Source organism: Spermophilus citellus (assembly GCF_964194105.1).
Source record: "Spermophilus citellus genome assembly, chromosome: 19".
In the NCBI taxonomy this organism is placed as follows: Eukaryota; Metazoa; Chordata; class Mammalia; order Rodentia; family Sciuridae; genus Spermophilus; species Spermophilus citellus.
In genome coordinates this window covers 4347100-4488174 of record NC_138201.1, presented here as the reverse complement: position 1 = coordinate 4488174, position 141075 = coordinate 4347100, and the positions used below count along the sequence as shown (strand labels likewise).

Genomic DNA, 141075 nt, shown 5'->3' with positions numbered 1-141075 from the left:
ATTTCAGAATCCAAAGCTTAGAAATAAGTCCTGGGCAGTGTGGGGTTATTTTCTGTCTCTGAGGGGATCATCCGGTGTCCGAGGCCTGGGGACAGAGGCCAAGTCCCCAGCTGCCCATCCAGGAGATGTCACTCTCAGTAGCATCTGGTGTCCTGACCTGTGCTCGCCCAGGATGACGGTGGGTAAGGAGCAGCAGGTCACAGGGGCCCCCTGACCCTCTGGGAGACAGAGCTCTCCCTGGGCAGACCCCGGGGCTGAGGGTCAGTGGCCAGGGGAGGATCAACGACTGTCCCCGCCTGTGGTCCCTGAGGTCCTGGGGCAGGGATGCAGGAGGCAGTCAGTGTCACAAGACGTCCTCGTCCCCAGCCAGGCTGGGCGCCTGACTAAGCGAGGAGAAAGACAGGTGTCCCTCCTCAGGGCCTGGCCCCTGCGCCTGGTCTCACTTCCTCCCCGGCACCGCCTGGAAGGGGAGGAAGTGACACCCAGGGGAAGGCCGGGAAGTGAGGCCACCGTCACATTCAAGTTCAGGGTGCGACAGTTCAATCTGCCCCCAACAGGCCCCATGCTCCGCTCCTCTTCATGGGCCACGTCCCTTCTGAGAGTCACGCCCTGTCCTTTATAGGCACAAGGACACAGAAGTTCCAGGGACGCGTCCATGTTTAGGCCCCCGGATCCGGAAGTGCCTCAGACATCAATATTTAGACCTCTGGATCCGGAAGTGCCTCAGGTGCACGTCCCTGTTTAGGCCCCCGAATCCCACAAATAGTGATTCTTAGCGTGGGGGTGGGGGGGACAAATGACCTTCCGGGGGCGTCACGCGCTCTTGGCTGGAGTGGTAAGAGTGGCCCAGTCCAGCCCTTCCTTTATGGGATGGAGCCTGGGGGCCGCTGGCTGGCCTGAGCACACCAGCCGTGTCTGGGCCTCCTGCTGCAGAGCCCAGCCAGGTCCCGCCCACCGCCATTCAGGTCCCTGCTCCGATGCCACCTCCTCAGAGGGCTTGCGCTTATCATGACGTCACACTTACCACACAGGATGCTGTCTCTCAGCCCCTCCCAAGTTCAAGGACACAGGGACTTGAAGTCCTCAATTCTGGGGTCCCAGCTCCCAAAGTGGCATCTGGGCTCAGCAGACTGCGTCGTCGGCAATGCTGAGAGAAAGAGGGGTGGGACGGACCTTGCCAAGGCCTGCAGGGCCGGGGGACGCGCTGTCCGTGGGTGCGGCTGGGGCCGGGTGCCTGGGAGACCACCAGAGACCTGGACGGTGCGTGCAGCGAGGCTCAGCTGCTGGGAGCAGCATCTCTGCCCTCTGCTTAGCCTGTGTCCTGGGTGGCCTGGAACCTGCCGGCCGCAGAGGGAGAGAGGTGGATGTCCACAGAGGGAGAGAGGGCTGTGTGCGTCCCCTCCCTCCCCGGGGACGGTCCTGCCCCTGCACCCTTCCAGAAGGCACCTCCAGAGGAAGGGCTGTGGAAATGCCCGGGGTGGATCCCACCCACAGCCATGCCCCCCACCACCACGCGTGTTGGCGGTCAGTTTATCTGGTCATTAACTGCCCTTTGTGAGCCGCTGTTCCAACCGGACACTTAGTTACCCCAAGAATCCTGCCAACCTAGTTTCCTGTCCCCCCCCACCCCCACTTCACCAGGGCAGAAGCTGAGGTCTCTGGGCTTTGGAACTGACTCTCTGCAGACCACAGAGACCACCCTTGGCCGTGACCCAGAGCGGGGCCTTCTGGAAGCCCACCCGCGGGCAGGGGCCAGGGAGGCTGGGGAAGGGGCTGAAGCGGCCACACGGGCCTGCGTGCCGGCTGCTCCTCGTCACGGGGAAGGACGTGTTTCCCGGGGGCCACTGGCAAATAATGTCAAGGGTTTGGCCAGCCTGAAATAACCCATCTATTTAGAGGTCTCAAGACCGAGCGTCGGGGGCTAAATAAGGTCAAGTGTGCATCTGGAGCGGAGGCCCAGGGAGAGAAGAGAGTATGGAAAGCTCAGGGCTGGTGTCGGGGTTTCCTTTACCCAAGGAAATGGTGGCTGTCTGTACCTTAGCCCAGGGAAGTCCTGAGGCCAGGCCAGAGAGAGTACACGCACACGCACACGCACACGCACACGCACGCACGCACATGCTCACACACACGCGCACACACACATGCACACGCACACATGCACATACATGCACACACACAAGCATTTGTGCTACTGACTACATCTGTATCTATTTGGTTTATGATACATAATTATTGGGAGAAGTTTTTTCTTCTGATGGCATTGGGGACTGAACCCGAGGGGGGGCTGTACCACTGAACTCCGTCTGCAACTCTTTTTATTTTGCTTATTAATATTATTAGCATTATTATTATTTTTGGTACTGAGCCACATCCCCAGCCCTTTTATATATTTTATTTAGAGACAGGGTCACACTGAGTTGCTTAGCGCCTCGCCAAGTTGCGGAGGCTGGCTTTGAACTCGTGATCCTCCTGCCTCAGCCTCCCGAGCTGCTGGGGTTACAGGTAGGCACCACCGCGCCCTGCTTTATTTTTATTTTTTTTTATTTTTTAATTTGAGACAGGGTCTCACTCCGTTGCTGAGGCTGGCTTTGAACTTGGGATCTTACTTCACTCTCCCCAGTCACTGGGATTACAGGCGTGTGTCCCCTGCACCCAGCACAAAATGTTGGCTCATCGAGATGGACATCATCAGCCTGGGTACACCAGTGCCTGCAGACGGGGTGCGACTCTGCACCGTGTACAACCAGAGAAAAGGAAGGTGTGCTCCATTTGTGCACAGTGAATCAAAATGCCTTCCGCTGTCACGTATGACTGATTAGAGCTAATAAAAAATAAATTTAAAAAAAAGTTGGTTTTCTCAGATACAATTTTGGAGAACATAAAGTTCTTAGCTAAAACTTTCCTTGACAGACTGTGGGCAGGGGGACTGAGGAATTGTACTCAGGAAATATTAAATTTCCAGTGAATCGGGAGCTGTGATTACGCAGCCAGGTGCCTGGGTTAGGCTGGCCCCTGCCCATCTTTTTACACTTCCTTTCACATCAACTCTGTCTCCTGTTGGTTGTTTCTGATGGGTGAAGATGCAGAGGCTCCGAGAGATAAAGTGACCTCTCCAAGGCCACTCCGGCTTTCAGCAGCCACATTTTGAGCTCAGCCTAAAGACTCTAAATCTACGAGAGGAGGGACAGGTCAGCTGTGTTTGCACCCAGCCTGGACCAGCCACCGTGGCGCTCCGTCAAAACTGGCACAGACCACTGCACGAATGGCTGAGTGCGTGTACACCGGGGACCCCTGGCTGGCACAATCCCAGTTTCCTAGCAGAGTCTCCTCTGGCTCTGCTCCACATCCTGTTCTTGGGATCCAAAGGACACAGGGCCTGGGGACTGGGCCCTCCTCACATGGACGGCACACTGCCTCAGACCCAGGAGCTCACTGATTTGTGGCGAGATACGGAGGGCAGTGGATCGAGGGCTGGCCACGGGACATTTGCACATCTGCCTGAAGCTGTCTGGGAGGAAAGTGTGGCCACACGGGCCCCGCCCACACTGGGTGTGTCCACAGCGACTTCACAGACACAGGCCGCCAGCCCCGCAGTATCCAGGGAGGAAAAGAGGAAGTGTCCGGGGGCCAGCACCCAACAGAAATTCAGCCCAGAAACACCGGAGAGGAAAGCAGAAATTCAGCCTGAAGCCAGTTCCCTCGGAGCCTCCTTTAGTTCCTCAAACCTAAACCGAAAGTCAGGGGGTGGCGTAAGAATCTCCCTGATGGAGAAACCAGGAGACTGGCTGATCCCTGCTTGGCCACAGCTTGGATGGGTTCTGCTTTGGGCTTCAGTTTTCTTATCTAGGAAATAAATATTCCAGGCTCCACCCCTGCCTCGGGCATTGATGACGGTGTCACCTCATGACCTTACATTTGTGCACATCTCTATCAATGTGCACGGAAGCACTTCTCCTGTGCTTGTCCCCATGGCCCCCCGCCCCACGGGAGGTCAGCAGGGAGCCCCTGGGCCCTGGGAGACCCAGCCGTCATCATCCACGCGGCACAGACTGGCGTGGGTGCAGGTTGGCGGGGTAGGAGAGGCTGATGGGGCCCTGGGGGTTTCCAAGCTGCAGGTGGAACCAGAGGACAGAGGTCTGGAGCTGACCTCAGAGGCTCAGGACAGGAGGTCCATCCGGCGGCCAAGGATCCGGAGCTTCTGAGAGACCAGGACGTGGAGGTACCAGGCAAAGCTGTGTCCGTTCAGAGGGAGAGGTCCCACGGAGGCCAGCGAGGTCCCACCCCTGAGCAGTCCCCACGATGAAGTGCAGGACCCAGGGAGCCGCCACTCAGAGAAGCAGGCAGCCTGGGCCAGGCTAGCCCCCGTCACGCCCCTGCCAAAGGCAGCCACTCCTGACGTGGCCACCGTGGCCTGCGACCCGGCCGCGTGTGGCTCTGTCCCCACTCTCCGCTGTGCCCCTGAGACCCACCACGCCGGGTCCTGCCATTGATGCTGGGGGTTCCCCCCCGAAAGAGACCATTCTGAAGCCAAAAGAAGTCGTGGGGGGGCCTCAGCTGTCAACTCCCCGTGTTCCCCTCCATAGACGGGAGCCGGGGCTCCAGAGGCACAGGACGCACTGAGTCTGCACACGGTGCCTGCTCAGGAAGGAGACGGGCGGGAGGGGACCCTGGAGGGGACTCTGGGAGGGAGGGACGCCCCAGACGGAGGAGATCTGGGAGTAGTAGTCAGAAGAGGTGGGTCTCCGAGTGGCAGCCTGCAGGGGGCTGGGACGAGCCACCCCCATCCAGAGAGGTGCCCAGAGAGTCCCCACGGGGGCTCCGCGCTGCTCTGACTTGAGCTTGTTTATCTGAAGGGAACGGGAGGCAGCCACAGAGGTCTCTGACCATCTCAGTGGCTTAGGTGACAGGGAGTCAGGGCCATGTCTGCTCCAAGGAAAGGCTCTGGGCGCTGGGGTCCAGGGGGTGGCCGGCAGCCTTTCCCTGGCACCTTGAGGTGCTCAGTGAGGATGGACGGCGGGGACAGGTCCACCCTCGGCTCTGGCCTCTGCACCACGCACGGGATTCCAGCAGCACTCAGCTGTGGCTTTCCCTCGGGGAGCACAGTGGGACTGCGGTCCCCTGCCCACGTGAAGATGAGCCCAGAAGTGGCACTGGCTTTTGGCCAGTGACCCATGAGCAGAAGTGACTGTCCAGGTGAACGCGGGAAAGCCCCCGGGACTCCTCTGCAGGGGTGTGCGTGGGCGCCGGGGTGTCAGAGGGGCTGCTCCAGGGGAGGCAAGACCTGTGCCGGCCATCAATACAGGACACAGGTGACCGCTAAACGGCCGTTGGTGCAGCCGCAGAGATTCCAGGATGCTTGTTACCGCAGCACAACCTAGCTCATCCGGGAGACTGAGGAAGCTGCCCGCCAGGGTTTCTAAGAAGGGTCACTCGACGTGCTCTTTGACCTCGGCCCCCTCTTCTCCACCCCAGGCCTGGTGATGGACACTCTGACCAAAGGCCAGCTGAGAGCTTGAACTCTAAGTAGAGAGGTGACCTGCCCTCCGTGGCCGAAGCTCCCAGTAGGAGATCCTGCAGCGGGGGGGGGGGGGGGGGGGCGGGGGGGGGACTGTGGGCCACTATCCAGAGTGGGCTGCGCAGGGACGTTCTGAGCATCTGTGAGTCCTGTGGACTGGGCTTTCGCTGGGGGACATGTAGGGAGCCCATGAGAATCACCAGGCCCCAGGTGACCCCTGTGCACACAGCCACAGTCTGAGGCCCATGCTGTTGGCATCCTCAGCCTTATGGTAAGGAAACTGAGGCCCAGAGAGGGCAAGAGCCCATGCAGGTGGCTCAGGACAGCCAAGGGAGGCTACAGACCTCAGGGGCAGGTGGTCTGCTGTTCAACAGGATCTCAAGCCATGGGAATGTAGCATTGCTGGTGAGCTCGTGATGCTTCTGGGCTGTTTTAAAGGAAAATTGTTATTTCTTGTAGGTGTGATACTGATATTTTAAGTATCATCTTTGAGAAACGCCCACTAAAATATTTATGGATAATCCGATCAGTGGATGTGATCGATATGGGTAAGCTCAACAGGACTATGGATGGAGGGAATCACGTGGATAAGCGTTTACAGACACATACGGAGCCTGGATAAAGGTGCTGACTCGGGAGGGGTGGGGGACACCGCTGTCACCACCCAGGTGTCGTTGGTGAGGCTGGGGGACAGGGACACCGAGGAGGTACTTCCTCTGCCTTTGCACGTGTCTGGATTTTCCCATCAACGGCAGCAGCACCCAGGTGAACCCCAGCACAGGCCTGCGAGGGCGCACGTCCGTGGGTGCTGACAGGGGATCTTTCCTCTCACCTTTGCATCTTAGCGATTTAGAGCAGAGGTGGACGAACGCTGACCGGCCGGCGGCTCCATCCGAGCTGCTGATGCTCGTGTAGCTACGTCCCAGTGGTGAGTGGCTTTGCACTGCTGGCCAAACTGTCACCGTCCATCGTCTTTATGATTCCTTGGAGCAGCTCCAGGTCCACTGCTGCCCCTGGCTGCTTTTGCCCCCCAAACCACATGGCCTGCCAGCCCACAGTACAGACGGACCATCTGGCCCTCCCTAGAAGTCTGCTGACCGCTCCTCTAGATGGACGTGTGTTCATTTGAGACTTTGTTTTTTAAAATGAATTGGAAGAAAGGCCACACTGTCTTCCGACTTTCATCAGGAAGGTGCCACAAGGCTGTTGGAGATAAGGCGGACCTCTGGGGGGGGGGGTCGGAGGAGGATGTCCTGGTGACTGATGTGACAGGAGCCGTGAGCAGCCTGCGTGGGCTGAGGGGGGAGCTCCCGGGGCCAAACCTGCCCGGGACCCTTGGCGTGGCACCTCCAGAGCCCTGAGTGGCAGGTCCTCGTGGTTACGCGGTAGTGACCAAGGTCTGTAGAAGCCAGAACAGACGCTCACGGTGTGAGTCCTGTTGATGATAAGTTCCTGGAGGAAAAATAACAGCCTTAAACCTAACGGACCCTGTATGGTGGCAGCGTTATTCACCGTCACTGAAGGCTGAAAGGACACAAGTGTCCATGGATCGTCATGTATTTATTTATATTTTATATATTTTGATGTTGGGATTGAACCCAGAGGTGCTTTACCACTGAGCCACACCCCCAGCCCTTCTTTATTTTGAGATGGGGACTTGCTAAGTTGCTTAGGGCCTCCCTAAGTTGCTGAGGCCTCAAACTTGCAATCCTCCTGCGCCAGCCTCCCAGTTCACGGAGACGACAGGTGTGTACCACCATGCCTGACCCAAGTGTCCATGCACATGTTAATGGATAAGCAAAATGTGGTGCATACATCATTGTTTTGTGTTTCTGTAACAAAATACTTAAGGCTGGGTCCTTTATGAAGTAAAGAGGTCTGTTTAGCTCCCATTGGGAGGTAGAAAGTCTAAGACATCTGGTGGGCTTTGCTGAGGATGTCCTGCATGGAGCATGCAGGGGACAGGTCCATGGTGACAGGAAGCCAGAGATCAGGGAGGGACCAGGTTGCTGTCCTGTAACAGCCTCTCCGGAGCAACCCAGGTCTTGGAGTACCACCCGATGACATCTCAGGGCCTGCGCATGTTCTGACGATCTCAAAATCCCCCACCATCTCAAGACTGCTCCTGGCACACGGACCCGTGGGGAGAAATCCCATCCAAACCACAGCAGGCACAATGAATACCGTCCAGCCTTCCTGAGGAAGGGAACCCTGACGCACGGTAGCCCAGGAGGACCTCGAGGACATCCATATGCCGCGTGAAATCACCCTGGCTCAAGAGCAAATACCGCATCCCTCCACTCATGTAAGTACCTACCAGAGCCGGGCATGGTGGCCACACCTACAATCCCAGCCGCTCGGGAGGCTGAGGCAGGAGGATCACAAGTTTGAAGCCAGCCTCAGCAACTTAGTGAAGCCCTAAGCAGATCAGCAAGACACTGACACAAAATGAAAAAATAAAAAGGGCCGGGGATGTGGCTCAGTAGGAAAGCATCCCTGGGTTCAATCCCCGCTATCAAAAAAAAAAAAAAGTTCCTGCAAGAGTCACACCTGGGGGATGCAGTGGGATGGCGGTGGGCGGGATGCGCAGGGCGTTCCTGTCTGATGGTCTGGCGTTGCCACCTGGGAATGCAAAGAATCCTGGAGGTGGCTGTTGCGGTGGCCACCATGTGACTGTCCCTAGCCTCTGCACTGTCCACTCAGGCATCCACTCCATGCTATGAATTCTACCTTAAGCCTGATTTACCAGAATTTCTAAAAACAGACTTGAACTTCAAGTAGATGAAATCTAGAAACTTGGTGATGACGGGGTCTATGATAGCGAAAGGCTAAGAGGGACTGAAATCCCAGAGGACACAGTCCAGTTAACTGGGAAGCCTTCAGGCTGAGCGATCCCTGCGTCAGGGTCATCCGTGGGGAGGGGGTGGTTCAGAGGCCGCTCTGGGATCGCGAGCTCGCTGTATGTTTGAAGGTTCAAGACTGGGTCCACCTGGGAGCCGGGGGCCAGCTCCCGACTTGAGTTTGTAACACCCAGAAAACAGTCTGAAGGGAGGATTGGGGCTGCCTTCACTGGGGTTGCTGGTGATCTGGATTCCACTGTCTGCATCCCTGATCTCAGGAAGATGCACCCGCTCCCTGTTGGGGCTGGGGCCGATGCCCTCCCCCGTGGAGAGGTGAGGCTGGTCCTTGCTGCCGGGCTATGCTCCAGGGCTGCAGGTCACTGGGAGTGTGCACCCCGCCCTGAGCTGCTCGGCTGTGTGGCCCGGTCAGCTGAGCAGGCAGGGGCAAAGGTCAGAGTCCGCAGCCTCACGCCGCCGGAAAGTCCAGGAGCTTCCCTGGGTTAGGATTAGGGTCACTCGGGGGCCTCCCAGACCCCAAGTTATACCTGGATCATAAAGTGGGTGGACAGGGTCATGCCGGGCAGAGGGCAGGCTTAGCCACTCATCACGCCTGAGGTGATGCTCTGGGACCCGGAGCTGGTGGCGGGCTCAGCCAAGGGAGACCTCCATCTGCTGCACCCCAGGACACTGGTGGCCGATGGACCCCAGGGTGACGTCACACTGGGGAAGATCAAATGAATCTTGGGACCAAATTTCCTGGCTGATTTACTCTTCAAAAACTGGAGGGGCGGGCCGGCTGGGGCTGGGGCTCAGCGGTCAGGCTCAGCCGGGTACACGCGAGGCGCTGGGTTCGATCCTCAGCACCACATAAAAATAAATAGATAAAATAAAGGTATTGTGTCCAACTACGATTAAAAACACAACGGAGTGGCTCTCCAACCAACACCGAATTCCTTTATATTTGGGGACTGGGAAGTGGGCCTTGTAGTGGACTTCATTTAAAACACTAAAGTGATATGACCACTAGAACGGGAAAGTGGATCATCAGCACCCACCCCCAAAATAAATAAAAGCAACTAGTTACTGAACATCCACAGTTTACTGGCCACTTAGTGTAAATTATTTGTAACCATCATACCAAGAGTTAAGACTTCAGCTGGGCACGGTGGTGCCCGCCTGTCATCCCAGCGGCTCGGGAGGCTGAGGCAGGAGGATGGAGAGTTCAAAGCCAGCCTCAGCAACAGCGAGGCCCTAAGCAACTCAGTGAGACCCTGTCTCTAAATAAAATACAGAATAGGGCTGGGGATGGGGCTCAGGGGTTGAGAGCAGGGGTCATGTGACCCAAGCCCCACCAGTCAGCGCCTGGTATTTCCAAGGCCACAGAAGCTCACTCTCCATCATTCAACAGCTGTTGACTGGACAGAGCTAGGACACACAGGAGGGGTCAAGGCAGACCAGGCCTTCACGTCCCCACCTCCTCGACTCTGTTCCAGTGGGCACCAGGCGACCAGCATGGGACCCTCTGGGAGACATTTACATCCAAACCAGAGCCCATGCAAAGGGGTCTTCGTCCACTTTAACCAAGAGGGACGTTCTGGTCATTGGGAACCAAGAGAGAGGGGAGGGGCACCCAGAGGGTCCTGATGAGGTCGAGCCTCCGGATCATCGTGGGTGACATTAAACCAGCCCTGAAACTTTCATGGAAGGGAAGCCTTCCGTTGTGCCCCTTGGCTGCAGCTGGACGGAGCCCCGTCCTGCGTTGCCCACCCATCTCCACGGCTGCGGGCTCTGTCTGGCCTCGCCTGGCCTCCGCGCCTCTTCGCCCTGGCTGGACTGCACGTCCAGAAGGTCAGGCAGAGGAGTGGACAGATAGATGCCGACCAGAGGGCTTGAGGGGCAGGTGGACACAGAACAGACCAACGTCAGGGTTTGTTCCTGCCAGGCACTGCCCTGCCCCAGGGAAAGGGAGTGTCTGAATCACCTGGAATGTTCGCAGTTAAAGTCACCTTCCTTAAAGCCAGCCTCCCTGAGGAGGCTGCAGGCATCCCACGGCCCACCCTGGGCACTGCGCCCATGTTAAAGTCCAGAGGTTCCCAAACACCACCAGGGTCAGCTTTTTAACATTGTCATCACATAGAAAAGCAGCTCCGTGGCCACCTGTCAACCCCATCGCTTTACCCCCACCCAGTGGTCCTCTCCCCGAACCCCAGCCCCAGGTGGTCACCTGCCTACTTTCTGTCTCCCTCTATGTGACTCTTCTGGCCACACATTTAAGAAACATTCCTCCTGGCCAGCGTGTCTAGTGGCGCACACCTGAAATCCCAGCAACCGGGGAGGCTAAGGCAAGAGGATTGCAAACTGGAGGCTGGCCTCACCAAATCAGCAAGGCCAGCTGCTCAGCTTAGTGAGAGCCTGTCTCAAAAATAAATAAAGTAGGAAGAGCTGAGGATTTGCTCAAGAGTAAATCCACCCTAGGTTCAATGCCCAGTGCTTGCCCCCCCAAAAAAACCTTCCTCCTATCTAACTGTAATTATGTAGCCTTTGACCAACATCGACCCACCCCCTTTTCTCCCTAGCACACCCCCCCCCCCCCGGTCCCCATCCTTCACATTATACCTCTGTGAGATCCAGGTTTGAAGATTCCACATGACGGACACCAGGCATGAATCACTTTTAGAATATTTAAAAAAAAAAAGAATGTGGTGGGGACGTGGATGTTCAGGAGGGACACTCCCTGCAGTGCAGTGCGCACAGTAGGGCAGCAGAGGCCTCTTAGGCAGCATTGCAGCTGCCCAGGAAGGGGTACCAGGTTCAGAGGGGATACCTTCACTGTGGTGGGTCAGCTGGAAGGTGATGACCCCGTGTGGCTCTCTGGGGTAAGGAAGGACAATGGCCCTGGGCCCTCTGCTCCCCCGAGAGCCTGCCCATTGTCATCTCCGGGGCTGAGGGACCCATGTTCTACTCACTAAGCGAGAGCAGGCCCAGGCTGCAGCCCCAGGGACTCCCACCTGGAGAGCCTGGTCACTGCGTCTGATCCTGCTCCCCCCCCACCCCACGCCAAAGGGGCCATGCTCCCCCCAGAGCTGAAACCTGACCTCGTCACCACTCGCTCTTCCCTGGAAGGACTCCTCATTGTCCTTCCTGTGGCGGATCGGGCTGGCGCTCCTGATTGAGAAGATTCTCCGTCTTCGAGGATGACTTTGGCAGAGTCATCTTGGGGACCTCCTTTGTCTGGGGTGATTCAGGATTGTTCCTGCATCCAGATCCCAGTCGGAGGATGCTGCTTCTCGGGGTCAGAAGGCCTCGTGCCTTCCAGACCTGCGGCTGTTTAAAAACGGAGGACAAGACTTTCTGGTGATCTTGCCGGGAAGCTCTTGGAGATCCCGTGATGGACTCCGTCTGCTTCTCTGCTCCCGTCAACTGAGCGGGGAAATCACTGGGTAGAAGACTCCACTTGGACCCAGCTGGTGATAGGCCGAGACCTTATAAAGCCGTGGCTACTGCAATGTGACTTTGTTATTTAATCACTTTGCCCAGAGAAGACAGAAGCACGCTTTATCCCACCATGCGGAGTAATCACAGATTCCAGTTTTAAGGAATCTGAATGGATGACTTTAAGGGATTTTTTCCAGCCATGAAGGAAATACCCACCCCGACAGAAGGTGTGATACCAGTAATGTCACTCAGAGCCACACAAGGCCAATCTCGTCTGCCCAAACCCCCTGCCGCTGAAAGCAAGCGCGCACTACAGTGGCAATGCCAGCTGCTGCCCTGTCCCCACACCTGGTGGACAGGCCAGACCCCCTGGATCCCCACCTGTGCATGCCCAGCTCCAGGCTCTGGCCAAACCTCCGAGGGCTTCAGAGTCCTGACCCGATGGAGCAGAGGAGTGGAGGTGCACCCCAGGGAGAAGGGTCACCAGGTACCTGACCCTTGCACGAAGCTGAAGGTCAGTGGGTCAGTTTGCAGCCCGAGTCCTGAGCACCCCAGGGACCTGCCTTCCTCCCTCCCTCCCCGTGGGAGCTGCTGTGGTGTGAAGGCACCCCTCCAAAACCCAGGCGCTGTCCTCGGGCAGCACCCACAGGTGGGGTCTCCAGGAGGTAGCTGGGCAGCGAGGGCTCCTCCCCTGTGGACACCATCAGGTGCCCTGTACCAGGGCTGGACGAGGGCGTGGGGTCCCCTTTCTGCCCGTCTGTCCCAGGAGGAAGAAGCTAGGAGGACCCGGTGCCTGAACTTAGGCTTGGCCTGTAGATTAGGGTTCCTTATAAACTACCCGGCCTCAGGGGCTCCGAGGGGTATGTCTACGATCCCAGCCGCTCTGAGGCAGAGACAAGAGCGTCTCAAGTTCAAGGCCAGCCCGGGCAACTTAATGAGACCCTATCTCAGAATAAAAAATAAAAAGGGCTGGGGGGCGGCTCAGTGGTGGGACACCCTGGGTTCCATCCCCAGCACCCTGCTCCTCTCTCCTCCCCACCTTTGGTATCTTTTCTTTTAGTATTTTTTAGTTGTAGATGGACACAGTACCTTTATTTTATTTATTTATTTTCACGTGGTGCTGAGGATGGAACCCAGGGCCTCGCAGGTGCTAGGTGGGCGCCCTACCCAGAGCCACGACCCCAGTCCCCTTCGCACCTGTTCAAAGGACTCGCTCCAGTGGTATTTCTGGGGTTTGAGACAGAGCCCAGAGGAGTCTGTCTCTGGGGACAGACAATGGATAACGGCTCCCAGCATGTCCCGCAGGCCTTGAGCCCCCTGCTCTGCCCCTCCTGGAGAAATGGGTGGGCGAGGGAGGCTCAAACAGAACACGTTAGACAGGCTTGACCCAGAAAATCCCAGCAGGACACAAGAGGTGGCCAAGAGCCCCCACCTGTGGGTCAGATAACAATCATGCCAACACGTGGCGGAGTGTTCCTGTTCCCTTCCTATTAAGGCTGCCTTTCCAGCTCTGCCACCAGTCACGTGACGTCACTTCCCCCCACAGAGCTCTGTTTCTTCACCTGTTGGACAGGTTTCAGGGTGACTCTCCTAAGTGCCCAGTGTGGGGTAGATCTTGCTATTCCCATCTGTGCAGGGACAGGTGGAACGTCTATTTTCCGTTGCTGTATCAAATATCCAAGGCTGAGAGCTTTATGAAGAAAAAAGGTTTATTTGGCTCAGCTCTGGAAGTTCGAGAACATGCGCTGGCTTCTGCTAGGTTCTGGTGGCTTTTGTGGTGGGTGACATCATACTGGGGTAGCATGTTGGAGGTAGAGCTCACGGGGTGACACAGGAAGCCAGAGACGGTGAGGGACTGGTCTTGCTCTCGCTGTACCAACAAGAACTCATTCCTAGAGACCAGCACTGACCCCTCCCCATGTCTTAACCGCGCGGCCCCTCCCACCCGGCCACCCTGGGGACCGAGCTTTCGTCCCAGCGCCCAGCACGGAGGTCCCACTCAAACCACATCCACGCCATGGCCACAGCTTTCTTCTTCGTACCTTGGATCTTGGAGAGGAAGCCAGATGGGGTGGGGCGGGGGTGGGAGCTTTACAAAGTGCCATTCTGACTCTGGGAACGCCTGGGTGACCTGCACTTCTCGGATCTACCTACTGGGCACTGGAGGATGCTTCTCGGAGGCAGCAATCTGTAGCCAGATAAATGGGGGACTCTCTCCGCTAAGCAAGGGTAAGCGTGGTTCCTCATGGTTGCCGTGCGGGAGCCCAGATGTACAGGGTGGTAGAAATAACTAAGACAGGGACCCACCCAGGCGGCCGGCCGTTCCCAAGGGTGTTGATGAACTGACTCTTTGCATCTGTGGTGACTAGCTTCCCGCCCAGGTGCCTGGAGGGAAACAGAGGTGTCAGATGGCAGATCCGGCTACTGTAGGTAGTGAGCTCCCCGTCACAAGGCACAGGCAAGCTGGGAAGAGGGGGGATGTGGGCGGGGCCTGTGGGGACCACCTGGAACTGAGGGAGGCTGGTCTTGTGTCAAAAGACTCTGAGGGTTGGGCTGGTTTTCTGTGGGGAGTCCAGGAGTTTGGGGTTTGACTTAGAAGGACCACCCGCTCCTGGGATCCGCTCAGAAGATCCAGGACAAGGGGCACGTGGTCTGCCTTGTCCTCGGAGGGACTGTGGCTCGGTGGTAGAGCCCTTGTCTGTCACGTGTGCAGCCCTGGGGGTCCATGCCCAGCAGGCCAGCAAAAAAATTAAAAAAAAAAATAAAAAGCAGCGTCCTCTCTGAGGTCCATCCTGAGCGGCACATGTCCCCCCTTGGAGGTAGACAGCCCAGTCCCGGCTGGGAGGTCCTGCACATCTGGCCCCAGGGATCTCGAGTGATCTCAAGATCCAAGTGACCTGGAGGAGGGGAACTTCTCTGGCTTGGACCTCGGACCTTGGTCCATCCTCGGAGGGCTGCGGTGAGGGTCCCGGCCTGGGCAGCAGCCGGGGCCAGCCCAGGGACAGTGCCAGGACCTCGGGAAGCTTTGAGCCCTGGGCCACATCTGGAGGTGCCTGCTCCTCTCCTGCAGGGCCACGGGACTCCCTCCCCCACTGCCCAGCAGCGACCTTGACTTTGACCTTGACGGCTCACCTCAGCTGCACACATTCCGGCCCCTGCCCCGGCCCCTGCTCCTGCGCCTAAGCCCACCCCTGAACATGCAGCCAGCCCCCAGCCCTCCTCGGGACCCCTCCTAAGGCAGGATTAGATGAGCCCCGGCTCTGATCTGGGCTTCATCCTCAGTGGCTCTAATTACTGTGGGAGTCCAGGAGTGGCGCTGGCCTCCTGCACCCTGCACCTCGGGCGCACACCCAAGCGGCCCCTGAGCCTGGAGCGCACACGTATCCGGGCCGCCATCCCGTCACCGTAACGAAGGCCTGACATAATCAACCTGTGAAGAAAAAAAGGGCCCCTGGGCTCACGGCTCTAGAGGTTCCACTCCGTGGCCAGCAGCCCCTCGCTTTGGGCCTGTGGCAGCACGTCCAGGCAAGAGCACGGGATCGAGCAGAGCCCTGCAAGTCGTGGCCAGTAAAGAAAAACAGAAGAGGAGCCTGGGGTCCTACAGTGCCCTTCCAGGTCCCCCCCCCCACTGGCCTGAAACCCCCCACTAGGCACCATCTCTTAAAGATCCTGCCCTCCGCCCCTCCAAGAGGCCCAGGCTGGGGCCGAGCCTTGGTGGGGACATTCCAGATCTGAACTTCTGAACTCCATACCCGAGCGATCCTGAGCCCCAGGCGTGGCCCCTGGAGTGGCCCAATCACCAGCGTCCACTCCAAGTGTCAGAGATAGATCCTAGGGTCCGGCTGCCCCAGGGCCAGCTCCCTCCTCTGCGGCTGGCCTTGTGAACCAGGCAGGAGGCCCCCTGAGGCTGGGGCAGTGGGCGTGGGCAGCGCCTGGGGCAGTGGGCATGGGCAGGGCCAGGCTTGAGGCCTCAGCTGTGGGGGTGGAGAGGAGTTTAGCGCCCACAGAGGCGTCTGGGTGGTGGCTCCATGAGCGGCTGGTGCAGGAGCCACAGGATCTTTGCTGTGACGCCATCCAGATGGGGACCAGTCCCTCCGTCCCTCCCCAGGCTGCCACCTCCCCTCCCCTCTCCGGTTTGTGGGGCTCTGTGGAAACCCATCACTCGTGTCACATCCAACCTCCCCTGGCCGTGGGGCACTTGAGGGAGACCCAAGACCTTGCTGGCTGTGCGGGGGACTTTCCTTCTGCCCTGGACAGCTCTTGGGGCTGCTGGGACACCTGCTCCCACCCCCACCCGTCTGCGCCCCCCTGTGCCTCGCTGGGCCCATTAATTAGGACTGATGGCATTACCAGGGACAGAAGTCCTCCTCCAAACGGAGAACGGTCCTCCGCTGACCTGGTTCAGAACGTCATTGTCACGGTGGCAGCCTCAGCACGTTAAGGTAAAGCCCGGGGGCAGTTTTGTGGTTCCAGCCGTGAACCCGGCCACCCTGGGGGGAAGGAAGCCTGGGCCCCGGACATAGGAAGACCCGGGATGGAACCCTGCCACAGCCACTGGCTGTGTGTCCTAGGAAAATTGCTCACCTTCTCTGGGTCGCCGTTTCTTTATTACCGTAGGTGGGGCAAATGTTACTAGTGAGAGCGTGGCCTGATTCCCCCGTGGGTTTGATGGAGGAGCCAATCATGTACCTTAGTTGTGTCCTAGGCCTGGCCAATGAGGCCGGGCCTGTGAGCCGGGCAGGGTCCTTGGTCCAGTCGGTGTACACGGCGCTGGCCTGGAGGAGAGACCCTCCCTCTACCCTTGGCTGGACCACGGTGGTGGCCTTGTAGAGCCGGGCAGCAGTGCCTCTGGCCCTCTTCGGTTCCCTCAGCTCCCTCCCCAGCCCCTTTCTCCCACCCCAGCCCAGCCACAGAGCGCTGGCCCAGCAGGTGCGAGCCCAGGTCCCACCCCCGGGGGACGGGCCTCCTCTGCCCTGCCCGGCCCGAAGCAGCAGGCCCGACTGACCACCACCGGAGCCTCCCAGACTGGGAGTTAAAACGAACCTTCCCTCATTTTAACTCGATTTCTCAGGCGTTTCTCGCCATGGAGGAAATCTGACCGTCCCCTGACCTCTGCTGGGTCACCCGGGCTGCCCGGGGCGTGGCAGGTTGCAGCCACTCACACAGCTGTCCCGCCCACAGCGGGGCCTCTGGGCTGTGACATTTGACAGCCCTGTCTGTCCCTTTTGAGTCTTTCCCTTTTAGCCGCCGGCCACCCATCTGGCTCTTGTGTTTCTGATTAATCCTCCTTCCTCTTCCAGAGCCTGGGCAGCCGTACTGGGCCCTGAGCCGTCTTGGGCTGGCCTGGACACACTGTATGGTCCAGGTGGGTTTGAGGCTGAGGGGCTTCCCTCATCTTGGGTGAGCCCGAGGATCATGCTGCGGGAGACCTCAGGAGTGCATTACAGCGACGAGCCACTCTTACAGGCTAATCATTGGATTGAATGTAGAGGAAAACCCCACCTCGATGAGGAAGAAAATAAATCGAAGCCGGTCGTGGTGGCCCACGCCTGTCATCCCAGCCCTCGGGAGGCTGAGGCAGGAGGATCGAAAGCTCAAAGCCAGCCTCAGCAACAGCGAGGCCCTAAGCAACTTAGTGAGACCCTGACTCTAAATAAAATACAAATAGGGCTGGGGATGGGGCTCACGGGTCGAGTGCCCCTGAGTTCAATCCCTGGTACCAAAAAAAAAAAAAAAAAAAAGAAGTGAAATTGAAGATGGCAACAAAATCTGACCGATTCTGGAAACTTCTGTTTGAGTCTGGAGAGGCTACTTGGCTCCCTGTGGGAAACAGGCAGCTTGGCTCAGCAGGAGAGGGCAGAGATCTTACGTCCTGGGGGCCCCGGATGTGTCCACGCGGCCCCGTATCAGGCCACCGGTCCGGACCTCCAGTGCCTCACCCACAACATGGTGCGCACGTCGCCTTCCCCGTGAGGTTGTTGTAGGATGAAAGAGATAAAAGGCAAGTTCAGAGCCGGGCTGCAAACCCTCGATCCCCACTTAACGCACGTCTCTATCATTATCCTTATTAATCTCATTAAGGCGCCTGCGCCCCAACCATCCCATCAGCCGATGGCCTGTGGCTGCCCTGCCTCCTTCCCATGCCCAGACCTCCTCCCCCCGAGCTGGGCATCAGTCAGCGGCCGTCGGGGGCCATTATTCTCCCATAGCCCTAGTGAGATGCACAGGTGTCTGGCCTGCGCACGTCTGGGTTGTTCAGCGAGATGGCCACTGGGATCGAGTCCAGCTCCGCAAGGCTGAGGGCCTGCAGAAGGGACAGGTGACATTCCTGATGGAATGTATGCTCAAGGTTCCTGGTGCACAGAGTCACCGGGTAGATGGTAGGAGAAGCCAAGCTGACCAGACCCCTCCAGGGACGTCGGTGGACGCAGCCTTCAGTGCCTCTGGTCAAAACACTCGTAGGACTTTAGGGCTCAGTGGTCACAGCCAAGCTCCCATTTGGCAGAAGAGGAGACAAAGGCTCAGAACGACATGTCCGGGGCCTCCCAGCCCGTTGGTGGCAAGGCCAGGACGAGAATCCAGGTCCTGTTCCGGAGCTGAGCAGCCGTGTGACGTCTGCAGTGTGCGGGTATAAAAAGATGCCTGGGTCTGTGTCCAGGAATGTGACACAACCCCCCACGTGGCTCCCTGCCCAAGGCAGAGGGTCATTTCCCTTTACTCCAACACGGGCTCCTCTGAGTGACTCACCGCTACCAACAATACTGGGACTTCAGAGGTTGGGTCATAAAAAGAGTAGGACCCTCACCTGGTCTTCTTTCTCTCCTTCACCTTCTCTCTCTGAATCTGGCCGCCATGTTTTAAGCATGCTCAGGAGGCCCTGGTGGGAGGACGGTGTGGGGAATTTCCAACCATACAGGCGCCATATTTATTTATATATAATTTTTCTTTTTTTATTTATTTGTTGTTGATTCATTCGTTCATTCATTCATTCATTCATTCATTCATATTTGGTGCCAAGGATTGAACCCAGTGCCTCACACATGCTAGGCAAGAGCTGTACCACTGAGCCCCAGCCCCAGCTCACGAGCGCCATCTTGGAAGCTCATCTTCTAGCTCCAGTCAAGGCCACAGATAATTGCAGTCCCCAGTGATGTCCTGACCACAACCTGATGACAGCGTGTGGCCCAGAAATGCCCCACCAAGTTGCTCTCAAATTCCTCACCCACAGAAACTGTGGGACATGATGTATGTTTACTGTTGTTGTTTGAAGCTACTAAGTTTGGGGGTAATGACGAAGCAGAGATAGGTAACTAATACGGGATTAGTTCATATCTGGTAGATAACCAAGACCTGATTTAACCAGGACTCTTTAATTTGGAAGCAATAAAAATTCAGTTCGACTAGTGGTGGAAAGCCAATTCAATCTGTTCCTGTATTAGCAGAGATGGAGACGGCTTCGGGAATTCTAGGTGTTGGAGTGATACCATCCAGATCCCTCCCTTTTATTTTGTTTTTGTTTATTTTGGAACTGGGGATTGCACCTAAGGATGCTTTACCACTGAGCCCCATCCCCAGCCCTTTTTATATTTCATTTTATTTAGAGACAGGGTCTTGCTGAGTAGTTTCGGGCCTCGCTAAGTTGTTGAGGCTGGCTTTGAACCCATGATCCTCCTGCCTCAGCCTCCTGAGCTGCTGGGATGACAGGCATGAGCCACTGCGCTCTGCTGTATAGACATTTTTAATAGATCAGATTAGATCATTTGATGATATGGTAGATATTTTTTGGTCTTAATCATGTTAGTTTTTGTTTGGCTTCTGTTTTTATTACTTTTGGATATGGTTCTGTGTGGCTTTTCTGTGTCTTTTATATGAGCCTATGTTTCTTCGGATAAGTCTTAAGGTTTGTACCTTTCTTATCATTAGAACACTTTTTCATAATTCCCTGTATCCCTCGTTTCTTTTGGCATGGCCCGTTAGTTTTCTACCATGAATCAAAATAAAACGTCCTAAAATTTCTCCTACTTCCCCCTCCTTCCCTCTCTCTGACGACCTAGTTTGATTTATCTTGTTTTTGGAGGAATTGGGGATTGAACCCAGAGCATTACAGAGACTACCCACTTTCGGATAAGCATCTTATTTTTTTTATGACTATCTTTGTAACAAAAATTAAGCTTCTGCTAGTTGTGGTAGCAAAAGCCTGTCATCCCAGCAGCTTGGGAGGCTGAGGCCGGAGGATCACAAGTTCAAAGCCAGCCTCAGCAATTTAGCAAGGTGCTAAGCAACTCAGTGAGGCCCTGTCTCTAAATAAAATACAGCATAGGGCTGGGGAGGTGGCTCAGGGGTCAAGTGCCCCTGAGTTCGACCCCCAGTCAACCCCCCCGCCCAAAACCAAGTAAGGTTCCATTTCTTTCCCACGACATGTGGACATGTCAGCTTTGCCTGGCTTTCTCTGGTCTCCGTCTAGTCAAAGGAGAGAATCAGTCTATTTAAATGTTTCTATCCTACCTTCTACAAACTTCCGCTAGTCACATTTCCAATTTCCCAGGTTTCTCTCGGTAGAGTCCCTTCCGTAACCTCATCGTGTACTTGCTTTAATCTCGAGTAGACTCCGGGTTCACCAACGGTCTTGCCACAATTCACTCCAGTTATTTCTTAATTGGAGTATGGGTCACTCAGCTTTGGGTTGCTGGGACCCAAATACCTCACGAGAACGACTCGGAGGAAGAAAGGTCTATTTGGGGTACACTGTTTTCAGAGGTCCCAGGCCAAGGCCCAGGGGCTCCACTGCTCTGGGCTGAGGTGACGCAGAACAACATGGCGGCAGGCGGGCAGAGCAGAGCTGCTCAGCACAGGGCCACCAGAAGCTCTGCTACAGCACATGGCACAGGGGACTCCCTCGGCCTCTCTCTACATGTATGTGAGAGGTCGAAGCTCTGGCTCCTGAAGCAGGTGGAGGGAGGTCCCCCACTCCGGTCCTGTGGCATACAGTCCGCTCAGGTGGCCCGTGCCTGGCCTCTGCTCCCGTGGAATGGCACAAGCCACGCGGTCTTGAAGAATCTAAACCTGGTCCCCGGGAACGCGGACCCCATGTCGGATCTGACTTTCCAAATGAAGCCAGAGCTCCGGACTTGGATGTGAAAGGCTTTGCCTTTTTGATTTTGACAGATTCTTTCTGTATTTTTAAGAAGTGTAGGGGCTGCACCCATGGATGGGACCTGGGGACAGTGGCCATGTCCCGGATCCCTTCCTAAGCTGTGGAGGGAAGCCTGGAGGGTCCTCTGGTCTTTGCACGTCGGTTAGCTGGAATAGTCCAAAAATAATTAGGAAGGGAGGGAGCTGGACCTCTGGACTCCCAGCACTGACCACGGTGGAGACACGGCCTTCGACGGGGGAGGGGAAGAAGGGGTCCTCGGTGGCTAATTGTCCCAGGGGCCTCAGCCACCCCTGGGGAGTCCCTTGAGCCTCCCAATTCCGCCGAGGGCCAACCCTGCTAATCAACTTTTTATTTCATTTTTCCAAATCACCTTGGAGGCCCGCTCGGCCTTTGTGCAGCTGTAATCTTTCTTAATTAGATAATTGAAATAATCATCCAATTAAGCCCTTCCCTGCCCCTTCCCCGAGTGCGGCTGGATGCAGCTGGCCTCTCGTTTCCGCTGACTCTGGTCTCGGCCTCCCGCAGGCCTGGGCAGGTTCCACGCTGCTTTCTTCCCTCTTCCTGAGCTCAGAGCGGCGGGAGCTCCACTTCAGGTCTGCTAATGCCCAGACGGACTCCACAGGCCACGGACAGCCCGAGTCGCAGCCGGCGCCACGTCCTGGTGGAGGAAAGAGTCTCAGATGCCGAGGACCTGAATCCCAGACCTACCCGTTAGGAACCCCATGACCTTGGATGTACCACAGTGGCTTGGAACATGGGCCCTCGGACGTACCATGACCACCTGGGTTGTGGGTCCTTGGCCGTGACATGACCATCTTGGACATGGGCCCTTGGGCGTACCATGATCACCTTGAACAGGGATCCTTGGGCTCCCACTATGACCTTGAACAGGGGTCCTTGGGGTCCCACTATGACCTTGAACATAAGGCCTGACTCTTGTTTTTTTTTTTTTTTTTTAATATTTTTTCTTTTCTTTTTACTTGTTGATAGACCTTCATTTTATGCATTTATATGTGATGCCGAGGATCGAATCCAGGGCCTCACACATGCCAGGCAAGTGGGCTCCTGCTGAGCCCCAGCCCAAGACCTGACTCTTTGGAGCTGCGGTTTCCTCATCTGTTAAGGGTGTCAAAGGAGGAGCTACCTCCAATTAAGTAGTTGCCATGAACTTAATTGAGATAATTAAGTGAGGCTGTTGGCCCGGTGCCAGGCACCAAGGGCGCCCTCCCTGTGCCAGTCTGTGGAACATGGAGACAATGGATCCTTGAGCGGTCACACTTGGCATTATTCACTTGTTACAGCGACAGGAAGAGGAAAGAGCTTGTGGAGATGGATGAGTGGCCAGTGGCTCCGGGCCCCCATTGGCTGTCGGGTGCCATGACGCTGTGTTTCACCCCACCTGGTGTCTTGACGATCCAGTCCTCCTCCTAGATCACTCTAAAACTGCGCCCCTCCCTGGCGCTGGGGATGGAGCCCAGGGTGCTCTACCCCTGAGCTGCGGCCCCTCGTCCTTTCTACTTTTTAGTTTGAGACCGGGTCTTGTTAAGTTGTCCAAGTTGGTCTGAAACTTGAGATCCTCCTGCCTCAGCCTCCTGAGTAGATGGGATGACGGGCGTGGGCACTGCACTCCCCTGACCTAAAACCACTTCAGAGAATGCGCCCTCAGGTGCGTTTTCCATAAGTGATATTTCAAGTCAGCTCCACCTGCACCAGGCATCGAAGAAGCATCCCCAGGGATTTACCAAGAAATAAGCTGTTAAATAAACAAGCATCCCACATGGGGGGAGTATATATATATATATATATATTTTTTTTTTTTTTTAAATTTAATTTTGGTATTAGGGACTGAGCCCAGGAGTGCTCTACCATGGAGTTGCATCCCCAGCCCTTTTTAATTTTTTATTTTGAGACAGGGTTTCACTAAGTTGCTGGGAGCCTTGCTAAATTGCTGAGGCATCCTCCAACTGGCAATCCTCCTGCCTCAGCCCCTCAGGTCGCTGGGATGACAGGTTCTAAAAGGAAATCCAAACCAGTTTCAAGTAATCACACACACACACACACACACACACACACACACACACACACAATAAATAAATAAATAAAATAAAACCATTTTAAACAGGAATACAAGGTGTCCTTGATACGCTAACTAAGGATGGACAAGAATCCAAAAAAGCCTACTATTCCCAGGATTGCAGAGGAGAACAAAGGTCGGCTGTAGTTCCAGAATCCAAATCCCCAATCCCTACCCTATCTGCTTAAAATTCCAACAGGCTCTGGCGGGGACCCCTCCTGACTCAGCCTGGGCCACTGTCCTTCCTCCACGGTCCTACCCCACCCCCAGAATTTCAGCTCCATCCTCTTATTTCCAGAAGCGTCCGGGATTGAATGTCAGCGGTAGCGGACTCTGCGGAGAGGATATTTTCTGTGTGCTTTTTAATCTTTTAAGAATTATGCAAGTCATACATCACTTTTTTTAATGCCTACCAAAAGGAAAGAAAAATGATGCCTAAAAATATATATATATTTTTTTTTTAAATCGTTTCTCAGTGGTGTTTTCCTTTCTGGAATGTGCTTTTGAAAAGCGGGAACCTTCACCCCCTGGGTGGGGAAACAAAGTGCTTCCTAAGCAGTGCCTTTCTCAGGGTGGAAAAACAAAGTATTGTGAGGCGCGGTGGCAGGAGGATGGCAGCTGAGGTCGGCCTGGGCAACTCGGCAAAACCCTGCCTCAAAATAAAAAGTAAATGGGGCTCAGGGTGTAGCTCAGTGGTAGAGCATCCTGGGGTTCAATCCCCAGTTCAAAATAATAATAATAATAATAATATGGAGGCTGGGGATGCGGCTCAGTTGGCAGAGTGCTTGCCTCGCATTCACAAGGCCCTGGGTTCAATCCCCAGCACCACCAAAAAAGAAAAAAACATGAAATGCACAGAGGCTCCCAGCTCCCCAGCCCTGCGGGGTTGGACTTTCCTAGAGAGGCCTGTTCTCTGGTGCAGAAGGAAGTCAGCGCTCCGGACAGGTCTCAGCCCCGGTTTCCAGCACCTGCTGAGCCATCTGGGCCTCTGCTTTAGTGCACGCTAGTGGCCCCGAGATGCCACCCCTCCCAGTGCACACACTTGTCTAGGGCAGACTTGGGACACTGGTGGGGGAACTCAGAGAGAGGGAGTGGGGCTTCAAAGCTGTCACTATGTCCTTGCTGACTCTATCCTGCTGTCCCATGGGCTGGTCTGGGCTCTGGGGAGGCCACAGCCCTGGCGAGGTCCACCTGGGAGCAGCTCCTGTCCCCAGCCACGCCAGTGCGCCCTCCTGCACACGGATGGAACCACCAGCTCCGGGAAAGACCCCCTGCCAGTCACCTTCCAATTCCTGACCCACAGAAACTGGGAGGTCGTGTTGACTTTCATTTTAAGCAGCTAAATTTTGCAGCGGTTTGTTATGCAGAAATAGACCATTCCCAGACCCGCCTTCCCATCTACAAGGCCCAGACTCCTCCGGCTTGGCTTCGCAGCCCAGAGGGGTCTCTCCCGCCCGCCCCGCCCCATTCCTCTCGGGCATCCACTGGAGCTAGAGGGAAGGACAGCTCCCCAGAGCTGGCCTGTGCTGTGACCGTGTCCTTCATCATCCACACCGATCCCTCCCCAAGAGGGAAGCAGGTGCTGTCCACAGAGATCCTGGGGATGAGTGAATCCAGGACAGTTCCAGGTCCAACTGCCACCCCGTCGTCACCCGTCTAGGAGCCGTGCCAACCCCGCCCCAGAGCCGCCAGAGGCAGCAGGCTGCTCCAGGCGTCCAGCTTCGCCTGCCTGGCGCGGCCGCCGGGGAAGATGTGGCTTCTTGCTTTTCTTATCATAGATCTCTCTCCAGGCACGTCTGCACCCAGCTGGGGAGGAAAAGGCAGAAAGGATATTTTTGCCAGTCTGGTAATTTCAACCGTCTTCCGTTACGATGTGGCTGAGGAGGGGGAGGGGCTCCCAGCTCTAAGCCCACCTCCCACCCTCCCCCAACCCACCCCCAGCCCCTAGGATGGTCCCTGGGTGGATGGGGACACACACACACACACACACACACACACACACACTCAGTGGGGACACCAGGAAGTGGACTGGGAACCCCTGAGGCGCTCCTGCTGCACACAGCTTGGTGCCTCGTGTTCTAGAACTACCGCCATCTCTCATCACCTGGGGCTTAGGCTCGGGACAGGTGCGGCCACTGAGGGGCTGCAGCGCCAGCCTGGCTGTGAGCCCGTGGACTGTGAGCGTGAGTCACCAAGTGATCCTTTCTCTAATTTGTGCCAAGGCGTCCCTGGGCTGGCACGGGCCCTAGCAGCAGCCGGGTGCCAGGTTATCTGCCCCTGCGTTGTATCCCTCACCTGCCGCAGCCCGTGGGTCCTGACCACAGGCCGCAGCTCTTTTGGCTTCTCCCTGGTCCTGTGCCCGGCCCAGGGTCCATTCTGGGTACCTCATGGCTCTGCAGAGGCCATAGAGGGCCGGGCATCCTCCTACCTGCCCCCCACCACCACCCGTGCGACCAGGGAGACATGTGCCAGCCAGCCACTAGGTCCCCTTCGGGGGCAAGAGACTCCCTCAGATTTCCTGGGGGAGGGATCCTCTTCCCTGGTGGCCTCCCCCCTCCCCACCACTTCCAGCTTGATTCTGAATTCCCTCCCCTCCAGAGAGACCCCCCCCCCGTGGGTGGGGTGGCCTGGAGGAATTTCAGAATTCCACACCCCTCCCCCAGCGTGCGGCCTTCCTGCCGAGGAGGACACTGACCATCTAGACGGTCACTTTCCCGCCTGTTTCGTGGGGTGGCACCTACAGAAAAAGCCATGTTTACGATAGCTGTCTGTCCTGGAGGGGTCTGGTACCCCAGAGGCGGCCGCCCACTCTGAGAGTAGAGGGGACAAATCTCTTGGTGTCGACCGGGAAGACCTCCCTAGAGTGGACCTGTCGTGGTGAGCTGGGAATGGGTCACTCGAAACACCTCTTCTGCCTCATGAAGCCTGCTTTCAAGGCCCGTGTCCCTCTGCGGAGGTCAAGAGCGGCCGCTTGGCTGATCAATGGCCCCTTTCTTCTCTGCTATTTCTCCTTCCAGGGACAGTAAGCTCCTAGCTCAGCCCTGGGGCTGAAGGAGAGCAGGGCAGTTTGAAGTAGGAAGGGGAAGCCCACAGGCGTGATTTGGGTGAAAGGGGACCCTCCTGCAGTTGTAATGATGAGACTCCCTCGGGGGTGGGCTTGCTGGCCAGTCCCCCCAGAAGCCACACACTCTAAGACCTGCAGCAGCGGCGCTTGGTGGCTAAACAGCCCTCCACAAAGGCAGGATCCGGTTACCTCCAGAGCTTTTCTTTTGCTGAGTGGCTTATGCAAATGTGGGGCCAGCCTGGTGACTCTGGGCAGGAAGGGGAGAGGGCACCGCCCGCTTTTCCAGCCACCCCTGAAGGCTCCTAGCTAATCTCCAGGGATTAACTGGGCTTGTTCTTGAACTTGATGTAAATACAATAATGCAGGATGCCCCCCACCAGCGTCAGGTCCCTGGGGTCACCCGTGGTGTTGCAGACAGCAGCCACACACCTGTAATGGATGAAGGCGTTTGTCTTGGGTCCTGGGGGTTGAACCCAAGGCCTTGTGCGTGCAAGGGTCAGCGCTCTGAGCCACCCGGCCGCATCCACAGTCCTTTCTTTTTGGGGGGGATTGAACCCAGGAGCGCTCTATCACTGAGTTAAACCCCAGCCCTTTGTATTTTTTATTTTGAGGCCGGATCTCCCTAACTTGCCCAGGCTGGGTTTAAACCTGTGATGCTCCCACCTGGGCATCCGCCAAGTGGTGGGGGTTGTGGGTGTGCTCCACCCCACCCCACCCCCCTGCCCCCCTCCAGCTTACCTGAAATTTACTTGGCCCTCCCAGGCTCCACCTGGACCATGTCCATTTTGGCTGTTGCTCACGAGGAAGCTGCTAGAACCTTCTATCCAAGCCTTTTCGTGGACATCCTTCCTGTCTCCTGCTACGTGGGGATTTTTTTCTTTTATACTCTCGTTAAAGTATTCTTTGCTTCTCGTGAAAGTAGTGTAGGTTCGTTTTGTGGAGGGCTGTTTAGCCACCAAACAGTTTCTAAAACCCCATCATCCGTGGACACCCGGTTTGGCCTCCCTCCTTGTCTGGGCTTGCGGTTGGGAGGTTTTACCCAGGAGGGACGTGGAGGCCACTGGCCCCCGCCCTCTCCTTCAGCCTACAAGATGCAGCCTGATGAAGAAGTGCTGGACGGTTGGTCGCAGGGCAGTGGGTCCCCCCCATGGCTGGCCGACCGACCGTCACCAGCCACAGATTGAGTGTGTGGGGAGTGGGAAATTGGAAATCAGATGTGGTGAGGGTAAGGAAGAGGTGGGCAGGAAGCGGCCTCAGGACAGCCTCAGGATGCACAGGCCGCTGTCCAGGAGGGACTAAGCAAGGCCCTCTAAGTAAAATATAAAAAGGGCTGAGGATGTGGCTCAGTAGGTGAGCACCCCTGGGTTCAATGGCAGGTACCCCCCAAAAAAGATCACTGCTGTGGAGAGAGACACTGTGGGTATCACGTGAGATGACACATGGAAGGAGCTCGATAAACCTCTGCCATCGCTATCTCTGAGGAGGTCCCTGCTGAAGGAAACGGAAACTTACAAAACCCTCAGAGAAAAAGGGAGCTCAGGACTCTGCTGCAGTCTCCCTCATCTGCCCCAATCCCCCTGCCTGCCCCAAAGTAATGGCCAAATGGCCCCATGACCTGGCCCTGCTAAACCTGTAGAGCTCAGACCTGTGTCACCCACCACCATTTCCCTCTCCTGCTTGATAAAGCATCTCTGATCCGATGAGGTCCGTCTGTTTCTGTTTCTTTTTGTATTCTCCTTCATTGCCTTCTACCTGAATGGCATGGACTTGTGGACAGGGTCCTTCATACACTCATTTTCTTTCTTTCTTTCTTTCTTTTTAACAACGAAAAAAGGAGGTGCCCTTCTCTGTAGGTACAAGTATCAGAAATACAGCTCAGAAGTCCTGGCATTCACAAGTGCCTTTTGAAAGCGGAGAATGTCAAAGACATGTAAATCATACTCTGTGACACAAGAGCCAGTCTTTCTGAAAGCTTTTGCAACCGGTAACTCATTGGCTGCTGACCAAGAGTCCCAGCAGTTCCCAGACCCAGTCGTGAGCCCAGTGTTTGCAGAAGGTCTGGATGGTGAGACCACACAGTTGGAATGCTCGGGGGTTGTGGTTTGGGTACTTGGTGTCCCCCAAAAGTTCGTGTGTGGGACCACGCAAGGACATTCAGAGGCGAAATGATTGGGCTAGGAGAGTTGACCTTGAGCCAGTGGATGAATCCACTGATGTGGATTAATGGGGTGGTAACTGCAGTCAGGTGGGGTGTGGCTGGAGGGTGTGGGTCACTGGAGTTTCCACCGGTGAGTGGTGAGTGGAGAGCGGTGAGTGGTGAGTGGAGAGCGCTCTCTGCTTCCTGGTGGCCATGTCCTGGACTGCTTTTCTCTGCCACGCCCTTTGCCATGATGGTCTGCCTCACCTTGGGTCCAGACCTACACAACTGGCTGACCGGGGTCCAAACCTCTGAAACCAGGAGCAAAAATGAACTTTTCTTCCTCTTCGTTGTTCTTGTCGCGTCTTTTGATCAGGAGACCATTCTGTGAACAGGAAACCCGGGGAAGGGCCCCTGAGCAGGGGGCGCCTGCTGGGGGAAGGACCTTCCTGTTGCAAGAGGGCCCAGCTGCAGAGCCAGGGGGGCCCAGGGGCAGTCCTCACACCCCACTCCTGCCCTCCACTACAGACAGGCAGCTGGCTGCCCCCGCCCAGGTCCCCCCCAGACAGAGGTGGTTCCAGGTCGCCCTCATGCTAGAGCCCTGGCCACCAGCAGCCACAGAAAACACCACTGTGTGTGACCGGGACCTGTTCTCTGACTTCTTCCCAGGCTGCTCAGGGCTCTGGGCCCAGGTAGATGCTCTCGCTGTCTTTGGCTCAGTTTTTGCCCTGAGTCTACCTGAAGTCCTAGCCGTGCTGGGGAACAGGGACTTCAGATCTTTGGGTCCTGCTAAGTATCACTGCGATGAAACCAGTCAGTAGCTCATCCAGGGGTTAGCACTGCAGAGGTGAGGCTGGCAACCACGCCCACGGGCCACAGCCACGCCCACATGCCTGACTAAAGCCCTCCCATGGTCCAAAGCCACGCCCACACTCCTGACTACAGCCACGCCCACATGCCTGACTAAAGCCCTCCCATGGTCCAAAGCCACGCCCACACTCCTGACTACAGCCACGCCCACATGCCTGACTAAAGCCATCCTATGGCCCACAGCCACGCCCACCTGCCTGCCCACAGCCACGCCCATGGCCCACAGCCACGCCCACACGCTAAGTGCAGTCTTCTCAAGGTCCAAAGCCACGCCCACAGATCTAGCCGCAGCCACGCCCCGTCACCCAGCCAAGGCCACAGTCTCTGGCTGCTCTGAGGCCGGCGCGGCCACACCCTCTGCCGCTGCCACCCCGCACGGACATTCCTTCTCACAGCTGCCCTCCGCCGAGTGGCTGTCACCACGTTCCAGAGAAATGACTCACCGAGACTGTAGCTTTTGGGGAAATCTGCTGCTAGTCTGTTTGGATGTCCCAAAGGCCGGTGTGGCCAGAGGCCAACAGATTGGCACCTGGACTCCAGCGCTCTCAAAACTCCACATTCAAGCCGGGCAGGGTGGCCACGCCCTGTACCCCCAGCCACTTGGGGAGCAGGGCTGGGGAAGGAGGATCACAAGTCCCAGAGGCCAGCCTCAGCAACTTAAGACCCTGTCTCAAAATAAAAAAGGGCCCAGTGGTCAAGCACCCCTGGGTTCCATCCCAGGTACAGCCAAAGGGACAAAGAAAAGGAAACTCTACATTCAACTCAAAACCGTACCCTCAGGGACTCGGAGCCATGCTGGGTGACCTCTGGGCCTGGAGCCCTGCACCACCCCCAGCTGCCCGGCACTGCAGTCGGTCCATCTCAGCAGGACATTGGAATGGCCCTCCACGTTTTCCTGTGCAGCCTAATAAAGCCTCATTTTCTCTCCTGTCCCTCTGCCACTAGGGTTCTTCATTCAGGGAAGCCATGCGGGGCCCGCGGAGGCCTGAGAGCTGCCCCATGCCCCTCAGCCGCTTTCCGTGTCCCTCTGGACTGGCTGTCTGGCTCCTCCCTCTAGAACGTGGGCTCACCAAGGTCACAGCCTGCGTCTGCCCCTTCCTTGTTTACAGGACAAAAATCATTCGTCTGGCAATGTCCTCATTTCTTCTCTCTCACCCCACCACATTCAGCCTCGTGATTGACAGCTGTCCCCTCCCCCTGGCTGCCGAGGAGGGGTGGATCCGGACCATGAAGGGACGGAGGAGGGGGAGCGAGGGGAGTGAATCAGAGTGAGTCTTCAACTTCAAGTGCGCAGAGCCACCTGGGATCCCTTTGAAATGCAGATGGATTGGAGGGTCTGAGCTGTAGCCCGAGGTCCTGCATTTCTAACCAGTTCTTCTGGGATGCCAACACCCCTGGTCCTCAGGCCACGCTTGGCTCCGCAGGAGCTGTGAAGGACGTGAGCCTGGAGCTGGGTTCTGTGGAGCAGCTTCAGCCCTGAGAGAAACAGAAGAGGAAGAGGGACGTTTCTTTCTCTTTTTTTTTTTTTTTTTTTTAAGAGAGAGGGAGAGAGAGAGAGAGAATTTTTTAATATTTATTTTTTTAGTTATCGGCGGACACAACATCTCTGTTTGTATGTGGTGCTGAGGATTGAACCCGGGCCGCACGCGTGCCAGGCGAGCGCGCTACCGCTTGAGCCACATCCCCAGCCCCAAGAGGGACGTTTCTGATGGGTGTTGTCACAGTCTCAGGGCTTGGTTGTCCTCCTTCAGGACCGTGAGCCTGTTGGCTGTCTGTCAGCGCCCAGCCGCCAGCCTGGCTTCTGCTACCCACTTTCCGCTCCCGTTTGGTCCAGTGGGAGCGGCCGAGTCCCCCTCCCCTGCATGTGACATTGCAAGGCCAGAGGGAGCTCCCTCCCTGAAGCTGAGTCAGGCACTCGGTCCAAAACGGAGCTGCTGGAGGAGCGGCAGAGGGAGACTGTCCAAGAACCTTCTAGAGCTTCTGGGTGCTTGGTGGCTTCCAGCCCGACTCTCTGCCTTCCCTTTGCTGGGCTGAGCTCACCCACAGCCTTCCAGGAATCCGGTTCTTGCCTAGATGGGCCCGAGTCAATTTCTGTTGCTTGTAATCAAATCAACCAGCGTAACATCTTGACCTGTTTTGAAACAGTGTTTCATTTCCAGATTCTGTGTGTGTGTGAGAGAGAGAGAGAGAGAGAGAGGGAAAGAGAGAGAGAGAGAGAATTATAAAACTCCTGCACTATTCTGAAGATGGGGCTGGCTTTATATAGGTTGCACATGGTATCACTGCCTAGCACTGTGCCCGGGAGACAGACAGTAGGTGCTCAATTAATGGCCACAGAAAGAACGGGCGGTCAGAGCATCCACATTTGACCTCCAGCATCTGCCAGCTGCCCCTGTGCCTAGGGACACATGAGTTGGCCTATCTGTCCCTAAGCACTAAAATAACAACAGCTTCTAGGCAAGTGGAGACAGGCTCAGGGAACTGAACCCAGCGACTCTCTGCCACTAAGCTGCATCCCCAGCGCTTTTTGAGACAAGTTCTCACTAAGTTGCTCAGGGCCCTCATTCAGTTGCTGAGGCTGGCCTCAAGCTTGCAGTCTTCCCGCCTCAGGCTCCCGAGTCCCTGGCTTTCCCTGTGTTTCTAAAAAACCAAACGTGGCACAAGGGTCAGAACGCAGAAGCGTGAAGTGTGTTCTGTCCTGGTGGGATTCCTATTCCCACCCAGCCTAGCGGGTGGCGCGTGCCTGTAGTGCCAGCTATTTGGAAGGCCAAGGCGGGAGAATCACTTGAACCCGCGGGTTCAGGATCCGCCCAGGCAACGTAGCAGGACCCTGCTTTAAATCAAATCCCGTTGTAACACTGTGGCGTCTGTAGTGGAGACACTGTCCCTAAACCAAACTCTACATGCACTATGGAGATCAGTACCCCAAACTGTGGGGCAAGGACTCTTAAGTTCAAATCCATCTTAGCTGCCCGATGAACCCGCTGTCCTCGGCCATGTTCTCAGAGCCTCGGGGTCCACATCTGGGAAATGGGGTTGGTATTAACATCTCCCTCAACAGGCTTCTGTGCAGATTCAATAGGACGCTGCGAATGAAGGGCTCGGGTTTCCATGCCCTTCCCTGTCCCCCCGCACTTAACAGGGTGCGTAGAACTTTCCCAGCAGCTGACAAAGTCAGAATATCATTTCTTTTTCCCACTCCCCAATAGAAGATGTTTAGAAAGCTTTGCTCTAACGGGGATGAAAAATAGATACACAAACGGAGAGAAAACATACTATAGTCTTTGAGGCTGGTCTCTGTGACGTCATATATAGCTTTAAATTTCTACTTGGGGCTCTCTTTATTTTCCAGATTCTTTTGCAGTGACCTTGCACGTTATTTTTATGACCAGAAGACAGCCCTGACAGATGCTATCTTTAAAGAGATGAAAAGCTGGATGGGATGGCGCTCAACCGCGATCCCAGCGGATCAGGAGGCTGAGGCAGGAGGGTCGTGAGTTCAAAACCAGCCTCAGCCACTTAGCGAGGCCCTGAGCAACTTAGCGAGGCCCTGTCTCTAAACAAAATTAAAAAAAAAAAAAAATGGCTGGGGATGTGGTTCAATGGTGAAGCACCCTGGGTTCAATCCCTGGTATCAAAAAAAGATTTTAAAAAAAATGAAAGATATTGAAACAAACTGGCAAACCTGCAGCATAATTTTGTAGGAACTGAATTTTTTAAAAAAAAATCCCAGTTAGATGAAGAAATAGATGTTTTCTGGTCAAGAGCATGTGGGGAGGGAAATGACATCAAAACGGGTTTGTGTCAGCTTGGTGACAAATCATAACGAAAACCGAAAGTCTACTGGGGGGGTGGGGCTGACCCCACGGCGGCAGCATTTGCCTGATGAATCATCACGTTGGAAATGACCCAGGAGGGCATGTCCCCCGCCACGCCAGGGAAGGTGCCCTGTGACAGATGAGCACGGCCCTATTTCTCAGCCCTCTAGGGACTCAGTGCCCGCCGTGGCCTTCCTCCTACACCCCTGGGCAGCTGCAGCTGACTTCCACTGGCCTTCTGTCTGGAGGAGCCTGCAGTTATCCCCCACGGTTCCCACTCACCCGGGTCCTTGGACAAAATCGAATGCACCTGGAAGACAATGTGGTCAACTGACAAATCAGGGCAGGACTGGCCGAGCCCGAGGACGGCTGGGACTTACAGGGTGGGGGGCACGTGCCACCTTGCGCCTGCCACCCTGGTGTGAAAGGGGGGAACAGGCAGAGGGGCCCCGTCTATGTGGAGTTAGAGGCTGTGGCCAAGCGAGGAGCGTAGGTGTGGGAAGCAGGGAGGGACTGAGAGGTGGCCTCAGAGCAGCGGTCAGCCAGGGTGGCCCCGGGCAAGACAGAAGCCAAGAGCCTGAGCCCGGAGGCCACGCTGAGTTTCGATTCACCTGCTCTGTAAGACAGTGATGGCCCTTGCAGTTGTGCACAGAGACTCCAGGGAGCAAGGCTTGTGCTGGCGACCGTGTGGAATACGGGAGCCAGGGGACGGCTGAGGGCCAGGGGAGAGCCACCGCGGCTGCAGCCCCCACTGACCTGGAGAAGGGACGGCTTTCTGGAAATCAGTGCTGTTTTGAAGCTGATGTGCAGACAGGGCCAGCCCTGCGTTCTCTGTTGATGGAGGGAAAGAGACCGCGGGACTCCCCGAGGGGGTGGTTTGTAACTGTCAGTGCGGTGACACCTCTGGATGCGACGCTGGTGTTGGGATTTGCCTTTCTGCATTTGTATTGCTGTAACGAAATACCACAAACCTGGTGATTTATAAATAAGAGGACTTCAGTTCTCACACTTCTCAGTTCTGGGAAGCCCAACGTCAAGGGGCCAGCAGGTGCATGACCAGGTTTCTGCTTCCAATAGGGAACCTTGAAGGCCCCGGTTCACTGGGCAGAAGTGAAGCCCTTCCCAGGACACAGCCTACACACCTTCTAGAAAGCTCCACCTCCCCACACCTGGATTGCTTTTCCAATCCAGGAATGTTGGGGACACGGTCAGATCACTCAGTGTCCTCTTCTTCCCCCTCCCTCAAGGCCTGGAAAGCTCCTGCACCCCCCTGGGGGCCTGATCAATGAACCACTGCTCAGCCCCCACCCCCCCTGGGCCTGGGAGAGAGTGGCATGTGGTATCAAATTAAAAGCCCTCCCGGGGCGTGGAGACTCTTATTGCTTCCTCGCCCACAGGCCAGGCCACTTCATCACGGAGGAAATTAAATTGGCGTAGAGTGAACTGTTCCTTTCGACACCGTGCTGGTCCCTAAGCCTTCCTAGATGGCTACGAAGCCCAGGGGCCGCCCATGGGTGGTGGCATAGCATGTCGGCCCCACACTGACTGGCAGCATGGTTTCTGCAGGTCCGCGTAGGGGGTGGCTGGCTGGGTGCCTGGAGTTGCTCCTGAGGTTGAATCCTGGTGCTACCTGGGCCACCATCTTCTAGAGGTCTGGAGGTGGCCTCCAGGTGGCTCATTCACGAGGCAGGCACGCTGGCTCCATAGATCCCTCCGTAAGGTCATTGGAGTGTCCCTGAGACATGTCAACTGGCTTCTCCAGAATGAGGGGTCCGAGAGGCAGGGTCCTGTGCCCGGCGACCCAGCCTCAGGGGACACGCTGTCCCTTTCTGCAATATCCTACTGGTCACCCAGGCCAGCCTCACTCATGCTGGGCAGGGCCACCCAAAAAGGGCTCTGCCAGAGCAAGGGAAATCTCTCTTTTAAAAAAAGTTCTTAGATTTTTTTATTTTTTATTCCACAGCTGACCCACACTTATTCAAGAAGAGTCACCAAGAAGAAATGATCAAGGAGGAGGGAAATAGAAGGAGGGACGTGGCTTCGAACTCCATTACTCTAACGGTGGCTGCAGGGCAGGCCTCACCTGCAGGGAGGAAGGCTGTGAAGCTTGGTCTCCTGAGTGTGTGCAGGTGTGCGCAGGTGTGTGCAGGTGTGCACGCCGCGTACCTGGACACTCCTAGAGCTTCCTGGCCCAGATGCAGAGGCCAGCAGGGCAGCAGTCAGCCCCATTGGCGGGAAGGTATTAGGAGCTTGGTGGGGTGTTTCCTCCAGTCGGAGGCCGCTCTGGTTCCAGGTGACAGACACGGCCCGCCCTCTGGTCTGGTTCCAGTTCCCTGCAGGTGGAGGTTGAGGGAGTTTAATTGACTCCATCTGGCATCCTGAGTCCCTGTGGAGTGTGGGTCCCTGTGTGCTCCCAGGGCACCCCAAGGCCCCCTTTTATCATGTGCAATGTCACATCTGTGACTGTCTCTCCTGCTGCTCGTCCAACCAGAACATCAGCCCCAGAGATGAGGCTCCTCTGCCTGCTCACCTGTACCTGCCTCTCAGCACCACCCCGTGTCTAGAAGGTTGTGTTTGTGAAAAGCTGTTTGAAATAGGAAATTAACTGCACGGTTTGGGGTGCTCACAGGTGTCTTCATCTAGGAGCCAGACCCCCTCTGAAGCAGGGAGGTCAGAGGCCAAGGCACCTCCTCTGATATGTAAAGGTAAGTCGGGACCCTAAAGTCACTTGCCGCCCCTGGAGCCCTAAGGGCCAGTTATACTTTCTTCCAGGAAGTGCAAGCAGTCTTCTAAGGTGCTGGGCCCCCCTTCTGTGCTGACAGAGGGAATGAAGTTCCATGGAGCTCAGCTTCAGTGTCTAAGATTGGTTGCAAGCGCAGCATCTGAGACAGAGTGTTATGTGCGTCAGACTTGGAGTTGGAAGAACTGAGAACCGTGTGCCAGGTCATCTGAGGTCCAGTGGTGTGAGCCGGGGGACTTTTGACGCTGTCTCTGACCCTCCGTTTCCTCATCTGTAACATGGGAATCATGGTGTGGAGAGCCATTCTGACACGTGATTGGGTGGCTCCCGTTAAGGGCCTGAGGCGCTTTGGCTGTGTCGAAGCTTTCCCGACCCTTTCCTGATGAGAGAGCCCATCGTGTGGGGGTGTGCCTGACCACTGACCCCGGGGGCCCAATCACTGACCCTGACCTTGGAGTGCGGTCCCCCCTCAACTTTCATTGGATGGAATTCTCCCCTGAATCTCTTGTTCCCCAATAAAAAGCTACTCCCAGGCGTGTTCAATCTCTCTCTCTCCTGCTAGCCCTGAGTAATCCTTGCTGCCCTGCTGGGCGGTTAGAGGAGGGAACCAGAGAGGGGAGCCGTCTCGGACCTGGCAATAGAAATAAGGTAACTGAGTCTGTGTGTTTTATTTCGATCTCATCTAGCTAACTTTATGCCTAGAACCTCATTAATGAAACCATTGCGCTGGCCGCATGGTGGAAATCATGGCATGCCCCTTGCAGAATGGTGGTGTTTAAATGAGACGGGAGAGTCTTCCAGAGCCCCTGCACATCTGTGCCCTTCCCCTTGGAAGAACCTCTCCCTTCCCCTTGGAAATCAGAGAGCAGTGCCGCCGAGCGGCCCCAAGGTCCTTGTCTGGGGAGGGCCTTGGTCAGTTGTGGACCGGCCTCCCTCTTCAGTGGTGCCCCTGTGAGACCAGGACAGATGGACGCACCTCCAGGCTCTGGGCCCGGTGGTCCCCTGGGGAGTCCCAGGGACACACCCCTGCTCCACCAGGCTGGAGAGACTCCCGGGGTGCAGGTCACACCTCCACGCTCTGCCCTCCGGTTTCCTTTCTTCTTCAGCTTGGGCCGGGGCAGGGGGTCCTTCCACAGCCGGGGTCTCTGTTCTTGGAGCCACAGCTGAAGCCGCAGGGAGGCCGAGGTTTCAGAGGGTGACTCGAGGACCAGGACGTGAGGAAGAGGGTGGCGCTGTGCCCGGTGGCTGGCTGGCCCTCCTGCTGCCCTGGGTGGTTCCTTCCCTGTGCGGGAGGCTCCCAGTGCTGGGGCTGTCCCCCTGCGGGGACTTCTTCCCCATCATCACCACCCGCCCGCCGTCTGAATCCTGGAACCCTAACTGCTTTGCCAACCAGCCCCGTGTTACGGGGACACCCCATGCTCTCTGTGTGACAGCTGACAGCTACTCAGGGTGCTTTCAGAAGGATCCACCTGCATTTTCTGGGCTGAAGGACTAGAAGTCATTCCTGTCCCGACTCCGGGGTCTTGTGTCTTCCCGAGGAACAACCCCAGGCTTCAGGTGGTGCCATCTCTGACCCCCGGGGCCCCTTTGATGGATGAGCCATCTAAAGTTCTAAGGGGTGAAGGAACTTTCTCAAAGTCTCAGGGTGACTTGGAGGCAGAACCTGGGGAGGGGGGCCAGATATTCTGTCCTCTGTCCTATGGCCCATCCCTAATTCCGGAACCTCCGGAGGCTGAGGCAGGAGGATCGGGAGTTCAAACCAGCCTCAGCAACCTAGCAAGGCCCTAAGCACCTCAGTGAGACCCCGTCTCTAAATAAAATACAGAACAGAGCTGGGGACGTGGCTCAGTGGTCGAGTGCCCCTGAGTCAATCCCTGGTACAAAAAAAAAAAAAAAAAAACAACCAGGGGAGCACAGCGGAACTGAAGAGCCTGCTGTTTCTCAGACGCTGAGTTTGGGCCGTTTGTCGGGGCTGCAGTAGGAGACTAATCAAGCGTCTGCCTCTGCTGGTTTCCAGAACCGTCCTCCCACAGCCACCACCGTGCAGATGTTGCTCAGAGCTGTTGGCCACCCCACTCGCCCTGCAGGAGCCGTCGCTCGGGATCTGGGAGCCTCTCTGTCCAGCCGCGGGCTGAGGGCTCGCTGCTCTGCCTCCGGGGCTCTCTGGGACAGGCAGTCCTGCCCTGGGAGCCTGGCCTCGGCTGAGGAGGCCCCAGGGTCCGCTGCCTGCTTCTGCCGGCTGTTGGGATGCGTCACCAAGCCCCACGCACCGCTGCACTCTGAGCCCTGTGCCCCGCAGCAGTCCCGGGTGCCAGCTGAAGCCAGGCAGAGCGCGTCCTCCACACACCGGCCCCCTCCTCGGGCTTCCCCCGGTGGCCGGGCAGGGGCCTTGGCGATGGCCACACAGTGCTGCTGACGACCCACCTGCAGCCCACGCGCCTGCAGGGCCCCTGCGTCGGACACGTCTGGGCTTCACAGAGGCCGCTGGGCGAGGCTGGCCTTGCATGGTTGAGCAGATGTCCCTGTGGTCTTCAGCACCGACATAAAGTGTCCCTTAAGCCACCGTGAAAGTGTGCCCCTGGCTGTAGGTCCAAGACCCAGGAGCAAGCAGGTGTCCCCAGCAACACAAAGCAGGCCTCCAAGCAGTCGGCCTCCACCTGGGAAGGCCGGGACTCCACTCCCACAAGCAGGTGTCTGTCAGGGGGCGCTATTCTCGGGGTCCAGCTTCACATGACCTCCTGGTCTTTCCAGGACAAGGTCCCGACTCTCCAGTTCTCCTGGGTAGGGTCACATGGGACCAAAGGACCACAGGACCGTTGGAGTGAGACCAAATGGGTAGTTCACTCAGGCGTTCGAGAGGCACGTATTTGATCAAAGGGACCGTGTCTAAATGGCCTTTGGTGGTTTCCTATGTCCAATCAGGGCAGACCACACGCTCGGCCTGGGTGGCATCAGGGGCCATGGCTGGTCCAGGGAAGAAGGGGGTAAGCAGAGGAAAAGACCCGTGAAACACACTGAAGAAAGAGTAACCAGGACTCAGAACTAAACAGCTACTGGGAAGGCGGGCACCGTGGGGCACACCTGTGCTTGGGAGGCCGAGGCAGGAGGACGGCAGGTCTGAGGCCATCCTCAGCAAATTAATGAGGCCCGATCTCAAAAGAACAAATCAAAAGGTCCGAGGACGTAGCTCAGTGGTAACGGGGAAGCACCCTGGGTTCTATCCCAGCACTCAGAAGGAAAGGAAATCTGAGCCTGGGAAATGAGAAGCCTCTCATCTGGAGCTGACCACTTCCTAATTACTGGCATGTCTACACTTGTAGGCTGCACCCCTGGAGGCTCCGTCACTCCTGCCCTGTGGAACGGACTCCTCAGACTTCATCGGTTTGATAGGAGAGACTTCGAGTGGCCTGGTGCTGGGTGCTAAGGGCCGGGGCGGCCTGCAGGGTGGGGCGGCCTGCAGGGTTGACCCCGCCGTCCGTGTTGAGGACGGCTCCTGGTCATCCCCTTCTGGCGGATCACGGCTGCAAATTCTGTAAGTCGCTCCCATGGGACATTCATCCCAGAACAGGGTTTCCATGAGCAGGGGGGACGGAGTTCTCCCTGTGGCCTCCCCTCCCCGGCCACAGGCCCCCGTCCCACCTGCAGGGCCCACCTTGGAAATGGCAGGGGAAGAAGTGGGAGCTGGTGGTAAAACGCACTGGGAAGACCGCAGGAGCCGGGAAGCCCTGGCTGCTCTCCGGGCCTCCTCCGTAAGGAGGCAGGGCCTCCACCCAGCCCAGAGCTCTGCGGCCGGCCGAGGAGCAGGATTGTTTGTGGCCTCTTTACTATGACTGCCCAACACGCTACTGTGGTTTGAATGGTGCACGTGTGAAATGCAGCCGAGGTATATTTGGAATCCATGCTTTGGACTATATTTGGAACAGAATTAGGATTTGAAAGACAGAGAGAGATTGTGAGTCTCCGAATCTCCTTCTTCCTGCTTCTCCAAGGATAGAGTGAACATCCCGGTGCTCACGCGGTCCCTGGAGAGGTTTGTGGATGACGGCACCTGGGGTCACCTGAATGATATAGGGCACTGTTTAGAAATGACCCATCTGGAGGGACTGGTCTGGGTGGGTTCAAGTCTCATCTCTGCCAGTCACTGACCGAGTGACCTTAAACAAATTGCTTAAATAGTCCCAAGTCTCAGTTTTCTTTTTTTTCCCCTGGTACTGGGAATTGAACCCAGGGGCACTTAACCACTGAGCCACATCTTCAGTCCTTTTTATTTTTTTATTTTGAGGCAGGGTCTTGCTCTGTTGCTGAGTCTGGCCTCCAATTTGCAATCCTCCCACCTCAGCCTCCTGAGTCTCTGTGATGACAGGTGTGCACCACTATGCCCCACTCTAAGCCTCCCGGGGGGGGGGAGGGGGCGGGGGGGCTGGTGACCTTGGCGATTGGACACCTGTGAGCACACTTAGCCATCTCATTCTCCGGGTCCCAGGGACACTGGGTTGGAGAGGCCAGCTTGTTAACAAAGGTGCAGAGCTGGAGCCGCTTTGTTCGCAAATTTGTGTGGGGAAAATGAAATATCGAAAGGCAGGACAGAGGACCCCCGGCAGCCGGACCCCAGGGCCCCAGCGAGGAGGTGGAACGTGGCCAGCGTGTTCGCAAACGCGGGGTGTAGACAGCCACGGGTTTGGTGCTGCCCAAGAGACACTGGGCAAGTTATGGAACCTCCGTGCGCCTTGGCTTTCTTTTACATCAAATGGGGACATCAGGGGCACCTCCCTGCGTTCTGAGGATTGAGCCGATGAGACTAAAGTGCCCGGCAACGGTAAGCCTGTGTCCCGTGCGCCTTATCACCAGCACCATCGTCACGATCATGAGCAGCCTGTGGTGCTGCTGAGCAAGAGACGGAAGATCTGAGGCCAGCCAGCGTGGGAGCGTGTGCCCGACGAGGCTGGGGGGTACAGGGTTTCTATTTGGGGGTGGGGTGGGGGTGGTAGTGAGATACCAGGGATTGGACCCAGGGGCACCTGGCCACTGGGCCACAGCCCCAGGCCTGGTTTGTATTTTAATTAGAGACAGAGTCTCATTGAGTTGCTTAGGGCCTCGTCATTACTAGCTCTGAACTTGCGATCCTCCTGCCTCAGTCTCCTGAGCCGCTGAGATGATAGGTGTGCGCCACTGCGCCCGACTGGCACAAGGGTTCTGTCCTGCATGTCAACTCCGGAAGCCGACTGTTCTCTTCAGAGCCCTCTCTGCTTCTGGGAGGCCTCTGCTTTCCCCCAGGGCTGCTACCACCCCGTGAACGGCTGGATTCTCCACGCAGACGCTGGTGGTGCCCTAGCAATGCCGCTCCTCTTCTTCCTTGTGAGCAGAGTGTGGGTTTGGTTCTGACGGCCCTGTGCCTAGCCCCAGGGCAGGAGTCATGATCAGTGCCAGCCACTTGTGACAGACTCACTTTCCTGTTCCTTAAGTTCCTTAATCGGCCTCTGGGAAGGCAAGTGGATTAGTCATGTCCCGTGAGACTAGAGAGAATGTGCCCTGATAAAAGGAGGAGGAGCCTGAGATGAGCCTCCTTTTGGTCGTTACCCTCTTCCTTCCTCCTTTAGGTACTGTCCTGTGAGGATGTGATGCGTGGATCTGCAGCTGCTATTTTGTGACCATGAGGACATGTGTGTTCGAGGACAAAACCCAACACATTTAAGATGGCAGAAGAGAAAAATAAGAACAAACCCCCGGTTCTTAAAGATATGGCTAAGCTGCCAAATCAGCTCTGAGGCTGCTTGTCTCCAGACTTTTCTCTTTAGTATACCACGACTATTCTCAGGCTTTGAACTATTATTAATCAGCTTTTCCGCTACTTAATTGACCTTCTCTTTTTCTTTTTGCCAATCCTGGAAAATGACTGCATGCAAATTCTGCCTAGTTATGAAGACATCCCCTTCCCATTTTCTTCCTCTACACTGGGATAATCAAGAGGCTTTAAGTAAATTCCTCCCTCACCCTTAGAGTGAAACTGGTCTTGAAAAGGTCACCAACCAACTCTTGATTGACACACGCAGCCGCTTCCTGTTCTCGTCCATCCTGCTCAGCCTCTGCTCCACTGGACGCCTGGGCCATCTTCTCGGGCTCCACCCCCCCCCCCCCAGGCAAGAATTCCTGCTGCCTTTGTCCCTCGCTGGTCCCTACCCGGGTCCCTTCTCTTTCTGCTCCCTAAGTAGCAACAAGCCCCGACCCCCTGCCCTGTGCCTTCCTGTCTCTCGCTGGACACTTCCTGTGACTGCTGCCTGCATGTCCAAGACTGGTTACCCTCCGGGGCCGCGGTGACCTCCCATCGTCACCCCCAAGGCTGACCTTCAGCAGGGATGCAGGTTCCCGGGAGCAGGATGCGCTCCTGGCGCCGCCCCCACCCGGCCACATCTGGGGGTCCTACAAGTGCCTTCTCTGCCGGCCCTTTCCCTCCGCGTCGTGCCACGAAGTCCCTTATCCCTGGCGTGCCATTAATCACCACGCGCAAAACTTTATTCTCAGGACGCGGCTGCTGCTTCCTGTGTCCCCGCGGCAGCCCCCATTTGTCACTTCTAGACTGTGAATGGGAACCTGGCCCAGCCTCGCTGCGCTGCGCTGCTGTCGGATGGATTTGCTAAATGCAAATGGCACCGTTCCCCAGGGCGGACACATGCAGGACGCAGAAGACCACGAGGGGTCAGGTGCCCTCCAGCCCGCCACGCTGAGCCCCCACGTCGTGGCACAGCATCTGAGACCCTCCCCTGCTCCTCTTCCGGAGGAGCACCCTCCGTCCCTGCGCTCTGGGGACAGGGGCTGCCAACGAACGCCTCTGTCCTCCCGAGATTCCCTCTGAAATGGTGCTGGATGCCAGTTCCCGGCACGGCCACCACCCGATCTCCCATCCAGAGCACTGTGGACCCTCCGATTAGGCCAAGTTCTGACCTTGACACTGGTGGCCTCCAGGACCGGAGGCCAGTAGCACCTGCCTTGCCCAGTGGGACAGACTCGATGTCTCCATTGCTGAGTGTCCCTGGGGACCAGAGCTGCTCCAGTTGAGCTAGACCGAGTCCTCCTCTTACCGTCCCATGCACACGTCGTGGTTTGGACGTGAGGTGTCCCCCCCAATCTCCTGCGAGACCACACAGGAGAGTTTAGAGGTGGAACAGCTGGGTTGACCGGGCCTTCAGCTCGTGGCCACTGATGCCCTGGCAGGATTTCCTGGGTGGCCCCTGGGGGCAGGGAGGGGTGGCGGAGGAGTGGTTCCTGGGTGGTGCCTTGGGGTTTCTATTTTGTCCCTGGTGAGCAGAGCCCTCTGCTTCCTGGTGCCATGTCCCCCCTCCACACCCTCCGGCCATGGTGTCCTGCCTCTTCTGGGCCCAGAGCCAAGCCGTGGGCCCTCTGTGCACTGAGACCTCTGAAACCAGGAGCAAAATACACTTCCCTCCTCGAATGGTTTCTGTCAGGTCTTTTGGTCACAGCGACGAAAAAACTGACCAAACCAAATAGTGACCCGTGGGAGGGTCTCCTCCACCCTGACCGCCTCTAAGAGGCCTGCCCTGGCTCCGTGGGAGTGGGCTCTGGGTGGTGGCAGGGATGTTGTCTTCCCGGGACGCGGCTCGGTGCTGGGGTAGGACTGGGAGCAGTAAGCAGCGGTCGGGAAGGAGTGACAGAAGGTCCCACCCGACACTTTCACGCAGTGTTGACTCTAGGTCTTGGGCCTTGTGTCCTCTTAGCCCTCATGCTGTCCCCTGTCCCTCAGCACTCGGAGCATCCTCTGTCGACGCCCACCGAGGTGACATGTGCACTGCCATCTGTGCCATCAAACCAGGCTCCATCTTGAGGCCTTTTTCAGAAGCAGAAAGTCAAGGTCAGGGGCAGGGACCTTGAGCCTGACCTGTCCCTGTGCTGCCACACCTGCTCGGTCCTGGCTGCTCTGAGCCACACGCACTGTACCCCCTGGCCCAAGAGAAGGGGTCACCCAGACCTGCCAAGCCGAGGGACCATGGCCTCCGTTCCAACTCCCTGTGCCCTGCTCTCCCTTGACTCTGCCCCAGCCCGGCACAGACTCCTGAGAGGTGCCAGTGACAAGGCACTTTGTCACCAGCCTGTTCTGGTGATGGATACGCCACCTCTGCAGCATACCACCACCAGATGTGACCAAAGGTGCAATAGGCGGCTGCGGAGCCGAGATGTCATTCAAGTCAACAGCCACTCAGCCTGGTGGGTGGACAGGAGAGCCGCCTGCTTGGGGGACGTCAGCTCTCTCAGCCCAGCAGGTGGTTAATGTGCACCTTCAGTCGCAAGGGGAGGCGGCAGGGAGGCCCTGCTGTCTGTCGTCAGGGGACCCTGTGCATAAATAAAAGCAGAGCCACCGGGTGTTTGGGGTGAGGTCAGCTCCGTGTAAATAGCTGGGCCAGGTGCAGACACACGCTGGGGACCTTTGAACTCTCCACGTCGCAATCCAGATGTTGGGCAAAGGGGATGCACTTGGGTCCTGGCCGGTGGGAGGGGGTGCACTGCTGCCTTCTAGCATCTTCCACGGGGACTCTGGACGGTGGGGCTGGCCCCAGGCCCACTTTCCTTGCCAGAGTCAAGAAACGGTAGCAGCTGGTTGTTGCCCGGGGTGAGGGACAATCCCCTGGGGGTTGGGAGAGTCAGAGGTCACCGAATTGACCGAGCTGAGCCGCGCTGCCCACGCTGGGCTCACCAGGGACGTTCTGCCGCGGAAAGACATCAGGCTTTTCATGACAGTCCTGGCCGATCCGATCTGGAGGACCAGATCAGTCTCAAAATCAACCGCTCTCATTGGCTAAGGGAGGACGTGCCAAATCGCACGGTTCTTCTAGAACTTTCCTAGCCGCACACTTTGCCTCCAACATGCACGCAGGGTGTGGGGTTCGAATTTCTTTCTTTTTTTTTTCCTTTGCATTGAATACCAAACGCATATGTTGTTTGGGTTTTGTTTGTTTGGTTTTTTTTTTTTTTTATTTCTGCAAAATATGTTATAGGAAAAAGAACCACACAGCAACGAGATGACAACGTCAACAGAAAGCCCCAGAAAAGATGCCACCTATTTCTAACACGGGGACCGCCACCTTTGCTTGACGAAGACTGATGAACAGGGGCTTCGGCCGCGCCTGGCGGGGTCCCCCCCCCCCCCGCCCCGTGACCGTCCCTGGATGAGTGTCTCGCAGGCACATCTTACCCGGCAACTCTCAGAACCCAGCAGCTCCTGGCGTAGAGAGGGCACGGCCGGTGCTGGCAGCCAGGCCACTTGGCCCCGGGTCTGAGTGCCAGCTCTGCTCCCTGGCTCCCGCCGCCGCAGTGTGTGTCACTCAGAGAGCCCTGACAAGGGTCCCGGTGACCTTCTAATTGCTAAATGCCAGGGGCCTTCTGCAGCCGTCTGCCCTGACCTCCTTCACTAGAGGACATGATTGTCCACTCTTCCTCCTGGAGGCTGGCTCCCCGTGGCTTTGATGACCCCACCCGCCCCGCCACCTCTGGCTTTCCCCGTCACTCCTTCTGAGCTCTCTGGGGTGTCCTTTTTACCTCCCAGAGCTGGGTCACAGCCACCGCGAGGCCATGGGGCTGGTCAGTGTGTGTCTTCACGGCAACCCAGGCACCAAGACCCCGAGTGACGGACAGATGCTCCCTCGAGGTCCTACAGCTAGTGAGCGGCAGACTCGGGATCCCAGCCGAGGTCTCCGCTCCTCAGCTCTGATTTCCCTTTCTCGGGGGTGGCCCTTCCGGGAGCAGAGGCGTTCTCCAGAGTCCCCTGTGTGGTCCCTCTTCCTTCCCTGCAGAGGTCCCTGTAGGAGCGTAATCGCGTCGCTCATCCTCAGGTAGCTGTGTGCTTCCCTAGCCCCAACCTGCCCCTGGGTCCTTCTTTCCAGATGTTCTCAGCATCTTTCCACTGACCACGGGAAGTAGACACGCCTCCAATCCCAGCCGCTGGGGAGACTGAGGCGGGAGGATTGCAAGCTTGAGGCCAGCGTCAGCAATTTAGTGAGGCCCTAAGCAGCTGTCTCAAAAGAGAAAAAGGGGCTGGGGATACGACTCAGGCTCAATCCCTCATATCAGACAAATAAAGAGAGAAGTTCTCTGCGTTCCGTGGGTCACACTGGTCTCTTAGGGGTGGGGTAGGGTGTCCCCACTGTCCTTCCTGTTCCTGGTGACTGGCCAATCCAGTCATTATCTGAGGAGTGGACCCAATTCCAGCAGGAACACTGAAGGGGAGATTTCTGCAGGGGGCGAAGTTGTAGTGTTCTTCCTCCCGAAAAGATGGGGGGGAAATAGTCTTTTCCTGTTAGCCTCGCGCCTTGGAACACAGGCGCTGTGACGAGGACCATAGGCCGATGCCAGTAAGGGAAGGATTGGGGGCGTGGGAGGTGCTGAGGCCTGGGAACTGCAGAGAGAGAGGGAGGGGTGGGGTCGGAGCTGGTTCCCGACACCGGCTGATGGCCCTCACGGGGACCGCGATCCTCAACCCCGTTAGACAGCACCTCCCCCACGGCTGGTGCAGGGCTTTGGTTGACTTATCAGGTGGCCCTCGTCTCCTGCAGCCGAACGCATCCTAAGTGACCCGTCCAGGTTGAGCACCTGCGCTTACTCCTGGGCCCTCCCTCTGTTCACCCCCGAGTCCCGTCCTGGTTCCATCTGTTTGGGGTTTTCTTTGCGGGTTTTGGTCTCCTGTCCCCTTTCCTACCCAGACCCCAAGTCACTGCCACCAACGCTAGTCCCAGAGGTTTTTAAATTCATCACAAGTCCCTCCTCTCCCCGACACCCGGTGACCCGCCTGCCACTGTCTTGCAGGTGAGCCCCGACCACTGCTCTCCTTGGGAAGGCCACGGCTCCCCTGTCCCTGGACCTGCTGTCCCCTGCCCTGGGCGGCCCTCTGGCAGGCCCGCCTGGCGCACCTTGGTCCCTCCTTTGCAGGCGGATTCCCAGGTGCTCCAGATCCCCCCAAGGTCCCTTTCCTGATTTCCCTGATCCGACTCCCCCTGAGAGCGGGCGGCGTCCCCCTGGGGCCAGGGCATGTGTCTCCCACCAGTTGCCATGGAGACGTGCCTGGCATTCTTCTTGGCCCCCTGAGCCCCAGAGCCATCTTGGCAGTGCCCGCACCCGGTGGAGCCCCGGGGGTGGCCGTGGCTTTGTGGGCACAGGAGCCAGGCTGCTGCGCCCATCCCGGGGCCTGGTGGCCGGGTGGGCTCTCTGCTCCCCGGCCGAGGCCCTCCATCCCCCCTGCTCCGGGCGTCTTCTCTGTGCCTGCAGAAGCCCGGCCTCCCCTTCCTCTGCCTGGGAGCTGTGTGACCCTGGGTGACAGTCTTGCCCTCTCTGTGTACTGGTGCAGCAGCGGGGTGCAGAGGGCCCTGAAGAGGAGGCACGTGCCAGGATGGTCTTCAACACTGTCTCCTCTTCACCCTCCCAGATCCGGGCCCCCTCTCACCAGGTCCTCCCACCCTTCAGGTGGCCCTGTGGTCCCAGTCAGGGACGTCGGTCTCCTGCAAACCACAGCGTGCACCGACAGGGGTTTCGCTCTAGTTTCTCCAGGTGGGTTCCCTCCCTTCCTCCAGTGCACTCGGGGTTCTCGGGTTCCGGGGATTTGGTTTGTGGTGAAGCCCAGAGAACCTGAAATTCTGGTTCTGCTACACTTGGCGGCTGCGGGAAGTGGGACGCGCTGTGGGTCCGACTTGCCTCCTCTGGTACTGGGCACGGTGCTAGGTACTGAGCTCACTCCTACCCCCAGGCCAGGGCTCCAGAGCCCAGGCTGCTGGGTTCAAGTCCTGGCCCAGGTGCTTTCCAGATGGGTGACTCTGGGCCAGTGATTGACCTTTCTCTTTCTGTCTTAGTTTCTTTATCTACACCAAGCACACCCTAGTAGGATCTATCTCACAAGGTGATCCCTGTGTTGGAACCCCTCAGGTGCTTAGCACCTGGCCTGAGCAAACGCTCCAGACCTGGGGGTCACTGTTATCCGGGGCAGCCTCCCTTTAGCTCCTACAAACTCATGACACCAGTGTTGGTTTGCAAGGGTTGCTATAACAAAATACCCCGGGTGGGGAAGCTTAAAGAGCAGAAATGTGTTTTCTCCCATCCTGGAGCCGGAAATCCAAGACCACGGCGTGGGCAGGCTGGGTTTCCCCTCAGCCTCTCCCTGGCCTGCAGATGGCTGCCTCTTCCATAGGTACGTTGGATGTTTCTGTGTATGGGCAAATTTCTTCTTAAATGGACACTGGGAGGATCCAGCCCACCCCAGAAGCTCATTTTACATTAATCACCTCTTTTTTTTTTTTTTTCGTAGCAGGGATTCAACCAGGGGCACTTAACCACTGAGCCACATTCCTAGCCCTTTTTATATTTTATTTAGGGACAGGGTCTCGCCAAGTTGCTTGGGGCCTCACTAAGTTGCTGAGGCTGGCTTTGAACTTGCGATCCTCTTGCCTCAGCCTCCCAAGCCTCTGGGACATGAATGACCTCTTTAAAGATCTCCATCTCCAAATACAATCACCTTTTGAAGTAGCAGAAACTCTGTCTTCAACAGAGGGATTTACAGGGGACACAACTGAGTCCATAACATGTTAAATAGATCCCAACCCTAGGGGTTCCTGCGGGTGAGTCTCAACACGTAGGCAGGCCTGGGGGTGGGGGGAGTGGGGTCGGACTTGGCAGGAAACAGTAAGTTCCCATGGGCCTAGAGCTGAGTTGGGGGCCCAGAAGCTGTAAGTGGGTGAAATTAGTGGCCCCTGAGCGCCCAGGTCAAGATTTCAGATGGTCATCTAAGTATCCAGAGAAGTACTTGGAGAATTTTGAGCCGGGAAGTGACCTGGTCATAGACATTGTTATTATTATTATTATTTTTGGTGGTGGGGATTGAACCTAGGGGCACTTGACCACGGAGCCCCATCCCCAGCCCTGTTTTGTGTTTTATTTAGAGACAGGGTCTCACTGAGGTGCTTAGGGCCTCACCGTTGCTGAGGCTGGCTTTGAACTCGCGATCCTCCTGCCTCAGCCTCCCGAGCTGCTGGGATGACAGGCGTGCGCCACGGTGTGCCTTCTGGTCATAGATGTTTTTAAAGGATCCTTCTGGCCATTGTTTGCAAAAGAGACTTTGAAGCATCATGGTCATCACTAGCTAATGGCTGAATACTTCTGGCTCTGCACCTTGGAGGCACAAGTGGACAAGTGGAATGAGCTTCCTACTGACTGTGACCTTGAGGCCGAGATCCCTGTGCTCACCAAGTCATTCCAGGCCAAGCTGCTCACTGCCCTCGGGAGGCCCTCCAGAGCCCCTTCTCAGTGACCCCCTGGGTTCCAGCTGGACGTGGCTCCGTTGGCTTCCGTCTTGGTCTGTCTTCGAGCCGCTGTAAAACACTTCTCCGAGAACAGGACCCTGGAGGCTGGGACTCCAGGGTCAAGGTGCTGGCCTCCGAGGAGGGCTGCTCTCTGCTCTGGAGGCCGAGCCTTGAATTCTGCATCCTCAGGGGGCAGAAGGTGGAAGGTGAGAGGGACCAGCACCTGCTGGGCAACCCTTCCCCGGGCGCTAGTCCACTTGTGAGGGTGGAGCCCTCCTGACCTCAACAGGCCCTCTGGGTCCCACCTGCCAGCACAGCCATCAGGGGACACCTTCAGACCACAGCGCCCTGGGGCCCAGGATGAGGAGATTCGGGGTAGAGCTGCGGCGACCTGCAGCGTGTCTTTTCCGACAGAGATCAATCAGAAAGTTCTGGAAGCTGTCACCATGGCATATCTAACAGGTGCAGAGAGCAGGAGGGCACCTGGGGAGGCCACTCAGGGGGCTGCTAGGTGAGCCTCGCTCGGAACGGAGTGGCCGCAGCGGGGGTCAGGAAAAGGGGCCGGGTTCAGGACGTACCCTGAAGGTCAAGTGCAGATGGACTTACGGGGGGGGGGGGTCCAGGGCACCTCCCAGGACATGGCCGGGATGGCCCTTGGGACAGCGCAGGTCGCCCAGGGCCAGGCCCACAGCAAGACCACGAAGTGCTAGTTCTCAGGGCGACCACTTTAAGAGGGAAAGTGAGACGGAACGTACGGGTTTGGAGAACTTCTCGACCCAGAGTGACTGGAAGTGACATTTACTGAGGTCTAACTCACGTTCACTAAAATTTAGCCTTTTTGGCGCACGAGGTTCAGTTTTCACTGATACATTTCCTTTCGTAAGGAAATTCCACAATCAAGTCTGCTGCACCCGCCTGTTATCCCAGCGGCTCAGGAGGCTGAGGCAGGAGGATCTCGAGTTCCAAGCCAGCCTCAGCCACAGCGAGGCCCTAAGCACCTCAGTGAGACCCTGTCTCTACATGAAATACAGAATAGGGCTGGGGATGGGGCTCAGTGGTCGAGTGCCCCTGAGTTCAAACCCCGGTACCCCCGACCCCCAAAACGACCGTGAGTTCAGAGCTAGCCTCAGCAACTCAGTGAGACCCTTTCTCTAAATAAAATATTGAAAAAGGGCTGGGGATGTGGTTCAGTGGTTGACGGCGCCTGGGTTCAATCCCTGGTACCACACACACACACACACAAAATTTCAAATTGAGATGTATTGCATTTCTGTCTCCTTCCAAAATCCTCCTCCCACACCAAGCTCCGCACCCCCCCACCCCCGACCTCTTCTCCATCTCCATCGCTTCTCCTGTACCAGAAATCTACATCGATGCCATCAGTCCTACGGGTCGCTGTATTCTGAGCCTGGGGCTTCCTTCATTTCAGATAGTGCATTTGGGATCTGTGCGTGTCGCCTGGGGCCAGGCCAGCAGTCGGTTCCTTTTAATCGCTCAGTAGTACTCCATGGCGTGGATGTACCACGAGGTGCTGTCGTTCGCCAGCCAGAGGGCATCTGGGTTGTTTCCAAGTTTGGGCGCCCACGAGGAAAGCCACGGCAAGTGTCTGCCGCGGGGTTCTGCGTGAACATATGCCTCCGCTTCTCTTGGTGGATCCCTAGGAGTGGGATTGCTGGCTCATATGGTAAGTGTATGTTTAACTTGATAAGAAACTGCCAAAGTGCTTTTCCAGAGGAAATGTACCATATTGCACTCCCCCTCGCAATGTGGGAGGATTGCCCCACTGGGCCTCCCCAGCACTTGGCACGGACAGGTTTTTTGATTTCAGCCATTCCAACATGCACCACCTCGCCGTGGTTGTATGCCTGTTCTCCCTACCGAACAGGGGCGCCGGGCCTGGTTTCATGTGGTCACCAGCCACACGTCGTCTATCTTTGGGGGAAATGTCCGTTCACAACCTTGGCCTGCATTTCCTGAGGCTGCTTGCCTTCTTCCTGTCCAGTTCAAGTTCTTCTGACGTTTTTGGACATATGCTCTTGGTGGATCCCTAGGAGTGGGATTCTGTAAGGTACGTGTTCTGTAAATATTCTGACACCCCCCACACCAGACTTTGACTTGTCTCTTCATTTTCTTAACACTGTCTTTCAAAGAGAAGTTTTCAGTTCTGATGAAGCCTAAACTTTTTTTTTTCATGTATCAATTTTTTTTTTTTTGGTGTCATTCTTAAGAAAATCTTTTTTTTGGAGGGGGTGGGCACTGGGTATTGAACCCAGGGGTGCTTAACCACCGAGCCACATCCCCAGCCCTATTTATTTATTTATTTATTTATTTATTTATTTATTTATTTTAAGACAGGGTCTTGCTAAGTTGCTTAGGTCCTTGCTAAGTTGCTGAGGCTGGCTATGAACTTGTGATCCTCCTGCCTCAGCCTCCCGAGCTGTTGGGATTACAGGTGTGTGCCCCTGTGCCTGGCACCTAAGAAATCTTTGCCTACCCAAGCCCATGAAGGTTTTCTCTCAATATTTTCTTCTGGAAGCTTTAAGGGTGAACATTTAGGTCTATGATGTCGTTTAAGTTTTGCAAATGGTGGGCGATGGGGCCCAGGACAATTTGGATTGATATTTCCTGCTGCGGAAGAGGCAGGTCCATAAAACTGCACGTTCCGGATGAGCACGTGCACAGGTGACACTGTAACTGGTTCCCTGACATGCTGGTCACAGAAGCTGGCCTCCTTGCTTCCCTAGGAATCCCTCCTATCTGCAGCATCCCTCTTCAGAGTCCACCCACGGCAGCCCGTGTGTGTCCTTAGGGAGGACAACTAACTTAGAAGTTAGATGCTCCAAGAAGCAATTTTCTCTCTTAAACCACTGAAGCAGCGTTCACGCAAAGCAGCGTGTTAATTCTCACCAAATAGGGTGCAAAGCCTGGCTTCCCCAGCTCCTGCCCTCCGTGGGTGACCTCTCTGGTCATCCTGTGATTGGCTCTGAAAGTTCCCTCAAAGTCATTGACATCTTGGTCCCCTGGAAACATCAAGGATGACGTCGGTGAGGGGAGAGGACCAAGGCACAGCTGACAACTGTCCATTTGGCTGATTGAGGACATTTTAAGAGAGGCACATGGATTGTGGGGGACACATTCAGACCACAGCGGTGATTAATGCCCCTCTCCATTAAAGACAGGATGTTGTGAACTGGAAGGAGATAACCTCAGAATGAAAAATACTGTTCCCCAAGAATCAGTTGTTGGTGATTTACTGGGTCAAAGTATTCCTTTATTCACTCCTGATTTTCCTCCTTTCGCTGCAAATTAGTGAGAGGCTAGTGCACGGTGCAGGGCTCAGACCCTCTGGAGAAGCAGGGGTGCAGCAGGGTGAGCCCTGAAATACTTGAAGAAAGGCTAGTTTCTCTGTCCTAAGGACAGAGTCTCAGGCGTGGTGGGTGAGCAGGGCTCCTGCCTGGGGGTGGCAATGTTCATTTGAAGGCAGGAGGCCGCTGAGCCGGACACTCTGCAAACCCTTCCTCTGGCATGCACAGGGCTCCCTCCTGAGCCAAAGGAAGGAAGGAGGCCCACCCACACTGCCCCTCCTGGCCCAGCTCCCCAGCCATTTCAAAGGACCCTCCCCTACCTGTCCCCAGGGACAGGTGTTCCCCCGGGGTCTGCCTCTCCCAGCTCTGCAGACAGCCCCAGGTGGAGGTGCCTCTTCGTGAGCCCTGAGTGGTTCCCAGGCACTCAGGGGACAGCTCTCTCACCTAACTCAGGCTCGTTCTCTTGCCACAGGGCCTAGCCGGGGCTGCCCCTCCAGCCTCGCCCCTCCTCCCGAGCCTCAGCCACAACCATGAGCCTTAGCTGCCCAGAGCTCTGGCCTGGTCTTCTCCTGGGCAGCCTTCGCTTTTCCAGGGAACGAACACAGTCCTACCCTCCCTTCCTCTGCATCCCCTCATCTGGCATCTGGTTGGCCTCTGTAGCAACTTGGGAGGCTGAGGCAGGAGGGTTGCAGGTTTGAGGCCAGCCTAAAATGAGCGAGGCCCTGAGCAACTTAGGGAGACTTCTGTCCTAAAATAAAAAAATAAAATAAAATAAAAAAGGGCTGGAATCTGGCTCAGTGTGGTTCAGTGCACCTGGGCTCCATTCCCAGAATGCCCCCTCCACCAAATAGCCCATCAAAAGCAAATGAAAGGTGACAGGGAGAGGCAAGATTGGAGCCCAGAGGAGCTGTTACTTCTTACTTGTCTCCCCCTCCCAACTGGTGCATGGCAACACCTTGGGACAACCTGGGGAATCTGGTTGGTCTCTGAACTTGCCACCAGGCTCATCTTGACATTCCCGTCCGTGCAGCCGTAGGTGTCCTCTGCTATCCCCGGTGGCACACACACTCAGAAGCGTCCCATCAGCCGGCCCCTAAGTAGGTAAACTAGGAGGAGACCGTCGACATTCACCTCCAACCTCTGAACCCAATCAGGGCCTCTACAGTTCCAGCCGCAGGGTGATCTGTGGACCTGATAAGTTCCTGGTGACTAGCTCTGTATTCTGGAACCTCTCTTTCCCTTAGTATCTATATTTTAAAAGATGATTTATTTTCTGGAAAGTTAACAGAGACAAAGGAGGGGAGACTGAAAAAAGTCAACGTCCTATGGACAGATAAATCGTGGTGTAACTGAAACGGGACTCCACACACTTAATTAAGCAAACAAAGAAGAACGCATGGCGGATGTAGGCGACAGCCAGGATGGATATCACGTTGAGGTGCCAGCCAGATACAAGGGCAGTTCCCTGTGGCCGTGGGTACGGCACTCTGGAGCCGAGGCTGGAACAGTGGGCAGCTCAGGGGGAGGATGAAAACGGCTTCTACCTTCCCCTGGATGGTGGATTCACGGGTATCACAGTACGCACCAAGCCACAGAATGATTTGTGTATTTTACTTTTTTTTTTTTTTTTTTGGTACTGACACTCCACCCCAGTCCTTCTTATTTTTGAGGCAGGGTCTTGCTAAGTTGCTGAGTCTCCTGGAACCTGCCATCTTCCAGGCTCAGCCTCCCAACTTGCTGGGATCGCCGGCCTGCCCTGCCGCATCCGGCTTGTGTATTTTACTTTACAAATAATAATAACAAAGTCATTCTCCTTTCCAGGAAGGATTGACTCCCAGCAACCGGGTTTTCTCCCCGAGGCCACTCCTCCAGTGGTTTCTTTCTTTTTTTGAGGCTTAGGGGATGGAACCCAGGCCCTCATGACTCCTAGGCAGCCTCTACCACTGAAGTGCCTCCTCCTCCTCCAGGGGCATTTCCTCATGCCCAGTACCTTCCCACCAGGGGCACAGTCCTGGGAGCATGCCAGGCAGACGCCAGAGGCCAGGGCGGCAGGCACTGGGCCATGGCTCTGTTCCTTGGCTTCTGTGGCCCCTCTGCCCCAAGGGATCCAGCCTCCCTCTTCCTCCTCTCCTCCTGACGAGGCCGCTGAGCAGGCGGCCCGGGAGGTTGCTGACCCTTGTTAAACAGGCTGCTCCTCCTGGCCCTCCTGGGTGTGCCTGCCTGGAGAGGACATCGCGTGCTGATCAAGCTTATCGTGGTCACACTGCCTCCCTCTTTTATTCTCTCTCTTCTGATCCCTGGACTGATCCTAGGACTTCCTGCTCCCCGGGTTCTCGGCCTCTCGCGGCGTACCCTCCGCGGGCCAGTCTTGATAACGACCTAGTCTGTGTGTCCATGGGACCTAGGCCCGTCTTATCTGCCCCCCACACCGCACCCAGCCGCCACCTCCTGCACGTCCTGTGGTCCTGTGTCTCCCCCACCTGGGGCTTGGGCCCGGCCTGCGCGGCCTCTGCCTCTGGGGTCTGGCCCCAGCCTCTCCCCAGCGCCCCTGGGCAGACGTCCCTTCCCAAGTCACGTCGGCCAGGCTGGCGCGATCCGGAGCCGGGCAAAGTGAGGGGCGCGCCCGTTCCCACCCCCCGAGGTGCACCGGCAGGGCCGAGGCGCGTTTCTGCGCGCTTCCCACCCATTGTGTCTCTGAATTTTCAAAACCTCCGTAGGAGGAGGGTTACGAGCCTCATTTTGGAGGCGAGGAGCTGCGGCACCAGGTTGGAAGGCAGGCATGTGGTCGCCGGGATCTGAACGGCAACTTCTCGGGGGAAACGCCCTATTGAGGCTCCGGGGGAGTCGGAAGGGGAGCCGACGGCCCGCAGCCCGGGGTCTGGCCTCGGGCAGAGTTCCCTCCCGCGACCCGGCCGGGAGGGCTCGGGGCTGCCGTCTCCACCCGAGGCCGGGACTTTGGAGGAGGCGGCTCCGGAGCTCCGCGTGGCAGAGGAGCACAAGTGCGTCCGGGCACGCGGGCCAGAGGAGGCCCTGCCCGCCGCCGGGGAGCTGCAAGCCTCGAGGCGCTGCGAGCGGCGCGGCTGTTGCCAGCCCCCGCGGCGCGCGCAAACTGCGCACAACTACTTCTCCGGCGCCGCTCGGGGGGTCGGGGGCTGGGCGGCTGCCCCGCGGGGCGGCAGTGCCAGAGCCCCGCCGCCGGTTGCCCGCCCCCGGGCGCGGCCACGTGCGCCCCGCCGGGCTCGCACGCTCCGCCGCGCCGGGCCGCTAAGGCCCCCGGCAGGCACGCGCGTCCCCCGCGCGCCCCCCGCGCGCACACGCTCCCGGGCACGCACGCCGCCGGCCGGCCCACGTCCGCCCCGCCCCGCCTCCCCCGCGCCCCGCCCCCGCCCCCGCGGCGCCGGCCGCCGCGCTCCCATTGGCCGGCCGGCGAGTGACGCGCGGCGCCGGCCCCGCCCCTCGTCAGTCACTCGGCGGAGGCGGCGCTGGCGGGGACTAGTCTCGTCCGGAGACTGGCGGCGGCGGCGGCGGCGGCGGCGGCGGCGGCGGCAGCGGCCGAGCTCGAGCCCCGGCGGCTGAGGGCGGGCGGGCGGGCGGGCGCGGGGGAGGGAGGGGGGCCGGTCCGCGACGACTCCCGGGCGGCGTTTCTCCTGCGGGCGGCGGCGGCGGCGGCGGCGGCGGCGGCGGGGGGGCTGGGCGCAGCCCGTCCATGACCATGGGCGACAAGAAGAGCCCGACCAGGTACCTGCTCGGCGCCGCGGGCGGAAGGGAGGCCGGGGCGGCGGGGGCCGGCGGCGACTAGGCCCGAGCGGCGCGCGCGGGGAGGCGCGGCTAAGATGGAGACCGGCGGGCGGCGGCGGGCGGCGGCGGCGCTCCGCGCGGGCCGGGGCCGTGCGCGCCGCAGCCATGGCGGCTCCTCCTCAGCCGCCCTCCGCCGCCGCCGCTCCTCCCAGACAAAGGAGATTTGCCCAGGTGGGGAGGAGGCGGCGCGGGCGGGCGGGCGGGCGGCGGCGGAGGCCCGCGCCCCGCCGCGCCGCCCCGCGCCCCCCGGACGCGCCACCCGCCCGCCGCGGCCTCCGGGCGGCCGCGGGTGCGCGAGGCCCCCGGCCGGGCCGGCGGCCGCGCGGGGTGGGCGGGGGGCGCCGCGAAGTTTGCCGCGCCGGATTCCTGCGGCACCGCGCCGCTCACGCGCGCCTGTGTTTTGCTGTGCCCTGTCCCCGCTCGCGCAGGCCGAAGAGGCAAGCCAAGCCCGCCGCGGACGAGGGCTTCTGGGACTGCAGCGTGTGCACCTTCAGGAACAGCGCCGAAGCCTTCAAATGCAGCATCTGCGACGTGCGGAAAGGCACCTCCACCAGGTACGCGGGGCCCGGCCCCCTTGGTCGGGCACTGGGCTTTAAAAAATTTTTTTTGGGGGGGTGGTGGGGGGAGGGCGGCGAGCTGTACTTTTCTGCCCCGGCTCCAACTTGTTGATCGCGGCTTTTCCTGCGCCCTGGGGGTGGGCGACGGGTTTGGGGTCGTGTGTCTTCGGCGTTGGGTGCAGTGCCTCGTGTTCGCGGGATGATTTATGGGAAGGAATTTTCCCAGGTTTTCGTCTTATTTCATACAGACGCCGGGTTTGACACTTGTATCCTTTTGGCTTATTGGTGTTGGCTCAGAAAGAGAGGAAGCAGTGCTCTTGCTATGGATTGTAGGACACGAGACCTTTTTTTAAAAAAAATTTTTTATTTTTTTTAAAATTTCTGCCATGTGCAGAATGGTTTTAATTTGCCTGTCCTGAGTTATTTTCCTCCTCTGGGAAATTTAATGGTGGTAGTACAGAAAGGCTGGTTGTGCTTTTCTTGTTGGAGCTGCAAATGTCTGTTATTTTCTTGCACTTGAAAATAGACGTTGGGGGTATGATAAAGAAAGTGCATGTTTTGGAAGGCCGAGTTGTCAGGTTTTTTTTTTTTTTTTTCTCTTTCCCCTGCATGATTAGCTTATGCAGAGTGGTGATGGGGTTTTGCAAAATGTGAAGTGAATGGGATGACTATTTTGAAGTTTGTGTTTTAAGCTTCATTGTGATGAAAATAATGTTGGTTGAAAGAATTCCTTTTCATGTAAATGAAGGTGGTAGACTCTACTGTAAGTAACGGAGTTGAACTACTTTAGATCCCCTGGGAGGAAATGTCAAGACTGATTTTGTGGTCTTCCGGTCATCCTTAAACTTATCTGGAATTTCAGTCGTGTTTGAAGTGAAACTGTTCTTGGTATCATTTAATGGACAGGCGTTGGGGTGTGTGTCAAAGGAAGACATTGAGTTTTTGGTGTGTGCTTTAGAACTTAAAGTCGGTGGCCAGGAGTCTCATTGCACTACCTACCTGTTTTTGATTGGTGGTGTTCCAATGTGTCTGTAGTAGTGCTCTAACTGGATGTACTTGTTTGAATGTGTCCTGTTGAGGGTTCCTTGCTGTGTTTATACCTGGGATTAAATAGGATACTGGACAACCTAAAAGCATGTAAGTGGGGTTATTTGGTCCAATCACTGGTAGAACTATTCTGTGATTTCCACTAACTCTTAAGTAATGAAACCACTCAATAAAAATAGTATAGAACTTGAGGAAGATAGTTCCCCATAAGTAGCTTTCCTAAAAGTAAGTTCATGTCACCTTTTTGTATCATCATAGATTTACTTAAAATTCATCATTGGCTTACTTAAAATTAAAAAACAAAACCTTTATTCGTGGTTTCATGGATTTTGTTTTGCTATCTAAAATAGGGGATTCCATCAGATGGCATGAAACTTTAGAAACATATTTGTTACTTAAAGCAATAGTGATTGTGTATTATTTATGAGTAATGTTTTTTATATGTAGAATCCCTCAGAGGCCAAACCTCTTTATTGTGGTTTTGCTTTGAGTGTTACTGTAGATGGTGTTCAAGTAAATGACTAGGAAACTCCTAAGAACTTGAGAATCTCACTGGTGAATAGAAACTTAAGCCAAACTCAAAAGTTTACATCTGATTTATTGCTGGGAATAATTATCTCATAATGAAATGCATTTCAGTTTCTACAGAAAAGTTTTTTAAAAACCTGACTCATCAAGTTTTTGGAAGCACGTGGAAGGTTTTGACTTTAAAGAATAAGTTTTTTTTAGGGCCACAGATGATAACAGTGAAATTCATTTTTTAACAAATACTGTGAAATATTTCAGAGTAAGTTCAGGAAAAGTGGCTTGTGCAGTACCTTTATGGATCCTCAGGCAGTTTTTTTGATGTCTGTCATTGAGTAGTATTTGAACATACATTTCACAAGTCTGAGAACTTGAACTCTCACCAAGTTGTGATACTCTTATTTGACTGAGATTTCTTTGACTTTGGTTATTATCACTATTTTAGTGTTTTAGATCTTTGCAGAAGGCATTAATCAGAATTCAGTTAACACCTTGGCTTTCCTCAATTACGGATGGGCGTCATGTGGACAGTGAGTTTTTGACAGGTTTCGTCTTGTCCTTCTGTGCATTAGCTTGGTCAATTTCTCTGTGATACTTGCCACTGCGCTGTTTTTTCTTGGGTCTTTTTTTTTTGGTACCTCACAGGTTTGATATGAACTTGACATTTTCTGTCTTGTTTGGTATTAATCAGACTTGGTATTGACGGCCATACAAAACTTTTTTTTTCTTTTCCAGTCTGGGGGGGATTGAAGCCAGGACCTTGCACATACTAGACAAGTGCCCTACCCCTAAGCTACAACCCAGCCCTGTTGTTCGGTTTTGGAACTGGGTAATAGGCAAAAATCAGGGATTTTAGAACAGTTTGTTGACTGACATAGAAATTGTTTTAGCTGTATTTTAACAGCCTAGTCAAGTAAATGACTAGGAAACTCCTAAGAACTTGAGAATCTCACTGGTGAATAGAAACTTAAGCCAAACTCAAAAGTTTACATGGTTATTTTGAAGTTTCTGGTCATTCTTTTCTTTATTGTCACTGTCATCTACCAGTCAGTCCGGGAGAACAGCTTTGAATTAGTGGCAGCCCAGCAGGGAACAGAACTCTATTTGCCCTATGAAGACAGAGCTGATGTTCCTAAATATGATTAGGAAAATACTGCCACTCTTCCTAGGCTGTGGAAGATACTCTTGAAGGCATTGGGTAGGAGAGGGACATGTGTAAAGGATGGCAAGACATGTATCCAGATGACTGTAATTCAAGTTGTAAAGACTCTGAGAGGCAATAAAAAATGGGATTGAAGCAGTCTGGCTTGGGGAATCAATCACATGGTTCCCTTCCCCCCACTTCTTTTGGACAACTAGAATTGATTTCTCTAGAATCACCTGCCAGCTTTACACTGTTATTGCCATGTGCATCAGATGTTTTTAATTCTGCAGGTATAATCATGAAGGTGATTCAGAGTGAGGGCTTCTTTTCTTTTTTCTGGGGAGCAGAATGAAAGGGAGATAAACAGGTCGTAAGGAGTATGCTAAGGTCCTAAGGAATTTGTAATAGTCCTCTTGGAAGGCTCAGGGGCAATGGAGATACGTGTTTTAGATGTATTATTAATTACGTGTTGGGTCTCTGGTTCTTTTATGCAATTCTTTCCCAAGCACACTATCCCACTCTCTAGCCCTTGGTCATTATTTGTTTTAAAATCTTTTTTGAGGTTCTGCTTGGTGATGCACACCCGTCATCAGTAACTCTGTAGGCTGAGGCAGAAGGGACCAAGTTGGAGGCTAACTTCAGCAACTTTGCTGGATGCTGCCTCATGATAAAAGGACTGAGAATGTGGTTCAGTGGTAAAGCACCCTTGAGTTCAATCCCCAATATAGAACAACAGCAGCGAACCCATAAACTTTTGTTAAGGTGTAATTTACATATAGCATTCGTCCATTGCTAATGCTGCAATTAATTTTTTTTTGTCATTTTAAAGAGTTGTGATGTCATCACCACAGTGTAGTTTAGAACCTTTCATCACCTAAGCTGGTTACCTTATGCCTGTTCTCTGATAGAAAGTCTCTGACCCTGGAGCATGGAGGAGTCAGGGGCTGCCAGAGAGTTGCTTCGCGGTGCTGCTGGATGGAAAATAAAGAGGGGGTTCAGTGTTAAGAGAGGTGGTAGGTGGGTAGGAAGAGAATCCTATCCCTTCCTAAGTGATCGCTGTAGTAGTGCTTCTCTTCCTGCTTTGACAGACACACAAAAAGAAGATGCTGCCTTAAGAGAGGAAGGGAAGCAAAGCTGAATGTTGGGAACTGCCTAACTGTTCTCTTAAGTTGCACTTGCAGGTGTCTGGTAGGCACTTCCTAGACTGGTGAAGAAGCATTTTGCTTTTGTGGTCTTATGACTGTGAGTGCAGCGTTGTCTTTAAAATAAAAATTACCAAAACATTGCTCCATGCTCTTATTAATGAATGTTTCTTTGCTAGTAGGGCTGTAATTTTTGTTTTCAACTGCTGTTTACGTTGCATTCACTTGAAAAATTAGAAAAGTTTTGTTTTGGCTAATTGCCACAGATTTAGAACTTTGCTCTTATAATGTTGAATTGAAATCACGCTTTATTTAATTCCTGATCATTTGACTACTGCACCTCTGAAAAGTTCACTGTTTTGGGAGCCTTTATAGACAAGTAGAAGCGAGGAAATGACTTTGGCTAGTGCTGTGGTGTGGGAATAAATAATTTGCTTTAGAAAAAGCTGGTACTCAGGATATTGGAGTGCAGGGAGAGGCAGCAGCAGTGTTGTGTGTGGTTTTTCTTGTTCTAGACTCCCTGATTCTTTGCATTTGTACCTTTGGAATCTTCCCCCCTTAAATGCAGATACCTTGCCAACTCAAAACACCTTAGGTGATTATGAACTGTTGCAGACTTTTTGTGGGAAAACACAACTTAGTTATGACTTTTGCTGGAAGCTTTGTAAGGGTGTCACCTGGTGATGCTTTTTAGAAAGGAAAACCCCCGAAAGAGGAGGAGGTACCTGCACTGGGACAGAGGAAGGCCAGGCTAACAGTGCTTCCTGAGGATCCAAACTGTGGCTTTACACTTTAGGTACTTGGTTTTGTTGTGTTTGTCTTTTACAGAAATACTCCATAAAATACATGGAAAAATTGCCTCTGTCTTCCAAATCATCAAACCTTATCAAACCTTTCAACCTCAGAGCTGGTACAAAAGCTGGTACAGTTTCAAAGATTACCTTACCCAGGAGTGGAGTGATAATTTATTTTGTTTGCTGTTGCATTGGACTTAACTGATTTATTGGTACTGACTTGATCCTGTGTGTACTTGATGACCTTAAAGTAAATTACCTGGGTAGTTGTGGTCATTTGACATGTTTTTATTGAGCATACCGCCATCTGGGCTCTGGGTATACAGTGGTGTAAAGACAGACAAGGTCTCTATCCTCATGGGATTTGAAATACTGTGGAGAGGAAGAGAAGAAAAGCAAGTGGACAGAAAAATGAGATAACTTCAGCTGGCCACAAGTGCCGTGAAGAAATTGGTAGGATTAGGAACTGTGGAGTGAGGAAGATCAGGCAGAGACCTCCTTTGGACCAGTGTTGAGGTATGCATTTTCACTGTTAGGAAATGGGCTACTTTTATTTTGAATCTTGAGGATAATTAAGGTGTAGTTTTACCTGTGCAGGTTAGCTCATTTCGTAGAGCTGCAGTATTGGTGCAGAACCTACTAAAGTGAGTTGCATGCTGTAGACTAGGCTCAGACTAACCAGTTTCTATTAGTCATTGAGTTGGGAGGGTGTGAACGGATTCATTTATGTATTATTTACATGGCATACATTGGTTGTGTACTTCAGTAGGTGTGAAGAAACTCTTAAGATTTAGAAAATTGTCAAGCAACCGTAGTTATTTTTTTTTTAAGTTGTAGATGGACACAATATCTTTGTTTTTATTTGTTTATTTTTATGTGGTGCCGAGATCGAATCCAGGGCCTCACATGTGTGAGGCAAGTGCTCTACCATAGAGCTACAACCCCTGCCCCGTAGTTTATTTTTTATTTTTTTAAAGAGTTGTTTGAATTGAAGGTGCATGTATCATGAGTTTAAAGATTTGCTGCTCTTTCACAAGGTGATTGTGTGTTTATAACTGGGACCAGATTCTGCATCAGATTCCTAAAGAGAACATTCCCAGAAGCCCTTGTACTCTGCCACCTGCCCCTGCTCTCCTGACTTGTAGCACAGGAGATAAGGCTTTGCTTGTTTTTGAATTCTCTTTGAATGGAATCTTAAGAGTATACACAGTGTGGTTCTGGCTTCTTTCAGTCATGGTGGTGTTTGCAAGACTCCTATCTGTTGTGTGCAGTTCTGATTTTCCCAGTTTTATCCCTAAGAATCTCTTAAAGCTCACTCTTGGCATGCAGACCCTTGTTTACACATTGTAGAGGGAGGACCCCTCCCGCCCTCTTCACTAACCTACCTCCTGGCAGCACAGCACCCAGTGTGAGAGGAGCGGGGCCTGGTGTGTAAGACTTTGCAGTGGTCATAAAGGGAGTCAGTCATGGCCTCTCATCAGTAGTATGTTCATCAGTCACTTCAGTTTTAAGGCATTGGTTAAATAAGTAGGAAACTCCTGCTTTCAGGGAACTTAACAAACTTGTTGGAAAGTTAGTGTGTAAGAAGATGGCCAGTGGTGGATAGCACCCTGGATGAGAGTGGAGCGAGTTGAGTCCAATGTAGAGACAGAGAGTGCTTTTTTTTTTTTAAAGTAAGTGCTTTTTGAAAGAGGGTAGAGAGAAACTTTGGGCCTCCCTGATTCTTGCATGTCAGATTTGTTCCGTAGGCAGATACAAGTTACATAGTTCTTTTTTTTTTTTTTTTATTTTAATATTTATTTTTTAGTTTTCAGCAGACACAACATCTCTGTTTGTATGTGGTGCTGAGGATCGAACCCAGGCCGCACGCATGCCAGGCGAGCGTGCTACCGCTTGAGCCACATCCCCAGCCCAGTTACATAGTTCTTTGCCCACTCCTCTCCTGTACCTTCATCACTCTATTCAGATGACATCATCCACACTTTTTACTTCTGTGTCTGCCCAGGTACTACTAACCATCCACCCATCACTACCTCCGCCTGTGTACATAGGGTTAGAAAAGCCACTGCGTCGTGGGTTTCTTACTTGGGCCACTTAAAGACAGTTCTTACCCCACAGGTTGAAAAGCTGAATTAATGTAAAAGTGTTTTCTCAAATGCCAACCAGAACATTCCAGTTCCTGGTTAAAATTATGACCTGGTTCTCATTGTTTTTAGGATAGAATTCAAATCCTGAGTATCAGAAGAGTCTTGGGATTGGGTTCCTTTCCTCTGTCTTTGTTTAGAATTTCTGTGAGCAGCCCACCACTACCTCATTTGCCCTCCACATACCTAGTATGGTGTGTTCTGAGTGAGGACTGTGGGGTCTCACTTGCATGCCTTCATGCTCTTCTGTGGTTTCTTTTGAAATGAACGCATGCACTCCCTCCCTTCCTTCCTTCCTGGATTGAACTCAGGGGCACTCGATCACTGAGCCACATCCCCAGCCCTATTCTGTATTTTATTTAGAGATGGGGTCTCACTGAGTTGCTTAGGGCCTCGCCTTTGCCGAGGCTGGCTTTGAACTTGAGATCCTCCTGCTTCAGCCTCCCTAGCTCCTGGGATTTCAGGCATGCGCCTCCACGCCTGGCCTTTTCCTTTCTTCTTGTGTTCTGACTAGATGTCTCTCTGTCCTCTCTCAGGCCTCAGGAAGCCTTTCTTTCCCCTGTAGTCATGCATGCCTCTGTCATAACACTTGAACTATATTTATGGGATCTTCAGTGTGCTTCTGTTGTGTTGTCTCATCTTGAGGGCAGGACTTTTCTTTTGTGTCTTTATTTTCCTATGTTTATTACAATGCCTGGCACTTGGTAGGGGTTCAGTAAATACATACTGTACAGAATAAATGAGGACTGGAAGAAAAGAGTTCCAGAAAGAAATCTAATGCTGTGGGCGGATGTACCGCCGATCCCAACTTTTGGGGAGGCTGGGGTAGGAGGACACATTGAGCTCACAAATTGGAGCCCTGCTTGGGCAATATAGTGAGACCCTGTGTCTCTCACCCCCCATCCCCCCAAAAGTTCTATTAAACGTTCTTATATATCATATATTAGGGCTGTCATCTTGTGTGTTTGTTTAATGTGACTGGGTTAGGCACAGGTAGTCTTTATGAAGTCTGGGTAGTATTCCTGTTTTTCTGATTTTGTTTTCTAAACAAGTTCTTGAAATTAAAACAGGATTACAGATGTGGGGGCTGTAGACTGTGCATTTAACTCACTTCCTGGAGTGGGGTTTTTGAACTTCAGATCATTGGTGTGTTTACCTAAGTAACATTAATTGTGAAAAGCCTTATTTCTGGTTGTCCAGTTCGTGGTGTCAGTAGCCAGAAATCACGTTGGAAAGTCTGGTTGGTAATAATGAAGCAAGGGATTGATCGTGTGGTACAAAACCTATTTTGGCGGGTACTAAGGAACTGAAGTTGTATGTTTTTTTTTTTTTTTTTTAAGAACTTCTTTTTTAAAATTTTTTTTAAGAGAGAGAGAGAATTTTAATATTTATTCTTTTTTTAGTTTTCAACGGACACAACATCTTTGTTTGTATGTGGTGCTGAGGATTGAACCCGGGCCGCACGCATGCCAGGCGAGCGCGCTACCACTTGAGCCACATCCCCAGCCCTGAAGTTGTATGTTTGTAAACTGTCACCTTAAGGGGACTTAATAATGTTTACAAAACATACTAAGTAGTGTTGGAAATGTTATGCTCTTGTTCTGCCCTAATAACTTCACTTGATGCTGGACCCTTTGTGCTTGATAGTTAGACCTTGGACACTGTGGACATCTGTCAAGTAATTTGGATTATTTCTGTTAAGTTGAAGTCTTGACTTGTGCAATTCATTCATTTATTTAGCTGTATTTTCATTTCCGTATAGTTAATTGACAAAAACAGTCAAATGTTGCCAAAATGAATTCTGAGTAAAGGTAATGCAGATGTACCACTGTACTACTCAGAAATCATGAGAGTTTGATGCTACTATCTCCTCTGCTTTCCTCCCTCTGTTTAAATTATCCTGTGGTTGGGAAGAGAAACTAGCAGAAGGGATATGTTTTAAAAAAAAGTGTCTTAAAACTTTCCAAAATATTTCTCTCTACAATTTAAGAGCACTACCAATACAGACGAAGAGACACTTTGGCAGATTTTAGAGGGGGCAAAAAATGAAGAGTGGCATCCTCCAGTTTCAGCAGCATATTGGGTCTTCCACCAGGCATGGTGGTTACTCATGGGCTACAGTGAGCCTGGTGACTGCTTTCTTCTAAGAACAGATGAGATGTCACATGAGGGTTTATAGCTACCCTTTTCATGCTTTTACAAAACTAAACCTGATTTAATATCATAAATGCTGCAAGAGTGGTCAAAGTCATAAGAAGTAGGAATCCAACTTCTTTCAGCCAAAAGACAAGACAGTTTATGGTGCACATGGCCAGTAACGAGGAGGAGGTCCATATCCATTTGGACTCAGGGACTATCAAAGGAAGAACTACAAGAATCAGGTCTGCTGTCACTCGCCTAGTCCCTGGGTCACTCTTTGTTGCCTAGAGGTGGGGATTCTGTGACCAAACCACCTTACTTGTCTTCAGGGTGAGGGAGCTGGGACACTTGCTAGGTGGATGGACATTCCCACCACAGCTGAGCGCAGGTCCTCCAGGGTGGGAGCTGGATTCCATTTATCTTGTATCAGCCCAGCATCTTTGTGAACTATTTGTATATTTTTATTGTATGGGTAAAGGAAGAAGAAATATCAGTGAAGGCTGGTTAGAACCCAAAGAAGGTAATGTTCCATAGGTCATTTTATTTTGTAGTTACATTTGGTAAATGATTCCTTGTCATTTGTTTTGGTTATGAAGGTAACACATTTATTTTAGGAAGTATGGGGACAAAACAAAAAAAAATAAACATCACTCATAATCCTGCCATTGATAAATATTTTTGTTTATTGAGTAATTTATTTATTCACGCGACTACAAATATCTGAGTGATGGCAGTTGAGTTTCTAAAGCAGTAGGTATTCCATGTGGGAATGGACGTGTCAGGCTATGTGTGATGTGAAACAAATTAATAAGTCTGATTTGAAGACTTCTGATCTGGTTCAGTCTGGATTCTTTAAGGAAGAAGAAGTTTGTGAACATTTTACAATTTTAGGATTTCTTATTTGTAGAGAGCAAAGCAGGAATTAATTTTTTTTCAAGATTGTTTCATTTTGGGGGGAAAACTGAATAGTAAATTCTTAATTCAAAGGCATAATAATTTTGTCCAAACCCTTCACTAAAGAACAATTTTGGGTATGCGGATTTAATGTTTTCATTCTAGATGTGTTTAGAGTGCTAGTTCTGGGACCTTCATGTGCACCACAATCACCTGAAAGCTTTGGGCTTCGTTGTTATGTGTTTGTACATGTGCAGTTGGGCAGTTTCCTTCTCTACACCTCTCTGTTCTCTTCCTCCTTCTTCCCCGCTCCTTTCTTCTATTGGTCCTCCTTCTGTTTTCAGGAGGACCCCACCCCCCCTTTTTTCCTCGCTCTCTTCCACATTGGAGAGAAAACATCCACAGCTTGACCTTCTGAGTTTGGCTTATTTCTCATAACATAATGCTTTTAGTTTTCCATCCATTTCCTCGTGAATGACATAATTTCATTCTGTATGGCTAAATAAAACTCCATTCTGAATACCGAATTTTCTTTACCCATTCCTCCATTGACAGACACCTAGACTGGTTCTGTATTCGGTTGTTGTTGTTGTAAATTGTGCTGCTATAAACATGGATATTCGTGTATTGCTATAATAGTATGATGGCTTTAATTCTTTAGGATTAAATATGGAGGAGAGGTGTAGCTGGGTCATATGGTGGTTCCATTCATAGTCTTTTGAGGAACCTCTATACTGATTTTCATAGTGGTTGTACTAATTTATGGTCCCGCCAACAGTTGAGTATTCTTTTTGCCCACATCGTCTCCAGTATTATTCTCTGTGTTCTCCATTCTAACTAGACTGAGATGAAATCTCAGTGTTTTGATTTGCATTTCTCTGATTGCTTTGAACATTTTTTCATATTTTTGTTGGCAATTTGTATTTTCTTCTTATGAGAGGTCTGTTTAATTCATTTGGCCATTTATTGATTGGGTTTTTCTTCCCTTGGTGTGGTAAGTTTTAGAATTCTTTATATATTCTGAGTATTCTCTGTTGGAAGAGGAGGGAGGCAGGAGGGTCACAAGCATGAGGCCTTGTCTCAAAATAAAAAAGAAAGGGGCTGGGGAAGTGGCTCAAGCGGTAGCGCGCTCGCCTGGCATGCGAGCACCACATACAAATAAAGATATTATGTCTGCTGAAAACTAAAAAATAAATATTAAAAACATTCCCTCCTCTCTCTCTCTTTCTCTCTTAAAAAAGAAAGAAAGAAAGAAAAAAGGGCCGAGGATATGGCTCAGTGATTAAGCACCCCTGGACTGTCTCCTCTGTAACTCCCCCCCCCCAAAAAAAAAAGAAAGATTGAATGATTGTAGTGTACTTAGCATATGACCTGGCACAGAATACATACTGTAAACAATATGAAGCGCGATTGGCGTATTTATTTACATATTTATTTATTTTTGCTGTTTTTGTGAGTGAACTGAGGGCCTCCTTCATGATGCTGGACAAGTGCTCCACTGTTAAGTTACACTTCCTGTCTTTTCAAAATTTATTTTGAGACACTATCTTGTTAAGTTACTGAGGCTGGCCTGGAATTAGGATCCTCCTGCTTCAGCCTCCTGAGTAGCTGGGATCATGGGTGTGTACCACAAATGTGTGGTGCATGACCTAATTCTCATTTTCCAGATGTAAAGCTTGGGGCCTCAACTTGTAGAGTATGACTTGACTGAATGGCCCTTCAGCATTTAGATGGTTAGGCCATCCCGAGATGCTTTGTTTGCATAGTGCTTTACATTTTGCATGCCAGCTGTGTGTATTCTCCCAGTATAATATTCAGAGCCACCTGAGAGGTAGTAGTTATTAATTTTAAATGGAAGAAGCGGAGGCTCAGAAGTGTCAACTTTGATTTCTTACTAGGTAAAGTAGAAAAAACTCACTGAATTAAATGGACAAGGGAGCTTGATTACCAGTGTTCTCATCTCCTCCTTTTCCTTCCATCCTTATCCTTTCAAGGGAGAAAGGATCGCCCTCTTTCAGGCCCATTTGAATTAGAGGAGGACAATAATATAATGCCAGCAGAGTGGTTACTTGCTCAGATTTTTAGCCTAATTGCATCACTTGTAATGTATAAAGTGAGTGGAGGCTGTCTAGATTGACTTATTTTGCTTTTTGCTGTGTTTCTCTTTATAAAGTTCAGGGTTTCTCATCCTGTCTCTTAGATTTACCCATAAACACAGACTGAGAATATGGAATATATACTCACTGTCTTAAATCAGGTTCCTAGAAGTGTTGTTCGACACTTGACTACTTTTAAAACTATACAACTTTTTGAAAGAACATTACATGTCACCATGAAATTCCTGGGCAAGTAGTGATTTTGAATGATCGACTTTGCCCAGGCTGGAGTGCCTTGTGCCAGAGTCAGATGGAACAGGTATCACTGGCTTTCAGACTCTGTGCTCCAGGAGGAAGGCTCTGCACTCCTTTGTATGCAGGACTTTATTTCCAAGCCCTTCAGTTAAAATATTGAGCAAGCCATAGCATGTCTACTTTGTTCTTGGGTACCGTGGGACATTGCATGTCAGTGAACAGCTCGATGTTGGCAAGTCTTGGTGTGCACCCTAGAAGCGTATTTGTAAGAAGGGGAATCATACTTTGATGCTCAGGATGAGAGTGATAATAGGGAAGGTAGGTAGGTAGAGTGTTATTTGATGCTTGGTATTCAGATTTACCCCCTTTTGGATCTGTATGATTGGCCTGGCAACACCTCCCTTTCTGCCTGTTTATCCTTTCTATTGGTTGAGAACTGGAGTTCTTACATGGAGCATCCATAAGATCCTCTACAAAGAATTCATAATTTCTCATCTTTTTGAATCTTAAATTCTGTGTTTTTTTTTTTTTTTTTTTTTTAACTAAAGGGTATAAGAACTGTGAAACATGACTATCCAATGGGCTTTTGGGGAGAAATTTTATATAATGGAATCATGTTTCAAAGATTTTTGTTTTAGAAGGGGAATCTCCGTGTTCAAGATTTCTTGTAAGTTTCACTATGTACAGTTTCTGTTACTGCAGTCAAGTTGTGAATAAAAGCTTTAAAATACCACTATTGTAAGATGAAACTTTTTATATGTACAGAGGTATATGCTAGGTTGGGATTTAAATTTGAAATGAAAAGAACTGGTTGATTTCTGTCTTTCCCAGATTTGAAATACTAAGATTTGTCAGTTTTGGCAATTTATAGTAAAATGAATCTTAAAATACCATGGTGCTAAATTACTTGTGTAAAAACATGTAAAAATAATTTATTTGTAGCCTGGTATGGTGGCGAGTGTCTGTCCCAGTGGCTCAGGAGGCTGATGCAGGAGGATCACAAGTTCAAAGCCTGCCTCAGCCAAAGTGAGGCCCTAAGCATCTCAGTGAGACCCTGTCTCTAAATAAAATACAGGGTAGGGCTGGGGCTATGGCTCAGTGGTTCAGTGCCCCTGAGTTCAATTCCTGATCCCCCCCTAATATATTTGTAATGTAGTCCGCCCAGTGATGTATAAATGGATATTTATTTGTGCATTTTGGGATCACTGAAAATTTTTGGTAGTGTTGAGTTTATATGTAGCTGAATATATAGTTGTAGGTAATGTTTTGTTTTTGGAATTCTTGTCTTTGATTTTCCCATTCTAAGAAATTTAACTGATTGTGGTCTGACTCAAAGCTAAATTCAGTCTTTTAGGATCTCTGAGATGGGGGAGTCACGGCAGAGCAAAAACCTGGTGTGGAAGGCAAGTGTGTTTTTAAATATTAACTGGTGGATTGCAGCCCTAAGGCAATGCATATATAGAACTTTGTTACATTATTTAATTAAAAGAATGACACTGATAAATTTTTCTTTGAAAAGAATTTTTATTATTGAAATAGTTAATACTGAATTATGCCCACAGCAAAGCTTGGTTCTAATAGAACAGGTGTACATTACATGTTTTTCTTGCTTAGCATTTATTGAACCTGTTTATTGGGTGTCCGAGGTGCTGTGAGTGTAGCCGACTAGGAAGGGGCTCAGCTCATTAAGAACAGCGGGGCACAGTTCATGGAGACCTCAGCAGTGATCTTGCAGCCTGGCCAGTGCTAATAAGGGCCACCATTTAAGGGCATTTAATAGAATAGACACTGTTTCATGCATTTCTCATTTAATCATTAGAAGAATGAGGTATGCATGGCTTGGTCCCCATTTTACAGATGAGAAAATGAGATTTGGAGCTCACATTCCTAACCCCAGATCAGTAGAGTTGCACTTGACTTGGTCTTTTCCAGCTTCATAGGATCACTTGTGTCATTTAGTCTTTTTATCTGATAATGGCATTATCATCCACACAGTGGAACAATTTGTAGACACCTGTAGCAGATACCAAATGTCACTGGTTTTTATTCCTCTGATACTATGGCTGCTTCTACCTTATTTTAGGTCCTCATTATTTCACTTTTAATTTCAGTACAGTTCAATTAATTTTGAGCCTCTGTTGCCCAGATCTGGACCTGTCCTGTTGCAGTAACCTTGAGCCTGGTCTGCCACGTCCAGTCTTTTGTGTTGCCCAGAGATAACTCTAAAGAAAATGTAAATCATGTCACCTGTCTGTGCAACTGCTGTGGGTGCTACCTCACTGCTCAGCGAGGTCTTGCTCTTGTTTGCATGCACTTTTTGGTCAAGCTGATGATGTTCTTGGGTACATGTGCTTTTCTGCCACCATGCTGCTTGCCACCTAGGTGTCTAACTGTGTGAAAACTGCAGGTAAACTCCAGCATCTACTCCAAGACCCAGCTCTTATTACACTGTCTTTGGATTCTTCTTTCATCATTAACACTCTTTTTGGGGGGGGGCAGGGGTGCACTGTCTCCAGCATGGCCTGAAAATCATTTCTTCCTGGAATTTCTTGTTTACATTTGCTGCCCCAGAAACCCTCAGGAACAGAGACAGTGACCTATTTTTGTTAAATCTCCAGTGCTTACTGAAGTGCGTGTTTTGTATTCAATATAATGGACAATCTATTTCTCTGATCTCTTCTTTAAGTACTCTTTTTAAGAAACTAAAATTAAGGCAGATGTTGATTAGCCTTCTCTGCAGATGGGTTGTGGTCACTTAGAAAACCTGAATGCCTTGGAAATACTGCCACTAGTTCCTTCCTCACTCGAGGTTCTAATTTTACTCTTTGCTTTGACTCTAAGATGGTTCCCATGATCAGTTTCCCTTCCACCTTCATTCCTGCTTTTCTGCTTTCAGCTGAGACGCCTATTGGTTGTACAGAGGACTCTGTGAAGCAGTCAGTGAAGATGATCTCTCAGGAGGACTCTCAGAGAGTGCGCTCCTGAAGTTCTCTTCTCTCTGCTTTTTGGCTGAAGGTTTTAGAAACACAGTGGCTTAAGAAGGCAAAGGTAGACTAAAACCAACCAGATCAAGCAACCTGTGGTTTTTTTTCTTAGAGGTTTTGCAGCTGAATAGGACTCAGAATAGTTGTAATTCTCTTAGGAAGAGATTTTCAAGAGATGGACTACAGAATTTTTTGAACTGTGCACACCTGTGTGCACCTGCAATCCCAGGGATGGGAGAGGCCAAGGCAAGAGGAATGCAAGTTCCTGGCTAGCCTCAGCTGCTTAGCAAGACCCTGTTACCCCCCATCCCCCCAAAAAAACCTTCGCAATGAAAGAAGCCACACCTCCCTGTGTACTGGCCGCAAGAGGTCAGAGAATGTGAAGCAAGACATAACGTCGTAGATAGAAAATGTTTGAACCAGATATTGGGGTGAGGATATCAGTAGAAACAAGACAAATAGCATGGGAACCCCAAAATACATGAAACTGCTCCAGTGTGAACAGCCAGATTGAGGATCACTTCCCTCTGTCACTAAACCACTTCATTCCTTCGTGAATTCCTCGCAGCATGGGTTGTTTCTGAGAAGATGGACTTCAGAATGTATGTGGTGTGTTTCCTGTGTGCATAGGATGGTAATGAGGGTACTGATAAGTAAGGACTAAAACGTTAGAATACATTGCTGTGGCATTTTGAAGATACAAGATAGTGGGGTTTGTCATACAAAAATAATTTGTAATGATTTTAGAATACATTCTCAAATAGCACTAAAGGACTAAATTTTACTCTTTTAAAGGTGACAAATAGGGCTGGGGATGTGGCTCAAGCGGTAGCGCGCTCGCCTGGCATGCGTGCGACCCAGGTTCGATCCTCAGCACCACATACCAACAAAGATGTCGTGTCCGCCGAGAACTAAAAAATAAATATTAAAAAAAAGGTGACAAATAATAAAACTTGACTAAGGTAAATTTTGTAGATTGATGTACAATTTCAGTATTGCTGAGTCTCTAACTGAAATCAAGAAGTATTTTACTGCAGTCAGTAAAAGTGCCGCATTTACCTTGCTTGTTTAATTGTTTTCAGCCTTATTAAAGTATAATTAGCATATTAAGAAACTTCACATATAAATTTACTCTGGAAAACCACCACAGTGAATGCGGTGACCACAACCATTACTCCTGACATTTTGTTTCCTGCTCCTCTCTGTCCCCAGGTACCTCTGCTTTCTCTCATTGTAGATCAGTTGGCACTTTCTTGGTATGGGAACTTGGTATGGAACTCACAAGCCTGGCAAGAGTTCCACGCTGAGCCACACCCAGCCTTGTTTCAGTTCTGTGTGAATGCATGTGTTCTTTGGGGGTGGGGTGCCTGACTTCCCTCAGCATGCTGGTCTTTAGGTCGTCATTGTTTACTCGTCTTACTGTTGAACAGTATTCCACTGGGTAACCTGCAGGGTTGTCTAACCAATCACCAGATGGTGGACATTTGAATTGTCTGCATTTTCTGGCTCTTAGAAATAAAGCTGCAATGTATTCCCAAACAAGTCTTTGTGTAGAAACATATGTTTTTATTTCTCTTTGAGTAACTACCTAAGATAGGTTTTGCTTTTTTTATTTTTATTTTTTGAGGTACTGGGGATTAAACCCAGGGCCTTGTGCATACAAGGCAAGCACTCTACCAACGCAGCTATATTCCCAGCCCTAGGTTTTGCTTTTTAGGAAATTTACAAACTATTTCTTAAAGTGGTTCTATCATTTTAAATTCCTGCTAGCACTGTAGGAGAGTTGTTGTTTTTCCGCATCCTAAGTTCCTATAGTCAGTCCATGGTTTTGATTTTAGGCTTCTACTGATCCCTTATTGTGGTTCTAACTTGTATACATCCCTAATAACTAAGAGTGTTGAACATGTATCACATGCTTACTTCCCATCTGTGCATTTTCTTTTAAGTATCTGTTCATATTACTCATTTTTAAATTGGATTTTAGTAAATTGTGAGATTGTGTGTTTTGTTTTTTTCTTTTGGCAGGTGGGGTGGGACTGGAGATTTAACCTAGGGGCTTGTACATGTGCTCTGTCTACCACTGATCGACATCCCCAGCATTTTTATTTTTTATTTTGAGATAGTATCTTACTAAGTTTCAGTTGCTCAGGCTGTCTTCAGACTTGGAATCCTGCCTCATCTTCAGGAGTAGCTGAGATTAAAGATTAAGATTGCCTCCCTGCCTGGCAAGAAGATTATTTTTTCTTTAATTGGTTGGCATCTTTGATGGAAATTAGTGAACTATATATGTGTGAGTCTGTTTCTAGACTCCATTGTGTTCCATTGTTCTGTTTTTTTTTTTAACATCTGTTCTGTGGTCTTAAGTAGCTTTATAGTGAATCTTGCAATCAGGAAATGTAAGACCTCCAACGTTTTTGTTATTATTTAGCTATCCTAGATCCTTTGCCTTTTGAAAAGTCTGTCAGTATCTACATAAAAGGCATGCTAGTGTTTGTATTAGTATGTGCTGACTTTAGATAAGATGGAGGGAAACTGATGATCTAAAACGTTAGATTGAGTATTGCAGTCCATGAACATGGTATATCTGTTTATTTAGGTCTTGTCTTAGCAGTGTTCATGGTTTCATTCTTCCACAAGTTTTACTTCTCTTCCATCAGATTTGTCACTAGGTATTTTATATTTTTAAAATTTGTTGCTAGTTGTTGAAAATACAAGTCATTTTTGTTAATTGTGTACCCTGTAACATTATTATTGAACTTGCCTACTAATTTCAGTAGCTTTTTGGGTAGATTCCATAGAGTTTGCCCCATTGGCAATCATGTTTGAATTAACACACTGCTGCTTCTTCCTTTCCATTTTGGATGCCCTGTATTTCTTTTAACTGCTTGTCATACTAGAAAGACTCCAACGCAGTGTCAAAACTGTTGGGTAGTAGTGTTTTTAACCCACTAATTATGCTGTTTGCTGTAGGCCCCTGCCTCCTGGTTTAGGAAGCTCCTTTCTATAGTAGTTTGCTGAGAGTTTTTATTAAAGAGTAGAAATTGAATTTAGTACTAAATTGGTTGATTTTGAAATTTTAAACCCAATTTGACATTCCAGTGGTAAAGCTCACGTTGTCAGTGTATTCTCATTTGTGTTCATGGAGAACATTGGCCTGCAATTTTTTTCTCCCTCCTAAAATATTTGTCAGGTTTTATATTTAAGGTTATACAACTTTCATAGAATGAGTTGGGAAATGTTCCCTCCTTCTCCTTTTTCTAGAAGAGGTTGTATAGAATTGGTAATTGTTTCTACTTTAAAACTTTTAATGAATGTACTGGTAAAGGGATTTGGGTCTAGAATTTTCTTTATATAAACTACAATTTGAGTTACTTTGTAAATATATTTTTTAAAAATATATTATATTTAAAATATAAAATATACTTTTTAAAATTTAGATTTTTCTCGGGTGAATTTGGCAGTTCATATTTTACAAGAAATTTAGGAACTTGTCTGTTTTATTGAAATAAAGTTTAAAATATTCATCTATCTTTCTATTATTTGTAGAGTCTGCAGCTGTTACCTCATTCTTTACTGATAGTTTGTGTTCTCTTTGAGTCTCGATCATCAGGATTTCATTGATCTAAACAATCTTTAGCTTTCACTTTCTTTCTATGTGTTTTCTGAAGGTGTCAGCTGAGGTTCTTGATTTGGAGACCTTTCTTTTCCAAGTGCAGATGTTTGCTACTGTTAATTATTTAGTTGTTACCCTATACTATATTATTTTCATTTTTATTCAGCACAAAATACTTTCTTATTTTCATTAAAGACATTTTTTTTTGGTCAGGTAGGTTGTTGAAGAACTTTAAAAATTTCTACTGATGTGAGGATTTTTCAGATATACCCTTCTGGTTTTTAAATTTAATTATGCTTAGTTTTGCAATTAGGCTCCTAAATATTTAGAACGTTAGGTTCTTCTTGATGAATTGAAACAACCCTCTTTACCCTAGTAATATTATTATTTGCTCTGAAATTCATTGTGTCCTCTGTTTACCTATCCATTCCAGCGTTCTTCTCAGTCCTGTTAGCATGGCATACTTTTTCCTGTAGTTTTGTCTTATATTTGAATTTTTTTTTTTTTTTTTTGGTAGACAGCATATTGTTGGGTTTTGCTTTTCTAATCGGATACCACAATCTCTGCCTTTTAATTGCAGTGTTTAGCCAGTTTACACTTAATGTGTATATGTGAATGGTTTTAAATCTACTATTTTGCTGGTTTTCCCACACATTTTTCTACATTTCACTTTGCTTTCTTTTGGTTTAACTGGGGGTTTGTTTCCTTTAATAATTCTCCTTAACTTATCAGCTATACTCTACTTATTTGATTTGTTGCTTCCCCATTTTGCTCACTGCAGTCCATCTTCAAGTAGTAACTGTATTTCACACACAGTGTAAAGGTGTAGTAGTGGAATAACCATTTTTCCTCCTGGCCTCTGTTCTGTTATTGTCATACGTTTACGACTTCTGTTGTGATCCCCACCATATGTTGTTAAAAATTTTAAGAAGTCAATCTTTTTTAAAGGTTTAAAAATATAACACAGTAGGTTTTTTTATGTTTTCCCACATTTCACCATTTCCTGGGTTCTTCCTTCCTTTTACATAGATTCACGTTTCTACCTGGTAGTACTTGACTTCTGCTTGAGGAACCTCCCCATAGTTCTTAGAGTACAGATCTGCTGGTCATTGTTCAGTGTGTGTGTGTGTGTATGTTTAATGTATCAGTATTAAACTTTGCTTCTTTCTGCTAACAGCTTTATTAAGATATGATTCACATAATCATACAGTTCATCTATTTAAGTTTGTAATTGGGGGTTAATATATTCAGAGTTATAAACCATGGCCACATTTTACACCCCCCTCCCACAGCACACGCACTCAAGAAATCTGCTGCCTGCCAGCCTACCCTGCCTCAAGACTTCAGGGAGTCTCTGATACACTTTCCACCTCTAAAGATTGGTCTAATTGGGTATTTCATATAAATGGAATCCTGCAGTAGGTATTCAACCTTTTGAGGAACTACCTTCCAGTTCTAGTTTTGTAAAAATAACTGCACCATTTTATTTCCCCAACAGTGTATGAGGCCTCCAGTTTCTTGTCCTTGTTAAAAAGATTTTTCTAATGGGTGAAAAACTCTAGCTTTAGGTTTTCACATTATATCACAGAGATTGACTATTGTCTTCTGGTTCTCCCCTCCCCTCCCCTCCCCTCCCCCCCTCCCCTCCTCCCCTCCCCCCCTCCCCTCCTCCCCTCCCCCCCTCCCCTCCTCCCCTCCCCTCCCCCTGAAACCCAGGGCCTTGCCCATGCTAGGCCAGCACCCTATTACTGAAGTACATCCCCTGTCCTTTCTGTTGTATTTTGAGGCAAGGTCTTTCTGACTTGCCCAGGTTATCTTTGAACTTGGAATCTTCCTGCCTCACCCTCCCTATTAAGGAGCTAGGATTGGAGATGTGTGCCACAGTACCTGACAGGGTCACATCATTTCAGCACTGTATTATTCTTTATTTCTCTACAAAATGTTTTGTTTTCTCTGCTTTAAATAGATTTTCCCTTATCACTGGTTTTTAGCAGTTTGGTTATAATGAGGCTTAGTAAAAGTTTTTTTTTTAAGTGTTTCTTGTGCTTGGGGTTTGTTGAGCAGCATTTTACCTTTTTATTTAAAGCTTGTTTGCATCCTATTGCAAAATAACTATGAGTTTTATAATATGCTTTAAATCCTCACTTACAGTAAGAAATATGCTATAGCGTATCTAGCCAAGAAGAGAGAGAATCCTGTAAATTGCCCTTGATTACACTACTATTTCTTCCCTTCTTGGGAAAAAAATCTTATACATAGGCCTTGGAGATGATTTCATCTAACCATTGTAGGATGGAAGGAAACAGTGGGCTTCCCTCCCCCAGAGCCAGCCTTTCCTTGTCTGTCAGATTTGTGGTGGACACGAGGTTCCATCATACAACAGGGACATGTCTTCTCAGTTCCCAGCTCTCCCATTTCTCTAGCTGGGTGCTGCTGTGAGGCACTTCTGGTTAGCTCACAGTGCCTGAACTGTGGGACCCATCTCACACTTGAGTTCTTCCATGCTCTTTTAGGAAGTCCATGATTGGCTGGGCTGGATAGGTAAAGCTTTGTGTTAGGTATGAGGGAGAGCTCATTTTCTCTTGACATATGTTTCTCTTTTTCTGCCCACCTCATTTCCCCCAGTGGGAAGTGTGTGTGGATGTAGGATGGTCACCATCTGTAGCATACCCACAGCGGTTCTTTGCCTTGGTGAAGTTTGCTTTGTGTTTAGAAGCCCTTCATATTGATGGTTCTTTTTTTTTTTTTTTTTTAAAGAGAGAGTGAGAGAGGAGAGAGAGAGAGAGAGAGTTTTTAATATTTATTTTTTAGTTCTCGGCGGACACAACATCTTTGTTGGTATGTGGTGCTGAGGATCGAACCCGGGCCGCACGCATGCCAGGCGAGCCACACCCCCAGCCCCATATTGATGGTTCTTTTCGGGGCCTTTCTGTGTAGGTGATTGTGGAACATCTGGAGCATTTTGGCAGCAGTGGAGGACTCACTTGTCCTCATCCTTCATGAAGTTTCATTGGTTGCCTGTACATTCCCATGCATTAGATGCAGGATGCCTGATTTGGAACACCCTGCCTTCTTACCTTGCAGGGTACAGGGTTAATGCAGGTATGTGAGGTTCTTGGAAGACCATTTGGAATTACAGGAGGAGTTTTTAAATGGAAAACTGAAAAATTTTTGTCCTCTAATTTTCCCCAACCCATTCTTCTCCTTTATTTTCTTTTAACTGAATTTATTATTATTATTTGAATTAGGTTTATTGAGCTATTTCTATCTAGTAAGATAAGCTCTTTCAGGTTCACAGGCCTGTACATTTTGATGAGCTTATCCTGAAAACACTAATCAAGAAATAGTTGTTTCTGTTCTCCTGGAAAGCCCCATTTTATATTGTCACCAGTAATGTATGAATTTCCATCTCTTTGCATCTTCCTTAGTATTTAATATTTCCAGATCGTTTTTTTCGTTTTTAGATTTTAATAGCCATCATAGTGCCTATGCAGTGGTTAACTGTAGTTTTTCCATTTCCCTTGTAACCAACAATGGGCGTCTTCCTGTGTGCATGTGTAAGTCATTGTATATTTGGTGAGGTGACGGCAGATTGTTTTACCTGTTCTTAAATTGTGTTCATTCATTGTTGTTGAGATATTAGAGATTTTCAGATACTCTGGATACCAGTTCTTATTTTAGTATGTGTTTTGTAAATATTTTCTGGTCCGTGGCTTTTCATTTTCTTAATATAGTCTGCTTGAAAGGCAGAAGTGTTAGATATTTATGAGATCCAGTAATAAAGTTTTATCCAAGAAAGCGTTCCTTAAACTAGGGACATAAAGATTTCCCTTGAATTGTCTTTGAAGTTTTATAAGTTGAAGGTTTTACATTTATTCTGTGGTCATTTGGGGTTAAAGGAGAAAAGGTAGGGGTAGAAGTTCTTAATCGGACATTCTAAGTTTTCTGCTCCATTTGTTGAAAAGACTTTCCTCCATCAAATTACATTAACATGTCAAAAATCAGATGGGTGACTATATTTCTGGACCTTGTTTTGTTCATTTATTCTTTGTACCTGAGTTTTTCTCAGTATCACACTGTCTTGAATATTGTAAATAATCAAGGTAAGTCATGAAATTAAATATCTTTAGCACTTTACCTTGGTTCATTTTCTTCAAAATTATTTTGACCATAATAAGTCCTCTTCTTTTCATATAAATTTTCATTAGCTTGTCAGTTTCTGTGAAACTTCCTGGGATTTTGACAGGATTGTACTGAGCCTGTAATGTCCAAAAGAACTTTCTGTTTTGTTTTTGTGGTTCTGGGGGTTGAACCCAGGGCCTTAGGCATGCTGGGTAAGCACTGTACCACTAAGCCACATCCCCTAAAGGAACTTCTGGTAATGATGGAAGTGTTCTCTGTATTTACACTGTCCACTGTATCCTAGTCACTTGCTGTACATGACTGTTAACTACTTAAAATGTGGCTATTGAGATTAAGGAAATGAATTTTAAAGTTTCTTTGATTTTAATTAAGTTCAGGTACAATGATGTCGCTAGTGGTTATTATATTGGATAGAACAGCAAAAGATGGCATTCTGACTTCTTCATAGTGAGTCTCTCCCTACTCACAGGGGTGGTATGTGGTATCAAGTGTAGGTTGAGTATCCCTTATCTAAAGTATCTGGGACAAGAAGCATTTCAGAGTTCAGATTATGGAGTGTTTGCATACTCATAATGAGATGACTGGGGGATGGTCCCCAAGCATGAGAACAAAGTTTGGATGTCTCAAACACCTGAAGTTATTTTATACAATATTTTAAACAGGTCTCCCTTTTGATGGGTGGCTTGTTACATGAGGGTAGGCGAGGAATTGTTCACTTGTGACATTATGTTGGTGCATTTTGGAGCTTTTCAGATTAGGGGTGCTCAGTCTAAAATTTGGATCCATCTCACTGAGATAGATTGCTTTGTAGTTATCCTTCTCCTTTTGGAAGCCCAGTTCCTTCCTCTACCCCTCCTTTTTCTTGAAGATCCTGTAGAATTCTTTCTTAAAAGCAGGTCACTTGGCCTTGGGGGTGGGGTCACACGTTTTTCTTATGTTTTAAGTGCTGAGGATTTGGGGGAGTGCTAATTGGTTTGTTGGGGAGGCCTCTTGATCTGCTGTTAAGTGAGCTGTGGTCTTCTGGAAGAACTTGAGATGACTGCTTGATTTTGAAGCACTCGAGGCTTGAACTGGGGTGACCCTGCAAGTGCTGCATCCCATCGAATCCAGCCCGTTAGCCTTAGTAAATATGGAATTGTTCATAATCTCTTCCTTACCATTTTCAAATGTCTGTAAGAATCAGTATCTTTTTTTCTTGATTTTTAATATGCTACTCTTTCTAGAAATGTGAGAAAAAGCAGAATGCTTCAAAGTACTAGAAAAGCCTAGAGAAGCAACCTAAGAGCATTTGTTCACCACCTAATATTAATAAATGTTAACATTTTCCACATTTACTTTTTGATGATTTAATTAAAATTTCTTAAACAGAGCACATCATCTGCTGTTTTCAACAACCACCTCTTTCTGACTCCTTCCTCCTCAGGGTCTTGAGGAGGCCTGTCCCTGCAGTAGGTACACTGCATTCCTGTTACCCATAGCTTCCTATCTTTCACACCCGTGTTTCTGAACCTACTCTCAGCATATCCCTGTTGTGTATGTGTTGAAAGTCTGCTAAATGGTGTGCTGTACACAGTCCTGGGCATCTTGGTTTTTTACTGTGCACTGTTGAGACATAATCATATTGACAGTAGGTCTAGTTTGCACATTTTAATTGTTGTGTAGTGTTTCATTGGGTAAAACACAGCTTGTCCATTGTTTCAGCTAGATAATAGTTGTCTTTTCCTGTAACACGCTGTTACATATGCCTTTGTAAATATGTCCTCTGACAGTTGGCAGATTTGTTTCAGCTAAGATACTTACAAGTGGTGGTGCTGGTTGCAGGCTGTGGGCTTCTTCCATTTGTCAAATGGCGCAGAGTGTCTGTTCCGCAGTGGGATTCCCATTTTCCTACAAGATACCATCATTGAAGCTGTCAGATTTCACGGGGGTAGGTCTAAAGGGCGGGGAATAGTATTTCATTGTGCTAATGTATCTTCCCTCACCAAGAAGGCTAAACAGTTTTTATGCTCTTTGGAATGCTCCTGAGTTGAGCTGCGGGATTAGGACATGGCGGGGTGCACTTGTCTAGAGCATCCTTCCTGAGATCTAATGTGAACTTCAGCAACCCCTCCTTCCTCATTTCATAGTGTCTCCTCTATGTCCTTCATCCTTTGTTTTTAGTTACCTCTTAGTTTAGGGGACAAAAGACAGAAGTGTGAGCTCCTCTTGTTTTTCTCTCTGTTGTAGTTGTCAGGTGAGGTTGCAGTTTCTCCAGTGGCTCCTTTCTCTGAATAGAAGGAGTGCTTCCCCACTCTGTTCCCTGTTCAGGTGGCTGTCCTTTGCAGTCTAAGATTTACAGGCTCCCAACAGTCTGAATTATAAGCAGAATGCTCAAGTGCTCAAGGTATCCTATCAGATCTCCTTTGTTAGATGTGAAGTCTTTAGAAGCCTGTTGGATAGTGAGCTTGGTAAGTCTGGCATTCAGAAGGACAGGTGTGTGTGTTTGTGTATGGGCTTGAAGGCACGGCTCCTTTTACCACACTAGAAAGAGATTACCTTTCGGATCAATGGGATTGTTATTGTCCTCTGTGTCCATTTTACAAGTACAGCATGCTAACCAGTTGTACCACTGGAGCTCCCCCGTGAACACCGTAAATCCACTTAGAGATCGTTAATGCACCTTGGTGTGAAAGTTTTAAGGGTTAAATTTTTTTCCCAGACTTTCCCTCTGGTTTTTAGGAATCAATAATGTTTGATTTTTGTCACAGCATTTCTTAGATGCGTTTCAATTCAAGAAGCGTTTCTGGTCATTAAAAGAAAAAAAAAGGTATTGCAGATCTTAAACATATTCAACCTTAGGATGTCTTGGTCTTCCATAGAACTGCAAATACATTGCATTGATCTGTTCCTGTCCTCCCCCCCTCCCTTCCTTCCCATTTCTTTTCTTTTGGGAACAGTGGTGCACACCTGTAATCCCAGTAGCTTGGGAGGCTGAGGCAGGAGAATCACAAGTTCAAAGCCAGCCTAAACAATTTATTGAGGCCCTGTATCAGAAATAAAGGGCTGGTAATGTGGCTCAGTTGTTAAGCACCAATCCTCGTGTTCAATCCCTGGTACCTAAATAAATAAAACAAATGTTGAAATAATTGTAGATCCACATGTGGTTGTAAGAAATACTACAGCAAATTCTCATGTACTGTTGACTGTTTTTCTCAGTGATGCTGTCTTACACAACAGTAGTACAGCATGCCATCCAGGAAGTGAACATTATGCAATTCATAGACTTTTTCAGCTTCCCCTGGTTTTACCTGTACTCTTAGTATGTCCCCTTGTTTCTGTGGGTACTGTCTTGTATAGTTTGTCAACATACAGGATAGTCTTTTCATAAGAGTCGTTTATACTGCTCTTATTGTATAATCACTGGGTTCTCCACCCGCTTAGACCTTAGTGATAAGAATGAATTGTGTCAGAAATTTCTGAACATTATGTTCTAAATGAGAAACTTACTCTCTTGATTTTCATTAATCTGACCTACAGTGTGTGCTTGAAAATGAAACTTGTACAGAACAAAATGGGTGAATATTTTGAAAATTAAAGTAGCTTATGTATTAATTGAAGATTGAATTTAAAAATTTATTTAACAGCTTCATTCTGGTATAATTATATTCCATAAAAATTGCTTCCTACACAATTTAATGGTTTTTAGTGATTTTATGTAGCTGTGCAACCACCACCAGAATCCCTTCCAGCTCCCCAGAAGGTTTCCTGGTGTCCGTCTGCAGCCAGTCCTTTTCTCTCTGTGCAGCCAGGGACTGGCTTGTAGTCTCTGTAGGAACCACAAAGCATACAGTCTTTTTCTGGTCTGGCTTCTTTAACTCAGCATGGTTTTGATATTTGCCTGTATTACTGATACTTTCTTCCCTTTTATTGCCGTGTAGCATGTTTTTGTATGATGATCACCACATTTTCTTTGTCTTCTAGTTGTTAGATATTACCGTTCTTTCCCATCTATTGCTGTTGTGAATCATGTTGCTGTAAATGTTTGTGTAGCAGTCTTTGTGTGGACATATGTCTTTGTTTCTCTTAAGTAGATACCTAGGAGTAGATAGCTGAGTTTAATAATTGTAGGTTTAACTTTTTAGGAAACTTTCTAACCTTTAAGGAAGAAAAGTTTTCCAAAATAGTTGTTCCTTTTTATATGACCACCAGCAACACCTGAGGGTTCCAGTTTCCATTTCCTCACGAATACCCAGTGTAGTTTTTTATTGTAATCTTTTGAGTGGGTGTATTGTGAAACTTCCTTGTGGTTTTAATATACATATTTCAAATGGCTAGGATATTTAGCATCTTTTCTCGTGCTTAGTAGACACTTGTAGATCATTTTTTGGTCAAATTTGTATTCAGGTCTATTGCCCACTTAAGGATTTGGCCTTTTTTTTTTTTTTTAATTTGTCTATTTTCTGGTATGTACATCCTTTAAAGACAGATGGGCCTTTTCATTTCCCTGTTGGTGTCTTCTGAAGAGCAAAAGGTATTAATTTTGGTAGAGTCTGTTGTGATTCGAGCATGTGTGTCCCTCCAGAGTTCCATGTGTTGAAATCTTCAGTGTGTGGAAATGGGGCCCTTTAGAGGAGTTAGGTGAGGTGGTGAGGGCCCACTCTCATGAGTGGCGCGTGCACTCCCTTACCAAGTGCCCATGCAGGTCATTGCCTCTTTCCTCGTGTGAGAACACCCAGCACAGAAGGCCCCACCCTCACCAGACCCAGCCCGCTCGAGCCTGGCTGGATCTTGGATTTCTAGCCTCTGAATTGAGAGCTATCCATTTTTATTGTTAGTGACCCAATCTAAGGTATTATTCTAGTAGCCTGAAGGGTCTAAGACAGAGTCCAGTTTATAATCTCTCCCCCTTATATAGGACTACACACACACACACACACACACACACACACATATATGAAGTTGTAGGTGGACACAGTATCCTTATTTATTTTTATGTGCTGCTGAGTTCCGAACCCGGTGCCTCACTTGTGCTAGGCAAGTGCTCTGCCACTGAGCCCCAGCCCTAGAACTACATTTTTTAAAGGAAGAAATTTAGGTAGGAAAGAATGATATATACCTAAATTGCCTTCTAAAAGTCTGTTTCTAAACCGTGTTGGAATATCACCTTTACTCTTCTTGGTGTTTAGTTCTCTTACCCACACAATGAAGAAAGAATCTGCACGTCTCTACTTTTTGCTCCAAGACCTTTTTAGTTATATTATAAACCTTATGTGGAAAGTTTGATATTTTTTTTTTTTTCCATCATCTTATAGTGAAAAAGTGATATTCTGAGCCTAGGACCGCTCTGGACATTTTTATGAAGAGTAAGCAAGTAATTAAGCTTGATTGAGATACACTAAGTATATTTATTATTATACAATATTTAATATGTTTGTAATACATATTTATTCTAATGCTAGTACAATCCGGTTATTAGAAATGTAGACTTACCAGTGTCTCGTTGAGGTCTGTTTTCTATCTTTACTCTGTTCAGACACTGATAGCAAAGGAAATTTTTTAAAGTCTATAATTTCTCCATTTAAGACTTCCAAGTAAAGACGATATTGTTGCTATTTGAGTTTCTTTTTTGAAATTGCTGTCTGAAGATCAAGTACAGCAATGTAGATCTGACATGAGATTTGCAGATTTTTGTCATCTTTTTTCTCCCTTCATGCTGAATATCTCAGTGATGTCCCACTTTGCTTTTAGCTCACTAGTACTAATTATCAAAGTGGGAAATAGATCTTGAGTACATACTATTTAAAACAAGGAGAAAGTCTGTTGAAGGAAGGAATACAAAATCTGCTCTTATTATGGCGTGGGGACTGACTGGATTTCTTTCCCCTCTCAGCATCTGCACTTGCCTGGGCAACACGGAGACACTGAGTTTAAAGTGAGCCTCTGGTGGGTTTCAGAACAAGGAACAAGCTAAAGAGAGCATTTGATTATTTTTCCTGACTCCTTGGCATTTCTGTGCATCAGTTGTCTTCTTGTCTTCCAGTCTGCTCTTTGCAAAAGTGTCCTGGTCTTTTGAGCATTGTGTAAACATATGTGGACCACCTGCCATATTGGCAAATCTGACTGTAAGAGGTGAGAATCTGTAGGGGTCTGAAATCATCTTCCAGATGGCACAGGGTAGTATGAACTCTGGTGTTATCTTAGTTTGTGCTGCTATAACAATTTCTGAAGCTGGATAATTTTATAAAGAGTAGAAGTTTATCTTGGGATGTGGTGCACACCAATAATCACAGCTATTTGGGAGGCTGAGGCAGGAGGATAGCTAGTTCAAGACCAGCCTCAACAATTTAGCAAGACCCTGTCCCCCAAATAAAGAAAAAGGGTCAGGGATGTAGTTCAGTGTTTGAACCCAGACTGTCTGGATTTGATCCCAAGCCCAAAGTAGGGAAAACTGCAGGGTGGTTGTTTTTTTTTTTTTTACCTAGCTAAAAGGTATAAGTCATCTAAACTTTGGTGATATGGGGAAAAATAATATGAATTTCATTGACACTTCACTGAGAAACTAATAGTGCAGCTTTCAAGGACTGGTTGGCTCCCTTTGTAATCTGTGCAGAGTGAAGAGCAGCCAGCCTCCCGTGGCCTCTGCAGACATGACTTCTCAGGTGCTTTTGTGGTCCTTGTCATCTGGGAGGTGGTTTCAGTGGAATATTGGAGATACTATTTTTTGTTACTTTCCATCGATTAACATTGGGATGGCTTCTTGCCATGGATTTAAAAATTGGCCAATCAATAATCTTTGCTATTTTTGGTTTAAAATTTGTCATCCTTGCTAAGGGTGAGCACTCACTCTCCATGTGTATAATGTGCTTAGATTTGTGTTCTGAGATGTCTGTATTGCTTATGATAGACTAAAATTCCTAAGTAGCTCACAGCAAAAGAGAAGTAAGAAACTGGTGAAAATCTATAGCATAGGAAAATATACTACTACTACTTTTTTTTTTTTTGCTTGAGCCATGTGAATTCAAACTTTGCTTTATCCCTTTTGGTAAAGCAAAGGTATAATGGATATGAGATGCTATTAAGAAGTCAGCGAAAAAAAGTGGGAGAGAATTTCATTAAAATAGAGGAAAGATTAGTAGAGTAGAAGAAGGGGGTTAAGGAGGAGGAAGAGAGGACAGGAAAAGGGAAAGACAGTGGAATGAACTCAGTCAAACTTCTGTGTGTGTGCGCGTGCCGGGGTGTAGGGCACTGTGGATCCTGGCATCTGGTGTATCCGCAGTATACTAATTAAAAAACAAACAAGCAAAACTGAACTAAATGGATTGAAGGAGAATCCGTGGAGTAGGAGGAGGGTAGTAGGGAGTGCTCGGGGTAGAATTGCAGCTGGCTGTGTTCCATGGTTTTGTGATTATGCCAGGGAGTATCCTGATGTTGTGTATAACCAAAAAACATTTTTAAGATGCTATTGACGTTGAATTTATAAAGGTTGGGATTGTGGCTCAGCAGTAGCACATATGAGGCGCTAGGTTCGATCCTCAGCACCACATAACAATAAATAAATAAAAGATATTGTGTCCATCTACAACTAAAAAAAAGTTGAATTTATAAAATATGTTCTTATAAGGCTTAAAGATTGAAGTCATTTTTCATTTAACTTCAATTTTTTTGAAGAAATTACTACATGCATACTAGGGTGCATCTGCATTAGGTGTCCTTTGCACCATAGAGTATTTCTCCTGACAGTAACAGGGTCTCCCACTGACCAAGGCAGGGCCAGTGACACAGTAAACAAATTTGAATGTAGTTTCAGACTTGAAGACGTTGAGTCTGCAGTGCACCCAGAGGAGGTAAGTTGTGCTAAGCTGGGGAAGTGTTGTAAAGCGATGCCCCTGCACACCCATGGTGCTCCATAATCAGCTGTTGCTGATCATCCTGGGAGACCTCAGCTTCCTCCGACTTTTTTTCTGAAGGTAGCGTAGTGAATTGAGGGTACAGATAGTACCTGGCAAGGGAGTGTGGGGATCCTTGGGCTCTCTGAGGGCTCTGCCCCAAGCACCCTGTGTCCACCAGCAAGTTGCCTGAGCTTCTCTGGCTTTTTTTCTAATCTGTAAAACAAAAGGGTCAACTCCTGCCCTTTGGTATTCTGTGGTTCAGGCTGAGAAATGAGAAAGGCTGTGACACTCCATAAATAGGCACTGATCCAGTCAGTCCTCATGTGAGTTTACAAGCGCTGAGCTTGCGACATTACCTGCCACTCGCTTTTCATTTTTTAGTGACCCACACAGTTAGTAAACACCACCGTTCTTTCTTTCACTGATGGTAATGTGCTTTGCCTACCCAAATTATTTGGAGTTTTCACGTTTCTTTTTGGTCCCTCACTTTATACATACGTGTAATATGTATTATTTACATGTTAGATTTGGTATATAATTTTTAAAGAAAAAAAGCGTACATGTTCTGTACAGATGGGATTTTTTTTAAAAAAACATTGTTGATCTGCAGTTATCTGAATTCATGAATATAGACCCTATGAACAGGAAGGGCCAACTGGATGTATTTATAACAAAGCCCTTTTTTTTGTACTGGGATTTGAACTCAAGGGCACTTAACCACTGAGCCCCATCCCCAGCCCTATTTTGTGTTTTATTTAGAGACAGGGTCTCACTGAGTTGCTGAAGCGGACTTTGAACTTGTGGTCCTCCTGTCTCAGCCTCCTGAGCCACTGGGATTACAAGCATGTGCTTGGCTATACCAAAGCTTTTCTTTTTTTATGTCATGTGGGGAAAAAAAAGAGGCTTTAGAGCTAAGTATGTGTGAAATGGTGTTGGTGGAGTGCCACTGAGCTTGACTTCCCGGTCAGGTCCTTTGTGAAGTCCTGTCCTGTTTGCCAGTACAAAGTTGGGAGTCCCTCTTGTGACACCCTGTGTAGGCTCCTGTCGCCCATACATGTCTTACGAAGTGCCTCACGTTCCTGCCCCTCCATCCCTGGAGAGCAGGGCTTGTTAGATAGTCAGTACCTAACGCACATGGATGAGAGTAGTGTGGTTCCTGTGCGCTCTTGCTGCCTGAGGAAGGGCATGTATAGTGAGGTTGTGCTGTTGGAACGGCAGCTTGGTATTGGGCCCCCAGAACCCAGACCTTCACGGGGAGAGGAATATAGTTGTGTCCTCACTAACTCCAAGCCCAAACCAGCTGAACCCACGAGCACCACCTGACAAGAGCGCAGAGACACTAGAGCATGTTCTGAGTAGTGGAAGACCTAGGTGTGTATAATTGCAGAGAATGAGCCAGCACAGTATTTAAAAAACAGGTGGGAGAGCTTTGAAGGAGGGATGAAGCTCTCAGCAGACCTGATTGGGAGTGCTTGCATCTTCACTGGCTGATGTCTTTTTTTTTTTTTTAAGAGAGAGTGAGGGGGGGGGAGAGAGAGAGAGAGAGAATTTTTAATATTTATTTTTTAGTTCTCGGCGGACACAACATCTCTGTTTGTATGTGGTGCTGAGGATCGAACCCGGGCCGCATGCATGCCAGGCGAGCGCGCTACCACTTGAGCCACATCCCCAGCCCACTGGCTGATGTCTTAAAAGGTCACTGTCATTTCTGAGCCTCTCATGCCATTTTCTCTTTTGTGACATTGTCCTTTTGAAAGGACTTCTTCAAAATAAATGGGGGAGTGTGGAAAATGAGAAAACAAAATAGATGTGTGAAGTGTAGAGAGAAACCTCACAAATCCTAGGTTTGAATAATTGAGAGGTATCTAGGGGCTAATAAAGCTTGGCACAGAGTGGTGTTGGGGTAAATCTCTGAGTCAGTAAAAGAGGCTTCAGGATGTAATTAACAAGATTGACAGAAGGAGTGGTCTGGGCAAAAGGTGCCCTTAAAGGAGGGCTGTAGCACCAATGGTACCCGGCGACACTGCACTGTGAACGTCCAAGACCTGAGGTCTGGCTGGAAGTGCTTGTGGGGACCTTCCTTTTGAAGGAGGTTAGAGTCTGATCAGTGACCATGGAAGAATGAACTTTGCCCCTCTTTCTGATGAGTAAGCACAGGTGAGGTGTACTTTGATCTATCCCAGGAGGTGTGATAATCATCATTTATTGACGTTTTTAAAAGCCAGGCCCAATGCAAAGCATTTGAGGTTTTTTTTTGTTTTTTTTTTTTAAACTTTACAGTAGCCATTGTAACCGTAAAGATGAGAACGGAAGCAGCCCATCCAGAAACACAGATAGTAGCCCCACGCTGTGACCCAGGAGGCAGTTCCAGGAAGCAGAGCAGGGTGGGCAGCTAGTAGCTATTGATAGAGGTTTGCTCCTTGCAACAGAGACAGAGCTGGTCTTGCTTACTTTAGCAATGAGTACCTTGTTTTTGTTCTGATTGTTTACTGAAGAAGTTAAACCTTTAAGTTTGTTCTGTTGTGTGGAATAAGTGGTCTTACTGTTAGGAAGGATCACACTTTACTAACACACATTACCTGTTTAAAAAGAGAGCACTTGGATGGGATGGGGTGGGGTGGTATTGTATTGAGAAAGCTGAACTTTTTGAGTAAAATAGCAGTTATATACTTTTTTGAAGGTAAAGTAAGTACTCTGTCCAGTAATTTAACTTCCCGCTTCATTGAACAACTTGATACTAAACACCCAAACAAGAAATGAGATAAAATTTTTATCATGTATTTGTACCCAGTGCATCTATTATTTGTTTTGTTTTGTTTTTTTCTCGTAGATAAATGTTTTGCTCTAGTGTCCTCAAGTCTCTACTTACATTCTGGCAGTTTTAATAGTTGGTTGACCTGTATTTGACTTGCTTTTTGGATTCTTGTAACTGTGACATGGTTGCAGCTTGAGAGATTCTGAATGCACTTCCCATCCTGATGCCTGGGACCCTGTGCCTGTCAAATCCTCAAGAGCTTTCTGCCTGGGGCATAACAAGCACATGTGAATCCAAGTACTTTCCTTTCTCTTGTTTTTTTTTGGGGGGGGGATGGGGATGGGGATGAAAAGATGTGTCTCTTGGACAGATGTCACTCATTTTGTTTGATGCCAGTTTGAGGGATTTTACCCAAAAGCCCGGGTTTCAGCTGGAAAAATGCAGGGCCAAACTGCTTACTTTCAGGGTAGTTTTATTATCTGTCCCAGTACGCAGACCCGCTTGTGTTTTGACACCAACGTCCTTGTCTGGAAGGGTATGACTACAGTGAGGGTGGCTCCTCACCTGTGTGGTGACTCCAGCAGCTGGGCAAAGTCCAGGAAGAAGAGGAGGGAAACACACCTGGTGTGAGGAGTGTTGCAAAAAGCAAAAGGCAGTTTCTGAGCTTCGCCTGCATAGGAGGCTGTGTGGAGCAGAGATCCATCTTCCCCAGGATAGTGTGTGAGAGAGTCCCCTGGGAACTGTTTAAAATACCCTTTTCTAGGTGTGCCCTCTCTCACAGCCCATTAAGTCAGAATTTCTGTGGGTGGGCCAGAGCATCCTGGCTCTTCTAAAGCTTCCCCTGCTGATCCCTGCCGATGTGTGCTGTTGGATTTGCAAGCCATTGCTCTTTTAAGGGTGAGTGTGGGATCCTGTTGGATTTCCCACCAGTCTGCTTATTTCTTCAGTAACTTCAGAGTTTTGTTCAATAACAGGTGGTGATTTTCCTTCCTACCAGGACCCTATTTCCATATTTCCTTTGCCCCAGATCTCCCATCCTTGACACTTCCCTCCCCCTTAAACCTGGGCTTAAACAGGGGAGGGGAACACTTTCTTTGAATGTTGTCTTGTGTTTCTATCTTCCCTTCAGAACACTCCTCAGGTGCAGTCTTCTGTGAACTTGCAATTACTGGCTTGCTTGGCTCCATTATTAGATCAACTCTACTGAGAGCAGGGTTCTGCCAGTTCTTACCTCTGTGTCTGTGTTTCTGGCAGCTCCACAGTGCTTGAGTCAGAGCATATGCTGATTGATGAAAAGTGCAAGGTTACTGGACCCAACTCCATGTGTGTGTAGAACAGAACTAGCAGGCTGCTGATATATATATATACAGCCATAGTGCAGAGGCCTGGGGCAGAAGCAGAGTGGGAGTGATGGCTAGCAGGCTGGTGAGCAGGAGCTCCTCAGAAAAGGGTCAGGCAGCCCCATCTGTTTGTTCTGGGTAAAGGGACCTTGCCGGAAAGGCAGGTATTGGATGGGCAGGTGTCAGGTTAGGCATGAGTTAAAAGATGCAGCTGTGGGATGAAAACTGGAGGTGGAGTAAATGAAGCAGTGTTGACGAAGAGTTATTTTTCAGAGGAACTGTTATCAAATGAGAGCCAGTGCTTGCTGTTACAGATTTTACCTGACTTACATAAGCTAGTTAGGGTTGGGTTTCTCCCTCTGACCCTTTTTCCAGAAGGAAGGGCTAAGCCAAGTTCTAAATGCCAGGAAAGCCACTTGTTCATTAATGATGCTTGCTAATTAATAGCAGATCAGTCGTAGGACAGATTTTTGATACTTTAGCACTTACCTATGACCATAATGTCAGAATGTTTATGAATGTTATAAGAAAAGCAGCATTATGGAATTTAAAAGCAACATCAGGGTTTTGATACACAATAAATATCAGCTAACCCTTTGACAAATCACTGAGCATCTGGATTTCATTTCCTTATAGAAGTGCACTGAATATATTTCAGCAGAAAGAGGCAACTGAACATGGTCACTTGTTGTCTTGTTATTTATTGTCTAGACTGACCTCACAGCTTCAAGAGAAAGATCATTGTGGCTGGCAGTTTTAATTGTGGATGGCCCCGGGCTCAGAATGCCTGGGATTGGCCAGTGTTCATCTCTGATGACTACCCTTGCAAGAAGCCTACGCCTATTTAGCGGGCTTTCCTCCACTACCAGGTTTGGAAGGCTTTTCTGTGATCCGGGTGGGCACCTGCTCTGAAAATTTGCCATACAGAATTTTAAGTGGCCAGGTTGTGGTTTTTATACATACATTAAGGTGGGCTCTCCAAATAAAATTTAAAAAAAAATAAAAGGAAGTTCCACCTGCCGTCTGCAGGTGATGGGCAGGTGAGTGGCCTGGTTGGAGTGCCTTCGTGCACCTGCCTCTGTATCTGGTTTCCCATCTCTAGGACCTCAAATTCCTTCTTCCACCTGATTGTTCTATTCAGCTTTTTCAAAATTGTCAAAAAATGATAAGAAAGATTAGAGGCTATGTAGCACATTTGCCCCAAGGATCTCTTTCTTTGGGGATCAAGTGACTCTGCAGAAGCTGTGTAAAAGCCTGGTGGGTCTCAGAAGAGTCTGCAAGGACCAGTTTTTTCTTGGGTTAAGGAATGCCCGCCCCCACCCCCTCCCTCTCTCTCTGTCTCTGTTTTCATCAGCTACATTTAGCAGAAATGTTGACTCCAGCCCTAGTTTCTTGGTTTTAGGCTTTCTTTGGTTGGTCGGTTTGGGTAAACCACTTCATCCTTTGTAAAACAATGGATAGGAATATTGGTTGGATTACATTTTAAGTTCCAAATAAGCTCATTTAAATATTAGTTTCATTTCCACTCTTTGATACATTTAGATTCTTTTTCTCTTTCCTCAGCTTCATTAAAGTAATATATAGAATAAATTCATTGGAGGAGAGGTGATTACTCATGTTGAAATACTAAATTTATTTTTACGTTAAGAAAATGTGACTTTTCTTAAAGTATTGTTTTCCTAAGGTGCTTATAATTCAGTTTTTAAAAACCTTTACTTCGGTATGAACTTCTAAATACATTCACAACTTCATGCTGAGTATGTCTGAAATACTGAAGACGTCTAGCAGTTGGCATTACTCCGTGCACTTCGAGGAACCATCTTGATCTCGTGCTAGTTATCAGATGCTACACCGGAGGGAAGTGCGGTCTTCCCCAAGTGCTCGCATCCACCATGCAGGAGACTGCAGCCCAGTGAATGTGAGACTGTATGGGATTTCACAACCAGCACCTGGTTCTCCATTTGTGCTAGCTGTAGCTGTTCCTGTTTCTTGTCCTGTGGGTGTCTTCATAGTCATTGATTGGCCCACCAGACTGATTTTAAGGGCCTTCAGTGATATGAGAGAGGGCTAGCTGCTGGCTGTCCATTTCCCGACTTTACTGCTGTAAGAAGTCATGTAATCTGATTAACCTCATTCTAGACATCCATTGATTCAGATGCAGTGAGTTTACAGAGCTCGGTGCTCTTTGAAGCAAACAAAAAGCAAAACAGATGAACAAAAAGTTAACTCCAGAGGATGTGGCAGTGTAGGTTGGCCTTGCTCCTCTTGCTTGGTGCTAGGTCCATGGCTCCAAACAGGGCCACCTCCACCCCTGTCTCAGTCTCTTTGTGCTGCTCTCACAGAATGCCATTGGCTTGGTGGTTTGCAAACAAAAAAAAAAAAAACCTCAGAGTTCTGGAGGTGGAAGTCCAAGATCAAGGTGCCAGCAGATTGATTCATTGCCTGGCGAGGGCCCATTCCCCCACTAGTGGTACCCTCTCTTTCCTTCCATGCTGGAAGGGGAGAGACTAACCTCATTCCCGAGGGCTCTGCCTTCATGACCTAGGCACTTCCCAAAGGTCCTGCCTCCTGTTTGACTGCTTGGGGGGTCGGGTTTCCCCCTAGGACTAGGGAGGGAGGAAACCTTAGACTGCAGCAGTCCCCTGACCCCAGCTTCCTGGCTGAAGGAAGCGCGCATTTAAGGACTGCCGTCTAAGAGAACACATTCTTGTTGTAGTCTGGACTCTAGAGGACAAACTATGGTCCACAGCCTAAGAACGTATTTTAATTTTTTTCTTTTATGTAACAAGCACTTAAAATGTAAATTGTATACGTGCTATTCTGGTTTTTGTCTCTTGTCCTTTAGAGGTTAAAGGAGTTATGTCTAGTTGTTGCAGAGAAACCTTTTGATCCCTGATCTAAAGGAATACAGAAAATTTTGATGACAAAGCAATTCATTTTCTGAAGTTGGACTGTGAACTCCGAGCTGGGTTACTCACACAGTCATGTGCTGCCTGGTGTCATTGTGGTCAGCGAAGGGCCCAAATCCACAGTGAGAGCCTCGTAATATTGTAAGGCAGCTGAAAAACTGCTGTTGCCTGGTGACATCCTAGGTGTCAACTGTGGAAGCACAGTGTGCTGTGTTTGTGGGGATATTGGTGTAAGCAAACCCAGGGCACAGCCACCATGTGTAGTACAGCACAGACAGTTATGTTCAGGTCAGAACACTTGGCAGGTTGATACAGACAGCACATGAGTGTTACTGACTTGTGTGCGTAAGTGTACTCCTTTTTATTAAAAACAGTTTTCTGTAAAAGAATATGTTGTGTTATTTATGCCAGCAGTAGCCGTGTGTCTCATGCCTAGTTGTGTTTTAATTAATTAATTTGTATACATGATAGCAGAATGCATTTTGATTCATAGTACCCAAATGGAGCACAGGTTTTCATTTCTCTGGTTGTACACAAAGTAGAGTCACACCATTTGTGTCTTCGTATATGTACCTAGGGTAATGATGTCCATCTCATTCCGCCATCTTTCCCACCCCCATGTCCCCTCCCTCTCGTTTTCCCAGTCCAAAGTTCTTCCATTCCTCCCATGCCCCCCACCGCATTATGGATCAGCATCCACTGAACTTTCGGCCTTTGGGGTTTTTTTTTTGGGGGGGGGTTGGCTAACTTCGCTTAGCATAATATTCTCCAGCTCCATCCATTTATTTACCTGCAAATGCCATGATTTTATCCTCTTTTATTGCTGAGTAATATTCCATTGTGTATATATACCACAGTTTCTTTATCCATTCATCTATTGAAGGACATCTAGGTTGGCTCCACAGTTTAGCTATATTGTGCATTGTGTTGCTATAAACATTGATGTGGCTGTGTCCCTGTAGTATGCTGTTTTTAAGTCCTCTGGGTATAGACCGAGGAGTGGGATAGCTGGGTCAAAAGGTGGTTCCATTCCCAGTTTTCCAAAGAATCTCCATACTGCTTTCCATGTTGGCTGCACCAATTTGCAGTCCCACCAGCAATGTGTAAGTGTGCCTTTTCCCCCCACATTCTCACCAACACTTATTATTACTTGTATTCTTAATAATTGCCATTCCAACTGGAGTGAGATGTAACCTTAGAAAGTAGTTTTGATTTGCGTTTCTCTAATTGCTAGAGATTTTGAACTGTCTTTTCGTATATTTGTTGGTCGATTGTCTATTTTCTTCTGAGAAGTGTCTTTCCAGTTCCTAGGTTCTTTATTGATTGGGTTATTTGTTTTTTTGGTGGTAAGGTTTTTTTGAGTTCTTTATCCTGGAGATTTGTGTTGTATCTGATGTGCGTGTGGTAAAAATTTGCTCCCATTCTGTAGGCTCTCTATTCACCTCACTGATTGTTTTTTGCCGAGAAGAAGCTTTTCAATTTGAGTCCATCCCACTTATTAATTCTCGATGTTTATTTCTTTGGAGTCTTGTTAAGGAAGTAGGCCTAATGTGACATGATGAAGATTTGGGCCTAGTTTTTAGGTACAGGGTCTTGGGACTCATTCCTAGGTCTTTGATCTACATTGAGTTGAGTTTTGTGCATGGTGAGAGATAGGGGCTTAATTTCATTTTGCTGCATATGGATTTCCAGTTTTCTCTTTGTTGAAGAGGCTGTCTTTTCTCCAGTGATTGTTCACCAGTTGTGGCCCTAGGAGTATAGACTGTACGCAACACACCCAACCTGTGCAGCATTGAGGCTGCCAGTGTTTGTGTCACTGTACGTTCATGTTCACACAACGATGAAATGGCCTAGTGGTGTGTTTCTCAGGATGTAGTGATGCAGAAATGTTAAGGTCCACTTGTAGCTTCTCAAATTAAACATTGTTCCCTCTAGAAAAGATCTGCTCAGTGCATAGAACTTTAAAGAAAGGTTTGGGGAGAATAGCTGGGTCATGATCTGGACCCTGTACCCTCTTTTCTGGCATTCTTCTTAATAAAAAGGAGTTGCATATTTGAGGTATGTGGGTGTTTTTCTGTATGTTAGTTGCCTGTGGCTGTATAATAAATTATGTCCAAATTAGCAATGGAAAAAAGTATTACTTGACACTTTTGGAGAGTTGGCGATCTGGAAGTGTCTTAGCTGGGTGGTTCTGGCTCAGGCTAGTGACATTGTAGCAGTCTCTGAAGGCTTGACCGTGGCTTCCACGGGGAGCTTTCAGGGGGACTGATTTATGTGTAAGGCTTTGCTGAAGTCCTCAGAGCTGCACTGGCCCTTGGAGGGTCTTGTTGCTCACTGGGTGGCCTCTCCATAGGTGTTGTGAGTGTTCTTCTTTTGATGAGACTCTGGCCTCCAGTGATCCAAGAGAGAGCAGGGGGAGGGCCAGCGTTCCTTTTAAAGTGTAGTTACTGAGCGAGCTCCTGTTCTGTTAGGTGAGAGTCACTTAAGTGTGGCCCACAGCAGAGGAGGAGAGACTTTGGCTCCTTAACTTTTCTTTTCCCAGAGGGAGGAGTACCAAAGGCTCTATGGACAAACTTAAAGGCTGTGGCAGTCTGCTTCCCTGGGGTGGCAGCGTAAGCGTAGTTGGAGCACCAGCTGGAAAGTGTGTGGATTAAAGGTGGGTTGTGTTGCATGTTGTATGGTCAGCAGCTGAAGGCCGGGAGGGGGCTGCTGGAGCATCTGTATTTTAGGTGACATTAGGGACACTGGTTTATGCAGTGGTGGATTGTGTGTATTTTGTTGGTCTTGGTGTGTATGCCTGAAGGGTAGGTATATTTGAGGGGCACACTTGTGTGGAGTATGTTTTGGGGTTGCTCACAGGCGTGGGCAGGGATGTGTGTTTGAAGAAGTGTGTACTAGTATGTCTGAGGTTGGTGCAGAGTCATGCTGGGTGCTCTGTCCTGTGGGAGGAAGGCTGGTTGGTGGGAAAGGGGTAGCTCCTCACTGTCACCAGGCAGGGAGGCCACACCTGCTTTTGGAAACTTCCTTTACCTTTACTTTTGCTATAACTGGAATTAATTTATTACCCACACGTATTTGTACCAGCACACATCTGTGAATTCCCTACATGACACAGATCTGTGGACTGTGCTATACAGACCTGTGGAATTAATGTTACCCAAGTCACCATTTTAGTCGACTTCCATCAACTCAAGGAAGTGCGTGAGATATCTCCAGACTGTCTTAAGCTTCACATTCTCAAGGTGGGCCCAATAAATTCAGTTAGGAAGGAGACTAGTGATATACCAAGAGTTATTTTTTCCTGTTGGAGCACATTCCAGAGCATCTGTGTCCTGGGAACTCTTTATAGTACGGGCTTTCCATTTATCAGTGTTGCTAAGGTCCTCGAGGAGGAAAGAAAGACAACTCTTGATTCTTTAATAGTGGGCGTTGATATCTTCTTGTCTTCAAGGTCTTTGTTACAGAGGTGCAGGTCTTAATGGTAAAAAGGGGAAACTACAGTCCTTGATTGTGGGGTATGCAAAATTGAGAGAAATTTAATGGCCAAGTGCAAACTCAGTTCAGGAGTTAGAAAACCTCCCTCTCTCTGTTAATCCTTTTGTAATCAAAAGCAGTGATGGGCCAGAGGTTGAGAGGGAGGGTGGGCATGATTCTTGGATGTGCATATTAAGTTGTTCCTCAAGTGTTGGGCACATAACAGATATGAAGGTCTCTAGGAAAGAGGTAGGATGATGTTTGTGTGTGGCCATTTTCAGTCATTTTAATTTACCATGTTTTGTAGTTCTCAGAGTTGAAAAACTGAGAAAAATCAGACATCTTGAATGTGACATAGTGAGATTCCGCAGATCCCACATGAAGTCTTAACCTGTTTTCTGCTTGTTTTTTTATGTAAACTTGTGTCCACTGGACCTTAGATTCATGACCTGAAACCCACAGATCCTGAGAATCTTTTCAGGTGCCAACTTGTGATGCACTCTTTTCATCTTATGCACAAAGGCTTTTAGAAGAGACCTCACCCAGCCCCCAAATCAAGATCAGTGAAGATTTTATTTGTGATATAGATTGTGTTCATCTATATTCTCGGCACTTAGCACAGTGAATACCTGTTTCCCAGGGACACAAGCCTGATATTTTTCTGGAAAGATAACCGTAGATGCCCCATATTTTCCCCCAGAAACCTGTATTTTTGCTTCTTGTTTCTACTTGTGTAAGCCTGGAACATCAGAATTAAATGCAGCACATATTAAGGGAGTTGTTTATTTTTGTAAAATATTCTTAGTTGTAGATGGACATAATGCCTTCACTCTTTTTTTTTTTTAATATGGTGCTGAAGATTGAACCCAGTGCCTCATACATGGTAGGCAAGAGCTCTACTGCTGAGCCTCAGTCCCTGCCCAGGAGTTATTTTTCTAGGATAATTTAAGAAGTTCTTTGTTTTGTGATAGACATGGTGACTTCCTAAAGGGTTGGATTAAATAGTAGGAAAAGTAAACTATTTTAAACAAAGAAATCCATCTGACTCAATATGTTGGTCCCCCATATCTTTAAAGAGCATGTTCCACAACTGTCCAATTGTTGCCTGAAAGCATGGATAATACAATTTTAGAAAAATTGTAACAGTCTGATGGAATAAAAAGAATTTAAAGCTTAGGAATTGTTTATTCCTGGAACTTTCTATATAATATTTTCAGGTCATGACCGGTTAACTAAACCTTGGGAAGCAAAACTGGGTAAGGTGAAATGACTGTACCGGTCTTTTAAAATTAATTTGTCATATTTTGCAGTGGTAACTAAGTGCAGAGTGATCCACACAAGTAAAGCATCCCCCCATTTGAAATGTCATTTCCACATTCCACCTTTCTGAAATTGTGACATGTTAAAATGGTTGGCACCAGAGTCAGAAGTAGAAAGTAGGAGTGTGAAGTAATTGTGTAAAAACTTCCCTTTGACATTTGGGAAGTTTAAGAAGATGGGACATCAGATGCAGCTTAGATAGAGGAACCAAGGATTCCATTTAGGCTTTGGCCCTTCTGTTCTAAACTGGCAAAAATGTGGGGAGTCCTGATGAGGTGCTTCGCCTGTTTGCTGGTTAATAGTGTGTAGCAGGTTAAAGCTGAGGCTCTTGTGAAAATCACTGGCTCTCTCTCAGCCTGTCCACTCCTCTGCAGATGGGCGAGTTCTTCAGAATTAGGACGTGACAGCAGAGGAGGGAACACCTCCAGTGTCCTGGAGGCAGCGCTGCAGGTGCGTCCCTCCCGAGTGGCACTTAGCAGTCCTGTCCTGGGAGTGGGGTGCTGTAAACTCCTCACCCTGCTGGGCACCTTTGATGAACTTTGATTACTGGAAAAGGGGAAAACAAAGAACCCCAAGTCTTCAGGGTAGTAGGGAATACCACCACCGTCCCACAGAAAGCCAGCAGAGCATCAGCCCGCACAACAGGGGAACTAGACGGAGGAAGGCCCTGAGGGGAACTAGACGGAGGAAGGCCCTGAGCGCACGGGTGCAGGCTCATTGGGTGAGAACAGTCTTGCAGATGTCATGGAGGAGCGCTTTTCAGCCTTCAGTGCTCACTGGACACTGAACCTTACAGAGGGCTCTGTGACAGACGACCCTCAGATTTCCTTCTTGAAGACACGTCACCTTTCCACACCTCACGAAGCACTACCGGAGATGGCTGGTTTTCTGTGAGTCACCTTATGGCCATAAGGCTAAGCTCGTTTTCAGAGGTTTGCAGATTGTTCAGTTCCTTACAGTCCACTTGAAACTCCTTCTTAAAGCTGGCTTTCATTGTCCCAACGGGACGTGTTTTACACTTTGCTTGAGATTTTGGTCCAGTTTGTGTTCTTTTGATGTTCACCACTGCACATTGCACTAGTGCCCATCTTGTGTTTTCTTGCAGTGTCAGTGTCAGGCCGCCTCTATATTTAGGAGATCCTTAAATAAGCCTGAACGTGAAGCCCCCACCCCCGGCAAGGAGCTCAAGTGAGGGTGCTTCCATTTGTATTTCCCCTGGGTGCTTTGTTTTGCTCAGGCAGAACTGAGGTTTCAGACAGGTTCTGACTGCCCAAGAGTTAGCTTTTTGGTCACTGTGACTAAGATACCTGACAAGTACAACTTAGAGGAAGGAAAGGTTATTTGGTGCTCAGTTTTCAAAGTTCTCAGTCCATAGAGAGCCTACTCCATAGCTCTGGGCCCAAGGTGAGGCAGCACAGGGAAGAGCACAGAGGAAGAAAGCAGCTGAGGACACGGCAGCCAGGAACAGAGAGCTCTGCTCATCAGGGGCAACATGTGTACCCCAGAAGCAGCCCCCACACCCCAAGACGCATGCCATCCATCCACTCCCTGCCTTCCTGTAGCTATGACCCAGTTAACCCATACCACCACATCAGCCCACTGATTAGGCCCTGTCCCCGATCTAATCATTTCACCTGCACATTCTTGAAATGTCTCACATGTGAGCTTTTTGGGAACACCTCATATCTAAACTGTAACATCCAGAGATGGGCTTTTTAGGAGTTGTGCATATTGGAGAGTTTGGTTGTCAGCTCTTGTCTGGACTTACTGCAGCTTGTGGATCACAACTCAAAATTAGGGTGCAGGGGGCTTTTGTTTGCTGACCTTTCCCCCCACAACTAAACTAAACTGCTTGTCTCCTTATCACTATGTGTGTTTTAAACATGACCATATTTTTCCCCTTGAGTCTGGAGGGGTCTGTCATCTTCTCCAAGAGTTGATTGGTCGTTAATGTGCATTTTTTGTGTGTTTTTAATGGGAATTTGAATTTTGTGCTTTTCTAGGATTTAGGAATGTGAATTTTCTAGTTCTTTGGATAGACACCACCTCTTCTATGGTTATGAGTTTTTGTTGATGGTTTCTGGTGAGGCTGGCTTCAAGCACCCGGCCCCCAGCAGTAGCTGGAATTGCAGGCACACACCACTGCGCCCTGCTTATGGTTGAGATTTAGTAGTCATGAGAGGTCCTGGCTTGCCACCCCTGAGAGCCAGGAACTTGTTTCCTCACTGCTGTTTGAAGGAAGGAAAGGGTTTGGGCCTGTTGGCTGTGACCTACGGGTTTCATGAGATAGTGCTTCACATTTACAGATGAATAGGACCTCTCATGTGTGTGCCTCTTCTTGAGTTTCTTAACAGATTCAGTTTGGGATGTGGATACATGCACAGATAACATGGCCGTGGCTAGTTTATTAATATTTAAGTATAAGAAAGTTTTGACTGGAGTTCTATGAGCAATAGATTGAATGCAGTAATCTAGCATTGAAGAGAATGAGACTCTCAAAAAGACACTTGAGAAAATGCTGAGTTAGTGGTCAAAAAATGGAACAAAACTGTGGTCTGCTTCTGAAGGAGCAGCATGTTGTTTTAAATGCATTCCAGTCTCCCAGAATGACGGCTGGGTGCCAGTGTGGAAGACTTTTAAAATAGCAGCAGGGACCATGGACAGCTGCTGGTGTAACAGAGGTGGCACAGCTGTGCCGTGCACTCTGCTGGACCCTGTGAAAGCAGTGGTACGACTGTGCTGGCTGGATAGCAGCCTAGGCCGTCGGGAAGGGGCCGGTGGCGCTCCCTGTGGTACTGGAGTAGCAGTGGATTAACTGCGGTGGCTGATAGCGCTTAGTAAGTCTGGCCTAGCTGTTAGGCTTGTCTCCCCACCTCCCTTTCCTGCTACGGAATTGATTATGCAATACCAACCCTTTAAGCTATTTGTCTGAGTGTGGCAGAAAATGTTCATTTGGTTTCACTAAAACCAAGAGGGGTCGTGGGGTGTATGGGTGTTGGGGGTAGTTAGGTGGTACTGTGGGCAGAACCCAGGGGTACTCTGTCACTGAGTTCCACCACCAGCAACCCCCCACCCCCAAGAGGTTCTGGCCTGGAACTTGAAATCCTCTTGTCTCAGCCTCCCTAGTTGCTGGGATAACTGGTATGTGCCATGAGGACCAGCAAAAGCAAAGATTTTTTCAACTTGAATTTGTTTCATGACTATATATCCAAAAATGGGGGAAACAAAATTGTCCTTCTGTATTCCCTCAAGGATTTATTTTGTGAGTTCCAACATTTCATCCTCAACCCTATGTGAGAGTAATGTAGGACTGCTGTTTTCTTCTTTTTAACAGCTAGGAAAACCAAGACTGAAGCTGTGGTTCCTGTTGTAATTCATGTGCAGATTGCTGAAAGGCCAGGGCTGAACCTCCATTTTCTTAACATCCTATTACTCTTTCCAGTAGACCATTTACATTCAGAATGGGAATTACAGCAAGCAGATTATCTCCATAAATATTGCTGTCCTGTGAAATCTTATTGTCTGATCGCAAATCCATTATTCCAGCTCACCGAGCCCTTCAGGTGTGATTCTGTTATCTAAGTGTCCCTCCAGCCATCCTTTTGCAGCCTTGTCACTTGTCCACTGAGTCTACATCTAACTCACTGATTTTGCAAACCTTCGTATAAGTACATGTTCTTACTCAGTGGGGTGGCGGTGCTGGTACTGGGGTTGGAACCCAGAAATACTCTACTCTGAGCTACACCCAGTCCCGTCCCCGCCGTCCGTCTCCCCCTTCCCCTGCCTTTTTTTTTTTTTTTTTTTTTTAATTCTGAGGCAGGGCCTTGGTAATTGCTATGGTTGGCCTTGAGCTTGTGATTTACCCTGCTCTGTGGGTTAATTTTGAAGACATTGTTGATTGTAGGGTGGTGGTGGTGGTTTTTGTGGCGCTAAAGATTGAACTCAGGGCCTCCTTACGTAGGCCAAGCAAGCGCTCTGTAACCGAGCCACATTCCAGCCCGATCTTAGATTCTTGTAAAGCTGTTCATCCCAAGTCAAGAAATGCTAAATTCTTTTACTCTTTCCCTCCCTTGGACAGGTGTCATTTTAACTGTTTAGAGCTCTGAAGTAAGACATTAATTTCTCTAGGCCTGTAGTCCAGCAGGCTTCTTGTGGCCTGTTTATTTTTGACTTTTAAGAATGGATCTAATTGAAACTTGGACAGTATCAGCCTCCTGTTTATGGCTGGCCTGACCGTTGTCCGGGTGGTCTTGTTGGTGTTCATGAATGGCGTACAGGCCCTGTGCTCTGGAGGCCAGGCTTGTGCTATTTGCATGGAGGCAAGAGGTGGCACCTCATCGCCAGTCAACAGAGAATCGCCAGTTAGAGCACACCGAGACGCTGCTGCACGCCCACTCACAGGGCTCCGATTGAAAAGACTGACAGTACCCAGTGCTGTTGAGGAAGCGCAGCCTTCAGAATGCTCAGGCTTTGCTGGAGGGACGAGAATGGCATAATCACTCTGAAAGAGCTTGGCAGTTTCTTAGAAGTTGAATATAGACTTGCCGTAGATCTTTTAGCCAAGAGAAATGAAAACATATGTCCACACAAAGATTTATACTTGAATCCTCATCTCAGCTTTATTCATGATTGCTTAAAATTGGAAAAAGCCTAACCAGTCTATCAGTAGGAGACTGGATAAACAACACACGCAACATGAATGAATCTCAGGAACATAGTGCTCTGAGAATGTAGCCATCACAAGGAGCGCATATAGTGTACGATTCACATGTGAAGTTGGAGGAAACAAATCTAATTCATAGTGACAGAAAGTGGATCACTGTCCTCCTGGAGCTGGAGTGGGATTGTCTGGGATCGGGCACAAAGGAGGACTGGGGTGGCGGTTCAGCTGCTGTATACATTTGTTGTAACAACTTCTTAACGTGTATACATACAGTGTATATGCATGGTCCATAGTTTCAGCTGCTCAGAAGTCAGAGTCGGGAGGATTGCTTGAGCCTAGGAGTTCAAGGGCAACATGGCAAGTCCCTGTATCCTTTCTGCCACAAACAAAACAACACACCAAAAATCCCCTGCACATGTAAATTGGACCCTGTTATAATTTGTCCTAGGCACAAGTGGTGCGTCTCTACGCCATGTACAACTAGAGAATTGAAATGTTGCACTCCGTTTGTATATGAAGAATTGAAATGCATTCTGCTGTCATGTACAGCTAAGTAAAACAAATAAAAAATCAAAAAAACTTATCCTAGATAAAAATGGGCCAAGTCAAGCAGGTCAGAAAACTGCAGCACCTGCTGGTCTTGCCCTCAGCTTCTGTTTGAATGGCCATGTTTGGAGGCACCTCTGAGGGGGGAGAGAAGGGTATTTGGAGCCCCCTTGACCCTCAGTTCTGTTAGTGATGGCCAGGGGCTGCGCATGAATGAAGAGCACGCCCTCTCTCTCTCTCCTCTGCTTCCCACACAGCAGGCTGCTGGCTCTCTCCAGACCACGTTCAGTTTCTTGAAGTTTGAGATCTTCTCTTTTTCCTCCCGAGTTTCTCAACTGTATTTTATGTCTTAGAGAACACTTCATGTAATTGGAATCTGTCCTTGATTCTCTCAGCACTCTACTTCTGGCCACGTATTGTTTGATGATCAAGTGTCTTTCGAACACAGCAGTTTTTCATTAGTAGAGGCATTACATTAGTGGTATAACTTAGATTAAAACTCAGAAGATGGGCTGGGGTTATGGCTCAGCAGTAGAGCACTTGCCTCGCACCTGCAAGGCCCTGGGTTCAATCCTCAGCACCACATAAAAATAAATAAAATAAAGTTATTGTGTCCAATTACAACTACAAAAAATAAATATTAAAAAAAAACTCAGAAGATGTGGCTGTGATATCCCAGGACTGAGTGAGGTACGTAGACACCTGCCTGCTTTTGATAACAGTGCTGTTGTCAGGACTGGGCTGCATGGAGTGATGATTTACCACCGTGCCGAATTGACGAGCTTAAAAAATGTTTTATTTCTGTCTATATGGTCTGCATTAGTTTTCAAATACACTGCTCATGAATGGATCACAGTGCAAGGATCATTTGATCCAAAAAATCTTAATGGCCTTCTAAGCCCTCAATGATGGGGGTTTTCTCTAAAGGAAGACCACAGGGGTCAGCCTGAGAAAGGAGAGCCAAAGCCGAACAGTTTGAGGGGGAAAACACATAATGATAGTTTTGGGTTTTGACCCATAGAATAAAATAAGTACATGGGAAAGAAGAAATGGATCTTAAGAAAAATTGCAGTCAGTGAATGTGAAAGGAAAGAGGGAACTGGAAGATCACTAGTAAACCACGGAAGGAAATAAGGAAGGAAACCCACTGACTCAAAAATAGTAGTCACTGTGTGGAGCCCACATTTGGATGCTAGAATTGGTGGCTGAGAGTTTAAGGAGAAAGTGCTTTGTACAGTTAAACACATCTCCACCAAGATGTTTATTTGAAAGAAACTTCAAGGTGGAGAAGTAAGACTTAGCAGCACCGAACCCTAGAAATGTGGCCCTATCCCATCCCAAGAGAACACCAGGCCCCCGGGGAGGGGCTTGTACACAGACAGACTGAACAGCAGGCTTCAGAGGCACCAGCCCAGGGAGGACTGAGAGGCTGTCAGATAGGAGGACACTGAAAGAACGAAAGCAGTAGCCTGTGATGTGACAGCCTAGGCCAGACCCTGCAACAGACAGGACTTCAGAGAGAAAACTGGGGACATCCTAAAAGGGCCTGCAGTTTAGGTGACAGTATGGGACAGGTATTCTGGTGTGGGTTGTGGTGCTGTGTTTCTGTAAGCCCCTAACACTACGGGAACTGGGGTGAGGTTGTGGGAACTCTGCTGTTTATGAAACATTTAAAATTTCTACTCCCAGGGCTGGGGCTGGGGCTCAGTGGTGGAGCGCCTGCCGGGCGCGTGTGAGGCACTGGGTTCGCTCGTCAGCACCGCATATAAATAAATATTTTAAAGGTCCATTGACAACTAAAAAATAATAACGATAATTCTTTAAAAAATGCATTTGGAAAAGATCTATTTTGTCCTCAAATTTGTAAATTAAAATTTTGGCAAATCTTTGCAGAAAGTGTACTTGTAGAAATTTAAGAAGGGGAAGAGTCCTTCTCAGGCCTGGAGTCATTAAGGAATACAGACTCCTGGAATGGCCAGGAGCTTCGCAAGGAATGGAAGTGGAATTGCTCTAATGCCAAAGGCAGATGCTTAATTTGAAGTGGAGGCCAGGTTGACAAAGTCTTGTTTGTCTGTTCTTGGGGAACTGGGAATAGAACCCAGGTGTGCTCTACAGCAGAGCTACACCCCAGCTCTTTTTAGTTTTCATTTTGAGACAGGGTCTTGCTGTATTACCCAGGCTGGCCTTGAACTTGCAATCATCCTCCCTCACCTCGCAAGTTTCCAAATTACAGGAAGTGCCACCCTGCCTGGCTGGAAGGTCTCTCGTGTCGGGGTGAGTCTGCCCATCAGGTGCTGTGGTGAACGCAGTCTGGGATCAGCCCAGTTGATCCCTATGTTGCTTTTTATAAGCCAGGGATTTGGAGAAGTCTATAATGGGAACCCCAGCTGATGCCAGAGTTGTTGCACTGGTGACAGTGTGAGCAGGTTTATTCATGTGCTAGGCTCTGTGTTTACTATCCCCATAGATCTTTCTTACTTGCATGAGAAATAGAAAGGAGTGAAGAGCATTCCCAGAAGATCACATTCTAAGAGTCTTCTCCTGGCTCCTTGGCCCTATGTGTTCACAGTTGCAGACATACAAAGCAGATTAGGGACGTCACTTTCTTCACATTTTACTGTGGTATAAGTGGAGGACGTTAGGTTGGGGTGTGGAGATAGGACTAAAGGGGCATGTTCCTCATCTAGTGCAGCGGTCAGGAAAGCCAGGGTTTAGAAGTCCCCGCCTTGAGGTCAGACCCGAGGCCTGCTGTCCTCCGTGTTGCACTCTGAGCACTCCCATTCTTCCCTCCTTTCTGAAGTGGTGCTCCATTCTCCTTCGCTTCCTTTCATGGGCTTCTGTTTATTTCCCTTCTCAAGGTACAGTTTTCTGGGTGGGCAGAGTGGTTTAATGGAAGGAGTAGAAACTTGGTTCAACTCAAGGTAACTTTGACCAGTCTGGTGCTGGATTTCCTATTGGAGCTCCAGCCTTTGTTTCCTCTAATAACTCCAAGAAGAGGCTGTGTGTAGACACTCGGCATGGTGCCTCCTCCCTTGACCTTTCTCATCTGTGGAGTTGAGAACCTACTGTGTCCCAGGCTTTTTGCTAGGGAATGGCAGTATAGAAGATGAAGCAGCTGTATAAAATCCCTGAAGGGCTCTGTTCTGAGGCTCAGCCAAACAGTTAAGTACAGCATTATATTGCGATGTTATGCCACATGCTGACATGGCATCTGCTAGACAGCAGCCACATTATACAGAGGATATAGATACTTGAAGCCAGCATTAACTGAGCTACTATTGTCAGGAAACTATCATTTTGAAGCAGGTTTATGGAATATAGCATAACATTGGAAGGGTCAGTGCCGCCTTGGAGATGTTCAGAGTCTAGAGGGGAGACATAGACACATAAGTGGCGAATGATAATGAGAAGTGTTAAGTGGTAGACAGATGTCAGGATGTTTGGAAACTCTGAAAACCTGGCCATAGTCTGCTCCTTGCCCAGGAGAGTTTGGGAAGGATGTGGCATTCAAGCGTGGTCTTTGGGAGGTGAAGGCGTTGCCGGTGAAGTATGGAGAAGGGTGTTGAAGAAGCTAAGGGTAGCAGTGCCTTGGGAGGCAGGGGCAGGAGGACCGCAGTGTGAGGCCAGCCTGGGCAATGCAGGGAGACACTTAACAAAAAAAAAAAAAAAAGGAAGGAGTAGCAGACAAGCAACACGGCGAGTGGGGAGAAGTGTCTTGTGAGAGAGGTATGGAGAAGTCCAGTGTGACTTTTAGCCAGTGTAGACTGGTGGTGGAGCAAAACCCAGGAGCCCAAGCATGTCACGCTGGGGATGGAGATGGCCTTCTGTATGCAGCCTCAGTGGCCACAGAGGTGTTTCTCAGTGGTCTCGGCAATCAGATCACCTTTTCTTTTTAGGATCCGTGATCTGGTAGCATGAAAGACAGATGGAAGATCAAAAGGGACCTTGTGGAAGAAGCCGCTAGGTCCTTTCTAGGATGGAGGAGAACCACGAGGGTGGGGTGCATTGGAAAGAGTTTTTTTTTTAAGGTAATTATTTTTTTATATGTATTTATTTTTTAGTTATAGGTGGACACAGTATCTTCATTTTCATGTGGTGCTGAGGATCGAACCCAGTGCCTCACACATGCTAGGTGAGCGCTCTACCACTGAATTAGAGCCTCAGCCCTTGGAGAGCCTTTTCTGTGGTCCCCTTTGTGTGCTCAGAATGAGGAGGAGGGCAAGAGTTGGTGCGCCAGAATAGGCGCACAGGAGCGCAGGTGCCCAGTGTGAAAACTCGGGCCGGCACCCTAGAAAGGGGCATTTGGCATCAGCTTCCTACACTTACTGCAGGCAAGTTGCTTTGAGAACTTTGCATAGGCAAGAAAAGTACTTGAAGGCAGGGGGGTACAGAGAATTCACTTTTTGTATAGATTTTTTATTATTATTATTTTTAAACCACTGGGAATTGAACTCAGGGCCTGACATGTGCCAGGCAAGTGCTCTACCATGGAGTTACATCCTAGCCCTTTTATTTTGAGAGAGAGTCCCATGCAGTTGCCCAGACAGGCCTTGCTTGGCATCTTCCTGCCCTAGCCCCCTATAGAAATACTTGTTAATGTTAAATGCTGCTTCCTGTTGTCCCTCAGGGTCAGTGCAGCCTAGAAGGAGCTGGTTACAAGATTCTCTGAAATGCCTTCTTTAGTTGCAGCGGACTTCATACTTGTGGCTTTCTTAAGGCGCTGAGGCCTAGTGTGTGCTTGGGCATGTTGGAATATATGCATGGTGAGCGTATTGATGTTTCCATCTTGACTTGGGTTTCTGTACTTTAGGCAAGTAATTATTTTCATCATTCTGAGGAGTAACTTGCCCATGTGTAATAAATGTGATTGACCTTGTTAACAAAGATCACACTGTTTGAATTGAAGTGTGAGTTCCCGTTGTCTACCTGGCCACATGCCGCGCCCCCCCCCCCCAACTTGGTGCTAGTGTCTGTGTGAAGGGTTTTGCAGTGTTGGCCTCCATTCACCTCTGGTTCTTGAACCATTTGAAGTAAAGATGCCCTCAGAGTCTCCTCCTTCACTAGAAGTGAAGATTATGGCTGACCAGGAGTGTCTGAAGTGCAGCTGGTGGTGATTGGGGAGACGTGGCGTAGCCTGCCCTCCAGGGCCTGGGCTGAGCAGACTGTGGCCCAGTTTGATCTGCGTCAGCCCCTGTGGTGTCTTCCTGTGAAACCCAGGGAGTCTGGTTGGGGGACAGAGTCCTGTCCCTTATGCCACTTCTGTGGTAGGGGTAGATTCTCACCTGGGTAAGATGAGAAAGGTGATTCTCACCTGGGTGTGGTTTTGTGTCTGCAATTACCACCCCCTCCATTTGTCTCTAACCTGGGGTGGTGGTGCTGCTGGCATCTGCAGGGCTGCTGAACATGTGATAAGGCCACAGAGCACACAGGCCCCGGAGTGTCACCTGCTGCCATTGAGTCGCTGTGCGGGTGAGCTGCTGGTCCTTCCTGGGTGGCAGTGGGAAAACCATCCCAACCTGAGCATTTGTTTGGTCAGGAATTAACTTGTTTCTTACAACTGTTATTTTCTAGTACCGAAGCTTTTGCTTTCTTTTAAAGTCTAGATTTGAAGGAGACCTGATGTTACCTTAGGCATACAACCCTTGACTTAATAGGTGGGTGGGGAAGCATACTTGAGGAGGTCAGCTAATTAAGTATTCATTAGAGCTTGAATTTCTTTATCATAGTTTTTTTTTTTTTTTAAGAATTACTGATTGATTCTTCTGTGGTTTACAAATGCATTTGTAGCATGAGCTGTACTTTGAAAATGGTCGAATACATTTTACATGGGAACACTGACAACTGTGAGGTAATTTGCAGACCATATTGAATTGCTTTGAATGGAGTATTTCATGGAGAAAGAATTGATTTTACTCTCCTACATCTGAAACTATAGTTAGCTTAGAGATTTGTAGTTTCTAGGATTCATTTTGGTCACTGACCTGGTTCATAAGGTAATTTTGTGTATCATTTGGAGGAAGGAGGAGAGGTCATGTCCAAATAATTGTAACAGCACGTAGTTTGAAGCATGTTTGTAACATCCGATATTTTTGTTTGACTTGAAAATAGGCAAACCAAGTTACTAGCTTGAACAGCAAACTCTCAAGAATAAATACTTCATAGCTGGGTATATTGGCCAAGCATGTAATCCTAGAAGCTTGGGAGGTTGAGGCAGAAGAACCTCAAGTTCAAAGGCAGTCTCAGCAGCTAGCAAGTCCCCAAGCAACTTAAGGAGACACTATCTCAAAAAGTACAGCTGGGGGCATGCCTGTAATTCTCCATCTTTGAAGAGGAGTGGGGGGCCGAGACAGGAGGATCTCAAGTTCAGAGCCAGCCTCTTCATAAGCAACGTACTAAGCAACTCAGTGAGGCCCTGTCTCTAATAATAGTTTAATAGGGCTGGGGTTGTGACCCAGTGGCCAAGTTCAATCCCTGGTACCCTCCACCCCGCCAAAGATACAAAGGTCTGGGAATGTGGCTCAGTGTAAGAGTGCCCCTCGGTTCAATTTCAAGTACAAAACAAAAATAAACATAACTTTATGAATATTAAGTTGTCTTTCTTGAATATTGAATGCAAGTGTCTGACTTAAAAGAATCCTAGAGCTCACTTCCATTGGTCAGTGAGGAGTCAGGTTTGAAGAGTCTGTGTGAGTTATTCAAAGTCAGAGTAAGGGCACCAGAGTGAGTACAGACAGCAGAGGGGAGAGCTGGGGACTCTCATCTCAGGTATGGGCACCGAGATTCCGCTGAGCTCTGTCTGTCCAGGGTGTTGTCCCATGTCGCCGAGTCTTCGGGAAGCTTCTTGTAAACTTGTGAGATAATGAAAGGGAGAAGACATGATTTTAGAATTACTGCGAAAGTAGTTTGTACCTTGTAGATCCTTCTGAAAAGTCTTGGGGACCTCAGGAGATTTCCTTTTTGGAGAGCCACCACAATTAAGATATTTGTGAGTGGCTACCAGACTGCTTTATGAACTAGGTGTTTTGTTTCCAATAATCCAATCCACTGTCATGCTTGCTGTGTGACTGTGTGTTTCTGAGTTCAGTTACAGCGCCTTCCCTTCCTGGCACTCAAATAGTGAGTGTGTTCTCAGGGCACAGGAGAGGTGTCAGTATTCACAGGGACAGTTTTGAATCCAGAGTTGAACACTGATCTGCTGCTAGGATGCCTGCTGGTTCTGACCAGCTACCTCCAGTGAGGCTGTAATAGACGTGAGTTGTTGAGGTAGCCTTCCCTGAAGGCACTCTCGTTTAAGGGAGAACCACAAACCAGGATTCTCTGTGAACACACAGGGAGGTTGGCAGCTGGGCTGAGGCGGCTTCCTCAGCACTGCCCTTGCAGTGGCATAATTAATTAACTTCAGGACCCTGCCATGCGCAAAGGATTTGTGTCTCCATTTGCCTCCCAGGATCTGAGCAAGGGCGGTAGACATCTACAGCTGGAAACTAGTGCTTTAAAGTGCTTGTACTAGTCTCACCAGGAGTCCTCTTGTCAGATGTCTCCATGTGCTCTGACAGGAGTGCGGTGTGGTGTGGGGCCCTGCCGGTCACCTGTTTCATCTCAACTCCAGCCCTGGGAGATGAGGTGCAGCCCCATTCCCATGCCAGGGGACTTGTGTGCACTCAGTCCAGGGCCTGGTGGTCCAGAGGGCAGTCTCCTCCAGTCTCCACTCTCCCTTTCTGCTGCCTTCTCCCTGCAACAGAAGGAAGGATATGGGATAAAAAAGGGTGTGGCCTGGGCTTTTAAATTTGATAAGCAGGAGTCGGGTTTGTGGGAGACATTTGGTCGATCCCCCCTTCCCTCCTCTCTCCTCTCCCTCCCCTCCCCCTCCTCCTCCCCTTTCCATTCCCCCTCCCCCTCCCCTTTCCATTCCCCCTCCCATCCCCTCTCCTCCCCACATCTTCCCCTTCCCTCCCTCCCTCCCTTCCTCCTTCCTTCTTTTGGTGCTGGGGGTTGAACCCAGGGCCTTGTGCATTTTGCACTCTACCAAGTGAGCAGTACCCGGTCCACGTTTAATTTCTAATACAGAGCACACTCGGAGATGTGTACTTGTGGGAAAGAGTAGCCTAACGTGGACTGAGTTCTCTCAGGGTCACCCAGTGGAGGCTTCTTAAAGATGAGCCCAGGGAGTAGAGGCATGGAAGACAGTATTTCCTTGCAAGAGGAAAGGCGTAGGAAAGAAAGAGCCCTGTAAAAGAGGCACCGTTTGGGAGCCCAAGACATTAATGCTGTCCCACCGAGTGTGGTCTTAGTCAAGTTCAGTGGCCGTTGAGGTTTCAGATTGTCCATGTGGTAATGATGACTGGGCTGACATGAAATCACCAGGCTACAGAGCCTCCTTGATACTTAAAAGTGCAGTGGCGCAGGAGCCTGGTGGGTTCAACTGACAGGACGAGTTGTGGTCACGGGAGCTGGGGGCCATTGGTGTTTAGTGGATGCTGCTGTTGTGAACGGGCACATTTAGGTTAACACCTGATTGCCTTAGAGGTCCATGTAAGAATTGCCCATTTTAAAGAATGGTTTGTAGTCCAGAATGTATTTGTAATTTGGCCACTTAGAACTTGGGAAACATTATATAGGCTAGTCCAACAGTGATCGGATTTATTTAGCTCCAGAGTGGCTTTAACAAGACAGTTTTGCAGTTTATAATAGCATGTTCTCCTGCTTGGCCTACCAGTTCCCTGAAGTCACGATTTACTGTCCCCCCACCCAAGATACTTTCATTAGCAGGTGCCACCAAATAATAGCTGTACACGGAATGCTTTGGGATGTTTCTTGCTGGGACATAACAGATTTGGGGGTGTCAGTAATACAAAGACCCAGTTAGTGTTGATGGTCAGATGCATCCTAGTCAAACCCTGTATGTGGGTTTGACCTGAGCACTTGAACACAGGGAAGAGAGTCCCCAGAGGGGGCTCCTTTGCAGTGCAGTGCCCCTCCCCCGGGGGGGATACCACCTATTCTTGCTAAGAGAGTGCCTGTTCTGGAAGGGCCCTCTCCTAGCTGACCATTCTTCACTACAAATGTCCAGTGCCAGGGAGGACACAGAACTCAAGGTTGATGGTGAAGATGTGAGTTTTCAGGATGGTAAAGCACCCCCTGCACACACACTCCCCGCCCGCCCGCCCCGCAGTTGAGCTGATAGTATGGGTCCAGAGCCTTTAAGGTAGTTTCATTGAAAGGTGGCATTCATTCATTGAAAGGTGCATTCAGTAAAGGATGCACAGAAGACAGTTCATTGAAAAAATTCTGGCTTTGTGTTGCTGACACCAGAAGGTGGCCTTGTGCTTGTCACTTCCTGTGGCTGAACTGTGAGAGGCACTTGAGTGCACCCAGGAGTAAACACAGATCCAGGCCGTCCAGAAAGGCTTCCTGTGCTCACGGGCACTCTCTGGGATGCTGCTGCTTCAGAAATCATGGGTGTCCCCAAGTAAGGATTCGCTTTAGTTTTTATGGAATGGACTCTTATGAAATAAAATTTGTTGTTTAAATGCAAACAAATAGACGTGTTTTCCTCATGATGCCTGTTATTGAAATTTCATAGCACATTTTAATTTCAAGAAGGTGGTATTTTTTCATAAGAAGTTGTCATCTTGAAGAAGATTCCGGAAACTTGCCTGTACCACACTTAATGCGGGAAACGCGTGGTTTTGGTTTTGGCCGGTGGTGGTTGTGGTTGCTGTGTTTGGTTTCAGTTTGAGGCAGAGATGCTGGGAGCTGCAGCCATGCCGACGGCTGCACACGGCTGGCTTGGCTGTGCGCTGGGAGCCCTGGGCTCTGAAGCAGTCGGCTGCAGATGTGAGGAAGCTCTGCCTGTCAACACAGCGGCTTAGCTTATCACTTGTGGGGACTCCATGAAGCAACCTGGGTTGGTCAGAAGTTATTTCTCACTGATCAGCAGGGTTCACTGTTGGGATGGGATTCATTTCTTAAGGGAATGTTCCAAGTGCAGTAGGAAGCAAGGAATGCACCCTGGCCAGCTTACCACGCCCTTTTCTCTTCTTCAGGGACAACCCAGCAGCCCCCTCTTGCCCGAGTGTGGTGAGGGGAAACTAATGAGGGCCCGGGGTTTCAGGGAGGTGTCCGCCTAAATTGTGCCTTCACCAGAGCCTTTCATCCCTAGTACCTTGTGTCCAAGTCACCCCCTCACCCAAGACACACACACACACAGTCTGCTGGGGTGTCTCAGGTGCCAGGCCAGTTTGTGGACACCTTTTTGAGAGCAGTTGCTGGAGAGTCTGGGCAGAACTGGGTTTGAACGCCTCATTACTGAACCATGGCCAAGTTTAACATTGTCCTCCTGCATTCTGAATTCATAAAAGGAAGTGGACAGTCCTTCTCTGGAGCATGCTGTGCTCAGTCTTGTTCATTGTGTGCCTGCCCTGTGATGGCCTCTCCTGCTCGGGCACAGTTGGCATGCCTTGTCTGGAGGATGGCCCCCAGGACTGAAGGGCCGGGTCAGGACTGAGGCTCCCTCCGTCAGGGCTGCTCATCCTGCTCTCCTGGCAGCCGGGAGAGTCTTGGCCTGGAAAGAAGGGAGGGGCGGGTGGCAGTGCTCGCAGGAGCACCTTTCCTCGGAGAGTGCGTACCCACTGATGGCTTTCCTCCCCCTTCCCAAAGGTGGGTTTCCTCTTAGGAAAGTGCCCCTGATCCTAGAGGTACTGTCGCTCTTGCTGAGATACCTGGATTGAAGACAGTTAATTGGTCAGAAGTAATGAGTGCCTATGTGCCTATGTCAGGGCGTCAGAGGGCCCACAGGATGCCACGTTTATACAACATCCGAGCAAGAGTCTCCAGACAACACGAGGGCCCGCAGAGGATCCCACACAGCCTTGGGTCCTTTTCTTTTTGGGAAACTTTGGTGTGTGTGCAGAGGAAGGAACACACAGTTTGTCACTGCTCTGGTCGGAAGTCTCAGGGGCAGGCAGGGCGAGGCTGGCAGCCCTGTGCTCCTCTGCGACCAGGGCTGTGGCCACTGTTTACCTGGGCGCGGCTGGAGCTGACTCTGGGAGTCTCCTGGCTGCAGTGCGCAGCACCTCCAGAGGCAGAGCGCTCACCAGCGCGCTGCTGCTGCTGCTGCTGCTGCTGGGCAAGCCCTGAGCCCTGGGGAGCTGAGAGCGCCCTGTGGCCTGTGGGCTAGGTAGCTGCCTCCTGCTGCTCCATGTCCAGCTCCTCCCACGTGCAACCCGGCAAAACCTGGTGCCGCTTCCCATCTCCATGATTTCCAGGTCTCTTCTCCAACTTTCCCAAATGCTGCCCACCACCCCACCCAGTTCCTCCTGTCACCACTTCATGGGTGGGAACAGCTAGCCGAGAGGCTCTTCGGACCATCCTCTTGACGGCAGAAGTATCCACTGGCTTTCCCTCAGAGCCCTCTTGACTCATTGGAAGGGACCAAGCCTTTCCCCAAGATGGACTGTCCTTTGCCCTATACACCCCTCTCACCTGGCCTTGTCCCTCTCTGGAACTCATGACCCAGGAGCTGGCCTGTGCAGTGCCTGCCGCTCAGCAGCAGACCACCTCCGCCCCGGCCCCACTCTTCTCAGGAAGAGCTCAGTGACAGCTCTGTGCTCTTTCTGCTGTCCTGTCCCTGGCTTCTGGTGACCCCACGTGCCTGGGTCTCCTCCCAGTCCAGAGCTGCACCCCACATTGCCTTTCTGTCCCATGCTCACTTATCTCCTCGGTTGGCCTACCACTGTGCTGAACACGTGCACTCCTTGCCATCGGGGTGCATGGTGGCTTGGCAGTTAAGGCGTAGCTTGTGATGGCCCGATGGCCCGACTCAAGCAGCCCCTCAGACTCGGGCTGGGGAGGCTGGTGACTACTGGGGGACTCTCTGTGGCCAGGCCCTTGGCCTCTGATTCTCTTTTGTGGGAGCCCGTGCATCAGGGTCGGCCACCCTCTGATCTTTGAGTGGCCTTTCTCTGGAGGAAACTATCCATGGTGGCTTTAATTGAAAATCTCCCTCGAGGGGTTCTTTGGCATAAAGTTCAAGCCGGTTTTTCACTGAATGGACTGAGGCACTTTGTTTGAGCACCTGAGGGTTGGTTTAAGCATGGCAGTTTGTTGTGACCCTGCTGGGACTCGGGGTGCTCCCTGAGGCTTGTGATAGGTTGCATTCCCGTGCAGGCTGTGAAGAGTCATACAGTGTCACTGTCATCTGTGAGCCTTAACAGGCCATCCTCCTCTAAAGATGGTGGCATGGGTCAGAGTAGCTGCCACTTCAGTTGTTAGACTGTACGAAGAGACGGGAGAGGCCTAGAGGACGTGCTAGTGTCTGCAGGGCCTTGTCTCCCCTCCTCTGGGGGCCTCTAGGTCCATGAGTGCGCGCGTCTGGCCGTAGTGCCCCGCGGCCTGGGTGCCCTGTGGCCTGCTCTCCAGCCAGCACACCTGGAGGCTGGGTGGTGCCAGCAGAGAGGTTGCAGCTGTGTGCTCACCACTGAGCCCCGTCACAAGCAGCACCCAGGCTCCCCTGCTGCTGCCTGGGTGGCTGTCCTCCCCGCTGCACCCCAGGGAGAACAGCAGAGTCGCCTGGGTTTTCCCAGCCTCCTCTTTTCCTCGCAGACCAACTCTGATGCTGGTCCAGGCACCCCCTTTCTTGGGCCAGCCATGCTTGTCTGTGTTGGGGAATGGAGGGGAGCTCGAGATGGAGGGTGGTCCTTGTCTGAGGCCCCCAGCCCCTCAGCTTGTGGATGGCCCAGTTGGCTTGCACCTGGGGAGCGTGTTCTCTGCAGGGCATGTCTGTGTCGATGAGGGGGTCTCTGGAAATTAGTATTACATAGTCCTCTTACCCCAGGTTTCACTTTTCAGTTTCAGTTACCCGTGGTCAACCACAGTTAAAAAAAAAAAAAAAAAAAAACTCAAGTAGAAAATTCCAGAAATAAACTTTTCATGGATTTTTAGTTGCACACTTTCCCAAGTCTTGCAAAGAACTTGCACCATAGCATGTTGTCCTGACCTGGACACGAGTTGCCCCTTTGTCCAGCATCTCCGCACTGTGTGAGCTGTTTGGCCTGAGATCAGTTGGTAGTTGTGGGGGTATCGGGTCTGTCTCCACACAGCGAGTGGCTCTGGCACCCGTGGGGAGCCTTGGGATGTCTCATGGCAGGTGAGGAGGGCCGCCCGAGGAGGAACTGCACAGGTGTCCGCTCCTCTCTCCCTCAGGTCCCAGTGGTCACGCGTTGGAAAGCGCTCCGCACCACGCGGATTCTGTGAGCATAGTCCTGCGCACCAGTGTCAGCTGGAGATTGGCACAGACGTGACGGCTGATGGCACGATGAATATGCCACTGTCTGACTTCCCCATAGTGACTTCCAGTCTGCACCCCTGGGAGCTGGTGTGAGCTGCAGTTGCGGCATCCCCTCGCTCCTGTGGGTCATCCCTGTCACTCATAGCTGCAGGGAGCGCCGGAGCAGTTAGACGGAGGAGTGGATGTCACACTTCTAATTTCATTCTTTTTAAGGGATTACTGATGTCCATTTAATAAAACGAGATTAACCTTGTGCTGCAGGAGTGTTTGAAAGATGTCAGTCAGTATAATCTTGACAGCTCAAAAGAAGTAGTGTTCTCGGCACTCTGAGAATACTGTCCTCTTTCATTGGCCACACAGCAGTGAGTGTGTCACCTCCTTTGAACAAGGAGAAATTCTGTGCCTCGTCTATCTGTATGGAAATGAACGTTCAAGCAGCACCACAGAATCTGGCTTTGAGTCGCCAGATGTCTGTAATGAAATACCTAACAAGGCAGCAAAGCAAAAGTGAACGTTTAAAATACTTAAAACCACTGAACGCCACCTTTCCTTGAATGTTTCAGGAAACCTCGTATCAACTCTCAGCTGGTGGCACAACAGGTGGCTCAGCAGTATGCCACTCCACCACCCCCGAAGAAGGAGAAGAAGGAGAAGGTGGAGAAGCAGGACAAGGAGAAGCCTGAGAAGGAGAAGGAGATCAGTCCTAGTGTCACCAAGAAGAACACCAACAAGAAAACCAAGTGAGTGTGGGGAGGGTGGCTCCGCTGGGGGGGGTGCTCCCTGGGGTGCACACAGCTAACGCCCCGCCTCTTCCCCAGACCAAAGTCGGACATCCTGAAAGACCCTCCTAGCGAAGCCAACAGCATACAGTCTGCCAATGCCACGGCAAAGACCAGCGAAGCGAATCACACCTCGAGGTAGGCGGGGCCAGGACCAGGTGCTGACCTTAGTCACAGTGCAGAGCCCAGGGCCACCCTGGGGGTGGGCTGAGGAGCTGGGTGGGGACGGAGAGGAACAGGATTGTGATGGGCCGAGCTCAGCTGGCTGACAGCACCTGTGGTGGGTGGGTGACAGGCCCCTGGAGCCCTGGTGCCAGCAGGTCCTGGTGGGGTGACGCTCTGCTGGAAGCTGCTGTTAAACCACACCTTTCTTAACCGCTCTTCCCCCTGGCATTTCAGGCCCCGGCTGAAAAACGTGGACAGGAGCACCGCACAGCAGTTGGCAGTAACGGTGGGCAACGTCACCGTCATTATCACAGACTTTAAAGAAAAGACTCGCTCCTCTTCAACGTCCTCGTCCACAGTGACCTCCAGTGCAGGGTCAGAACAGCAGAACCAGAGCAGCTCGGGGTCAGAGAGCACAGACAAGGGCTCCTCCCGCTCCTCCACGCCAAAGGGCGACATGTCGGCAGTGCAGGACGAGTCCTTCTGAGGCCGCACGTGGGGCAGTGAGGACCTCGCATCAGGGTATAGGATGCAGCCTGCCACCTGCCCGTGCGCCTGCGCCTGGAGTCTCTGTGGACGGCCACCGCCTCTCTGCAGGATGCTTCCTGCTCGCCACGGGCATCTGGCCACCCAGGAATTTCGCACCCTGACGGTTACTCGTGACACTTTTATGTATTCCATTGTTTTATATGATTTTCCTAACAATCATTTATAATTGGATGTGCTCCTGAATCTACTTTTTATATAAAAAAAAATCTGCTGTGCACAATTTTCCATGTACATGACAACTGGTTTTTTGTTTTTGTTTTGTTGAGGGGGCGTTGGGAGGGGGGAGGGAACTTTTATTTATTGTGTTCACAACTCCATCCTTTCAGCATATCCTTTAAGTTTAGTTCTTTCTTCCAGTTATACTATGTACTATCAGTTTTGATATAACTATATATATATAAATATAAAATTATATATAAAGGGTTATTTGAAACCAATCCACGGCAGCGCTGGTGCTTGATACACTGTGAAGACAACATGGAACAGTGCAGATCTGGGACAGTCCCTTCCAGAAAGTGCTGAGACTGAGTCACAGTCGGTCTCGAGTGGAGTGTGTCCCACCCATGTGGGAACCTGACTCGCATCTGTCTAACGAGTCCTGACGATAGAAAGATTCTCTATTTTTTAAACAATGTGATCTCAGAGGTAAAGACTGCTCCAGATGGCCTTCATTGGCAGGGGTAATGACAAATCACAGGTGGTGCAGTGGGGGGCTCTGTCACCCAGGAGTACCTGAAGGAGCTCCAGAATGCCACGTGTTGGCGTAAGTCACGGCCACACGCTGACGTTGCTGTTCTGCACAAGCACCCGGCCTCACGGGCTCTCCCTGGGTCCACCCATCTTCCAGGCCTCCCCTCAGGTCTGGGCCCCCAGGGCCACCCTGGCCTCCACCTCCGGGGCCTGGCAGTGGGGGCTTTACAGTTGGACTTGGTTGCCTCACGTCCCCGTCACTCAGACCCTCGCCCTGCTGGTGCAGACGTGAGACTCCCTCCTTGTTCTTTCTTAAAACCTACTGTGGTTCATTCTCCTCCGCAAAGATCACGGCCACACGAGAGGCCCCCAGCGGAGCCCGTGCCGGAGACCCGGCTCGATCCCCCAGGGCAGGGACTCTGGCGCTGAGTGGCCGAGGCGCAGGGTCAGGCCATGCTGCCTGCCCTGCGAGGGCCTCCCCTGGCAGAGACCCCTGGCCAGAGCGCGTGCTCCAGAGTTCTTTGTCCTCTCTTGACTGTCCTGGGGGGAGGAACAGCCACTCATCTGATCTAGCGACACCATCCTCCTTGATTCACGGCCTTTGCTTGCTTTGCTTTGCTTCTGTTTGGATTTGGGGGTCTCTCTCCTCCCCGACTTTCCCATTCACATCCACTGAGTTGGTAGTACACCAGAGTCATTTCGGGCGTGGGAACTTGATGTTAACCTTCCTTTATTTGATCTTGCTTTAAGGACTCACGGGAGGGTGTGTGATGTAATGAAGCACCACATTTTGGTGTTAAGAACCTGGTTTCCTTAATAATAGAACTAATTTCTATCTGGAGGCAACAAGTAAAAGGAAAAAAAAATTTAACAGCTTGAATTGAGTAGCCAGCAGGAAAGGTTCCTCTCACATTTACATTAAAACGATGCTGTAGTCACCAATGTACCATAATTTAAATTTTGTCCTCAAAGGTATAGATTATAAAGCAGTGCCATTCGTTGCTGTGGTCCTATTCTCAAATGCATGGACAATGTTCCCTTCTTTTTAAAATAATGCTTGTATCTGGGATGCAAGCTGTGCTTATCTTTTTAAATACCTTTTTAAAGTATTTATTAATGAACCAAAGGAAATCAGGTGCTTTCTATAAGCATCAGAATATATAATACATAGTGATTTGACTATGAATTTTAAATCCACGTTTTAATATTAGTGGGATATTGCAAAGACATTCCTTCTAAAAAGTTTTAATATTCCTTTTATTACGGGTCTCAGGGAGGGTAAATTAGTCAGCCATATTTATTTTCCAGAGGTGTAAGGAATTGCTAAGTTTTTTAATTAACTTTTTTAAAAAAATTAAATGCCACCAAACTCGTGGGTTGCACTGCTTTTGGAACCAGTCAGTGTTGGCATGCACTTTGTTCACGAACACTGTGTGCTTTCGCAAATCAGTTTCATGTAAAGTGATTGGACCCCTAATGAGTGGAAAAGCTGACGATCCAGCTACTCAGAGGCTGCTCAGTGATCCATCGCCAGTGTCTTGGTTTTTTGGTTTTGCCTCCGTGATCAATTAAAGAATGGGGAGAGGTGAAGGAAGGGGGGGGTTGGCTTTAGGACGAGTGGGCCCAGCTTGCCGTTGGGGCAAGACGAAGGGCGGGTTGTCCAAGCACCAGACGTCACAGGGCCAGCCCGAAGCTGCCGCGTGTCTGGGGCAGCGAGGTGGTGGGTACCCGAGACCTTGAATTTCCAAAATTGGTGACATCCCTCAGGCATGATCTCTGGAAACGGGATTCCTCCCACTTCCCGCGGCTGCGGCCTGCCCTGCGGTTCCTAGGCAGTGCGTCCGAACACTAGCTAGCGTAGGTGATGAGGATGTACCTTGAAAGGACCAGAAACACTTGGTATTCAGTGGCACAGAAAGCAGGTGAAAAATCAAAACAAAAAGCACAGTGTTAACGCAAGTTTCCCTTTGGATACCACACGATCTCCCTCGCGGGCGGCAGCTGACCTGTCCGCTCTGCTTGCGTCGCGCAGTTAAGACAGAGGTCAAGACCTCCGACTCCCACTAACTATTTGAACCCAAACCTTTCCGTTCCAATCTGGATATTCAAACACAACGTCGGCAGGAGCTTCTGTGAGTCCTTCCATACGATGTTCCACCTGCCTTACCGAGACCATTCTCAGTCTACTTTTTTAAGCTACCGTATCTTAAATTATTGAAAGTTTATTAATTGCTGAATATATAATAACCTTTGCTTGTATGTAACCGAAATGGTGTAAGAGCCGACATTTAGAGTTGGACGATGGAGCCGGACAGTTTCTAATGCGCAAGCAGTTCTGTTCTTGTGTATGACTCGTAACCTTAATTTACTGTGTAAAGATGGTTACATTATTTCCTTAGCTTTGTTTGTTGGAGACAAATAGAGAATGCTTGTTAAGTATGTCAAAACATAATCTTACCTTGTGAATTTTTGTTCATGTATTATACGAGCTCTATTTTCCATTTGCCCAGAAAGACAGCTTGTATAACGCTTTTGGAAGTTTCTGCTCTGTAAGGTCTCTAGAGCTGACGGTCTGTTAGGTTTGTTTTCTCTTCATGCTAAAGTGTCAGTTGGTGGTTTTGTGAACTGGTCAGAAATTCACAGGTCTTAAATGTTTTGGGGAAATTTATATTGGACACTGCTCTTTGTCTAGCAAATAAAAGATGTTAATATATTCCTGTTACTGGCATGTGCACGACTATGTTATTAGAAGCCACTTTATCATTTTCCTGCTTTAAATAGAAATGTCTATTTATGAATTCTGCTTGTAGTTTTTTCACAAATAAAATAGTAAAAATTTACATCGGAAATCTTTATTTTTGTGTCGCGCAGAGCGCCTGCCCTTAGGAGATCGGCTCCCCTCTGCCCCTACGGGGTGAGCCCGGGCAGGATCACTAGGGCCAGGGCCACTCCTTCGGCTCCTCCATCCTTCAGACCTGAAGTCCTTTGGGGGCCAGTGCCTCTGAGACGCAGGTGAAAATGCAGCTGAGCTGCGAAATGTGGAAGAAAGGGTGTCCAGCCCCAGGGGATGGGGCTGGACGGGGTCACCGGCTGCTGCCCTGTTGGTTCTATTTCAATACTGGGGATCGAATCCAGGGGCGCCTAACCAGTCACTGACCCATGTCCCCAGCCCTTTATTTTTTTGAGACGGCGTGAGTTACCCAGGACCCCGCTAAGTCTCTTGAAGCTGGCTTTGAACTTGCAGTCCTCCTTCCCCAGCCTCTGGTGCTGGGATTATAGATGTGTGCCACCACTGTGCCCACTGGGGACCCTGATGGGGGTCCTGAGTGGCAGAGGTTCTGTTGGAAGGAAACCTTACAAGCGCTCTCCTGCCAGTTTTAGATGAGAGGTGATCTGCAAGCCCTCCCCTCGCTTTCCTGCCAGAGGCTGGCCTGGCATCAGGTGCTGGACCCCCATGGTGCAGGCGTGCCTCTTAGGAGAGGGCCGGCTCCTTGCAGCCCTGGGATGGGAAAGGAGGCCTGGGCTTCTGGTCTAGTGCTCCAGCGTTGAGGGCAAGCGTCCAGGCCCCCGCTGAGGTGTGGGGCCAGGTGACATGGTCAGAAAGACCTGGCTGAAGCCACCCTGACTAAAGGTAGACCCCTCTCCAGCTGCGGTGTGCATGGGCCTGTGCCAACCATCTGCTGCCACGGTCCTGTGAGTTGGCCACCTCTGCTGGGGCAGGAGGCAGGGTCAGCGTCAGGCCCTGGGCATCTCGCCCTGACCTCTCAGCAGTAGTGCAGAGAGAGCCGCTCAGAGCCTTGAGGTGGTGTCCAGGTGGAGTTGGAGCCGCCCTGTGGGATTGGAGGTGGAGCAAGGTCCCGTCCACTGGTGGTTGGAGGGAGATGTGTTGCCCAGCTGGGCACTGCAGAGATGGCCCCGACTTCCCTAGAAAGGACACGGGATGGTCAGAAACAGGAGGGGGCTGGGGCTGGGCAGACCTGGGTCGGGGGGGACGGCAGGGGTGAGCGTGTCCCTGGTCCCAGCCATTCTCCGGGGCTGCCCCAGTACAGTGCACAGGGTGGCTGTGGTGTGTGCAGGGGTGAGGGGGCGGGACAAACGGCCCTCCCTGCAGGCAGGGACTGGTGAGCTGGACCTGCAAGGCCAGTAAGTGGCATAAAACGTCCACCCGTGGGCCCTGTCCACCCTCGGGCTTGTGCCCAGCATCACGGAGCAGAGTGCTCCCTTCCAGCCGAGTTCAGACTTGCCCCCGCCCCCCCCCACACACACACGTTAGCCATTCCTGCCCTGGAAGAACCCACCCGAACAGCTGGGGACCCATGAGGAATCTGGGAATGCAGTCCTCGGTCATGGACACTGGAAACCAGGCGCCCCTGGAGACCTCAGGGGAGTCAAGTCACTCTCAAGAGCTCAGCTTCCTGTCCAGAGCAAGGCCAGGGTGGAGGGGCCTCAGGGTGGTGGCTCTAACAGTCTCTGGAACCCGTTCTTCCCATTTCCCCCCCTGCACTTTGATTCTGGTGCTTTATTGATAACACCAGGGATGAAAAGCGTTTTGGGATTGTCTTAGGCTGTTTAATTTCACTATTTTGTGGGGCCCAGAAAAAGAAAGGAGCAAATCTGTTTAGGGCCACATGCAAAACGAAATCCCATGGGTTTTTTTGGTTGTTGTTGTTTTTTTTTTTTTTTAATGTTTTTTACTTGTTGATGGACCTTTATTTCATTTATCTATAAGCAGTGCTGAGAGTCGAACTCAGTGCCTCACACAGGCCAGGCAAGCGCTCTGCCACTGAGTCCCAGCTCCCAGCCCAATCCTGTCATGTTTTTGACAGATACTTGGGGTTTCTGCGTTTACAAGCAACATTGGGACGAATGTGGCTTCTCTTCTCGTCACTAAAAGTTCATTTTTTTGTTTCAGTGATGTTTACTATCTCTCTTATTTTTTACAGTTTATGGAGTCAGTGGGAGAACGCATTATCCCTGGTCGCCTGCCACTGTTTCAGTGTTAGCAAGCCTTAGTTCATGCTTAGCAATCAGAGTCCCTGTTGTTAATTGAGAAGAGGATTTTCTCGTGCCTGCACAAATCCCCAAGCCCCCAGGAAAGAGACGGTGGAGCTACCGCCTCTGGATGAGCCACCAACAGTCTGCAGAGTGGACGCTGGACAAGGGGCACCTGTGCAGCCTATATCCTGCCATTACGATGGCCCAGGTGTGGAGCGAGGCAGTTATAAAGGGACGCCCCCTGGCCTGTGCTCAGAGGGATGTGCCCACTTAGAGGGGTCGGCAGGAGACCTCCCACTGGCCACAGGGGTGACAGTCTGAAAAACGTGCGAGTCTGAGACGTCCCCACAGGGCGAGACCTGCTGATACATGACGCCGTGAAGACCAGGGGACGCCTGCTGCCGGGATCTTGGTGGCAGCACCCACGGAGCCTGGGAACAGATCAGGTAATGGGAGGGAGAGGAGCCAGGCGGCCCCCACTCACCCTGGAGCAGGCGGCCGTCCCAGGCCACTAGTCGGAAGAGGCGGGGGCCACTTCTGGGGGCTGCTAAGAGGGGACAGCCGGGCACATCGCTCCTCCTAGAGGCAGAAATGTCCCCACGGGAAGAGGTGCCACACAGAGAGGGTGTGTTGGGGTCGAGTGGTGCAGGACCTCCCTGTGACCGCTGTACCTTCCCAGCCCTGTGGCAGTTCTGCGGAACGCGGAGGGGCGTCCCCAGAGCCCGACTTACCTTAGCAATAAGGGGGGGCAGCTTTTATGGGTTCCGTCTTGGTCCCTTACGTATATTGACTCATGTAACCCCACAGTGAGGGCAGCAGGCCTCCCGCTGCACGGACGGGACTTTCATGGTTTCAAGTGGTTGAAAATTTTTATTTATTTAATTTTTTCTTTTTTTTTTTTTTTTTTTTGGTGCTGGGGATTGAACCCCGGGGCACTTGACCGCTGAGCGACATTCCCACCCCTTTTTGAGACAGGTTCTTGTTAGCAGTTGCTCACGGCCTTGCTGAGTCGCTGAGGCTGGCCTCGAACTTGCAATCCTCCCGCCTCAGCCTGCCAAGTTGTTGGGATGACAGGCATGCGCACTGTGCCCGGCATGAGTGGCTGAAAATATTTTTAAAGAGTAATAGGTATGATTTGTGAAAATCATATGACATTCAGATTTTAATGCCTGCAAATCGTTTTATTGGAACAGTGATTGAAAAGTCCACGAAAGAGACTCACTTGACCCTCTTTGCTATGGTGGTGACACGTGAGTACCTTCTACCAACAGATACGACTTGGAGCAAGGCTTTAGTGAGCAGAGCGGGGGGCTTGTAGTTGAAGCCTACTAGGTACGAATGACGTTTCTGATTTTGAGCTAACCGTGGAGCCTCTCTGAACCCCGTCTCTTTCTCTGTAGAATGGTAATTTGTAAGACTTTGAGCTGATAAATTCCCGCCTCCTGGTCGGTACACAGAAACTTCTTGCCCTGGGGAGTTCTGGTATCCTGCAATCTGCATTTCCCACTGGAGGGGCCCCTTGGGAACCACGGGAGCTTGCAAAGTGATAGCTCATTTTGCATCCTGGGCCTCAAGGGACTGATGGGGGCCAATCTCAGGCACCAAACACCACCTGGCTGCAGAACAGAAGGTTGGGCATCCTGACCACAGACCCAAACACAGCATGGCTTTGGTTTTGGCGTCCCTGGGAAGCCAGAGCGTCACCAGGTTAGGGGCCCTGACACTGGTACTTCATAGCTATGCCTTGGACTCTGGGCAGCTGCTGGGGCTGGCTCAGGGCTGGCCTCCTTCCCTGGGTTATCTCAGCTCCGTTATTCAGATGTTGCATCTCCTCTCATTTTCCTATGGCTGCTCTTTGGTGCTCTGTCATCTCTTGGGGGTTTTGTTCTTCTTGGAAAGAGAGCTCCTCGTGATTCGGCTTGAGTTGTGCCCCCAGAAGATGTTGGCATCCCCACCCCAGGGCCTGTGAACATGCCCTTCTCAGAAATAGGCTCTTTGGGATGAGCAGGTTAAGATGAGGTTATGAGGGTGGCTCCTGATCCGGTATGACTGTGTCCCCGTAATAAGGGACACTGGATACAGGGACACGCACAGGGAGACTGCTATGTGAAGGTGAAGGCAGAGGTCTGGGCAGGGACTCCAAAATCACCAGCCACCCCAGACCCCAGGAGGGCGGCCTGGCATGGACTCCCCGTCAGAGCCTGCAGGAGGGACTCTGTGGCATGGACCTGGAGTGTCCCACAAAGGCCCCTGTGCCCAGGGCTGCAGCCTGTCGGGAGGTGGGGCTTTGGGAGGTGAGTGGATTACAAGGTTTCCACCTCCTTCGTGGATTAACTCACTGGTGCTGGAGGTGGGTGGAGCCTGGGAGGCGGGCGTGGCCTTGGAGGTGGGCGTGGGCGACAGAGTGGGTCACTGGGCTGTGCCCTGGAAGGCTCCACTCACCTGGCCTCCCCTCTCTGCTTCCTGACTGCCGAGGACTGAGTGGGCCTCCCTCCCCACGCCTCCGCCATGATGCTGGGCCTCGCTGACCCCAGACAGGGGGACCGGCCAACCGTGGACTCCGAAACCGTGGGCCAAAGGAAGCCTTTCTTCCTCCACGTTGTTTTCTCGGGTATTTCCCCAGCGATGAAACCCTCTCTCCCACAAGAAGGACCCTGCACCCGCTGAGCTGGATGTCCCTTGTTGAGCCACCCCGTGGTGGCAGCTCTGGGGATCGCCACCTCTACCTTTCACGGCTGAGTGTCCCATGTCTGCTGTCATGTTCCGGCTTTCCCACGCTATTTTCTGTTGGGCTCATTTCCTCTGCGTTACACCCTCTGCTTTCGTTCCTGCCTGCAATACGTTCTCTCGTGGCTCTGAGAGAATGGAGGCTGTATCTATGTGGAGCCGTCTTTGCCTGGGCTGGCCCCTGGGATGGTTGAGGTTCTGGTTAGTCTCTGCCCCGGGCTTTGCTCAGGTCTCTGGAAACCTCCTGTTGAAGGATGGAGGAGGAGAAGCCCCAACACCAACCCCCAAGTGGATATGTCTGTGGGTGTCTGGCCTCCATTGTGCGGAGCCTCAAGGCCTCCTAGGGCTGCTTCTCCAGGCATGAAGCTGCCCAGCAGTGGGCAGGGAGGACAGGGCAGGAGCACAGGGCCGCCTCCTTCTTGGACAGCTTCCAACCAGTCCTGGCTTTCTCCTGGCCACCTTTTACCTCCCTTTTGGAATAACAAGAGCGCTCAGTTCCTGGCCTCTTGGAGGATTTGGTTTCTTCTTGGTTTTCACAGGTTGGCTCAGGACCGGGCTCTCTCTGGTCAGGGCCATCTGTTCTCCATCTTGTTCTTTTTATCTCCTTCCATTTTTCACAAAGCTGTGGTTATTTTGCGGTAGGGGAGGTTCACCTTTATCTCAGGTCTGTTTATAAGACTGCGGTTCACCCAGCAGAACAGCTGGCTGGGATGCGCCTGCAGGGTATGGCAGACCCAGGGTGGAAGGGCAAGTGTGACCTCCCGGTCAGGAGCAGGGCAGGGGTGTCCACCTCGCTGTTCCTCCTCACCTCGGTCCTGGGCCTCCAGCCAGGGCTTAGTTCAGAAAATGAGATAAGAGGTGTGTGGCCTGGAAGGGAAGGAGTGACATTTACAGATGACGCACTCTCGTCTACAGCAAATCCAAACGATGCTGCTCCCCAAACCAGGTCTCAATGACCAGGTTCTGAAAGTTTGCATGCGAAAAGATCAATGTACAAAATCAATCGGCTTTCTGTACATTTGCAATGAGCCATCAGAAAATGAAACTTAGAAAACAATTCCATCCCATAATACCATCCTAAATAACAAAACAGGAACAATTTTAAGAAAAGAATTGCCCTAAAGTGGTCAGAAGAAATAAGGCAGAGACACCCCGTGTCCGAGGGCCAGAGACTTCCTGAGGGCCCATGTTCCTCAGCGGACCCGAAGGCTCAGTGTAATCCCAGGTGGCCTCTGTGCAGAAATTGACAGGCAATCCTAATATTCACGTGGAAACGCAAGGGACCCGGCGTAGCCAAAAGAATCTTGAAAAAGAAGAACGCAGTTAAAGGTCCACATTTCCCAGTTTGAAAACTTCATGCAGAACAGCAGTAATCAGGGTGCCTATGGTGGTGCCATCGGGGTCGACACGTGGGTTGGTGGCACAGAATCCAAAGTCCATAAATAAAGCCTCACATTCACGGTGCATTGATTTTTGACAGGGAGGCCAAAGCCATTAAACAGGAAAAAGAAGTCTTTTTTTGATAAATTTTTGCTGGGACCACAGTAGAGCCACAGGCAAAATAATGGAAATAGACCCCTACTTCATACTAAGTGCAAAATAACTCAAAAGACCTCACTGCAAGAGCCACAAACAGAACGCTTAGAAGAAAACCTGCAGCTGTATCTTCGTCCCTTTGAGGTAGCAAGCTTTCTTACGTGAGGCCAAAGGCAACCAAGGAACTGGGAATGCATCGGACGCCATAAGATGGAAAGCTTTTGCACTTGAACAACAGAGCAAGGAGACTTGGCTTGCTAAGGATGGTTGCTGTGGTCTGGACAGAGTGGTCCCAGCCTCCTGTGAGTGCAGGAATCTGCAGAGGGGAGAGGACTGGACTGTGAGGGCTGAAACCCAGTCCATCCACCCCAGGTGACTGGAAGGACCCGTGGTGCTGTGGGCAGGTGTGCCTGGCTGGAGGAGGTGGCCACTGGGGGCTGCCCTGGAGGGTGCATCTTCCTGTGGCCCCTTCCCCTCTCTCTCTGCTACCTGGCTGCCATGAGCTGAGCAGCTGTCTTCAGCTGGGCCCTCCCGCCATGATGTCCTGCCTCACTCAGGCCCAGGGCCGTGGAGTCGGCCGTCTATGGACTGAGACCTCTGAAACCTACCGTGAGCCAAAATACACCTTCCCTCCTCTAAATCGTTCTTGTTGGGTATTTTGATGAAAAAGCTGATTACAACTATCATGTAAAATGGTCCAGCCACTCTGGAAGGCAGTCGGGGACTTTCTCAAAAGTTAACCAGAGAATTACCATGGAACTCAGAAACTCTGGGATTCGCAACCCAAAGACGAAAACCTAAACACTTGATTCATGAGGGTCCCAAAGTGAAAACTCCAATTTCCCTCAACCGATGAATGAGTCAATAAAATGAAATCTTTGCCCGATTTCCAGTGTGGGCCATAACGAGAAGGAATCCCCAAGACAATGCCGTGTGTCTACACTTGCAGGAATCCAGATGCAGAGTTCACACGGCGGGGTTTAATTTAAGGGATGTCTACAATGGCAGAGTCAATGGTAGTGTGCTGGTAGTAGCTTGGGGCCGGGGAGGAGGTCAAAGAGAAATGGAGAGAGCTGCCCAGAGCTGCTCAGGGGCAGCATGTTCAGGGTGAGCTGATTGGGTGACCACGGTTCTGCCCTGGGGTGTACTAAAAGTCACCAAGTTGACTTTAATGTATGAATTGCAGGATCTGTGAATCACCTACTGGTTAAGTCTGTTATTATTATCTTTTTGCAGGGGGTAAACAGGATTGAACCCTGGGGCACTTGACTGCTAAGCCACATCCCAGCCCTATTTTGTGTTTTATTTAGAGACAGGGTCTCTCACTGAGTTGCTTAGGGCCTCACTAAGTTGCTGAGGCTGGCTTTGAACTTGTGAGCCTCCTGCCTCAGCCTCCCAAGCTGCTGGGATTACAGGCTCAAGCCACCACACTCAGCTGTTATTATTATCTCTTTAAAGTCCCATTTTATCTGCCCTGGCTTCTAGGCCTCTGTGGGAATCCTTGATGCCAATTTTTGGGGAGGTTGCGCTGTGCCTTACAAATCGACATAAGGACACTCTGGATTCTAATGGAGGAGGTCAAGGTCAGGGACATTTGGTCAGGCAGATTCGAGTGGACTCCAGCCCACCTGTCACTGATTGGCTGCACAGTCTTGGATGAGGATCTTAATCTCTTTAGCCTCAGTTTCCTAGGGCAGGATTAGTAGTAGGACCACAGGAAGAGATGTTGTGTTCATGGGCAGAGCCCTGTTACGTGGACTCCAGGAAACACCAACATCCTTTTCTCCCATCTTCTGCCCAACCAGAGTGTGTGAAATCAAGCAGCTTGAGCCAATAGGAGGCATGGATTGGCTTGTATTTACTGTGAAATCTGGGGATAGCTTCAGGCATGGCTGGATTCAGGGGCTCAACTGATGCCATCCCCTCCCGTTTCCTTTGCTTGCTCTGCGTTCCTGGTCAGAAGACCCTGAACCAGACTGCCTGGATTGGCGTCTTACCCGTCACGTGATGTTGGACGAGTTCCTTAATCTTTCCAACGCTTCGCTTTCTTCATCTTTCCGGAGTGCTGGTGGTTTCCAGAGTGCTGATCTCAGCTCAGAGGAGTGTCTTGGGAATCCAGCAAGATGATGTGCTTTGAGTGTCGGCCCGGTCCGTGCTGGGTACATTTTGTTGTGATCATTACTAGTATTGACTTTATGATCGGCCTGCTGTCTGGACCGTCCATCAGGGAAAAACTTGATTCTTGGTATCCCTAGTGCACAGAGATTAAAAAACAAAAAGCAGAAAGTATGATCTTGACCAAACCAAGTGCAAGTCCCAGGGGCCATGTGCCTGTCCTCTGAACACAGATCTAGGATGGTCTCCTCCTGCATCAAGGACCTACGTCACCAGGAACTGGTGACCGTAGTGACAGCCTGGTGAGATGCCAGCAGGCGGGGGAGGGGCCAGGCAGACAGACCTAGGGCCCTCTGCACCCATGGTGAGGCTTGGGGGGCAGGGAAACGGCTGCTGGGAGGAGCGTGGCCACCGCTGGAGGCCTGCAGGACCAGGCCAGGCCAGTCCAGCTCCTGAGGCTGAGGGGTACCTGCGGCCCAACTGTCCCTGGAGCTGGAGCAAGCGGCTGGGCCTGGTTGGAACAGCCACTGCGGCCCTGTGACTCCCGCTGCGGAGCCAGAACTTGAGACCCTTTGACGTTCACAGTCAGGACCACATGTGGAAAAGATGGGGGTCTTTGGTCTGGAAGGAAAAGAAAAGGCATCAGCCCCCCATTCGGGATGGTGGGAGGTCTGAGGTGGTTTCCGGGCAGCCTGCACCCTCCACCTGTCGGGGAGGTGCGCTCCGTCTGGGGTCTCCCGGAACGAGGAGAGGGTCGTGCTCAGCCCGCTGGGGTCTGTGTCCCCAAATAGGGGGCTCAGGAGTTGTCCTGAGAAGATGGGAAACAGCGCTCGGGGACCTGTGGTCAGCCTGTGCCAGTGACCTGGGATTGCTCCGCGGAACAGAGAGAACAAACAGACTCTGATTTAGCCATCAGCCGAGCCTCCTGATGGCAGTCCCCAGCCGTCCAGCGATGGGCAGCCTGGTGACAAGGACGGCCACAGGAGGCACCTGTTTTCGCTTGCCTTTCCCACCCGATGGCCCACTGGAGCCTCGGTGTCCATGGCCGTGTGCAGGGACTGGTGGACAGCAGGTAGAGGCTGATCCATCCATCCTTTCTTTGAAACGTCATCTTCGCCACACCAGCCGGGTCCTGCAGCCTCTCCGGGCCACAGAGGGGTCCTGGCTCCAGGCCCTGTCCTCCTTTAGTCTGGGACCTCACAGGCCCGTCTCTGAGCCATCGTTGAACCCCCGCTTTGGTTGTCTGACCTCAGCTTTCCCCAGAGCGACTCCCTGGGGGACTTCACGTGCCCGGGGCCTCGAGGGGTGGCAGGGCATGTGCCTGGGCCCCTGGGGCCGGAGGCGAGGCTCTAGTGGGCCATCGGGTGGGAAAGGCTAGCGAAAACAGGTGCCTCCTGTGGCCATCCTTGTCACCAGGCTGCCTGTCGCTGGACGGCTGGATGGCCGGAGCTCCTGGCCCCTGGTCTGAAGGCTGGAGGTGTGCGGGGTGGGGCTGGGGGGGGTGGGGCTCAGGCAAGTGGCTTCCTACTGGGGCTGTGCGGGGAGGACCTGCTCTAGGCTGCTGGCCATGGCTGTGGCTGCCCTCTGCCCTGAGTCCCCACATTCTCTTGCCTTTTCAGGTGTCCCCTGGGCGTAAGGACCCGAGTCCTATGGGCTTGGAGGTCAGCTAATGACCTGCTGTGAACTGCTTCTGTAAAGAGCCCGTCTCCAAACGAGGCCACCTTGGGGGCTGGGGCCAGCACTCCACCTGAGTGTGGCCACCGTCCCTCCCACGGCACCACCCTTCTCATGGCCCTTCTCATGGCCCTTCTCATGGTCCCTTTCACGGCCCCTCCCACTGTCCCTCCCGCGGCCCCTCCCCTCAGCAGAGCCGCTCAGCTCCCGGGCCTCCTTCCTGTGCTGGGTGCGGGCCCGAAGGTCACTGGTTCTCTCTGGCTCTCCAGGAGGAGGCTGAGGAAGAGGAGACGGCGTGGCCAGGTCCACCCCTTGTTTGGCAGCTGAGTGTCCAAATGGTTTGAACAAGGAAACCACTGAGCCCAGTTGTGGCCAGTCTTGTAGCCAGGGGAGCCGAGGTCCTGGGCGGAGGCCACACAGCGGGGTCAGGTGGCGCTGGCCGTTGGCTGTGGCTCTGCAGCTCCTTGCTCAGTGCCTGGTGTTGGGGGGAGGGACACCTGCTTCCAAAGCCCTGGCCGAGGAGCTGGCTAGGAGGGCAGAAGGTCTGTGCTCTCCCGGATGTGGCCAGGGGGGCCTCTGAAGGGGCAGCAGCCTCCTGGTCATCCGCACCCCTGGAGCAGGTCGCTGGCGGGGACGGCAGGTACAGAGAGGGAGTTAGGCCGTCAGGAGGCCGAGCTGCTCTCTGGGGCTGAGATTGATATCACTGTTTACCGTGACGAGTCCTTGCTTCCCCGAATGCTGAAGTGTAACACCAGAGAAGCAGGCCGAGCGAGTGGACAGTGGAAAGTAGGAGCTTTATTAAGGACAGCAGAAAAGACTTCTCCCCGAGGAAGAAGGGGACCCAAAAGGCCGAATCCGTGGAAGGGGGAGGTCTTCCCTTTTTACAGCTAAGGTCTTCTTTCAGCTTTCCCACCCTCCTGTCCTCTGTTTCCCTGATGGGAAGGCCCAACAGGTGGGGGACAGGTGGGCTGGAGGAGTAGTCTGGGCAGGAAGGGCCTGGGGCAGCTTTTGGATTAGCACCTCCCTATTTGCTGGGGGCTGCTTCATTCACAGTCCCTTAGGATAGGCTCTGGGCCTTGGGGACATTAACATTCCAATGTCCCCAAGTGCTGCTCTGCTTTCCTGGACTCCATTCTCCATAATGGCCCCCATTCTATTTATCTTACCACAAGATGACCTGGTGTCCACTGGGGTGGACAGACCCAGGGCTATGCTGTGTGGCCTCAGCAGGACCCAGGGCTCAGGCTTCGAATCAGAGCCAAGTTCAGGTCCCGGGTTCACCCCAGCTGGCTGTGGGACGTGGCACATCGTGGAGGGTCCCCAAGTGTGACACACCTCAGCCGAGATGGCACGCAGCAGCCACCTCCCAGGGCAGGAAGGGCAGGGCCTGAGCAAGCCTCGACTGGGCGGGTCTGTCCATTGGCTTGAGATCCAGCCTCACGTGGAGGCGTGGGAGCTCCGGGTGCCCCGCCTGCTGGACTGGGTTCTGTTCCAGCCACGGCCCTTCCCAGGAGCTGAGGGTGACAGAGGCTGTTAATCTTCACACTTCTATTTTTTTGTTGTTGTTGTTACCAGAGATTGGACTTAGGGACACTTGACCATTGAGCCCCACCCCCAGCCCTGTTTAGTATTTTATTTAGAGACAGGGTCTCACTGAGTTGCTTAGGGCCTCGCTGTTACTGAGGCAGGCTTTGAACTCGCGATCCTCCTCTCTTGGCTTCCCGAGCTGTTGGGACGACAGGCGTGCGCCTCCGCGCCTGGCCTCTTTGCACTCCTTGTATGTAATCAAAGGGATCAACTCCCTGAGTTTACCTGAAACAAAACCCAGCAACTAACAGAAAAAAAAAAAAAAATTCAAGCCCAAACAAAACAGATCACCGTTGCCTCTGGAAGGACCCGATTCCCCGACTCCCAGGTGCAGGGCACAATCCTGGGCCTTCCCCTGCCTCTCTCCAGTCCCCGGAGCTAAGAGCAGTGTCTTTTTTTTTTTTTTTTTTTTTTTTGCAGAAGAAACGAATGCTGCCAGAGGGCACAGTCCTGGCCTCAGGTCACGCAGTGTCCAGATCCTACAAGGGGAGGGGGAGGGGGGAGGAACAAATCCCAGGGCTTCAGAAAAGTCCCAGAAGCCCCTCTGGGGATGTCCTCTGTCGGGACTGGAAATGTGGCTGCTGCGTTTAATCACTGTGCCTGTGCGGGTCCCCGGGGGTACCCAGGAGGCCCAGATGGCTGCAGCTCAGAGATGACCAGCTACCAAGGGCAGAGTCCCTCAGGCAGAGCTCCAGGGTCCAAGGGTCACCTGGCACGGCCCTGGGAGGAGGCCCCAGCAGTGCCCTGCAGGCTCTCGGAGCTGTGGCCAGCACCAGGACCTGCCTGGCCCGTGGCTTGGGGGCACCCGGGGCAGCTGGGCTCCAGGCCCTGGGGGTGAAGGGTGCTTCTTCCTCCTGGAATCCGAGGCTGTGCAGAGAGCGCCTCCCGTGGACCAAGGTCCATGTCCCGCCCCAGGGGCACAGGCAGAGCCTGTGCTGCCCACGCACCTTCACTCTGGGCTACAGGAGCCCGATGGCCATACCCACGCCAGGGACAGGGACGTGCAGGGCACTTACCGCCATGCACAGGCCATCTGGTCCTGCCATGGTGGGCAAGAGCCTTGCTGCCTCTGTCCATGACGGGGGGCTGGACATTTCTCAGGGACCCTAACTGGAGAGTAGTGGGAGAAGCAGAGAGGCTCAGAGTGTCCAGGGTCCACTCACTGGGACCCTCCTCTGCTGGTGGGCTGGCCACCTCACCTCTGGTGACCCTCCTCCTCCTCCTGCTCAGTCCTGTGATCTGGAGGTGGGAGGTTGACACCTGGTCCACTCCTGGACAATGAGAACACTGACCATTGATCCTCTGGCTGCCTGCTTTTTTTTGGGGGGGACATTCAAGGAGGAACCATTTGCTGCGGGGCTCATGGTACCAGCGGCCGCAGTCCTGGTCAGCTCTGGGCCCAGGTGAGGCTGGGCCTCCTGGTGGGAGGGGCCAGGAGGGAAGGACGTGGCACCAGGAGGCAGAGGGAGACGAAGCTCAGCCGACGAAACATCAGCCCCACAGGCTCTCCCCAGGGACCTGCCCTGGTCACCGCCCGGCCGATCCCACCGGGAGACTGACCGCTGACCGGGCTGGCCTCGCGTAGCCCAGCCACTTCCCCTCTGAGGTTTCTTGCCATCTCGTGCACTGGCTTTTGGGGACACCTCACATCTAAACCATGACGCCAGCCCTGCTCTTGGTCCACTGAGCCCATCTCCTGGACACAGTGGACAAGGAGGGTGGGTGGGGCAATGGTCAAGGGAAGGCGGGTCCCTGTGGCACCTGGGAATGCAAACCGTGGTCTCCATGTCCACCATGCTCCCACCCCAGCCCCCTCCTGGGGGCAGCACCCTGTCTGGGTATCACAGACTGGGTCAGGGGACTTGGCTGCTGTCCTGTCCAGAAGAGAAGTCGTGACTCTTGGAAGCAGCTTCCTCGTGGGGTTGAAGAAAAAGGTGAACTCCGTCTTCCCCGGCAGGTGAGTTCCCTGACTGCCCACACGGGACAGTTGACCGCCAGGAGATGTCCTCTCCACAGTTCTGGGGACACCGCAGGGTCAGCTGGCTTCAGGGGCAGGAGCAAGGGCAGTGAAGCTGCCTTTTAAGATCCTTAATTTAATGACATCTTGTAAAGACCTTTTCCAGCTAAAGCCACACACATAGGTCCCAGAGGTCTGGGACTTGAATGTGCCGCTCTGGTGGCCTCCAGTCAATGCACCGCACCTGGGATCTGAGTCCCTGCTCCACACTTGACCCACAGTGTCGCCCTGCCCAGGGAAGCCCAGCCATAGCCCACAGCCTCTCGAGGATGCATCCTGGGGACACTGAGTGGGCCCTCGGGTCAGCTTGCTCCCAAGCAGCTGTCACCGGTCCCTTTCTCTGGGTGGCCATTTCTGAGGAGGGAGGAAGGGGCTGGGTTTGGTCCCTGGAGATCTGCCTGGCTGCCGCTGGCCTTTTAAAGACTCTGGTGGGCACCAGGCAGAGACTCAATGATCAGACAGGACAGCAAGCTGTCTGTCCAGGGGTTGATGTCCTGTCCATGGGGATCAGGTATCTCAGTGCCAGGGGCAGGCTGTGAGCAGTGGCCGGTGCTTAAGAGATTTCATAAAAACAGGCGGGGGCTGGAGCCGCTGCGGTGGCCTGCAGAGCCCTGTTGCAGGGGACAGAGTGGACAGAGGCGTCCTGTGGCCCTGAGGTTAGCAGGAGCCACCTGCTCCTGCTCCTGCCACTTTCCCTGCACAGGGAGCAGCTGGCCCCACGGAAGGGCCATGTCCAGGTGCGGAGCGCGGGGCCTGGCCTTGTGGGCCCCCGACCCCTTGACCGCGACTGCAGGGGCCACTCTGATGACTCTGTGCCAGGCCAGGACCATCTCGCCTAGAGAGGGGCCTGGCAGCTGGCCCCGGGGCCGGTGGCTCCTCTGGCGCGAAGGGCCACCAGCCGCCCTCTGCCATGGCCAGCCTGGGACCCTGGCGCCTCTCCCCTGGCCCCGTCTTTGCAGGGGTGGCCACAGAGGCCAGGGATCCCCGCCTTCCTGTGGCCTTTTTTTTCCCAAGGAGGGACAGCAATTCCGCCCTGCAGTGTGGAGGGAGGAGGCCGGGAGACATGCCAAGTGTCTGCTTTGGGTTTTCTAAATTCCGGGGGAGGGAGGACGCGTTGGGGAGGACACGTCTGGCCAGAATCTAACAGCACGTCTGTTTCGCCGCCTGGCCGCCCAGCCCAGTGCAGCGGGGAGGGCTGCGGTGGCTGTCACCAGCCCCAGGCTTGGACGGCGGTGCCTCAGGAGGGGGGGGTCCCTCAGGATTGCTGGGTGGACCCCATCGCTAAAGCCAGGGGCACCGGGGGGCCATGGGCAGGGGGGCCGGGGATGGGGCTGGGACCTGGGGGCAGAAGACGGGGATCGCTTATGCCCACTTGCTCCCGAGTCTGCTCACCCAGACCCCAGGGCCAGCGGGCAGGAGAGGGACCCGCCACATACCCCAACCCCCCAATTCGCAGGACTGTGCTGACAGATGGACAGCTAGAGAGATAAGTAGGTGGACAGGTGGTGAATAGATGATGTGTGGAGACAGCCCCGAGCATGATGGCCCGTCCCCATGCATGGCGGAGGGCCTCCCGCACCCACCCTCAGACCTCACAAGCGTGGGTGCCACAGCAGGGTCTGGCCCTGGCCGTCCCTTGGGTGGCTCTCAGGGTGAGCATCGGCCGCAGTCCTGCTCCAGGAGGCAGGGTAGGCCCTGAGCTGTGCCCACAGCTGGACGGGCAGCCCCAGCCCGGTCACCGGGCAGCCGAGGGCAGGTCCCCGGTTTCCGGGCAGCTGGCTCCACTTCTGTGTCCCTGATCTATCTTGAGTTCCTGCTGCGAGCTAGGTGCTGTGCCGGGCACTGGGATCCGCAGGACAAGGCCCACGTAGGGCTACCCACACTCTAGAGGACACCCACAACCAAGACGCGAGTCTCTAAGATGCCAGTTGGAGACCAGAGGAGCACAGGAAAGTGAAGCCCTGTCAGAGGCAGGAGGAGAACTGGGATGGGGCTCCATCCTGAGGAGGTGAAGGGAGGAGCCGTGTGGGCCTCAGGGAGAAAGGCCCTGCAGGCAGAGAGGACAGCTGGTGCAAAGTCCCCGGGGCTAGAGGGACTTTGCAGATGTGTTAAGGATCTTGAGATGAGCAGATTATCTCCAGGGAAGAGGCCATCGGAGGGCCCTCGTGAGAGGTGGCAAAGGTCAGAGGACCAGCTGGCTCGGGCCATGCCAGAGGTTAAAGCCACCTGGGAACAGGCCCCGCCTGGGAGCAGAGGCAGGGAAACCCTCCCTGCTGGCCTTCAGAGCTGAGGCTGCAGAGCTGGCTGAGCAGCTGCACCCGCCCCGGGCAAGGTCTCGAGGAGCAGCCGGGTGCCTGGGAGCCCAGAGCGCCTGCTCAGCTGGCCCCGCCCCAGGCCAGCCCAGGGCACCTCCTCCTGGGTCCAAGGTGCCCCTAGATGCTCCCCCTCTCTGGCCCCAGGCCTGAGCAAGGCTGCCTGCCCAGGAGCTCCACGGGCTCAGACCCACCCGGGACCCTCTCCCCTTCTGCACCTGCCCGCCCCCCCCATCCCTGGGCCCCTGGGTTCCTGTGCCCCCGGGTTCCTGTGCCCCCGCTGAGCTGTGTCCGTCCGCATTTCAGTGTTTCTTGCCCTCTCTGCTTCCCCCCTGCAGGGGAGAGGCCAGGAGCGCCTGTCCACAGCCCCTCTCTGTGCCCCTCAGGGCCACCGTGGACCTCCCAGGGGGTCAGGTCTACCTGACCTGCACAGCACCTGGGGAGCCAGGGGAGGAGGCCCGCGGCTACTCATGACCCCGGCCGGCCCTGCCTGCTCTGGAGGCAGCAGGAGTGGACGGGCACCAGTACTTCTAGGCCTCGGCCCTGGGAGGGAGGCCACGTCCCTGCTGCAGAGGGGAAGAAGCTGGGCAGGTCTGGTCTGTGGCTGAGCCGGCTCACACTCTGGGGTCTCCTGCTTCTGCTGTGCCCCAGGTTGGGTGCCCTGTGGGGTGGGCGGGAGCCTCTGCCCTGTAGCCGGGAGCAGCCCTGAGCGCTCAGCAGTCTCCCTGCAGGAAGGACAGCGAGGGAGGGTTGGGTGGCCATGGCCTGCAGCGGTCCTTGGCCCTGACCTTGAGGACACTCGTCACCCGGCTGGCTGCCTTTCCGCCTAAGGTAGGTGCCGTCCTGAGCCCCCTCCTTGGCAGCCCTTGGACGTGAGGGATCCCACGTCCAGGTTCCCAGCCTCCCACAGGAAGTGTTCCTCCTGCCTCCCGGCCTCCCATCAGCTCCAGAGAAGCGCCAGGCCTTTCCCCTGGCCTGCAGGGACAGGGACCCTGGGTCTTCCCTTCCCCATCCCCACAGGGCCTTTGGTCCTTCCCAGGGGGCCCTGGGGAATGACCTTGTGGCTTCCTGCTCTGTCCCAGGGACAGGCTCCGGTGGCTGAGTGGCAGGAGCAGCGGGGGTCCTTTGGGGGAGCAGGGCATTTTGGGGTGCTCTGCTGGCCCTCTGATCAGCTTCTACCAGCTGCCTGGCCGCTCCCAGGGGCTGAGGTCATGGGGCCCCAGGACGCTCGCCTGGGAGGCTTTGGTGTGTCCTGAGCACCTCCCGAGAGGCCAGTGCCAGTGGTCACTGGTTGTCTGTGGCCTCTGGGGTGTGTCTTCTTGCCTCCCAACGAGCTTACGCAAGAGGCGCTGTCCCCGACCCCTCCCTCGGGTGGACGAGGAAACTGGGCACCAGGGTCAAGCCTCCCTGCTGGAGCCCACCCGTTCAGCGCGTGCCCTCGACGGCTGCGTGCCCGTCCCATTAGCAGTGTCCCTCCAACAGGTGGGGAAACCGGGCTCAGAGGGGCAGAGGGCTAGCCAAGGCCACCCCTCGGTCCCCAGGCCTGGAGCGGGAGAGGGTCCTGGGGCCCACCACCTGTGGGCTCTGCGGCCACCCCGAGGGCCAGGTCTGGGGGGTCCTCCGGGCCATTAAGGGCTGCGAGCCTCTGCTCCCTGGGCTACAGCGTGGTGGTGGCCACGGAGTGTCCGCTCCTCCCATTCCCCCTGCTCTGCCAGGGTTCTGCAGGACAGCGCTGGCCCCCGTCCAAGCCCATAAACGCAGTCCCACCCGCACGGTTCCGGCTCCCGGTGGCCCTCTCCCACAGCGCAGGCGGGTCCCCGCCCCCTCCCCACCTTCCCCCCACAAAGGCCCAGTGAGATGGCCAGCAGCCGCCGAGAAGGCCTGCCAGGGCCCGGCCGCGGGCCAGGCGGACAACTTTCCATCTGGGCCCAGCCCTGGGCAGGGCCTATTCCTGTTCCCCTCGGCTCCGGCCTCCCCCTTCCTGCCCTGCCACTCCACAGAGGCCACTGTGTCCCCTCGGGCTGGCCAGCTCCCACTCGGGCCCTGTAATGGTTCTGGGAAGGAGACCGGGAGGCGGTCAGCCAGGGAAAGCCAGTCCGTCTGCCATTGTCCCCGTCAGACTGCCAGACACAGCCAGGGCCACCCAGCATGGTGTGGCCACATGTAGGTGAGTCACAGCGACGGTCAGCCGGTCAGCATGCTCGGCCAGTCAGTTAAGTGGCCGCTCTTACAGCCACACTTGTGAGGGTC

The 141075-nt window shown here is 51.1% G+C and overlaps 2 protein-coding genes across 13 annotated transcripts; one reads left to right on the top strand and one right to left on the bottom strand.

The window, feature by feature from the left end:
- Nucleotides 1–6830: 6830 nt before the first annotated feature.
- Nucleotides 6831–16933, bottom strand: LOC308638684 (uncharacterized protein). 12 transcript variants are annotated; one of them, XM_081276339.1, is made up of 5 exons: nucleotides 16375–16933; nucleotides 14098–14175; nucleotides 13945–14009; nucleotides 10972–11679; nucleotides 6831–6967 (listed from the first exon to the last, which is right to left on the bottom strand). In XM_081276339.1, the coding sequence occupies exons 1-4, from the start codon at nucleotides 16473–16475 to the stop codon at nucleotides 11597–11599; spliced, it is 327 nt and encodes a 108-aa protein (XP_081132465.1). In that variant the 5' UTR covers nucleotides 16476–16933; the 3' UTR covers nucleotides 6831–6967; nucleotides 10972–11596. The 12 variants fall into 12 exon arrangements, 1 of the variants encoding a protein (XP_081132465.1); XR_014019916.1 differs by lacking the exons at nucleotides 6831–6967; nucleotides 10972–11679; nucleotides 16375–16933 and adding exons at nucleotides 13526–13660; nucleotides 15252–15341; nucleotides 15543–15720 and having other exon boundaries at nucleotides 13833–13978; XR_014019908.1 differs by lacking the exons at nucleotides 6831–6967; nucleotides 10972–11679 and adding an exon at nucleotides 13526–13660 and having other exon boundaries at nucleotides 13833–13978.
- Nucleotides 16934–55776: 38843 nt separating this feature from the next.
- On the top strand, nucleotides 55777–122693 carry RYBP (RING1 and YY1 binding protein). The gene is made up of 5 exons (XM_081275959.1): nucleotides 55777–55979; nucleotides 56468–56593; nucleotides 118243–118419; nucleotides 118498–118596; nucleotides 118858–122693. The coding sequence occupies exons 1-5, from the start codon at nucleotides 55948–55950 to the stop codon at nucleotides 119108–119110; spliced, it is 687 nt and encodes a 228-aa protein (XP_081132085.1). The 5' UTR covers nucleotides 55777–55947; the 3' UTR covers nucleotides 119111–122693.
- Nucleotides 122694–141075: the final 18382 nt, after the last annotated feature.

Coding starts and splice junctions, on each gene's coding strand:
- LOC308638684 (XM_081276339.1), bottom strand. CDS start 16,475: ATGATTGGCTCCTCCATCAAACCCACGGGGGAATCAGGCCACGCTCTC. Junction 14,176..16,374: donor GAAACGGCGACCCAGAGAAG/GTGAGCAATTTT, acceptor GTTTCCCTCCAG/GCACCTGGGCGGGAAGCTAG. Junction 11,680..13,944: donor GAAGCATCCTCCAGTGCCCA/GTAGGTAGATCC, acceptor GTTTTTAAACAG/CCGCAGGTCTGGAAGGCACG.
- RYBP (XM_081275959.1), top strand. CDS start 55,948: ATGACCATGGGCGACAAGAAGAGCCCGACCAG. Junction 118,420..118,497: donor AACACCAACAAGAAAACCAA/GTGAGTGTGGGG, acceptor CCTCTTCCCCAG/ACCAAAGTCGGACATCCTGA. Junction 118,597..118,857: donor GAAGCGAATCACACCTCGAG/GTAGGCGGGGCC, acceptor CTGGCATTTCAG/GCCCCGGCTGAAAAACGTGG.